This window comes from Aphis gossypii, chromosome X (assembly GCF_020184175.1).
Source record: "Aphis gossypii isolate Hap1 chromosome X, ASM2018417v2, whole genome shotgun sequence".
Lineage (NCBI taxonomy): Eukaryota > Metazoa > Arthropoda > Insecta > Hemiptera > Aphididae > Aphis > Aphis gossypii.
The window spans coordinates 46,356,980-46,479,516 of NC_065533.1; the positions used below are offsets into that span (position 1 = coordinate 46,356,980).

Sequence of the window (122,537 nt, forward strand, 5' to 3'; positions counted from 1 at the left end):
ACATCACACGCATAGTCGCATAGATTGACGTCGGTTATTTTTTATGGGTTATTATACTTATATACACATTATATTTAATAATCAGTGCTATAGTCTAAAACTGAGTTTTATTTTTAGTATCGACTCCGACAGATTCAAATTTTAAACACGGATAGAAAAAAGATAAAAGTAAATTACAAAAATATTACATGAATAATTTAACATAGGTATTTTTGTTGGTTTAATACATTTTTTTTATATCATATCATATCAACTGTTCGATGATTGTATATAAATTGTATTATAGTACCTTATACGAGTAGATAAGTATAAAGGTGCTCACGGAGTACAACTATTTTCCAGTCGTGTATGTTGAGTAGTATTACTTATAAATTATCTGGAGTTTTTACGAATAAGTCATTTGCCACGATATTGGAAAAGTATTCGAAACACACGGAAATGTACTGCGAACAATATTAAAGTTTAATTTTTAATTTTACAACATTATTTACAACAAGTATTGTGCGATTACAGTTAACAAATATGTTATTTATTTTTATATTATATATTTATCATTTATTTTTATTTCATACATTGTTTTATTAAATATCTATATACATTATACGCTGATAATAAATGTGGTGTAGTTTACATGCAACATATTCAATAGCTGTAAATCGAGTCTCATTTTCAATTTTTTATGGTAATATGATCACAACCCAGTATCTTTTGTTTAAATGTAAATTGTGGCCTAAATATTTTTTATTTATGGGTAAATTACTTATATGGATATTTTTCTTTTCATTTTTTACACTTAGGACTGACAATATTATTATATTAATATTGCGATATAGTTAAAACTATTCGTTTTATTGCTGATGTGGTTCATGATTAAAAATTAGTAGGTAATTAGATATCTGGAAAACATTTTATGATAACAACTACCTACTGTAAAAAGTATAAGCAATTTTTTTTTTGCAAATATTTCATTTTCTATTGCATTTTTTTTTACTTAATATTGACTTACTGGACTGTATGTATCTCTGTTCACTTTTTTATTCTGGAATGCAATTTACGTATGTTTAAAAATGTAGTATGACTGTGACCTTTTTTAGTTTTACCAGTTTCGTCTATAGGGTTAAAACCTAGGTGTAGTTTATATATGTAATTATTATTTGTAAATAGGCGCAGTTTTTAATATTAAAAAAAAAAAAAATTAAAATTTTATCCTAATCGACCTAATCACAATAAGAGACTCAGAGATTATACATATTACAAGAAGTCAAGAAATATTGTGATGACAAGCTAATAACAGGCCACTTTGATATAATTAAAGTTAATAAATTTGAGATAAGATTTTAGTAAGTGTCAAAGAATAGGCGGTCATTAGTAACTTTATCGGTTTCGGTTATCATAAAAATGTTAGTATTCTCACACGAGACTTAGCAGATAAAAATCATCCATATCACGTTCCTGCACTAATTAATAATGAAATGTAGGTACTCTTGTTAGATGACTCCATACATTGTTGAAGAAGTACAAGATCACATAGGAAATTAAGTAATACAAAATTTCATATATTATGATCCCGAAGAAAATCATGATTTAAAAAGTTATATGCTTAATATATTTATGGCTAAATCCTCAAAAAATATTGAATGTTGATGTGTATAAGTTAATATGAACTATAATTATTATAAATAACAATATATTATATGCCTTCATTACATCAATCAATATGGAACGTCTGTCAACACAAAAACATGTTGGCACGTTGCGACCAAATCGTCGTTATTTAACATTTTTAAATCTCAGAGAATATATAATTTCACATTGTTTCAAGAATTAGATAAGCGATAAATATATAATTTTTTTACTAAGCCATATTTTTGTATACCTTTTTTTTGGCATTTTTCTTTGTTTTTTATTAAGCAATAATTACATATTTTGATTTTTTTTACATAGTTTAATAAAAATAAATATGTAACTATGTGCCTACTAGTTAATTATTTTGGTTTTCTATTATTACATTAAAATTCGTTCCTTACAGTTATAACTTTATAAGTAATGACTAATAACTAATAATACACATTATGTACATGGTCATGAACTTATAAATCATGGTAATTATACTTTACAATAGATTTAAAAAAAAGTATAATTATTTAAAATCTATTTAAAGCAATAAGCTATTATGATACTATCTATAGTCTATACATATCTCAGAATAGATTAGACATTTAAATATTCAGAATTGATTTTATCTAGCTGTTTTTAATTCAAATTGAATTCATGATTATTTTTAATATGTTATGACTAGTATAGGTACATCCATCATCAATGTATTTAATTTATAGTGATCATGTCCTTATTGATTTATAATTTATATCATTGACAATAATGAATAATGTTAATTACTGTTATCAACATTAACAAGTTTACTAATACTATACATATTAATTATTCTTATTTATTTACTGGTAATCCAATTAAAAGTAATTTTAAAACTGTGTACACAATAAAATGACTTTTAAAACAAATAACATTAGTATAATAACTACATTTAAAATAATAATAAAATGACAACAAAAATTAAGCTTGAAAAAGTTGTCTTATACAAATATTGAATGGTTCAATAAAAAAATTTAAAAGTTTTGTTATTGTAACACATACATTTTAAGTACCTACCTATATATTTTTAATATAACATAATATATATTAAAATTAGTTGATGATTAGGACTTATATCGATTATCGAAACAAACGAGGTCTTTGAGAAGCGATTGCTTTTGATTTTATTTTCTAGATTTAGGAGTTGTTAACTATCCAGTATGAAAATAAAACATAATAACCGAATAGAAGTAATTGTCATAATAAAACACTTTTATTTAAACTATTTATGTATTGAATGTTAGTTAGTGGGTGAGTGGGTAGATTATACGTCACCTATTAATTATTTAATATTTTGTAGGTTTGTTTTAACACCGGGTCGGGTTATACTGTTATACGCGTATATTATGTACAATTAACTAATAACTGATCAATCAACATTTATAAAAGTAACATTTTCTAAAGTTTATAAGTAGGGTACGCAAACGTAACGTTTATGTGATATTGTGATGGCTTAAATAAAAAAAGTCTACAAGCTATACAATTCTACAATAAGTAGTTAACATATCTATCTAGACACCCAATCATGAAAGTATAAAACAATACTTAAGAATAGGTATATTTAATTCATTATATTTATTATAATAATATAATATAATTGTGAAGTATAATAATATATAAAGTGTTATTTCGTTAAAATAAAAAATCGCAGCTGTTAATTGTTATTAATTTATTATTGAATGTATTTTTAATGTCTGTATCAAGTTTAGGAACAATTATTAAAGTCTTACGTAAATACGTTATCATATAAATAAACACAGTTATTAATTTCATGTTTCAAGGACCGCATAGATCATTAATTATAGTAATTTATGATTAATATTTAATATGACGGTACACATATTTTGCTATTTTTGTTTATTTATCTAGTTAAAATAATTGTATACATACAACTATACGAGTATTGAGTAAGCTAATATTATTAATATTTAATCGACTGTAGTTGTATACAGTAGGTGTTAACTATCAAGTATTGTTATGGATGTGTTAAATTTCTAAATCAATGTAATATTATAAACCATATCGTATGCAGTGAAAAATTACTCTGAGTGGAGACGAGACTACTTAATGCTCATATTTCTAATGATTTTTATTTTAAATTTATTATCGATATAAGAAATGTATTTTTACTGTTAATAAAACGCTAAATTTAATTAATTTAAAAACAAATCACATAAGTATATTAAATTATAAAAATAATTATAATAAAATTATTTCACATAAAAATTTACTATTATTAGTATACAATTATTAATAAATTAATACCGACTTAGCTATGCTAAGGTATCATATGTGCTGTATGAAATAGGTTCGTGGTGTAAATAACTTTTTATTAATCTAAATATTTCAAAAATTTCATAGTGTATAGTAAACAATAATATATGTAGCGGTGAAAAATTTTAAATACCTACGAATAATAGTGTATCAAGTTTAAAAATGACCTAATAATATATTCCTAGGTAGGAATTAAAATCAATTTAAACGTTTTGAAGATAATATTATTATTTATTATTAAACATGTACAAATATAGAATGTATAGAAAACAACGGTAATTTATTTAAGAACGTCGTTATAATATGTTTAAAACATTGATTGATGTAAAATTATATTAATTTTAATGTAAAATTAAAAATTAATACATACAATTAAAATAATTATTATTTAGATACGTATTGAAGACAGCAGAAAATTAAACGAGTACCTACATAGGTACTTATGTTATATAATGTATAGAAGTAAAATAACAACTTCTACGACTTGTTGTTATTATATAAAAGTATTAATGCAAAAATACATGGAGGTATCTTTTAAATAGAATAGAAATGATGATTACAGAATAAGAATTTATGGAAAAAGTTCGTTTTAACATCGATAATGTACCTACCTACGTAATATGCATATTGTATGTATTAATTAATTCTAAAGTGTACCTTTAGATAAATACGTTTAAAAGTGCACAGACTTCGAGGTTGTAATAGAGTACCTACATACTTATGTTTTTACAACAATATAGTTATAAGAAAATCATATAAATATTAATAATAATTGTTTTTACATTTCAAAAGATAGTGATGCACAAATAATATATTTTAATATTGAAATGTAATAAAAAAGATATGAAAAACAGTATAAATTTACTGTTCGTAGTAATAAATTTTTTTCAATGCTGTATAGTAATATAAAATAATATAAACTCTTTGTTATACGAGTTTACGACATGTATGTCTCAAAAGTGACTATAATAATAATAATAATAATAATTATAATATAATATACTTATAGTCGAGTCAAACGGTACTTAGAAATGAAACATTTAAACCTTCGGTTTACCGATGATATGAAACCGAGCTTTCGTGGTAATCCGACTGCGGTTTTATTCGTCTTTTTCACTTCGATCATAATGATATATTAATATGTTAAAATTTAACGTATGTATAAAGTGGTCAATGAACTATATACATAATACATCTCCTCCGTCTGTAATAACTAATAAGTATAACTATATAGGATGACGTGTCGACGGAGAATCGTAATAATACAATGATATTATATTATCATCACGTGGGACGTCGACTCAGCACTTTATTTATTTGATGATTTAACTGTGTATAATATTAAATATTTACATTTACAAGTATAATAGTGGACTTTTGTACTAAATATTATCGGTAAAGAACTCGTATCGTAAAATGAATCTCGGATCGCCATTATCTCGGTTGACAAGTATTAAAATATGGATGTTACATTATGTAAATAACGCGAGTGTCTATTACGCACGGAATGTTGAGCCTACTATGACGATGACCTTGTATACGGTTTGTGTTATATGCATAGACCTTATACTCAGTATACTGAGTATAAGGTCTATGGTTATATGTCAATACTTGTGCGAACATAAAGTTATCTGGCGATTACCCAGCTGCCATTTCGAGAAAATTAACTTTTGAAAAACAAACCTATATAATATTTTAGGCAATTAAGTATATACCTAGGTATGTTGACCTAAAACAATAAGCTCGATAAAATCGGGTTTACTTATCGTCAAAAAGTTTCTGACACAACTATCCCATACTCTCTACATTACCAACTCAAAAATTAATCGTAAAAAAAACAGCCGAGCATCGCGGAAATCGCGGACATCGCGTCCGTACGAATTATAACAGGCGGTAGGCACGTGCAAACCTAACTATACGCGCGTTGTGCCATCTCACGACGATAATCGTCCATCGCGCTCATGACGTGAGCTGGTGCCTATACCTAAATCGTACTGGGCCACTGTTTTTCACGTCTGCGGACGTTTTTCCGACCCGAAAACCCGCACACCACTTTGGTCGGTTCTGTTCGGAGTTCCTGGTCTGTTAAAACAATTATATTATAAACGATACGACCGCGACGTAGCGTTTTGCGTTACGCCGTCATGATAACGTATACCTATATTATAACGTAGTATACTAGGTAGGTACGATGGCGATATCGTGTGGTCGACAAAACGACGGTATCCACCGCCGGTCGGGTAGATGGTTTTACAATAATTTATAATATAATAATAAAACGTCGTTGGGATCGAGCGCGGACGACGAGTGCCGCGGCGGCGACGGCGCCCCGCGCGTTTATTGCGCAGCGATGCCGCAGTGCCGGCCGGGCCCCCCGACGACGTAAAGAGGTCATCGCCGCCGAGGAAAACATAATAATAATAATAATATAATAAACACAAACAACGTGCCGGGCGGGGCGGGGGGTTTCGAGTAAGTGGAAGGCGACGCGAGGCCGACATGTGATCCCGCGGACGCCGAAGCGTGTCGCAATAACGTCGTGCCCGTGATGTGTTAATGCGCAACAATCGCGCGTGCACAGTACGCTTATCTCTATTTTATTATTATTATTATTATTATTATTAAAATCGTCGGGCCGCAGCAGCTGATAGTTTGTAATATATAATATATTATATACGACACTGTTGCAGTACCTGTCGACCGCGTACGGACGTCGTTCGCGTAATATTACGTCTGTATTGTCTCGCCGACCGTTTACAGCTGACACGTTTTTCGCCCGCACAACCCGAAGACATTGCGCGTGTATTTCGCGATAAAACCGATACGGAAAAGCCACACGGCGGGTGACCAGGAGATTTCCGCGGGTTTTCCGACACACGGTCGTCGCCCGACCGGAGCACTGTCGGCGTAGTATACGAAATCACCGCCGCAACAATATTATTATAATATCATCATCACTGCAGGACGACTCTAAGGTTGTAAACTCAGCGGTGTTACGGACCGATGGCGGCCACGGTCGGTTATGGGCGCGCCGAGCCCGACGCTCCGTACGTCGGAAGCTGCAGCGTCGATCCGCCCGACATCGAGGTAAGCGTCGTTTCCGGGACTATAGAGAATTCGGTACACCCCAAACACGTTTAATAACTCGCTGTACTCACTACTGCTCTGTTGCCGGATCGCTTGCGACGTACGTACGTACGTATTTCCGAAATACGTAGATTTCGTGATACCCGCACTGCGCCGCGGAGACTGCTGCAGGGCACGAATCGAAAAAAGCTCGAGTAAAACAGAAAAAAAAATTGTTGAAAATTCTAAATCGACTAAAAAATATAACGCTGTACACTTATAGTAAGGGCGTACAAATCCACATTCAAATCGTCCGAAACCTGACCGTGTTAACAAAAATATTAAAACAGAAAAATCCGATAGTTGTTTATATTATTAATTATTATGATACAAATTCATCGCGTGATCAGCTGTTTGGCGATCGAAGTCAACCGGTTTGTAGCCTCCAGTTTGGCGTCCGCGTGTGTATATATATTTAAATTTTAAATCGCATAACACAATATTATTGCGTCGAATACAACAATACCGTTCGACGTTGCCGATAATCGATTATTGACCCATGCGAGAAGCACCATATTTAGGTTTTAGACTTGATTTCCAAAGTTTAATCGGAATCACCTATTACATTATTCTGCAAAGCACTTTTTCTACCCGAAATATATAATGTATATAATAAATTAGTGAAAACGTTGTAGTAAAATTTATCGTAACAAATAATCCTATCGTCGTTGAATTCTGCATTAAAAATCTACCACTGGTACCACATATTAATAAGGTATACCTGCAAGTTCTTAACATACTATATAAAAGGTATTTATAATAATATTATACTCGTGAGATATACTGTGAAAAAGTTGATCACGTCGATTTCAGCTTTTAAATTAACGTTTTTAGCGGTACTTATATTTATGTTCATTATGCTGCTAAGTAAATATTATTATGGAAAAATGTTAATTTTTTGAAAAATAATCCGTTTTGGTTTAATTTTCGCAGGAATTACTCCGTTTGAACCCAAGACCACTAGCTAATTGCCAATGGACAACGACTGTGGCCAACGATGGAGGTACGACGGCAGGAGGAAAAGGAGTTGGATTGATGGCGGCTGCGGGATCTGGGCTGGCCCGGGCCCGGGCGGTAGTCAAGCCATCTGCGGCAACGGTCGTAGACCGTCATCATTACAAGCGCAATTCTACGTATTCCGAGGTGTGTAAACGTCTCACGGTACTATTGTCCGTTTAAGGGTTTTTTTCAATAACGAATACCTATTAAAACGAAAGTTCGTCTTGAACGGGACTGAAAGTTGTAGGTATTTACTTTTAAGTACTCTGTGGTAGATAACGAAAGCGTCAAAAGGTATTTTCAATTTAAATCTGGTTGGTAAGTACACGTGTGTGGTGTGTCATATACATTATATATGTAAATACTAAAGTCGAAATCTGGAAACCTCAGAAATTCTAAGAAAAATACGCGAACTGCCTACAATAATATATTTAAGAAACACGTCATATTTCAAATTTTGATTAAACTTAGTTTTTACAACATTATTTATTTTAGACAAAGGGTCTCGATTAACAATAATGAAAATAATACCTAACATTTCATTACGATTTACGGCTATTATTGATACCAAAACCCAGATATTTGAGTGTAAGGAAAAACTAATTAGTGGCAAGTTGTGCTTTAGTGCTTTATGATGAAATTAATCGAGAACAGCTAATATTCAAAATACGTTAAAATACTTTTTGTAGTTCGAAATTCCATAGATCTAATATAAATTAATAAATTAATAAAATATCTGTATAATATATAAATATCTAAAAAATATATTTTTTTTACTAGATTTACAACTATGTACTATTTTATATCTTAAATGATCAAATTATTCAATAAAAATAAATTATTTTAGATTCTCAACGGAGCGATGAATGTACGTATACTTAATTCTACAATGAAGTTATTTTTTGTGTATATACACCTAACTTGTCGAAATAATGTTTCAATTTCAAACTTCAGGGGTGGTTTCTGATGGCAAATTTAATATCATTGGTGCATTATAGAGGTCAAAAGTAAGAAGTTTCCAGCAGTTTTAAAAAAAAATAGGGAAAAACAAAAAAAAAGTGATGGAAAAACGGGAATTTTCACGATAAACCATTTTCGATAAAATCGATTTATTTATATAGTTGTAACATAAAAATGAACCACTGTAAATACTTGAAATTTTCACCAAGTATCTATAATATAAATAAATATTGCTAAATTTTCAAAATACTTTGGCTTTTTTTGAACCAAACTTAAATTTTTGATTTTTTTAAGAATTTTTTTGAAGTGTTGATAAAAAAAAAAATTGGAAAATTTAATACATTTCTAATAAATTGTTCTTATTGTAGTTTAAAAAAAACAAAAATTGTTAGTGTTTATTTTTTTAAGCGTTTTAAGTTCAAATTTTGACGAAATACCTACGTCAAAATTGCAATTTGCTAGTAATTTTGTTGTTGAAAATTCATCAATTTTTGTGTATTTATATCTAAGGTTAAAAAATTCAACACTAAATTTTCAATAAGTTTTCTTTCAAATAGCTATAGGGAAAACTCGAAGCGTCATTATAGGAAAAATGTTATAAGCGTTTGAATTTTAAATTTTTATGAAATTGTGTAACGATAAAAATTTATTCTCAAACTATTTTAAATATTTGTTTTTATTCAAAAATTTTTTTAGATTGCCATTTTCTTTACATGATTTAATTTTTTTTTAATTATTTCGCTTATTTTAATGCTATTTATAGGCATTTAAAATATTCGCTTTTGTTTACAAAATACTTAAAATTTAATACATAGTTCCTCGTGAGTTAATTCAAAAATTATAATAATATAGGAACATAGGCACAATTTTTTTAATAGCATTTTACGTTCAAATAATGACAAAAATTCGTCAAAATCATGAATATTCGCAAATTATTTTGTAGTTAAAAATTGTATTAAAATTATTGTATAAGTAGCTAAGAGTTGACACTTAATACAAGATTTTCCATAAGTTTAGCTTACAATAATTATAAAAAAATTTGAGCGTTGGCAAATTAAAAAAAAATGTATCTTATGTTTAAACCAATTTTACGAAATCCAAAATTCACGCCTAAAATAACGATTTTCTATCAAATATAATTAAAATTTTTTGTTATAGTTAAAAATTGATAGTCGTAGAAACTTGAAATATATATACCAATCGTTTAAATTGGCATTTTCTGTATAAGATTTAATTTTGGTGTATTCAGGTCTTTAAAACATAAACCACTTTTTTCACCACTCAATAGAAAATATATATCCTAGATCCTAGGCTGACAAATCATCAAAATCGTTTTTTTCCTATTATATAATGATAGGTATTAATGATATCTATCATTAAATTCAAATTTAACACACCCATTATAAGCCTACTATACGTCCGGGGTTCACTCGATACCTACTGGACAGCAGAGCGTTACCCACTTGACTACTCTTTTTTAAATTGAGTGTTTTTCTTAAATCACTATTTAGAGTATTTAGTAAATAAATTTATAACAAATTGAAAATTGGCAGAAATTCGACCTACTGGAGAAAAAAACGTATACAATTTTTAACATTGTATGGGGTTAATCGACAATTTGCTCTGGCGAAACGGATTCTGTGATACCAGGGCTGTACGTTCTAGTCGCTACTTGATTTTTAGTTTTGTCTTGCGGCGTGCATCGTCGGCGACGACAGCAGTTGTAACTGTTCGCTGCTCGTTAAAAAATATCACGATCACAACATACGTCTCTGTTACATACCTAGGTATATTCTAATACTTCGCGTTATAATGCGTTTCTACAACGTCAAACGGCTAATAAAATTTATATTATTATATTATTTGTTGTTGTGTTTGTACCATTACAACACGGTCATGCGAATTTCTGGTTTACAAACTTTTAATTATTCAGATATTAAGAAATTTGTTTTGAAAATCTTTTTGTGTGATTTCACGAAGTTATTCAATATCCGTTTTTACCAAATGAGATCCAACTAATTTAACTACGTTTCTACCAAAACAATTTGTTAACTACGCTTATATTAAAATCTTTAATACAGTAATAGGTTATCAGTTATCACAATCGTTTTTCGTATACAACGATAACATTGCATTTCAATTTAACACATTCATTATGATTACAGTGACCTACTGTACAGCAGAGCGTTACCCACTTGACCATAATTTTATTGTTTTATTTTATTTTTTAAAACAATGTAATACTACTATAACTGTATATGGTATACTATTATTTTTGTAACATTAATTATTGTATCGTTATTTATATGTTATATTATAGATACGGCAGGAACTTATTTACTATGAAATTTTTAAATGCAGATATAGTTGCTTTACTTTTCTGTTCAAATTATGTTGGTCATATTATGAAGAATTGCCGGTCAAAAAACGAAATGTAACGTTTTTTTCATAGTATGTCGTCGGCAGTTCGCGTTTGCCCAAGCATTATTGAAGTTTGTTTGACATAAATTTTTATCAGTAACATTATAATATAGGTCTGTGCTTAGATAATTTTACTGGAAAATAAATTATGCAGGAAAGGAAATAATATATTAATTTACATTACGTGTGTATGGTCAAAGTTTTAATTTAAAACATTTAATTACAATAACATTTTTGTTATCTTCGTGTGGACGGATGATAATATTATAAATGTATAACATTACTCCTTTGTTTGTATGACGAATACGTGAGCAAATGAACGAATGATAATACATAATATTTTGTTATCATTTAGGTTTAATTTTCAAGCTTGGTATTTTAAGAATGTAATTATTGTAATTTTATTCCTAGAAATTGATAGCAGTAAACAGACTAGCTATGTGGTAGGGTAGGGCTGACGGTGTGCTATATAATAATCCATATATTAATGATATAGCGAATAGCGACGTAGTTAGGTATATGTATATTATAATATAAATGGATATTTTTTTTTCGATAATGCTAGTTAATATAATAATACATATTTTTTTTCACTTATAAAGTAAACATAAAGTTACCTTTATATCTTACTATCTTAGTCCTTAGCATTATAATATTGCAAGAAACGACCAACTATGATACTGGAAAAACGTAGTTCTTATGACTTATGTGTTATGAGGAATAAAATAAATAATAAAGAATAAAAACACTGTCTTAAAAGGTTTAAGGTACAGAAAAGTATATTTGAAATTAGAAGTTTTAATCTTGTATATTGCAGAAAGTCAGTGAATTGATCTATAATGAAGTTTATAGATAAAAATGTTATTTATATTTTACTTTAATTTTTTTCGTATGCTATAATTGTAAAGCAAGGTATGCACATTTTTGAGTTTTGATTTTACATACCTATTACCTATATACGTGTATACTAGCTGATAAATCGCCTTAAGATAAAAATATGGTAAAAATAGACACCGTTTATACCTTTAAGATTGATATTAAGTCAATTTATTCTAACATTAAACTGACAGCTCAAAATTATTAAAATTGTTGAATTCCTACCTACGTTTATTATAAGGCGTAGATAGAAAATTTTAACAATAACTGCATGTCAGTGTAAGTTTTTAAATGTAGATTATTCTATAGAATGATTTTAATTAAATACAAAATATATATTTAAAAATTTGATTAATTTGAAAAAAAATGTGGGGCACTCCCTGAGAAGACTCATTATGGTAATTTACCCCCTTATCGATCATTTCAAAATACAACACACTTATTTAAGCCGGTTTCAGATAGTTCGATATCTTATTTCCAGAAAAAATGTCGTAATAAAAAAAAGATTTATCATTAGTTTTAATGATTTTCATACAACTCAGTAAAACTGCGTAAAAAGTTGTCTTTTTGGCGTACTTATATTTGCTTGTTTGAGTTTTATTTTTTTTATAATATTGTGTTGAACGTATAGATATTGTATTATTATTGTGACCGTCTGAATTATTGATTCGTAAGTAGTTATCGTGCGTTCATTATTATTATTCATTATTATTATTCATGGACGTACGCAGAAAAAAAATTTGGGGGGTGTTCTTGAAAATCTGCAGTTCTTGAAAAGTAGAGCTTTATTCAAATTCTTTTGCACCCATCGCGTCAATATACAATAGATATTACTTTATTGTATTTATAAATATTGTTTGAGTATTTTTATTTTTATTCAAATTTTATTATATTAATTATTTTAATTTGTTAGTATTACATTCTTATTACAAAAACTAAATTTTTCGTGTGGTGTTTGAATACCCAAAACACCCCTCTGTGTACCTCCCTGAATTCGTGCTAATTGTTTTGTGTATTTTTGCAGGACACCGCAGGTGTCATAGATGGGTGTGCTGGTGGTCTATGGAACCGATGGTGGACAGACGTCAAACCCAGCACACTGCGAGGTGGCGAGAGAGCGGCTGTTCGCGAGGCGCGCCGTTGTCTCAAATGTGCACATGCGCCATGTCAGCTATCGTGTCCAACGTCTATCGATGTTAAATCATTTATTACGAGTATCGCTAACCAGGTAATATTAATAAAAAAATTGTTCTCGGTCAAAAAGCTCGAAAATGTTACACAAGCTTCCTCATAATATCAATATAAAATGTAGTCAATAATACATATTATGAAAACATTTTTTTTTTTTTTTTTTGAGAAATTTGGAGTTGGGATTTTAAAGTTCTTAAAATTGCATAAATATGCGCTAAAAACATTAAAAAAAAAGGAAATCTTACAGTAGAAATCGACAAAAAAAGTCTTAACAACATAGGCAAATAACAAAAATTAGAACCAAATACTTAATTTGAAATCATCGTAATAGTTAATTATTATACCTATAATCTATATAATATTATCGATATAATTGTACATTATACATGTAGGCTATGTAGCACACATAAATGTACCTACTACGGACCTATTTTTTTTTTTGTCATAATAATTGTGTAAAGTGTAATTCTAATAAAACCGATCTTATACTAATGAATTGAAGGTGTTGTGTATTACTAATACGAATAATAATACAAAAGCGTATTTTATAATACTTTATTATTAACTCTCTAAATCGTAATGACTGTGTATTCAAATTGTCTACTCACTAAAGATCGGTGAACAATCATGTAATATGATATATGTATAATGTATATATCATATTACATATCATATATGTATACCTATAATTATAATTATAATATTGCAGTATTGAGTTTTATGCCTGTAGCCTGTGCACTCTTTCTGCTACCCACAGAAATTAAAGATCGCATTATTTATTTAATATTTTGTTATATTTTTATGATCTTTAAAAAAAAATGTATTTAAGTGTAATAAATCCTAGTTTCTGGTACTAACTCCATCCAGACTATATAGTATTAATAGTGTATAGCATAGAATGACAATTATTATTATATCATCTGGAATCAGTAACAAAGACGTTACAATTAATATTATTATTATTAATTTGTAAGTCAATTGTCAATAACTACTAGTGACTAGGTACAGAGTACAGACATAGAATGGTGATGTAAATAAATTCATAGAATAAATAGCTTAAAATTGGCCCAATTATTTTGAAAATGCATAAAAAGAGGCTGAATTTAAATGATAGTTTTGTATTTTAAATTTCAAGGAAATAAAGAAATTTTGAATAGAAAAATCGTTGTATAACGATGTATATTATATATATATAATCAGGGTTGGGATTTTATAGCATTTGCATATTTCTTATGAGATACTTAAAAAATAGCAACTTAACCTAAGCTAAAAATGTGTTTCATGATACAGAGAACTCAAATTAAAATTTTTTTTGCATATTTTGTGATTTTTCAATTTTTATTGCTTTTTGGACTTTTTGAGACTTTTGCTTTTTTACCTGTTTTTTGAATCAAAATCGATCTTATTTTATGAAATTATATTTTACCAAAACGTGGTTTTAGATTTTTGTCAATCGAATTATTAAGTAAATTGTAAATGTATAGATTAAGTAAAGAGGCCGATTACACTAATACAACGCCGTACAATTATGTCGATAATATTTAGGGATGGGTTTTGGGTTATTTGGTTCTAATTTGTATTATCTGCTTATGTTGTTGGGATTTTTTTGTCGATTTCTACTGTAAGATTTCCTTTTTTTTGCATATTTTTAGTGCATATTTATGCAATTTTAAGTGCTATAAAATTCCAACCATGTATAATGTATATAATATATTAATATATATTGTACGTTAAAAAAAATCTTGATAATTTCTATTTTTATTTAAAAAAAAAAATGCAAATAACAGTTACGTAATACTATTTACAAGTTTAATATAATAGTATATTGTACACACTAGACGTGAATAGAGGCGAGGTGGATACTTTATAATACTTATCGATGCATACTGACACATGTTGAAGCACTTGGGTATCTGTTTGAATTATTGTTATTACTATTTATTATAAAATACAACAATTGTTGGTCAACAGTCCGTTGTTGATAAGTGATAACATAAAATAAATTACAACTTATTAAGTATTTAAATAACTTGTTATATTATAAATTATAAATGGTTTATCACAAGTGTATTAAGTACCTAGATATTTCATAAAATAATACTATATTATATTTTAATACTATAGCAAATATATTATTTGTTATTGTATATCGAGTAATTTATTCTATTTACATATTTAATACTTAATTATGTTAAGTACTAATGTTGTTTAATACCCACTTATTCAAGTTAAGTACATTCCACCAGCGGGTACACACTCTTTAGCCAATCATGTAAAAAAATTGGAAAGTTTTATGAAACATTTCATATTATTGATAGGTATTACCTATAGTTTATTTTTAACGATCTATTGCATTTTATGTGATATAGAAATAGAAAATGTTAAATTCTTAATTTGGTTATCCAAATTTCATACAAATAAATTATTGAACATATAAATACATTCTTAGATACTTTAAAGAATAATAATTGAAATAACTAGATAGACATGTAGACGTAGACCATACATAAATACAAACATAGTTAACCGTCAGGAAAGAGAATTTAATGGTATAATGGTGTAATGCTTGATAATGTTTTACATTTGTACATACCATGAAAGTTTCCACGTCTAAGACGGTAAGCAGTATGTAATGATGTATTTAATAGAATTCTTTAATAGGTACGGTTTTTTGTCCCTACACAGGAACGCCACTGATAATAAATATTGAGTTATATTTAAACACCAATACAAACGTATACCCAACTATAATTAAATAAACACCTAATCCAAGTCCAAATATAACCTATGTAACAGTATCAATATTTTTTTTATGGTTTTAAAATAAAATTTACAACATTTAACATTACTTGAACAGTTTGTATGAACTTTGTCACAGTATAACTGTAACAAAAGAAGTGATGATCAAAGTAAAATGTCTCTATATAAATATTTTACTTTTAACAGCTAAGATATATTTAATTATTTTACGTAAATATACAATTTTTAAATGTTGATTTATATTTAATAGCCAATCATTTCGATTTGAAAGATTTTTTTTTGTTTATTTATATTAATAATTAGTAATGGTTTAGAAAAAAAAAAACTACTCATCACAAAAAGTCACCATCGATCATATAGCGATTCTATTAAATACGACAACAAGTATAATATATTTATAGATATAACTTTTATATAACTATTAAGGATAAATCTATGAATAACGGACACTCTAAATCATCGAAATTTTGTTCGTTATTCAGAGGAAGTAACTTTGAAATACATAGTTAAGTCTAAAAGGTAAAATTAACAATAAGTTAAATTAAATTATAGTGTTATTATTTAATGGTTTAATAATATAATAATATTAATATTTAAAAATATATATACAGTAGACACTGTTTATAATGACATTCAATGGACCAAGGAAAATAGGCCATAATAACCGTTTATCATTATAACCAATAATAGGAGTCTATATAACTCCATATAGGAGCTTTGCAGGGACTTTCAATCTAAGGTTATTATACCCAATATGTCATTACAATCGGTGTTATTATTAACAGTTTCTACTGTATTAAATAAATAATATAAAAAGTGGAGTGCATACATACATAAATATAATTTAATATCTTGTAAAAAAATTGGCTTTTGAACGAGTTTTTTATCGTTGTTTTTTCATTATTTTTAAACTATGACTAAAATAGGTGTCTGTTATTTGGAATTTTTTCAATTGAAAAGAAGTGAAAATGTCACTGTTCCCTTCCAAAAAAACGTCTACTATTGGGAGGCGTCCATGGTCCGTATAATGTATAAATGTATAATATATATATGTATACATTATAATGTATATGTATTTATTGAAATCATAACATGTAACATGTAACTTTTACAGAACTATTATGGAGCCGCCAAGACGATCCTGTCGGACAACCCGGTGGGCTTGTCTTGCGGTATGGTGTGCCCGACGAGTGAGCTATGCGCCGGTTCTTGTAATTTGGCCGGCACAGACGGCGGACCTATCAATATCGGTGGACTGCAGCAATTTTGTCTGGAAGTAAGTGTTGTATTTAAATCTTATTAATCTAGTGTCCGAATTGATGTTTTGGTTACTAGAAACGTAATTCAATGTCGGGTTTCTTAGTGGTAAAATGACTATTGCTGATAATTTTCTTAGCGCTCGTCTTGGTCCATTGTCTATTTTTATGTTTCATATACGATATACTACCAAAAACTATTTAGTCAATGGCCGCGCGGCCTCTAAAATAGCCTATATCAAACACTGACGCAGTAATGCTATAATTTTAATTTAAAATTTTTTTTCATGGGATTTTAGTAACTACTAAATAGTAAATCATTGTACACTTATATGTTATTTACCGATTATATGTATTATATGACTTATGTATCAATTATCGTAATCACCATGTTGTATTAAAAGGCTTAGCCCGTGTATAATAATACATAAGTACATGAGCAATAAAATTTTAGTAACATTTTACCTACCTACAAGTTGAGTATTATATTCAACTTAATATATATCGTGGTGTAATGAACAACTGGCTTTACAGTGAATATACGTTATACGTCGTTGTACGTGTTATAGATGTTTATGGACATGGCAGTTCCTCCTTCGGCCGTATCTTCGGATAGCGACGATGACGACGAGGAAAGTGAAGATGGTCCGCCGCTAAAAGCTCGAGGCCAGAGTAGGTTGGCGCCCATAGCTGTGGTTGGTGCCGGACCGGCTGGACTGACGTGCGCCACGTACTTAAACCGACTCGGATATCGGCGCGTAACGGTCTACGAATCGGGTGCGTACGCCGGCGGCCTTAGGTAAGTTTATAAAATAAATAGTCTATATACGCTATTAACAGAAAGCCACATAAGTTTTAACAAAGCATTTTGATCCTATATCGTTAACTACTCGTATAACTTTCGTTTTAATAAATATTTTTACGAACAATTATAAAATTCTAAGTACCTACGTAAATAATGTATCAATGTATAATAATAATGAAAACAGGATCAATACGGCGCTGCCAAACATCACAATTAGTTTTTAGGTTCTAGCGCGTTCCATATGTTAACACTTCACCGCATTTGTGTCATTATTATTATGTCTTCTAATGTTATATGTGTATAGCGCCTCCGAGATACCCGAGTACCGGTTACCGTGGCGGGCAGTCCGTTGGGAAATTGAGCAGATGGTCGAGCACGGTCGAGGTGGCGTTCGCCTGGAGTACGGTCGTCGGCTATATTCTCCCTCCGCCGGCGGTGGTAGACCCGGTGATATGACGTTAAAGGTGTGTGCCTTTATATATCATCTTGGTTACGGTTATAACAACCAGATGTTGTGATGAGTGATGTTTTTATTTATTTATTTTTATGTATTTATTTTTACATTTTTAAGGACCTAATAGAAGGACCTGATGGAGCAAGGGCCGTGTTCGTGGCCGTCGGCTTACCGGAACCTCAACTTCCGGCCGATCTCTTCCGCGACGTCGACGTCAGCGGCACTACGGCCGCCGCCCAAAGTCTGGGCGTGTACACTTCCAAATGGCTATTGCGACAGGCTTCGGGATACTCCAAGCGGTTGCCCGACGGTCGCGGAGGATGTGGTGGTGGTGGTTGTAACGGCAACAGCGGCTGCGGAACGTCGAAATCGGTCACCGCGCCTCTGCCTCCGGATTTCCGGGGCAAAACCGTACTGGTGCTGGGCGCCGGTGATACGGCCATGGACTGCGCTACGGTTGCGCTCAGGTGCGGCGCCCGCCGCGTACGTGTCGTCTTCCGACGTGGTACACCCGACGTGCGCGCCGTCCCGGAAGAACTGGAAGGAGCGATGCGAGAGCGTTGCGAGCTGGTGCCCCACTCGCAGCCAGTGCGGTTCTTGTTTCGTAAAGTTCCGGGCGGTGGTACCGATCGAATCCGAGCCGTGCAATTCCGCCGAACCGACATGGACGACCTGGAGCCACAGCAAGATTTCGCCGACGATGACGAAGACTACTCGGCTGAGGACTTGTTCGTGTTGCGCGCCGACTGCGTCGTTTCGGCGTTTGGCTCACGATTACCGAAAGAATGTGAGTTATTTGAAATTGATTTCTCGAGAAAGCAGTGACTTGTTTATGATTGAAGTAGGGAGGTTGTATATGTATTATGTATATTGTATACCCCGTGCATTTTTTTCATATATAATGTGTTTTTGGCTAGACACAACCAGATGGCAATTAACCAATAACAAAAATTGAAAATAATGTTATAATCAGTGTAATAATATTAAATTAAAATACAATTAATGTTTAATTTTGTCTAAACAAAATATTTAATCTCTCAGATAAAATGTACCTAAACTTAGTTGAAACCTGGATTAATCATATCCTCTAAGTTCCAAATCTTAAGTACGTCACTGCGAAGGGCGAAGTTGGCTTATCATCTTATTAATTGATTTTATTATGCGGTTGTCATGTTGTTGCGTACGTTCAGTGGCGGAAGCTCTTGCACCATACGCAAGAGTAGACAAGCGCACTGGACGAGTGTGCGTTGACGCTCAAACCGGTCGCTGTGAGTGGTGGACGGATGATGAAGATAAAGACAAACAGGAACGGCGGACGCCACCACCAGTGTGGTGCGGCGGCGACGCTTCTTGTCCAACAGTATACACAGCCGAACCGTCGCAGACCACGGTAGAGTCGGCCAACGATGGAAAAACGGCTGCGTATCACATACATCTGTATCTACAGGTACATTTATAGATTCTATGAGGAATATATGAATTTATTAATATTTCTGTAGTTAAATTAGTTTCTTAAATAAAAGCCACGGAACCTAGTTGTGAACCGGTATCGTTCATAAAAGTGATTTTATGCCTAATACTACTAAGATTATAAGATGGTTCTGATGGGTTAGTTACAATTTATTTGTAAATTTTTAATCATCCATCCTATTATTTTCAAATTTTAATAGGTTGAAAATTTTCTAAACAAAACTGGTATTACTTCATAGTAAGTAACTGTTAGGAATAAAAAAAATGATAAAATTGAAAAATTGAAAACAATTTTATTTCATAAGTTATAAATAATGATTAATACTTATTAATATTTTATACATAATTAATATCATGATACAAAAATATTTTTAAATGATTATTATTTTATCTACATATATATTATTATATACTATATTCATAGGAGCTTATACAAGTTAATGAGAACAATTAAAAAACAATATATTATTTGACTTTAAAAATTAAAAGTTAATATGGAGAAAGTTTCCTAATATTTTACCTGACTTTGTATAAATTGGTGTTTTCAGTATCAGTTTACCAAATGTAGTTACAACTTACAGGTCCTATAGCTAGGTATTGATTTAGAATCAATATTGGTACGTTTATCATCGAGTTTACCTCTAAGATGTGATTGTATAAAACATTCTACAAATACTGTATTGTCTTTACTCTTTAAATTATATTTTAATTATATAGTCCCAACTATTGGTATAGTCCAACTATTTGCGCAAAAATGTTTCATAGCATATTTTTCCAAGCAGGAGTTGTACGGTTACCATATCCAAAATCACCAATCATCTATCTCGCGACCACTACTGCCTGGTTTTCGAACAGCAATTGATGACGTGGACTTATCAGTCAGGATGTGCGGACTGCGTTTTTTGAACCCATTCGGTCTGGCCTCAGCACCGCCTACAACAAGCGCTGCGATGATACGCCGAGCATTCCGCGCTGGTTGGGCATTCGCTGTCACAAAAACGTTCGGACTGGACAAGGACTTGGTAACGAACGTATCACCACGTATCGTAGGATTGGGTGGTCATGGTGTAGGAGGTGGTTCGGCTGCCAATGGTATAGGACCTGGTACTATCGGTGCCGGAGATCCAGATGTGGCCAGAAGTGCTTTTTTGAACATTGAATTGATTTCGGAAAAGACCGCCGCATATTGGTTACGTTCCATTCGAGAATTGAAGTGTGACTTTCCGCAGCACGTGAGTAAAGTATATAGATATACGATGATTTACTAAGCCTGATCATCGAATTTTTTTTATTTTTACTAATGATTAATGATCTTACAATTTTTAAGTATATTCAAGAACTAAATAGCTACTTAGATGTTTGTATAATATATTTTAATATATTTTATTTCTTGTAGAAATTATTTTTGACGTTATCAACTTATTTATTTCAAATGAGTGTCACGCTGTTTTCTATAAATTGCTATTTGAGTTGTGAAATAAATTATAAAATTTGGAGCTGTTATAATTTCAAAATTATAGTTATTACTTATTGATATTGAATTATCAATATATATTATAATTTTAAAAATTATTAGCGTACAATAAAAATTATAAATTATACATTAAATATATTTTTGTTTTTGTTAAATCATCTTTTAAAACTCAATTCTAGTAATTAAATTATGATAATTCAAAAACTACTTTTGGTTTTTCATTGAGATATATGTTGATGTAAATCAACATTAAAAAAATAATCATCTGCTTAACATTGGTAGTAAAAAAAAAGTTAGTTCTCATTTGAAAAAGATAAATTTGTATTAACCCTTTAATTAAGTAAACTTACTGAACAATTTCAAAAATTGAATAAATTCATTTTTAAGGGGAAAATGGGACTAAAAATGCTTAGTAAATCATCTTGTATAATTTAACTATCTACTAGACAAGTTAATTTTTAGATGTATTTTTTGTTTTTTTTTTCAATCGTTATGATGACAATGACTTACAAAATGATATTGTTGCAGATCCTAATTGCCAGTATAATGTGCGCGTACATAGAGAGCGATTGGACACTACTTGCAAAATTGGCATGCGATGCAGGTGCCGATGCACTGGAGCTAAACTTAAGTTGTCCCCACGGTATGGGTGAATCTGGAATGGGTTTAGCGTGTGGCCAGGTAAAGAAGTAGTATTACATGTAACGAGATATTATGTTTATTTATTGCAACAATTAATAGGTAATCAATATATTCATTCGTTCAAAATAATTCACAATATTGTAATACCTCCTAAAGACCTAAAAGCTAAGCTTGTATTGGGAGAGTAGTTATTATCAACTATCTTCATACATAAAATAAATTATTTTAAGTTAAATTTTTATAACTCTATTAAGAAAAAGAAGTTTACATTTAAATGACTATAGAATACATTTTAATGTAAAAAAAGGAATAATATAAGTACATAATTACGTATATATTATATAATATATATATATATATATTATATTGTACTAGATAGGTTTTTGACATATTTCTCTAATAACTTTAAACTTTTAAAATTATTTATAAACTAATATTAAATGTAACTACGGCATAAATTTATAATCAGTCATGCATGTTTATACAATCTAAAATAGATTAATTATAAATAAATTTAAATTTCTTCACATGAAATTCCTTATAAATTAAAGTGGTGATAGTTTAAATATAGTATAATATAAATATATTACAATATGTTACAGTTGATACTTTATAATAGCAATCACTGCACTAGACAAATGTTTATTAAAAGTTTATCCCCTACTATAGATGTACAATAACAACATACTAAAATTACCTACTAATGCTAAATAATTAATCATTTTTAAGCGAGTTGTTAAATATATAAGTTTACCTAATTTATTTAAATAGTAATGTTAAACAATTTTCGTAAAACATTATTTTGTTGTAATTAACATGTTTTTCACATTTTGGCCTGTAGTCTTAAATATTAAACCAATGTATTTTATTTCTTTAACATTTTATAGTTTAATACACTTAAGACTAAGCGAGGTATTTGAATTTTAAATTTTATTGAAATGGTTATTCCTCGTGTTCCACACAGGATCCGGTGTTGGTGGAGAACATTTCGCGATGGGTCAAACGAGCAGCGGTGCGATATCCTAGTGACGGCGGGGCGCCAATTTCCGTGCCCGTGTTCACGAAAATCACGCCCAACGTTACGGACGTGGTGGCTGTAGCCCGAGCGGCAGTGCGACTCGGCGGAGCCGACGGAGTGACCGCTGTCAATACGGTCTCGGCCCTTGGCCCGTTGGACGTGACCTATAACGGCGGTCGACCGTGGCCAGGAGTTGGAAAAACCACTGCGGACACGCCACGAACCACATACGGTGGCATGTCAGGCACGGCTGTCCGGCCTATGGGTTTGCGGGCCGTGTCGGCGTTGTCCCGAGCCCTGGGACCGGACGTGGCCGCTGGTGGTGACGGAGGACCACCTGTCCAGATAATGGCCACGGGCGGTGTGGATAGTGCCGCTTCCACGCTTCAATACCTGTATTGTGGTGCTAAAGTCGTTCAGGTATACTATAGTTGTGGTCGGAACAATATCCGTCCAAAAAAGCGAAAGCAGCTATGGTGAAATAATAATATTGTAAAGTAAAAATAGCGATAATTATACTATTTCGCTCTTTTTTCTTCGCTGTCATTACTTTCACTGTTTTGCCAAGGCCTTCTGGGACGATCGTTTCATTATCCGGTACATAATTTTATTCCGTTTCACGCAGGTGTGCAGCGCTGTTCAGAATCAGGACTTTACCGTCGTCCAGGACTATATAACCGGACTCAAGGCGTTGTTGTACATGAACGGTATGGGCGGTGACAAAGGACGGGAGAAACAGAGTCGTCCCACCCCCGCGTTGGTCAAGGATTCGATCGACTTATCCGACGACTACGATATCGTATCGACGACGGCCTCGATCGCCGACCAAAAGGGTAGTAAACCGATGTTTGGACCGTACTTGCGAAACAAGCGCCGTGAGCAGGCATCCGGCGCGGCAGCAGATATGGCTAACACGATCCAGGGGACCAAAACCAACGGAGTTGGTCAGACACCGGAACTGGTGATTACGGTTCCGGAACCGGAACCAGAGGAAACCAATGACGACTTAGTTCCTGCTCCGGTGGAGACGCCTGTGGAAATGGTTGTGGGCCGATCGCTGAAAGCCGTCGGCACGTACAAATCACTCGACAATCGCGCGCAGGTGGTGGCTCTAGTCAATGAGGTCAGTTGCGTGTGTTTTGTGTGAGCTTCATAATATATAAATCATCGTGTAAATGTTTTTTTATAGGACTCGTGCATCAATTGCGGCAAATGCTATATGGCTTGTAATGATTCCGGTTACCAGGCGATTTCGATGGACCCGAAATCACATATTGTTCACGTCCAACCTGACTCGTGCACGGGTTGTACGTTGTGTTTGACGGTGTGCCCGATTGCTGGTTGCATCAGGTACGTACCGTAGAAACTGGTTCAATTATTGTAACTTATAATCAAATACCAATCCATGTATCTTAGCACCTCGAATATTGTAAAACTCACAATGTCATAAAGGTGTAAATACCCACATGGCCACATACAGCGAGTATTTTTATTTTTTTTATCGAAATCACTTATTATTTAAAAATTATCAATATTTTTCTGTATAATTTAAAAAAATTAATATAATAATTTTATAATTTTAATTACAAAAAAAAAAAAAACATATTTGAGAAAAATGTATAATTTTTATTAGTTGTTATTGTTATTTTTTTTTTTTAAAAAAATTTTTTACTTTTATTAATGACAACATACCTACATTTTAAATTATTTTTTCCAAAGAAAAATTTTCTGAGTACTTCACCTAACCAAATTTCTTATAGCTCGTTAAATTTACAGCCTTGCTTTAAGAATTGTATCTAAACAGGGGTGCTTTTGATATTTCATTTTTAATTAATAATATATTTATTATTATAAATATATTTTAAAATATATTATTGTGTTTGTAATAATATTAAGTTATATAACTATATAAGTAATAAGTATATATATATATGGTAACGTACAAGTGCTGCAGGGCGTTTTGAAGTAACAAGTTAGTTTGCCGATTTAGTCTCTGATACACGTGCCATATTCTGAACACAATTTCTATCACACAGCTCATAGATGGACTATGAGTGCGTGTCATACACTCTGCCGATACCTCCGCAGTTCCTTTGATCCAGCATAAATTGGTGCTTCGTCCGGATAACGTCTACACTCCTTGTCCTATACATAATAACATAACGAAATAGGTAATATTATCATACTAATATTTTCTTTATTTCATTGGCAGCATGGTCGAAAAGACGGTACCACATGTGGTGAATCGCGGTCTGGGCCGTCGACAGCAAGTTTCCACGTACGCGTGTCCCAACGACGGCGGATACATTGACCAGCAGCGTTTCTCGGATGAACAGAAAGACCATGGTAGTCCGGCAGTGGCGACTCAATGATGGTCACGATAATATTATTTCCACCGAAAATATTTACCTACTCACGCGCCACCGAGATCTATACGTCCGCGAGTCTTAAAACTTATAACTGTGCCAGTCGTGTATTAAATAATGATAAATTGTTGTTCGAATCGAAGCGTCTATTATATAAATAATAATATATATTAAGTAACTTTAAACACCAAAAATGGTATTATGTAATGATATCGCCTATATCGGTATTATGTTATGCTTATGTTGTTTGTAAAAGGTTTTAACTCGATGTAGTTAAAGACCTACATATTATATTATTATATGTAGTATTGTAACGTGTAGTTTATTACATTATATACTGCACAGATACTCATCACATCATTCACAGTCGTGCATATCTAATATGTAATCTAATCGATCGTTTTATATTTTTAAATTACCGTATTTATACAATAATAATTTTTTTAGTATTTATGATGCACACGTTTGTACAATATTTTATATTGCTATACTTATTTGAATCGAAAATGTTTACTTTTACTTTATATACTATTATATATATATTATATTATTATGTACGTGAAGATAATGTGATGTATAAAATAAAAAATGGCTCATGCTTAGTGTTGCTGCGATGTCTAGTTTTTAATTTTATTTTCAAAAAAAAAAAATTTATATCGGGGAAATTTAGAAATAATAGAAATATAGATAAATATAATTTCAACTTAATTTTAATTTAGTTAGGTTAATTTTAATTCAATTTTAACACACTTGTAAAAATTGAATACATTTAAATTTGCAAAAAAGACGCTATAATAAAGTTATTTAAATATCTAAATATAGAATCAAATTATTTAATTATTACAAACAATTATTTAATTTTTATCCAGTTCCTCTTCCAGTTTTGAACAATTATCATAATTGAAATTTAAAACATATTATATGAAATAATAACAAAATAAATATATATTTGAGTACCTACCGCATGTATTGTCATTAAAAATATTTTTTTAATACATAAACAATATTTTTATTTTATTTTCTAGCTAACAATATATAATACAATAATTAAGTTGTGGTATAATCAATAAAACACAGCATGCTGAGAATAATTAATGCAATAAATGCAAAAGTAAACTCACATTCTATAGTTTATATTTATTCAAATAGGAGAAAAAACTTTACCTATATTAAAACAAATTAAGCATAAATTTAATAATGAAACTAATCTAAATAATTAAATTAGTTGATAAAGTTAAGTAATTTCATAGTTTTGAATTTTCTGATTATCATTAAATATTTTTAAATTAATTATAAGCAAAAAAATAAAACAGAAATTTTCAGAACACAATTATTAATCATTCTCGTGCATATTTTTCCCAGAAATAGTTAATAATTTTGTACTTTTTTAATAGCTCATATTACATATAGGGTAGAACAAAAGGAGTCTCTTATATACAGTATTTGTATTTATAGCTTTATAGCTCGTTGTTTATTCCTTTTTAAATAATACTATTGTTTATGTTTTTAATTTGCTTATAATTACTAATTATTATAAATGACTTTAAAATTGGGTTCAAAATAAATTTATAATTTATTTATTGTGTTATATAATTTTACTACCATTGTCCATTATGGTGTTTAATGATATTCGATTGTATCAAATTTGGTAAAAACAATATTAAAAACCATAAAAGTATTAAAAAAAAAAAAATCCAATATTCTTAAAATTTTGGTTTAGATTATTACCAAGTGATTTTCAAAGCTCTACCCTAAAATAATACAATATTATATATTACAATTTGTTCTCAAATTTATAAACACCGAGCATCATAATTATTTTGCTAAAATTATGTTACAAATCAATTGTTATTACAATTTTGTGATACTAGCGTAATAGTGTAATACCGTAAAAAAATAAACATTTTAAAAGTAATATATTGAAATTGAAAATAATCGTGGTCTTTTACAATATTACTTTATCTTCGATTTTAATGAAGAATTTTTGGGACCGTAGATCCAAGAAGTAATTAGAACAATCGATATTAAAGAACAGATTTATGTAATTAATTAATTAAATTAATTTATAGAATAATATATGTCACATGTGTAATTACTAATTTACATCAATCACCGAATTGGATATCAATTCTAGTTCGGTTATTTAAAATCGAATGATATAAATGAATACCATTTTCGCATATAGTTCGAACTTAACTTCACACGTCTGTGCGAGAGCGTTATAGTCTTAATGCACTCCACTGTTAATTTGACATCCACCATCTCGTTAAAAGCTCAAGCACAAAATGTATCATTATTTTTATATTGTGTAATGGATAAAGAAAATAAAAAATTAAAATTAAATGAAAAGACTTAATAATGTAATTAACATAATATTTGACGATGCTAATAAAACATTATTGGAAGACATTTAAGTATAATTGTGTTCTCACCTATAAGTTATATAATTGTTATAACTATTCAAGTAACGCTATCTACGCTGATCGGTATCTACTCGCACATTATCGAGAAAACACCTCAAGTACTAAAAACAGTACGAAAATAGTACACGGATTTTAGTTTTGATTTTTTGCTCTATTTCACAGCAAAAAAATACTACTAACCGAACATTTTCAAAATAACTGAACAAAATTAATTATAATGTTTTTTGTGGAAGTTAGAATTTATTGTAGAGGATATTAATGGTGTTGTATTAAACGCGCGAAGAACGATAATTAGGACTATACCTACCTATAGTAGACTTTTTTAGGGAAATAATAGTTTAATAAAAGTTCAGCTAAAGTTTAAACAAACCACTTGTCAGGTAAAGTTTATACAATCACGTTCAAAATCTACCCTTTTCTAACCTTTGTATAAAATTGTTCAAAGTATGAAAAAATAATGGTATCAATAACAATAATTATATAGTACGAGCAACGCTTGTCCACCCTTATACCTATCCACGGTTAATTTACATATTTCATACAATTTTCTTTTTTTAGAAAATATTTAACCTGTTATTAATATGCATTGGGTATGATGACGTTTCGATTTATCCAAAAGGAAGGACTGGATACGTAGGCATGTGTGTTATTAGCCACATAACACCATTTTTGAAATTGCGAGCGGAAACGTGGCATGTCAATTCCAATAATACAATAATGGTTTGAAAGTAGTCACTAAACGTCGGTATACGAGTATACGTATATAGCTGCGTATTTCTTAAATCGTGCTTAAGTTAATTAATTAAATTAATGTCTATTTATGATATTGGTGCTATATTATGCTAAATACTAATTCCTTAACGGGCTAAATAACAGATTGACAATTATTGTATTATAATATTATAGACTATAGTACACACGCACACAGACATTGTTAATGTAGCAGACGAATAGTAGGTACACTCTAAAATCTCTCTTTCTCTATAATACGAAGGAATACAAAAATAAAAACACGGTTCGATATTTTTAAAGACAATAAATGTGGGTGAGCTTTAATAATTATTATATATGGTATAATATTCGATGGCAGGAAAGTGTCGGTTTGATGATAATATATAATACTGTTATTATTATGGTATTATGTATTCTTCTCGGCTATTATACTTGGCGGCAGGCGTGACCGACATTTGACAAATAACATAATGCTATTATACAAGTAAGTACGTCACACACGCACAATATCATATCGATCCACCACCAGGATAGGACTCGATGATAAACCGGCGGAGGCGGCAGCAGCAGAATCAGTTGCTACGGGAAACAGGCGGCTATCGTATTATAGCGCAGATGCGAAACTGCGCCCCCGTAGGACTGCCGAAATAATACTATTATTCCTTGATAACCCGCAGCGGTTTTGTACACTCACACTAAACGGACGAACGCAATATTCTATACTCCAGACGGCGTCGACGACGGAGATTGACCGCAGTGCGTATTTTTAATTTTTTTTTTTTTTTTTTTATCAGAATAATATTACACCGCATCACTATACATCGGTGTGTATAGTATTGTTATACGATTTTAAGGTATTTGTTATCGTTATTATAGGCCAGTCGAGTTCTTCGTCCACAACACTATATCGTCACCGGCTAGCTGTAACGATTAAACGTCTCAGCCGCCATCGACGAGCTATAGCCTAACTGACAGACGGCAATATATACACACGCTTTCTTTGCAGGTAATTTGTCGTAACGTGCCTGACACCGTTACCTATCGTACTGTATGCCTTGATAATCTAGTAAAATAAAATTTTAGGTATACCTATACGCTATTTTGGGTGCCGCGGTGTATAATATGTCTACCATAGGCGCACAGGGGGAAGGAGAGGAAGTTTTAGAGTCGCGTAAATATAATATTATGTACCGTTAGAGGCTCGTCGGAAGGGAGTAAGTATAGGCATTTCGTGAAAGATTTTTTGGGATGATAAATTTTTGAAGGCGATTGAATATCGATCAATATGACATGTTGTGTTTTGAAGAATATTCCAACTAAAACAAATTGTTTTTCATTTTTTACCTAATTTAATGTTCACGACCGAAGCGAATGAATTACGAAAGTTTTTAACCTCGAGAGCTTTATTTATTGTAAAATTGTTTCATAAAAAGCTAATATTTTTTAAAACATCTAAAAAGTATAATAGATATTTTGTATTATTACATTGTGAGTTTTTGACATAGCGAGAACAAAGAAAATATTTTAAACTTTACTATACTTATACGGTGACCTCTAACTCTATGGGGGTGGTAAATAGTTTTGCTTCTGTTCACACGCTGATCCTTAATGCGCAGCTGTGTTTCGTATGCCCACGTACACAAGATTGGAAATAATCGAAGAAGTACCTCCACCCTCCACCCACCTACCATCGACCTACATTCATGTGTGCGCCTATGGTTTATTTTATTATATATATATTATTAACGTTTTGCTTCGATTGGATTGGTATCATTCAGTACGACAATATTAGATTTTCATAGATGGTTCATTAGTATAGAAATAGTGTGCTTCACACGATTTGTTACGTCTACACTAAATACTCTATACAGCCTACAGACGTAGCTGGTAAAATATAACTTAATTACTATTTAAGTATTAACTAAGATATTTTTATATTTATAAATAAATAGCATACAGTGGGATGTCGATAAACCATTACTTTATTAAAATGAAGATGTATTGGACTTATAATTAAGTTCATATTTATTTTATTCATTTATTTAATTAAAATTTGATTTTAGTGTCCTTATTAGTATTTAAAAAAGTTTATTTTTTCAAACAACATGTATTTTTGTTTGTGTGTTTGAGTGAAAAATAAATTTTGAGTCAAAAGCAATTACCATTCAACGACTTAATTTTTAATACACACACAAATTCATAACACAAGTATAAATAAATATTCATATAATTTATACTTATGACCATTGACTTATTGGTTTTTTTTATTGTAGTCATCAAAATTAATTACTTTTCGTTTTATTAAAATTTTCTACAATATTTTGAAAAAAATTTGCTTATATGAATTAACTTGTTAGCCCACTACACTTTTAAATGCACCACGGTGTATATGTATTAAGACTGTGATCTTAAACATAACTTTATAATATTTTCGATTTTGGTAAGTTTGAATAATTATCGACGTCTTACTATACTTGATATTTATTGTAAATCAGTTTTATACTAAATGCTCAAATACTGTACAATAAAATGCACGTACTTACATATAATTTTTATTCGTTATCTAGTAGTTTGGTAGAAACAAATTATTTTTTTATTTTATATAATTATTATAAAAACAAATCAAAAAAAAATTTAAAAAATGTATTTTTATTATAACATAATGTTCTTTATTAAGTTTAGGTAAGTATCTTATTAGAACAAGTTAAAATATTATAAAATCATAATACATACTAAAGAAATAAGTGAATTAAACAGGCATAAAGTTGAATTCTTATTATTTAAATTGTTTAAATTATAATTTTAATTATGAATACAACTAATAATGCAGTATATTGTGAAAAAATGTTTAAACAAATTATTAGGCACAATATATTGGTTTTTAGTTAAGGTATTCATAAAAATATTAACAAATTACAAATTAAATAATATACGATGAAGTATTAGTAGATACCTACCTACAATGGAATAATATAATTTTACCAATTAAAATTTACATACTATAATATTATAAAATAAAACCTAGTTCTATTTTATACCTACTTAAAACAAAATTTAAACTAACTTGTCTATACAAATCTTTATACTGCATCACTAATATCTATACCTATTAAACAACCTTTATAGTTGAGTTATTACTGTACGACTAAATGGCTATATAAATGTTGCTAAAATTGAGATTCTATTAAATTAGTTGCGAAACAGTTGAAGTCATATTAGTATATACCTATTTGACTATGTAAAAACTGAATATTTCTTACCTATAAAATAAATTTAAAAAAAAAATCGTAACATTAAAGGTTAAATAAAGAGAACACAAATACACAAACATAATAATATAGTAGTTATATGTGGTTTCGTAGAATAATTCTATATTTTTATGTGTTACCTATGGGTAAACTTATATCCTCTAACATTTTCTATTTAACTAAGATATTTCATGGTGTAAAATATACTTTAAATTAAAATAACATTATCTCATATACTTAACTAAACTTAACGTTAAAAAGTTAATTAATTTTATATTTTAATAAGACAAGTACTTATCCACAATTACGGGATATGCGTCACTTAGTAAGCTCACATCATTGATAGAAAATATTATGTAGAATTATTATATCAGGGAATAACCCAAGTGGACTAAATACAATACAATTTTAATAATAGATATTATATTACCTATTGCTTATAGACTTATTGACTATAATGGCTTTTAATTTTATATTATCTATAAAATTTTATAGTACTTTTTAAAGTATCCTCGTGGGTAGATATTAGATGTATCATCAAATATAGGAGTCTTCAAACTACAGCCCACGAACAAGTTTTAACCGGTCCCCAAAGGACGGTAAATAAACTAAAATTATATGTAATAAAAATATATATACTTTTTAATAATTTCTTAACTTAAAATTCAATTTTAACAACGTTTTTTTTACCTTGACTCAAAATAAATAAATAAATATTTATCAAAATATATTTGATTATATGATATTGAGAAGTTTCCTCCTACCCTACAAATGGAAAAGAATGATCTGCAATGTAACGATGAATTAATAATAAAATATCGTAAAGCGACTTCAGTTGATTTTTATAAATTTCTTCCATTTACATATTATGAAAATTAAAAAAATTGTAATTGAATATATATCACACATATGCTACAACTTATTTATGCGAATAAACATTTTAAAAATTATATGTATCAAATCAAAATACCACAGGCCATGTCTGACAAATATTTGAAATCAATTTTAAAAATTTGAACCAGCAACATAGAACCTCAATTCAATAAAATATTAGATGGTCTTCTACATCTACATTTCTCATTAATAAAAAATTATTATTAAAATTAATTCTAAGTATATTAATAAGTATGTATATATTTCTATAAAATTAAAAATTATAAGTGATCACACATTTAGGCCCGCTTAAGAGCTTTTGATATATTATGTAGTCATCAAATGAAAAAGTTTAAAGACTCCTGATCTAATTCATTTTAGCGATTTTCCACTATAATATGCAAAATTTAAAGAAATATATATTAAGATAAAATGTATATTCGAGGTTGTATAGACTGCTTAAAACATATTACGATAAAAGAAATGTGAAATATTACTATTTATTAGAGAAAAATGTATTATGTAGCAGTAAGAGCTGGCTAAAGAGGTTTTAAAATATATTCAATTTAGTATAATTATTAATGTAGTTTGGGCAAATTTTACAGTGAATTTTTTATTTGTTGTCATTTCTATAGTAGGCAGTAGCTAAATATTATGTATTATGTTTTACTTTTTTTACTTCCATTAAAATCAAATAAGTATATACGGTTCATCAATTTTGAATTTATTTCAAATTTAACAGTGGTTAAAAGTGAACAATATATTATCATGCATTACATTTCAGGATTAAAAAGATTTGAAAAATTTTGCTATAGGTATATGAAAAAAATTAGGTAATATTAATGTAAAAAGATATTTGTATAAAAATAGATATCAATAATTATTTATCTATTTAAATTTTAATTATTTTTTTAATAGTTCAATTTTAGTATAGTATTTGAGTTTTGTTAATTTTTTTATTACATTTTATCACAATTAGCTTTAATTCAATTTTAAAATATCAAATATAGGTAGGTAGGTATAAAACAAAACATTGTTAATAAATGGGCATTTTTAAGTAGTTATTTGTAAATATTTAAAATGTCATGTATATTATATCTTGATGTCTAGTAGGTACCTATAAATTATAGTGATAATAATATCTAAACATGCAATACATGAATATACATATTACATATATTATAATACCATCACATTTCTTTAGACACATTTAAATAAAACGTTTGATTAAATACTGTGGTAATTAATGTAATGATTACTTCTTCAATAGTGATATATTATTTTATATTATTATATGTACGATAGTACTGTCACTGGATCGTTAACCATGCCTGGTATTGTATCAAAGACCGATAAACCAGCAGAGGACAAAAGTGCCGTCACTCATGTTTTCCGCAGAGTAAGGATTTCTTTGGCTCGAGAACCGTCTATCCTTTCAAACGAAGAGATCATGCATCATCCTGAAATGTATAGATTGATGAATTTCCTTGAAAGTATGCCGGTAGAAGAGCGAATTCTTGAGTTTTCTGCACTGACTCCTGAAGAAGAACAAGAATATCAGATAGAAAAAAGAAACCGCGAGACAGAAGAAGCTCGTAGAGCTCTTGAAATGGAAGAAGACCGCAAGAATTACTTGAACCGATTCTTTCGTTAAGATAATAAACCATAAAAGTAAGTTTTCCCGATGATGCATAAAAATCGCATTTATAATAAATATATATTAGGTACCTAAGTTTAGCAATGTATATAGGTACTATGTTTTTTAATAGTTATTTTTTAAAATAATATTCACGCAAAATATTAAATTGATAAAACATAATATAAAATGAATTTTAAAAAAAGGTTGTTAGTGGGAGTACAAAATTATTTAAATAAACCTATTTTCGTTTTTAAATAATTATAATAATTTAGGTACTTATGTTGTATAACTATTTTAATTTTCAAATTCTTAATAAATCTATGTTCATTAAAATACTTTCCAAAATATGACATTATTAAATGTACCCTAACCTATCATTGTCACGTACTTTTAAAGTTTTTAAAAAAAAAAATATTTATGAGTTGGTCAGTAAAATAATTGAAAATAAAATATTAACTTAATTTTTAATTAAAAATATTGCTCGTTAATTAGATTATTAAAATAATATTATTAAAAATATGAAAATTTTATAGTTTTTTTTAAAAATTATAAAAAATTTATGTTCAATTTAATGTGATTTTTAGATTCCAGAAACGTACCTTCATACCTACTTACCCAGGAGTAATCTTCTACATGAATCATAACTGTATTTTTTTTTTTTTTTAATTCTATTTTTATTAATTTAATTAAGCATTTATATAGTAGATAGTAAATACACCATTATCAGATAATAAAAATTAGCAATATTATATTGTATTCAAAATTTTTTTTCATCAACTATAAGTAGTTAAAATTCATTTAAAATGTAAATTGTTCAACACAAACAGTAGGTATGGTGGGCACTGTGCGGGTATTCTGGGAAGTAGGAACAATACTCAAATATATAATATCATTTTACACTACCATTCCACGTTATATTTATAATTAATAAATTGAAAAATTTATTAAATTGATCCCAAATTTAAACCCTACTTTATTGACCTTGTCAATTCTACTTAATTAAAATATTATTAAAATATACTCAAAAATTATTTATATAATAATTATAAAGTTAAGTATTTTGTATCGACTAAAAATACCTAATAAAACAAACCAAACAGTCTTTCTGGATTCTAATCCACAGTTTATAGGAAAATTACTGGAGTATTCCAATACTGACTTTCTATATTTTATGTCATTCATATAATTCATGTTTAATTCCAATCTTTAAACACCCAGCACAATACATACAACAAAAGGGTATTACTCCATTCTGTAAGAATAATGAAAATATTTTACAATAGAATATAATATATAGAGTATTGTGTAATTCGCTAAGAAATATGTTTTTCCAAAGGCTCCTCGTGACCGCTCATCGAACGATATTTTATTAGCTCCTTCTCCGTATACTCGTCTTTGTTCACATACAATTTTTGTAGAATTATATTCAGTGTTAACTATAATATTATAACCACATAAATCATAAACTCGAGAAGTTTGTAATATCGCAATTCAATACATATACATATTATATCATATACATTATGTTCAAAATTAAATTGTTTTAATTAAATGTTCTATTTAAAACTAAATAATAAATATTATTATTCATGATAATATATTGTTCTATAATATAGTACAAGAAAAAATTTAAAAGTTTATAATATGATGTAAATATCTTTAAAGAAACATTTTTATGCACAACTACATGTATCATTTAATTTCAATTTACTGTAATAACAATATTATAATATACAATTAATGATTTATAATTTATAAAAAATGTTTGTAAGTTTTTTTTTTGTTTTTAATTTTTTATGATTGGATTTAATACATTTTAAACACATTATTGTTGATGAAAATTGTTATGTTTTTATTATTTAATTCTGTGGAATATTTTCTTATCCAATGCCGAATAATGATTACAGACGAAGCACTTTAGTATTCATATTTCACGTGAAAAAGATTAACTCTGTAGCTCTTTTGGAAAGTTATACTTTTATAAGTAAAATGATACAGTATAATGTAACGAGATATACAGACCGTCATACCTGCAATGCAATATAATCTAATAGTAGGTATACAATACCATGAATAATTTTTTTCTTGACGAAATTAAATATGTCATTATAATATCAGCTAATTGATATTATTGTACATAAAGAGTCGTTACTCATTAAATACCTATTTCTAAAGGTATACGAGTAAATTAGTTAAACATAATCTTAATTTTTTTTTTTTTTTTTTAAAGCTTCATTGTTGTGTATTTGTTTGCATCTATTTTCGCTATATATTGCTTAGAAATATGCCTTAGAAAATGCTTAGAAAATAATTTATTTGTATCTGGTTTATTGAGTTTAATGTTTTGACCATGATGTATAGAAAATTTAGAAATTTTGATTCTAAAAAGTAATAAATGTAATTACAGCTCAATTGCTTAAATGTTGTGTACGTTTGCTCTATAAATATACCTGCACACTTTTATTTAGCACGTAACAAATAAGTAAATCTATTATTGTTTTATTGATACATACAAACGTTTAAATTTACGCATTCCTGTCTATATGAGTATAGGTTTGCAATTATATTATCAATCTTTTGAAATTCAAAAGATCTATCACGACAGTTAACAATAGGTACACTATATAATATATAGTACATATGTTAAGATACCGATTTTTTTATTAAGTTTTTGACATTTTTATCTTGTCAACTTTGTTCGCGTAGTAGCAGACTTATATAACTTAAAACACTTTAACATTTTAACGGCCGAATCATAAATAAAATAAAATATGCATTTATAATTAGATAAGGTATTATAGATTTGTTAAAAGAAACTTAATATTGTAAAAAATGTAACTGTTTATAGTGGAAAACACATTTTAATGGAATTTTAATGACTCGAGTTGATACCGTGACCATAATAATAACCATAGTTATAATGTTATAACTTATAAGTTTAATTAGTATTTTATAAATTTTTACTATACTTTATTGGTTTTACCTGTATGAAAATTAATCTTTATTGTTTTTACTAAAACCCATTAAATAAAAAATGTATTTACATCCCGCAATTATAAAAAATAAATAAAATTCAAAATCATTTACCCATTATATTATTCAAATTACAATTTTTTCCTCTGTTCGATTAATACTTACAGTTTTGATCGCTAATACTGGTAGTAGTCGTTGACTAATAATTTCTAAAATAATACAGAATTATATACATCATAAATATATTATTATTAAAATAACTATAGAAAATATTAAAAATTAAACAATGCTAACAATTTAAAATAGATTATTGATCACTGTATTACAATATTAGGTAGTAGGTGCTGATAATTTATATGTTATTAAGTATTAACAGGACTAGAATTCTATAGCATATTTTGCTAATAACTATTATGGAATAATGAAAACAGATAAAAAAATAGCATAATGACCATAATAATTATAACTAAAATAGCAATAATTTTGTTTTCACGTCAAAGTTTTCAAATATAACAATATAGGTATATAATGCATGATTTTAATACCTACTTTAATTTGCGCTGTCTTTATTAATATAAATTCAAACTCAGATTTATTGCATAGTTTTCATACATTATAATTTATTAATGAAATTTAAGTAGGAAAGAAATTGAATGCATAGCAAATTCATGCGGATGTATCCGTTTTAATAATAATAGCAAATTTTTAAACAGTCTGACGCATGACTTAATAGCTATCAGTTTAATTATTACAGAATACATGACAAAATTTATTTCTCGTCGCTGTTTTTACATGTAATATTTAGAAAATATTATTAATGAATTGAAGCAAATATTTCAAGATTTATTACTTTATATTAATAGGTTATAGGTTATATTATAGTAGGCACTTTTTAATGTTATAAAATAAGTCTGTGGACTAATTATTAAATAAACAAATAGTTTCCCGAGTGATATCATTTAGCTTTATTTAAATTGTTATTTACAAACCGACACTTATTTAATTATTACCTAATTAATATTTAATTTTTAATCTCTTTATGTAGGTCTGAAGTGTCATTAGTGAATTTGCTTCCTCCACAAGTTATTCATATGAATATTCGATTTTCTTACCTTGTACAAAATTTTACTTATTGTTTTAGTTAAAATATTGTAAATAACTTATTTAAATTAAAAAAATAAATATTTAGGCACTTATTTTCAAGAAACCCGATATGTTTGCGCTTGCACTGTAATATATTATAATATAATATATGAGATTGATACTATCCAATGCATGCTATATTAATTATGTGTACCTATGTATAATATATAAAAGTATATAATTAATAATAACGCTTTTAAGTTTAAACTACGATGATTTCGATTAAAAATCATTATTAATTTCAAAAATAAGTTTTTTTAACCATTTTATCCTACTAATGTCGGTTAAAATATCACTAGATCAATATCTTAATTGGCATAGTCAAGCATATATTGTAATATAGAAATGTATTTCTTAAAAATAATTAGTTATTTTAATTATAATTGTATAAATAAAATGTAGAATATATAAAAAAAATAAATAATAAGTTAAATAGTTACCAAATTATGCATTTGCACAACTTATCATTTATATATCGTAAATTTCCCAGAAAACCTAATTTTTCCCCGTTACTCTAACCCTATTACTATAGACAAATACATAATTATATATTTTTATATATTTAAGTATTTGTATAAAAAAGTGAGACATTTTATTGTAGATATAAGATACTTGTTAGCTGTTTCGAAAAATTATAATTTATATTATAATATGGTTATTATTTTGTTTTACATAATAATGAGGAAAATAGGTAGTGGGATTTTTTTTGTATTTATTTTTTCGATATTTTATTGGTTTCAACATGAATTACATTTTTAAATATAAATAAATATATTTTTTTAATAATATTAAGTGTGGTTGTAACTACTAAGGTCGACCAAGTAGGTTTCAAACGGTAATTGAGTAGTATATGATATGGATGTGTTGACTTTGAATTAAATGATTAAGTAACTGTCAATTGTATACGAAATTTCAAGTGAAGAAGGTGTGCTAGGCACTCTTTCTAATAATATTAATTTATAAAACATATTTATTCATACATATTTTTATTTATACATATTTATATTAGTATTAGTCATGATTAATTAATTTTTATTAGTTATAAACTAATCGTAAACTTAAACTCATTTTTTACAAAAATATGGGGTGAATAGATCCATTAGTTGTAATATAAACTATTTTTCGAAATGTTAACTTCAAAAGCTTAATAAAAAAAAAAGACATATTTAATTTTGATTTAACTATAAAATATTATTATTAATAATAATTTAAAAAATCATCATGCGGGCGAAGACTTTTTTTACAAAAATATGGGGTGAATAAGTTCATTAATTGTGATATAAACTATTTTTCGAAATGTCAACTTCAAAAGCTTAATAAAAAAGGCATATTTAATTTTTATTAAACTATAAAATGTATTTATTTAATTTTGATTAAACTATAAAATATTATTATTAATAATATTTTGAAAAACTATCATGCGGGCGGAGACGATTAAGTATCTTTTACTTAACATTGCCCAATTATAATCACACTCGTTTTTTGTAAGATTAGATAAAAATGGTGCAGATAAATAATAAAATGAACAGAGATTATTTACTCTCCTTTAAATACGTATTCAATGAATTGCTTGAATTAACAGAACACAAGAATATCAAATACGAAGGTGTATAAAAATAATTTATGAAATCAGTAGTCGGGTTTTTAGATTTCGAAGAAGATACTAATAGGAGTCAACTTAACTCTTGTTAACATTTAATTTTAAATCGATTAACTTAATAAATATGTAATAACCATCATCACATACAAATTAAAAAATATGTACTCGTATACATTATTATTTATATAATATTTCACAATTATATACCAATACATTTAATTGTTCAACTCGTACTCCTCTACTACTGTGAACTTCATGAATGCCATCTTCAAGAAAACGGTTACTCAGGTAATAGTGTACTATATTATTCTATAACTATTTCGAACATGAAATAAACCTATTTGTACATTGCTATGTCGTATTTGAATTTGATTGTATTAGTTTATCTCAGGACATACGTTTTTAGGAATATAACTTAGAAATTTTTATGTGTGTGTCAGCCCAACAACCCGATTCGTGTAATAAGAATGGTGAACTACTATACTCCTTAACTAGATCTGATAAAAAAAAAAATTTATATATATATATATATATGTATATAAGAATTAAAATGCATTATTTTTATTAAGTTCTATAAGCATAACTTTAATAAACAATTTAAATTTCAATCTAATATAAAAAATATTTGTGTGATTTCGATATATTTTAATTGCTATTATAAGCACTTAATATTTATGACAAATCTTGTTTTAAATTTACAGAATTTTTGACTGAGCATCAAAATTATTTATACAATTTATATACATATATTACACTTATACACAAAGCTAGTATTTAATTAAAACATTCAATTTTATTTTTATGTAGATTTTCATCTAAATATTTTGATATTTTTGAGCTATATATAGAAATTGCATTTATTTTTCATTTGATTTATTTTTTAAAATTATAATCAATAAAAAACTTTTGGTTTGTTCAAAAACTTCGAAAATGTAAGAAGATTCCTCACAACTTTTTATATTTTTTAGTTAAAAATATTAAAGATTTATGAGCAATATATTTTTTTTTTTATAAGCATTTAAAATTCAAATTGGTCAAAATCACGAAAATTTGAAAATGTCATACAATATTGTTTCTAAGTAGGTACTTTATAAAGAATACCTACAAAAATTCCAGTAAGATAAATAAGCACATTTTTAGACATTTGATCTTCAAATTTTCTAGTATGGACGAAATATCACGGTTTATTTTAACTTAAAGAACATTTATATATAATATTATACATTTTACTACAGACAATAGCATTTTAAACATGTCTAGTTACATTTTAAGCCATTTATATTATAAGCATATTTACGTTGTTTTACAATACAGTAAGTTAATTATTAGTTTATAACGATTTAAAGAAATACTAATAATACATTTTATTACTTTTATAGTAATATAAAAAAAACACATAATACTTAGTAGTTAGGAGTTAGGTTAATACATCTTTCCACTCGATATTGTTTTTCGTATACAATGATTAATCATTGAACTCTAATTCAACACATCCATAACAGTGACCAACTCGGCATTTATACAGTGCAGCAGATCGAGCCGTGCCCACTTGATAAACTTTTCTTTTTATTTTCCCCAAATATTTTTTTAATAACTTGGAGTTTTTTAATTTTAATTCTGTAAAACATCAAATGGATCCAGTTTTTAAAAGTTTTTACTGTTTCAAAAGATGACAACAGTCATATAAAAACAAACACGTATCTTCATTACATTAAATAATTAGACTAATATTATGTTCATTTTTAAGATCCAAAATAATAGTGTAATACAGTATTGAGCATACTTCACTCACCTGGCCAGTTATACTAGTCAGTTGAAGATCGTGATTGACAACTTATAATTCATAAACTTTAGAATCAGAAAATGTTTGAAAATATTTTTGAATGATTAGTTATAGTTAATAACTTTATAATTCGAAATAGTTTAAAGTATAATATATAACTTAATTATACTATAATGTTGATTCACTGATCCGTTAATTTAAACTTTAAATATTATAATTAACTACACATTAAAAATTTTGAATTTTATAAATCAAAATATTGTAAAATGTAATTAATTAGAAAATAAAATTATATAACATTATATCATTATGTAACGTTGAAATTCAAATTAAGTAAAAAAAGTATTTTTGAAATGACGAATATCCTATGGTAAAAAACTCATCCAACTTATTACATATTATGTATATTTTTTTTTACAATCAAATTATTATCAAACATTTTTCAAAGTATTTAATCTTTATGAGCGCCACTTTCTTATGCACAGTAAAATTGTGATTAAAATAAAAATTATTATTATTAATACTATAATTATTTTTATTGGAAATAGGTTCATGTGTGTGTATGACCGTAATTCCCTCTTTATCGGTTATTACATTACACATAATATACAGTATATATATTATGTGCACCTAAGTAAAAATCATTGAGAGTGACGCACAATAAATCTGTCGCATTTAAATTTATTGTGTTACATTCGATTCAATTATTCAGATGTTAAAATAGTGTTTGTTCATAAAATAAGTTCACCTAAATTTTTCTTAGTAGCTAAAATCCACATTAATTATAAATATTTTATTTTAATAAAAATTATTTATTTTGAGTAAATCATACTTTTGAAATTTCTTTTTAGATCAATGATAAATACGATTACGAACATTTTAAACCCAAAGACATTCATGCTATGGATTCTATTATTCGTAGTAATAATCTGGACTTACACATATAATTCGTTGACTACATATGAGGTGATTGTCAGTGAAGCCCGTACATCCAGCTTAAACTACGGTAAGTCTTAAATTACTATCCAATTTATATTATTTAATATGTTGTGAGACATTAATAAAAAAAATTAAATAAACCAAAGGTTACGACTTAAATTATTTTACAGATTTTATTTTAAAAATACATTTTTCAAAGTTCAATAAGGCATATATTCAAACAAATAAAAAAATAAATATATTACTTAAATCAGTTACACGAATATCGAAAAATCGAAAGAAACAAACAATTTTTTACAGTAAATTTGTTTACGGACATGAAATAGTATTATATAGAATCTGATATATATTGTAATTTTATGTGAAAGGTTATTATAATAGTAATAATTTTAATTTACACAGGTTATTATATTGTGTAATAGTTCTCAATTTATTCAGAACACAAGATATGACCCTTATAAATTATAATTGTTTCTAAATTGAATCAATACAGCAATATTTTCTATAACAGATTTTCTCAATAATTAACATAATATGATAATTGTCATCATTTTATACAGAATATATTTATATTAAGTAGTATTAGTTATTATAACATTTTATTCTATTCATTAATTTAAATTGTTGAAACATTAAAATTTATATTTTTTAACGTTTTATAAATTAGGCATTTAGAACTGACAACAGTGAAAACTTGGTAAGAAAAAAAATAGTATAAAAATTTAAGAAGTTAAAAATAAACAAAAAATTATAATTTATAAAATCTCTTTTAAACCCGTTAAGAAGAGTTTTAAGCACCGTTTAATTTTTATTGTGGTGAATGATTAATAGTAAAAAAAAAAATAATAAAAATATTATTAATAATTTAAGACTTTTACATAAATTTGAATTATTAAATTTTCGTTAAGTAACATAGGTAGGTAGCTAAATATTGCTACTTCTCTCCCGTTAAAGCACTACACTTAGACTTAACTAAATAATTATTCATTTAAAATTGTATATTTAATATTTTAATATATAAAAGGAAAACCAACGTTAATTAGTTTTTGTTATTTGTTTCAGATAAGTCTGGATATTTAATTAATACAACAGGATGTCGAATCCCAGAGATGTATTTGAATGGACCTGAAATAGAAAAATCTTTTAATCCAAACGTAAAACTTAATTGTAGAACGACATGGAATTATACTTTGCCATTAGTTACTTCAGATTTAACATCTCTAAGATTGAATAAGAGTGCATGGGCTACTTTAAATATCAATGAGGGATGTACAAATTTCAAATGTTATTATACTCCAGTAGAAAGAGACAACCATCAAGATCCTAAAGAATATAATGATAATAATGTGAAGTAAGAGTTATTTTCTACTTTAAGAATTATAATATAAAGGCCAAAGGGTATAAATTGTGCTTACCTCCATCTTTTTTTTTAATAAATAATGAATTTATTTAAATTTAAATTTTTATGATTTTCAAATATACCTACTTCATGTTCATATTTTTTAAACTCAAACGATAGTTTTTCAGTCATAAATATTAATACTGAGACTATTTTTAAAACTACTTTATAAATAATGAATAATGATAGATTAATATAAATCATAGTCCTCATATTTTCCAAATCCATTATCATGGATCTATTATACTTAATAGTTAATACACAAACTACACATTTTAACCTTAATTTTAATACCTCAACATTTCCAAAAAAAACGTCTGTTAAATAAATTTTATAGAGTGTGTTCTCATTTAATAAAAATTTTTTATTTTATTCGGTAACACAAAAAAACTCAAGAATTTAAAAATTTAAGTCTTAAAATATAATCGTTATATGTATAATTAAAAATTCTAAAAATCGTATTTTGATTAACTGCATAGTTGAAAAAAAGAGGTGAGCATACTCAATGAAACACCTAGTGTATACATATTTAATAGTTCTAAGGTTTGTCTCATATCGTATCAAAGTTTTTTTTAATCCTAGTGGAACAAAAAAAAATTTTATAAAACTAAAAAATAAATATGAAAATTCACGAAAACTGCAAACTTACATAATGTACCAGGTGACGATTATGCAAATAAATGGTTTTTGCCTTAAATATAAATTAATTTACATAAAATAAGGTTTTTCAGTAACTGAAATTTCTTAAAAAATAAAATTATAAAACATTTTGTAAATGTTTATTTACTTAAAATGTATTATACAATACTTTACTAAGTATAAAATAATTTCGTGTGTATTATAAAAATAAAATTTTACCGAAAAGTTATATTAATTTTTATAATGACATAAAATATTACTTTTTACAACATTCAATTCACCTATAAAATAACTATTACTATTTCTCTTCAATCAGTTTTTGATCTTTTTGTTCTAATCCAAAAGCAAATAAGCATAAAATATACTCTAAATTTCAATCAAATATTTATATTAGAATTTTCTAAATATGATAAAATTTTCAAAATATTTTGACTCTTAATGAACTTTTTAAAAGCATGACATATTATGTTCGATCTTTTTTAAATTATAGTCTATAAAAAACTTTTTGTTTGATCAAAAACTTTGATAATTTAAAACGATGTTCTTCATAAATTTCTGTAGGTATTTATTAGTTAAAAATATTAAAGAATAGCAAACAATTTTTACAAGCATTTAAAAGTCAATTTTTCGACAAAATTCGTCAAAATTACGAGCAATTATAAATATTTGAACCTAAAATTTACGTATATTTTAAATTTTATTATACACAATGATATTTTCAAAATATGTGTATTGATTTTAAGTTACAGTCTACTTATTGATTCTATGAACATATTTAAATTGTTATATGATACATAAAATTAATAAAAACCTATTTTTATTAATAAACATTTAAAGTCAAAAAAATTTCAAAATGTTCAGTTATTATAGCTATAAGGATAGAAAATGTTCTAGTATTTATATTGTAATTAAAAAACTTTAAAAAACGTCATAAAAATAATATATTAACACATTTACCTATTTTTTTTTTTTTTTTATTGACTTAATTTTAAAGTTGTATGATCTATAATTTATATTCTATTCGGTATTTCAACAAATAATAAAAATGCTCGTTATTGTGTTGTAACTTAAAAGTAATATTATTCATGGGTTTCGAAATTCAAAACGCATACATGACAGAGACTTTCTCGAAGTAGGTACACTTGAGTTGAGTGATTACTCATCTCACTTCAACTGGGAAGGTTAAACACATTAAACTACTCATCTATCTATGTTGAATGACTCCCCTCGTCAAGATGATGATAGTATTGAGACAGGTTTTTCATAGGAGTACAAAGTATACGCATATACGTAGCCCACAACGATAGTATGGATTAACGTATACCATATGAAGTCAAAAAATTTTTATCCTTTGTGGTTAAAAAAACATAATTTCCAAATATTTATTTTTGAATGTATGTACCTACATTCAAAATGTAGTAAATTAAAAAATAATTCATAAAGGATGTACTTGTTCGGTGTTCCTAATATTATCATTTATCCGTTAAAAAAAAAATATGTATATTAATTATAATTCTTACACATTTTTTAACTATTTAAATTTAACACATTGAATACATTTTATATAGTCAAAATTATCAAGAAAACATAAATAGTTTATATAGCTATTAAAATACATTATACAATAAAATAATTCTTACTCAAAAATTTGAATACAATGTAATTTTGTGCATTGTGGCATATTCGTTTGTTATAATATGACGTCGTATCGTTTCTCGTCTGGTATTCTGCAGATGCATAACCGTCAAGTTTACCCATTTATGTACAATATGATTTTTTCATCACTTAGCAGTCAATATTTTAGTATATGTACCTATGTGTTTTTGAAAATATATTTTTGCGTAATATTTTAAAGACATCATAACAGTCATAACACAACATTATCAAAATATCAAAGAAAAATAATTTGTAAAATTTTAATTTTGAATCGGTAATTTGTATTAGGTATTAGTAATTAAGTAATAACATCATTGTTTTCATTATTGGTAACCACTAACTATACAGTAATTAGTAACTAAATATGTACCGAGTGCCTTACAGTATTGCAGAGTGATAACCGACTTTCCTTCTTTTTATAAATTTTAAGTCTTGATCAGTTATATATGTGTATATATCAAATTAATATTTACTTTAAAATTTCTGTAGAACTAACACAATTATATATCAAGGACCATAATCAAGTTCCATGGTAAAAATGATTGTAGGTTTATGTTAGAGCACACAAAATTATTTTTTTAGTCCACAATTTTTGGAAAATTTGATCAGAAATTTTTGTTTTTAATATGACTGCGCATTTGTATCACTCAGACGATTAGCTCAATAATAGTTCATAGATCTTATAAATAAAACTTAATACTTGATTAATATAGGCTTTAAAAAAATATCCTGGGTGACTTATTTTTATCAGTCAATAATATGTAATTAGCACTATTTCCGCTTATAAGTTTATTGTAAAAAAAAATAAATAAATAATAGTAATAAATAATAGTAATAACTAATACATCGCATAAACATACAAAATATAAAAAATAATAAGACAAAAATCTAGCTGACTCACTAGCGAATTGTTTATTCAATAAATTATTGAAGTTAATACATCAAAAATTCAAATCCTAATATTTTAGGTTGAAGCTTTGCCATGCATAATAATTATTTAAATTTAGTGGCAGGAAACACCATTGCACCTTCAGTGATATGACATAATATTATTATACTAAGTTATTATAGAAGATATAATAATAAAATAAAACTATTATTTTTATAATCTTAATATTCTTACTTAGCATATAATATTATGTGTGTAATTGTATTTTTTTCTTTTTAGATTTGGCCAGAAAATATATTTTGTAAACAATATAACAGTTCCAGATGAAATGGTTGAAGTAGTATGTACATTAAATTCGAATATAATTTACAAACACTACCATATTTTCATACGCCCAACTTCGTCAGTAAAAAATCGAAAAGACGGAGATGTAAGTGTATTAGTTTTGGGTTTGGATTCAGTATCTCGTATGAACTTTCATCGTCAAATGCCAAAAACTAGTGCGTTCTTGTCGGAAATTGGCACTGTGGAAATGTTAGGTTATAATAAAGTTGAGGATAACACGTTTCCAAATATGATTCCCGTACTAAGTGGAATGTCAATAGAAGAGTTAAAAAAAAATTGTTGGCCTAAATACGAAGACTATTTTGACAAGTGTCATTTTGTGTGGGACGATTTTAAACAAGCTAATTTTAGCACAACTTTTGTAGAAGATAGTCCTATAATTGGAATGTTTAATTATTTAAAATCTGGATTTTCAAAAAAACCTACTAACCATTATTTAAGACCAATCATGTTAGAAGCTGAAAAAAACTTGGGGCACGAATATTTTGGAAACACAATATGTTGTATTGGCCCTCAGTTGGGTATGACCTTGTTGTTTGATTATGCTTTTAAAATTGCATTATCTATGACTAATCACTTATACATGAATGTATTTTGGACGACGAGCCTAACGCACGATTACATAGAGTATCCAAAATTTGGCGACAATGACTTAAGGGACTTTTTTGATAAGTTTAACAAGTCTGGCGAACTAAACAAAACGGTTGTCATTCTAATGAGTGATCACGGAATAAGGTGGGGACCCTTTAGAGACACATACCAGGGTAGTTTGGAAGATAAACTACCAATGTTGAAATTCATTATACCAGAATGGTTTCAAAACATGTATCCCAACGCAATGAAAAATTTGAATAAAAACACAATTCGACTTACAACACCGTATGATTTACACGAGACGCTATTAGAGTTCATTAACACGAAACAGCTTAACGACGATTCAATTGCGAGACGAACGAAAATGACTGGAAATAAAAGAGGTATTAGTTTGTTTCTCGAGATTCCAGAAAATAAAACTTGTGATACAGCGGGAATACCAAAAAACTATTGTGCGTGCCATGAAAAGAGGGTGGAATTATCTGTGGGCAACTCAAATGTCGTTGAAGCGGCAAAAGTATTAATGCAATATATAAATTCAAAGTTATCGATGTATACACTTTGCGCATATCTAACGCTGTATGAGATCCATAAAGCGTCAGTAGAAATGGGAAAAGATAATTCTTCGGTGAAAGATTACGAGATACAAGTAACTACTGTTCCTGGATTTGCAAAATTCGAAGCCACATTAAGACAATTTAACGGTAATTTTAAAATGATAGGTTCAGTAAGTAGATTAAATGTATATGGCAATCAAAGTATTTGTGTAAATGACTCTAAAATGAAATTATTGTGTTATTGTATACATTAAGACTAAGATTAAACTCAATCAAATACTTGCAAATAGTAATGTTCCAAATTCATATCATTATGACAATATAATATGATCTAAATATAGATAGGTACCATTTGATAAATAGACACACAAAAGACAAAAAAAATTGATTTTTCTAATGAAATTTAATTTGTTTTGTAATGTGATATTTTTAATTTTATATGAAATATTTTATTAGTATTTTATAGTTTTTATTATGGGAAGATTTTTGCTTTCGATTTGTAATTATTTTTTATATTGTTGAATAATACCAAATAATATTATATATAGGTATATATATTATATTTTACACTATTTAACACATCACGAATATCAATTTGATATTTAAAAAAATAATGTTTTTCAATATTTGTAAATGTGTATTTTAATAAGAGTCGACATGTTATAATCTATTGAAAAATAATAAATATGATTATGTAATAGCTTATGGTTTGATTGATTTGTTTATTAATTAATGTATACTTTATACCAGAGCAAAGAGGTGCAAGTGTGTAATAGTGAAGAACTAAAATGTTAACGTATCGAAAATTCAAAAACCTATGAAATTAAGTGGTCGGGTTATAAGTTATGAATTTTCGATTTTTAGACTCATAATAACGTAGAATGAATGATTGATGTATACTCACAGCAAATATAGACGGTCAACGTAACACAAAATGGCCCAACATTTTTTAACATAACTCATGAGACATTCGTAGATTTGTAGTACAGCTTCTAATTATTTAATAACTATAATTGTCAACAAGATATAATAATTAGCTATAGGTACTAAAAAATATATTATTATTATTTATTATTTCAATAATAATTTCTGTACAATTTACTTGAAAAATGATTAAATTGATGATTCAGTAGGAAATATTAGGTAGGTACTCGTGTATTGATTTTACAACAATAGGCGTATTTTGTATATACGTACCATTCATACGGATATGTAGGAAGCTGAAAAACGCAATTATCAAGACTTATATTTTTATTATTATTTATTCATTATTGAAATAAATTAAGCACGTGGAACAAAAGGCTGAAAATTGTGTTAACAGTTTTATTCAAAAACGATTTTGAAAAATGATTTCTAAATCTGAAACATTTTATTTACTCCGGTAGGTATTAAATAATTATGATTTAAAAAAGAACGTTTGTAAGCTATAATTTTACAACATTGTTATAATTACAAGTTATAACAGCAAAATATGAAATAATTAGAATTTCATAAAAATATTTAAATATATTTTTTATTTTTTTTTTATTAAATATATTTAATTATAGAATATAATATTATTATTATTATTTATTATCGAATTTATTTTATATATTATGTTAGAAGTTTAGAACACTATTGTAACTATAGAGCATAGATTTATAAGTTTTTGAATATCTTTTTTAGTTCGCTTAAAGACATTAAACAACAAATACTATTCTAATTGCTAAGTAAGGAAATGGTATTTTGCGCCAATTGTATTATTTGTAATTTGCGTAAAAATCTACAAATTTAACACGTATTTTGCGTCATATCTAAAAGTTATTTTTGGTAATATACGCCACAAAAACAAAATAAAATATATATTATAATCTGCTCCACACTTTAAACTTCAATTGTTGGAATTTTCCAGCTGTTAAATTTACTTAGATTACATAATACTTTTTTATTTAGTTGTTTGTGGCACAAACTACGACCTTAAAAAGTGGTGCAAATTACCAAAATTAATTTTGAAATGTGGAGCAAATTAAATGTATAATTTTTTTTTTTTTTTTGGTTGTTTTTGGCGCAAATTACATACGTGATGCGTCCGTTAAGTCAGTAGTTTTGAAATTTTTAATTACAAATGTATAATACGTATATATAAATTCCTAGATAATAATGGAAATCGCATATAATTTTTTATGAAATTATTTATGTGTATTTGGGTTTGATGAAAAAAAGCAAATGAAAATTAATAATGCATAATAATTATATAAAAACGCGAAACCATGGAATCTACTTTACGTTTGAATATACAAACAAATATAACAATAATATAAATCATATATTAATCAATGTACTTATTTATTTTGTATAATAAATAGAATTCTTTCGATTATTTAAAATAAAATCATTGAAATACCTAATCGATTTTATAGTTTTAATATTTGTTCCAATCGCCTACACCCGTACAATGATAATTAAGAACATTAGTTTCGGATATTTCTGGTAAAATTTGCAATGGAATACACCTAGGAACCAATTCAGTTTCCTTGTCACTGATTTCGTCGCTCTCGATATCAGTGCCGCATCGAGTGCCTTGTCTTTGACGTTGTCCATTTGATAACATTTCAACTTCAGTTACGGCAAATTTGTATAGACCGCAAATACAAATAAATATTATTATAATAATGTACGCGTATAAAAAATTTCCCAGAAGAAATGAAACCGGTGATTTTATTGCCGGAGACGAATCAGTGTTATTTTCTGTATTATTTCCGTTCGAAATCTGGTTGTAAAATAATAGGTACCTACATTAATTTGTTTTATTATTATAAAAGTCGTAATCACAATACTTACTGTAATATTATTAGTATCATCACGGGATAAATATTGATATAATAAAACGTATTTCATGAAATATATACAAACAAACAAAGATATTACAGCAACAGTTATAAACGATTGAAGTATTTTCATTTTCTTATTCGTTTCAACGCATATACGAAGACGATATACATATATAAAAAGTTTGTTTTGAGTTACACTCAGTCTTATTTACATTTTATCGTAGCCAATAAGTAAAAAAAAAAACTCCATGTATAATAATAGTAGTAAGACGTAATACGATACGAATATTGAAAGTTAAAACATTTCAACGGAAATGATAATTGCCATAAGAAAAAAACGATATAATAATAATTATTACAATAATTTATTATTAATAACCGCACTACAGTGCCATTGACATTAATACGCGTGCTTAATCATTTAAATTTCCCTTCGGCCTTATATTAACGCACTTTATAGTAACCGTTATTATGTCACATCAAAAATCTCGCCTCTTTCAGTCACCATCAATATAACCTAAGTTCAGGCTGGGCAGTACTCTTACAGAAATCTTTTTTATACTGCGAAGAAGAATGTAAACATCGATTATGACGTTTGATTAATTTATAATTAATGTTTTCTCTAGTTGTATAATCGAAATCCATTATAAATATAATAAGCTATATATGTACATTAATAAACAGTCATCATTAAAGTCACTAAAAAATATATGATTGTCACTATCACTGCGGTATTTAATATAATTATAATACGCTGCGACTACGCTCGCACACTGATGCTCTGATACTGGCGAGTGTGAAACTTATTTTAGTTCACCTTAATCAGTGGCCATATGCAAGACTTACTAACACCTTTTCGATAATAATCGAAATAATGTAACTAAGATTTGTAGCTCATAACTGCTGATCAGCACGCATGTATGTGTATGTGTTGTCTCTGTCGTATACACACTTAACATAGTTAAAAATTGTTTAGCGCGGAATGACTTTACTCCTTCAATATTTATATCAACATTACAAAAATTATAAATTGCATTAAGAAGAACTTTACCTGTGTCATAGCGTTTTAATTTTTTTGATAACATGAAAACAATTAAAGTTATCGGTTTGAGAACTTAGGTTTTTTTAATTAGTTATTAAAACTATTGGTTACTACTGTTACTACTATTAAAAAAAATAGAACACTACAACACAGATAAAATTCTCCCCAGTGTGATTTATAATATTGGTAATTTTGATATAAATATCGTGGGAGTAAAGTAATCCCGCGCAAAACAGTTTTTTATTATGATTATGCGCTTACCAACGAATAGCATTTCATTTATATAAATATAAATAACTTAACAATACATTTCAATATTCAGCCTTTTGACGTCGCGGATAGGCAACTAATCGTACCACTATTTCAGTAGTTCATACTTTCGTAGTTCCATTATTTCGGTAGCCATATGTTTGTAGAGGAGAAGAAAATATCGCTATGAAAACATTTCACAACCAGGAACTTTTTTTTAGTATTGTTTTTTTTAAGTTAGAACCACATGTATTAAATAATATTAAAACACAAATGTCATGGATGATCAATGTCATGGATTTATTTAAAATACTACAAAATATAAGATATTTATTAAAGATGAAATAATAAAATTGATGAACATGAACCAAAAATTGAAAGGATAAAACTTAAAATTAAAAAAAAAAAATTTGCTTAATTACAATAGTATAACGTTTCAATGGAGATCTTTAGGTACAATGCAATAACCCAAGCTTTCCATTTCTGAAACAAAAAAAAAATATATTGTTTTATTATTATGTATTATAGGCTATAGCTCATGATGAGGGAACTAAATTAACATTTAAAATATTACAGCTAAGCGAAGAATAAAAATGACGCAAGATATTTTGTCTTTAAAATGTATTATATAAGTACTATAGACTATAGTTTTCAACGATGCGCGATGGTACTATAATATGACTGACATTGTCATATTGGTAATAAATAATAATATTGGTTTTTACTACCATTAAACAAATAAACCTAGTCACATTAAAATACTGAATAATACCTATTTATACGTAAGTTTGACAGCGTGCCAGCATCAACTGATGATGATTATTACAAAAATGTCAGACTGCATGTCACGCGTGTACATCTGTCATATTTAGTGAAAATTACGTTCCTACTCCTTCCCCTTTGAAATATTACAGGTATATGGTGCAATGGTATACTATGATGTTTGACGATAGATCAAGAGTTACACGGTTTTATTACTTTATCGATTTCTTACACAGAACGCAAAACTAAAATTTAAAAAAAAATGTATAGGATATCGTATACCTAAACAAAGCAGAAGAAGTATATAAATCAGTTTTATTTTAGAAGTAAGTGATTTTTCTTTTAATTATAAAATTTACATCCTCAATACGCTATTACCTTCGGAGAAAATGTAATTTTAACAACGACTCGGATAAATTCTACACCATCCAGAATGTACCTATGTGTACTTTTAATTACATTGTTATATGATAATCAATACATTTATTTTTGTGTACACTGTAAATTGTATATATTTTAGCACGCATGTCAAGCCAATACAACTTCAAATTATCAAATGATAACTAGCTATACTTGATACCTTAACAACATACCATAAGTATTTTAAAACTACTAAAAGACATACAAAATAAAAGTAATTTCATTATCTACTTTTAAATTTGTCTCTTTTTAGAAAATAACGTGTTATTGACTCAAATTATAAGTTCATTATCTGAAGATGTTTTTACAATATGAGTTAATATTTAAGTATATGCCATAAATAGTACATAATACACGTAGTTTTAAATTTTTAATAAACATATGTATTACACATTTTACTTAAATTTATTATTTAATTAATTTACTGTATATATTTAATTTAAGTTCAGCATACAACTATTTGCAAACAGCAGGATCATTTAATTTTTTTTTTAATCTTTACATTTTTATGCATACCACAAATCCTATTTAATATTTATCTATTTTTAGGCCAACTAATTTAAGAAGTGGGCCAAATCACAATATAATTGGATTTTAAATACGCAAATGTTTACCTTGCGTGGTTCAAATGACTCCACTGTTCATAAATAATATGGATGTCATTCAAACTGTTATAATAATTACTATCATAAAACGTAGACAATCAAGTTTCCAAGTTTTTAAGGTCAATCAACAATCTGTTATTACAGTGTTGTACGTACCTTTTACTACTGTGGCATTGTTCTGCAAATTAATAAGCCAATGTTGATAAGGATAATTTGGACGCACTCCACCGTATACTTTTGGCAAATACTTTGGATCGATGTGTTTATGTAAAGAGTCCATATTTTTACCGTGGAAAAATAACTGTAAACATAAATCAAATGCAATCATGTAATAATAAATATCAATAAAATATACAAAACATTAAATATTTATGTACAACGCGCAATATATAAATAAAAACTATAGTATTAATGAATAAATATTTATATAATGTTCAAGTAAACAAATAAAAACTTTTTGTGATAAATGAAGGAAATGTATTGAATAATCAATATATCAAGATTATATTTATGAATAAGAATAACTATAGTTTGTGTTATTCAACACATAGGTAATTTATAATTATTAATAACCTAATAAGAACAGAAATATGTATTGACAATATATTGAATCATTGTCGTAAGATGATTAAGTAGATAACCATTTGATTTATAATACTCGTCAAGCGTAGTTTATTTTGATTAAAAATGAGAAAATATTATGACGATGTTAATTGTTCGCAATTACATACACAATAGAAATCAAATCATCAGTTTAATAATGGTAATAATACTATGTTATAACGCACGCTTTATTGTACTTTAACTGAAGACACAATTTTTAGATTAAGTTATTTTTTTAGCGCATAAAAATATAATATACATACCATTTCGTTATAACGCTTGCCCAAAAGTGGCTTAAAGAGATTGAACACCGTTTCGAACACCCACGACTCATTGATTATATGGATCGCGTACGTTTTCATCGGTATAGAATACTGTGGGACGAATAAAAATAATATAACATATTGCACATGGTTATAATAATGTGATGGGATGGCGATATTTTTTTTTCAATGACAGAGGAAAAAGTAATCAAAAATTAACATACGACGATGAGGTCGAAAATCGTGGAAACGACTTTTGGCGTGATTTGGTAAGCGTGCTGAAGTGTGAATCCGTTCATATCGAATATGACCACTCCACCGAGTATTTGAGCCATCGGTTCTAAAATGCCAAGCTCTAACGTGGCCAGCGACGCTTTAAGTATTTCGTTCATGTCGAAATCATTGGTGTTCCAATTACCTGAAAACACAATTATAAGTTGACGAAACATTTTACAAAACGGAAATTAATTGAGTGAAGTTGTTATTATTTATTATGTTCTAATAAAATAGGCAGGTACCAATCTACTATTATTGTTCTGTAAAATATTGTACTTAGTGAACCGTGAGTAGCACAAAATAATATATTAGTTAAGTGTAACTCAAAGAAATAAAGCAACCGTAATAATTTTTTATTAACATTATTAATTTTCAAAATTATTGATAATAGTAGATGTCAAATACAATAGCTACATGACTTATTCGGAAATCATATTATTCATCAGATATTTTTGACAATGGACCTTTATAAAGTTTAAAAAATTCAATAATTAGTTAAGATCTTTTAGTAAATACTCTAGATATGCATATATTGAAAAGAAGCTAAGAAATATAATTAAAATAAAACCCATCAGCTATTTCAAGTTGATAAAACCTATCTAGGTACATTTATAAATAAGATATAATGATTTTATTTATTGTTTGGATAAGATAAGCAGTTAGATTAGCAGTTCACATTTTTAAATTTATTTAAAAAAATTATGATAACAGATAGACATGTTGTATTTAAAAAAAAACTGTAAAGTTATAAGAGTAAAAAAAAACATCGGCAATATATAGGTACAGTAGTATTCAATTATTAAAATAGATTACTATGTTAGCTGTATGATTGCAATTTTATGATAATTATTAGCTAATAAGTGATAAACAAGTGATAACTTTAACAATGAAAACTATTTTTCTTTACCTATTTAAACATAAAATATTTATCTTTTAAAATAATTGTATGTATGATTTGTGTTCAGTGACGATTATTTGATTTTAAGTGATAGTGGTTAACATACTTATTTATTACAAAATAGTCTAACGAAGATAATTATGATAATTTTAAAAAAATTTTATCATAAAAAAATAATAACATACTAATAAAATCAATTAAAAATATACAGTTATACAACCAATACATTATTCATAAAATTATGTAATTTGGAGGTACCTGTATAATTTAAAAAATATATTTACATAAAGTAAAATTTAATTTAATCTTATAATTATTATAAGATTAAAATCTTGAAAAATCAAATCTTAGAAAAATTATCTTATAATTATTATAAGATTAAATTAAATTTTACCATAATAATAATTATTATTAATTATTAATTAAACATATTTAAGGCTAATTGGGTACGATGAACAAGTTTATATATAAACAATAATAAGTTTAATTTTTTAATCAGTAAAATGTTTTCTTAAACATAATTTAAATTCATAAAAAAAATATATTTGACAAAAATGAAATTTCATTCGTTTCAATATTGCAAATTATCGTTAATATTTATGGAAATAAATCATTTTAAACTGTTTAATAATGAATGTCAAATGTGATGAAATGTTCAATAAAATTAATCTGAAATCGTTAAGATTAAAGTTCATAAAAGATTTATTATTATTGACATAATAAAAAAGAAATAAAAATATTGACATTTTTCATATAGGTACTTACTAGGTAGTAATATGTTAGGAAATTGTTTAGTGAAAATATTAGAACATGAAAAATGTTAATTAATCTGATTAACGTCAAATACCTATTCATTAAAATGTATATATAGCTCTCATACCATTATTGTATATTATCCTCACGTATTTGAAATTCAGTTTTAGTATTCAATAATTATTTGAATATTTATATTTTTAATTTATAAAATGAATAATTAAAAAAACAGAAAAATTAAATTGCTTTCCTAGTTTCCAATCTTGTTATTATTTATTTATTTTTATTTGTTTGTATTTTAGAAAGTCAAGTAAAACTGTTATAAAATATAAATTCATTGAATTATTTTTAATTAATTATAGTTTAATAATTTTGTATACATTTTAATTATTCAAAAGAAACCATATATTATTATAATATGATCCTACTATTTGCACATTTGATAGTTACTCCTCTAAATTCTTTGCAAAGAACGAAAATAATTAAAAATTAAACAACAAAATAACAACTCATAAAAGTCAGTTTGATGAACTTTAAATTACATAAGTAGTAAGTATCTAGTTAATAATTCCAACTATAGTTGCATCAACTACAAATTCATAAGAGGACAAAACTTATATTTTAATCCCTTCTCATATTTTTCCGACAGAAAAGTAGTGTATTAATGACTAATGAGTATAGATTATTATGAGCAAGAGAATTATTAAATTCAGAATAGGCTTTAAATGCCGTTCGAAAACGCTGCTAGATTTACTATTCCTTCGCACGCTAATATTAAATGTGTTAAATTTTACTGACCCGACAGCATATAGGAATTTATACTTTGCTAATATAGAAATAAGTAGAATTTCAAGTTTCAACCATATATATTTTGATATAACGATATTATAATTTATTAATTTGAACTTTAAAGGTGAAATAATATACTTTTTTTATTTGAAAATTTATAGCTACAAATATTGTTATTTTAATATTTTTTCGATTTTGCTATATTACTGAGTGGGCACTACATGTATATAAAATTATGTACTATTAGTTTTAATAAACTGCGAGGATAAACCAATACGTAATAAGTTCAATTTATTTATAATATAAATTGTACGTGACTAATTGATATAGATACATTTTATAACTAAAAAAATGTTTGATTTTATATCAAAACATGTTAACTGTTCACACTTGAAAAGTACGCCTATATGTACGAAGATACCCTAACATGTGATTACCTACGAAGACTATTTTATTTATTTTTACATTTTATAAATTATGTATAATTTTATATTATACCTTAGGTTTCAAACAGACTAAAAGTCCTTCATAAATTGATATAATTATTATTATATTACCTATATATTATTATCATTTGATGAAAGACGTACATAATAGTGCACAAAGATTAATATTAATAATGACTATTCACGTCACTGCAGGTTGCATTTTGTTTTACAATAATTATTATTTGCATGTACGCCGAGGTAAAATACCCTCGAAGGTTATCACTGTTGCAGTGTTGCCTGTAGATTTCCGACGTATTCCTTTGTTTTATTTATTTAGAGATGAATAGGTAATGTGGTACTCCCTTCCAAATTTAAACAATTTAAATCTTTACATTATACGATTAATTATTGTCTTGATTATTAAAGCTACGTGATATGAATCTGATATTTTTAACAAGCACAATACTTTATTAATTCTTCAGAGAGAATATACTTCTGTTTATTAAGCACTCTAAACCATAAAGTAAATATAAATACAATATATTTATATAAACCATGTGTATTGTGTACGTATATCAATAAATTAATAACTTGAATTCACGAGATAAAATTTGAAAAATAATTAAATTTAAACTTACAATCTTGTTTAAAATATGTTTAGCTTTATTTTAATACTTTAAAATAATTATTTAAAAACATAAAATATTATTATAATATGATAGAAATACCAATAAATAAAGTAATATTGTAACCTTTTATAAAATATTGGACTATTTGCATATCTATATAGATAATAATTAATATTATATTCATTACCAAAAAAATTAATATTATGCATTATGTATTTCATAATTAGACATAAAGACACATACTATTTTGTAAAATATGTAAAAATTAGTAATCTTAGAACTTTGTGTCATCTTCAGATTTATATTTGCATCTACAACTATTTATGTATTTTTAAAAGTGATTCTAAAAACTTTATAAAAGAGATAAGAAATATACATAGAAAAATATACAATATATTTATACTAACCGATGTTGAATTATATAATTACTATATTTACAACAAATACGATTTTTCAAGGATTTAAAAATGCGTATTCAACAAGTAGATAACTATACACGGCGTATTGTCAGGTTTGAATGAAGTCTACAATATTTTTTTTAATAAAACTTTTATTTTATGGCAATAAAGTATAATTTTATTCTGTATAAAAAAGTCCCTTGTACTCTTTTTATACGTATCAGCCTTATAGAAAAATATTTATTTTATTTATACTCTTAGTTAATATTTTACACTGATTGTATGTAAAAACATTTGTTTTATCTCATATTAATGATACAATACTACCTATCTCATATTAAAATACATTTAGAAAAACTTATTAACATTTATTTTTAACATGTCAATATAAAGCTTACAGAGTATATAAAATCAAAATAACATGAAGATTTAATACTATATAGGTTTAAAAAATCATAGTTGAAACATTTGGAACTGTTTTATATGTAAAATTGTAAAAAATAGTACCTACTAATGAGCCATATAAAATATAACTAGTATTTACTATCGACTATTTACCATTTAGTATGAGTAAGTTTATAACAAATACAATAATACAAATTAAAAATATATTATAAAACAAAAAATACCTTTAATTTCTCCTAATGACCTAACCTAAACAAGAAAGCAATAAAGTATAGTAAATTTAAGTTAAATTAATAATCACACACACACTTTATAATCATATTTGGAAAAAATACCTACACGTAAATAGTGATAGCATTATTACTATAATAGTTTTAAAATTTGTATTTTCAACCGCCGACCGTATTTATTTTAATGTTAGTATAATTCCAGCTTAGTATAGTCAGCTGATTTTATTAGTTGATACCACAACCACATGCATAAATACATTGATACATCTCATAATATATTGATTTAATTACTAACGTACTATATATTGACTATTCACATTCAAGTTTTGTTACAGTCAATGCAAATTAAGTACTGTAATAATTTATATTTTATAAATTATATTATATTATAACATTGAGTGGAAGTATATTATATTTTTCTCTTATAAATGTATTGTTAATTATTAATCATTTGTATAAACATGTAAAAAAATTCATCGCATACGGTGAATATGAAAGATATTTCGTTGCCATTTATAGTGTCCAATGTTTTTAAAGTAAAAAAAAAATAATTCATGTAAAATTTTAAGTAAAAAAAGTGTGTTATAGAATTTTACGTACCTAATTTATAAATTAAAATTCGTCTGCCGGTTTGTTCTCTGTAAGGCAGAACACTTAGTACTTCTAAGTCTGCTATGAAAGATAAATCCAATGGATTTATTGAGTAGTAGTCTGGATGATTTTCTCTAAATCTGTAATAATTCACGAACTGTAACAAAAAAGAAAAAAAAACTATTATAATGATTTATGTGTAACCGGATTAAAATTAAGTATAAAATAACAACCATCTCTAAAAAGTAGTCTAACTCTAGTGGAATAAATATTATAAATCGACTATCTATAATAAATTATTATTTAGATTTAAAACTAAATTATTATAATCACAAATATAACAAAGTTTTTATTCATTTTGAATTATGCATTCACGTAGGTAATAGTAAAGTACAATTATTTTGTAAGAAATTCATGGCTAAATATTTATTTTAAAAAAATAACTAAAAAATCAGACTTTTATACTCGAGAAAGTTCAAAAATCTTATATATTGATTCAAATCAATAATTTGTTTGAAGTCGACACGGCAGTGTGAAAATAAAATTAATACATATTTATTATTGCAGAGAAAATATAAATCCTAGTGTAAAAGTACCTACATAATATTATGGCCATATGACCTTATCAACACGTCAATCGTCATCATTAAATCAAATTAAAACGAATCTTTCAAATTATGCACAAAATGCATGACATTATTGTACCATGAAATTTTAATTAATCTGAAGTATGTGGGTTGTGGTTTATATTAAATGATATTTTTTACCACAATTAAAAATAAAAAGTTAGCTACAATATATTATATGAAATACAAATGTATACAATATAAATAATATTTTGTATTAATTAAAAAAAAAATATATATATATATATATTTTTTACCAAACCAATCAGTATATTATCATACAAGGACAGTGAATACAAAATATGTTTTTTTTCAAAAATAATTATGAGTACATTTCATTGATTATTTTAGTTTACTATATTTTGATTAAAATAGATTACATTAATAATTTACACTAATTTTATTATGACATCGAAAAATCCACTATTAACAAAATTTACTTTTCGCAGCTTCTGACTCTGTTATTATTTTACACGCATTTCGAAATTTTATTAACACAGTAACACGTTTAAATCAGCAAAACATTATCAATATGTATCGTTGTTATATTTTCATAAATATTTTATTGATATTATATTAGAAATGTAAATTAGTATTTACCAAGATTTTAAAAGACAGACATAAAAGATGCTTATGTAGCAATATGTTCAATGAAAACATGATATGAAAATGTGTAAATATATGAATAATAATAAACAATAACCTATATGACGTATGTATTATATAATTATAAGTAAATATATCTGTATAAATACTAATACTAATTATTATTTATCATTAACACAACTTTAATCTAAATAGCAGTGTTTAAACTTAAAATAGCCTGAATAATGTTTTCAGGCAACTACTTCTTCCTAAATAGTAAAAATATATGTCTTGTATTCATTAAAAATATCCTATGAAATATCTTCAAAATATAAAAATAAATTAAAGCTAAAGATGGCTTACACCACTGTGATAACGACAACGTAGTACAGTATACATACACGAATAATTACATTAGTCCGAAAAAAACACGAGTCTGTAAAATAATAGTAATTAGTATATTAGTATATTATACAATCAAAACCAGTTGTATTTACTCTACATTTTAATAATATTATATATTTGTATTATTTTAATAAATACACAAATTTTATTTAAAGTTAAATATAATGTAAACTTTTTTATTAGAAACGCCAATAACTGAAATAGTTGAGGCGTATAAATAAATAATAATAAAAAAACCTTTTAAGATCAAAAACTTAATCAAAAAATAAAAAAAAATAATAAATGTCAACATTATACTTAGAATTTTAAATTTATTTTTTTTTGTAATTGACATATTTTGTAGCAGAAAATATTTTTTTCAATTTTCAACATGTATGGTAGATTTTAGTAGATAGAAAGCATATAAAAATACTTACGCAATATCTATAACTTTCGATAAAATTAATTTAAAATTTTTGTTTTAATTCCTTTTGAATTAAATCAACAGGAACTAAATACAAACTAAACACTTTAGATTTTCACCAAACATTTTTTATTGTTTAAAATGTTTGGAATTTTTAGAGTTATTTATAGACTTTTGGAACTGTTACTAAATTTATATAACTTTTTGTTATAATAGTTAAATTCAATGATATGATTGATTTGTAAACAAATTCATACGGAATTGCTTTTAAAAAACAATAGTGTGTCAGGTTCTATTTCTAGGAATATTATTTAATTAATATTATATTATATAATATAGTAAGCAAAATTAGTCATTTATTTTTCTATTAGAAGGCCGGTACATTGAACTTTATCAAAATCATCGCATAGCCCGCATAAGTAATTAATTATTATAACTTATAAGATTTCTACATAAAGTGTGCTTTGACATTGATTTATAAATTAAAATCATGCGTGTTGGTGACAGTGGTTATTTTTGTGTGTATTTCGACACACGTCTTTAAGTTTGTCACAATTTTTTATTACCTATAATGAAAACAAATAATTCATTTTGCTTTAATTATAATAAATATTATAAAATAAAAAATTGTATTATGTTAGATGAATTAGATACAGTGTTATCGTTATGATCTTATATATAACTTTAATAGCTCGACAGCTCGTTAAACAATTTATGGTTAATTTACATAAAATATATAAATTAATATTTCATAGGTAAATTTAACATTATTAATATAGCTACAAGCAAAATAAAGCATGGTACACTTTATTTATTTGAATATTGTCTGTTTAAAACACCTAATTCAAAATAGTCATTTTTAGCTTTTTTTACTCATCAGCTTTATTTTAGTGCAACGTATACCTACCTACTACACAGTGTACTACATTCGATTTTGAAACAACTTTTACTTTTACCTACTCATAATGCACATTGACAAATCTTAACATTATGTTCCGGTAATGCGTGTGCATACTAATCTACAAAAAAAAAACGAATCTTACAAATGATTTTAATACTTCACACTTCATTATCATTTTCAAAAATTATTTTTTTAAAGTATAATAAGAAATTTTAGTTGGCATAAAATGATAATGTAAATAATGTAAATATATTTCTATTTTAATATCTACATACATTTGCATTATAAAATTACACTTTTTGCATTTCATCATAATCAACCTCGAGTTTTTATATGAAATTCAAGGTTATTTAAATTTTTAAACATACCACACTTAATTATTAATGCTATAAAATAATAGCTGAAATATAGTAATACTGTCAATCATAGTATCATAATACTAAGAATGTAATAATAATATACATTTATGAATTTAAACACAAATATGTTACGAAAAAAAAATAATAAATATATGTTTACATTGCTATTGTAAACATTTTTTTTTTTTTTTTTTGTTAGTATAGCACTATTATGGCAGATATAAAATTAGGCACCTAAATACCTAAATATTTTTGAGCTATAAAATGTAAATAGCATATTTTAGATAAAAAATCGTTCAATCGCTACATAAAAGTAAGCATACATATTAGAATTACATGAACTATTAAAACTAATATTTTTAAAGATAATTCATTGATAAAACTATGAATTTTTATTATTGCATTAGTTTTACAGTAACATCGATTATGTTGAATGAAACAGTAATTTTTGTAATAAAAATATAATATGATCTATAAATTTATAAATTAGTCATGGTGAATGTATATAATATATATTTAAAAAAATATTTTAAAATTATTTTTTAAATTCTATAAATCCATAATTATTTATTTATTTTATTAATAAGCGTAACAAACAAATTATTATAATACATATAAGGCATAACTTTGTACTAGTATAGTGCTATTTCTATCAAAAGCACCTAATAATAAAGACAAAAACAATGTTTGAAAAGACAGTAAATAAAACTAAGTAATATTTTCACTAGTTGAATAAAAATAAAAAAACTAAATAGACACTTTTAGATTTGAATTTCAAAACATCTAGTTAAAATATTCTAATATTTATTTCACGTTTCAAATCCATACATATCTATCATAACTTACATAGTAAAAAATATTTTAATTTAATTTGGTGATAAATTAAAAATTATGAATTACGAGTAGAGGAATATGACATACGTATTCGCACATCAGTTTATTTAGCAAACACATATAAGACAATTATTATATTGTAGACATTTCAATAATTTATTTATAATTTTAGTAATTATTTTGAAATCAATTCATTAGAATCAATTTTTTTTTAATGTAGAGACCAGAGTAACTATCTTAATTATATCGAGGTACTAACTGATAATTGAGAAAGGTGCTACTTCTAAACAAAAATAGTGTTGTAAGAAAATTAAAGGGTACTGATAAGCTTATAGAACATCAATTTTTTTAAGCCTACTTGATCAAATTAATAAAAGTAATCCTAAACTAAAAATAACTTTTCTCTGTCGTAATATGCCAAGTTGGAAATTTTAAATTATTGAAAAAATGTATTTGTCTGATTTACCCGTAGCAGCATGTAAAGCCACGTACCTAATGGAATACAAATAAACAAGTAGATAGTAAATGCCTATAATATATTATGTATATCTTCGATATGACTCCTATGGCGTATGATATATTTTACTCTTGCTACATCCTATACAGAAATAAAATGTACCGTTCCCATTAATAGACGATGGTATGCATCGTAAAAAAAACGTAAATCTACGCAGACTGCTGAGGCATACAACCTCTGCAATTGCGTTTCCTTTCACCGCTAGAAAGAAGAAAAAACACACACATATAGGTATATTACATTATACACATAATAATATATATTATTATATGCATATACACCACGTTCTGCCATAACGCGTGCGCCAACAGCATTCGTATTACGACATTCATCGACGCCGTCGTGTATAACAGGTGTCGTTCTCTATATAGTACGTATATATTATATTGTATTATGTGCATTATACACACACAATCAATGCTCGCGCGCACGCTTTAAAGATTGTCCGCCAAGGATGTCGAGACTTATTTTTTTCACATTCACATAAAATAAATTGAGACGATAAATCCATACATTTTTTATGAATTAATCGAGTTCGTGTATACACTACTTATATAGGACATTTAGGTAGTTATGTATCTATTATAATATTATAATCGACTCTAATCAGTGTCTTATACACTGCTCCGGCTGCACGAATTGTGAAATTTTAATTTTCACCGATACTATATATTTAAAATGCCCTTAATGGCCCAACAGCTGCAGTTGCAGTGATTGTGCGCCAAATTAGTCTATGAAATTAATTATATTGAATTGGCAAGAAAACCATTCATATACATTATATTATATGCGCTAACGCCAATACCAAGTGCTGTAAAAACATCGTTACCTATTGCACGCTGTATAATGCAGTAAATCTATATACACAAGTCTAATGATATTTTTATCTAATCGAGGTCCCATCTGAATCAAAAACTAATCATCGACATGAAACAAATATACTGTAAAAGTATATAATAACATCATCTATAGGTCGTTAGTTATTATAGGTACGTAAAAAATTTAAAAAAAAATTATACCTGTACAGTAGATACCGGATGAAATATGATGCATAATGGGACAAGAACTATCTATACTTTACCACATGTGTTTAATTTATTTATAATAATACATCAATAAGTAAATTAAACATTATTTTATTACATACGTCATATTGGTGATTTACCTTAAAAGTTAAAATATTTGGGATTATTAGTTAACTGCACTAAAAATGTTTTGAGAAATTCTTAAGTTAAAACAATGACTATCACATTTAGTATTTTTAATAAATTAAAACAATACCATTTTGATCTTAGCATAACATCACCTAAAGATATACGTATACTTATTGGAATATTTATATTTAATTTTCTCATCTTATTATTTAAAAAATATAATTTGCATAAATAATTAAATTTTTTCTTTAAATTTATAAAAAACAGATTTTGGCTAAATTTTAAACTTTTATTTTGCTTTTACAAGACGGCATGATCATTGTTAGTCGTTACGCTTAGTTTAATGAACAATATAGATTCTAAATCATTCCACTCTAATAATACTTAAGTTAACTATACTTTAATTATATTTAAGATAAACTAATTAGTAATAATTAGTATACATTAACATATGCTATTTCTATGGCCGTAGCCATTTTCCTCCAAAAACGAGATACCTTTTTCCATTTTCCTCCAATAAATAAAATAATAAAATTGTTATTTGTTATCAGAATGTTAAATTGAAAATAAAAGAACAAATCAAATATTTAAAGTATAATTATAATATAATAATACACCGTACGCACTGAATTTGGCAGGTAGCTAAAAAGAGAATTAATATTATAATAAAAAAGTACTCACGTCGATAAAAAAGCATCAATCAATAAATACAATTTTTTTGGAGGAAAATGGTCCCGCTCATTTCTATACGTAGGTAAAATATTTTTAATAATAATTATTTAATTTAAAATGTAGATATTTTAATATAGTCGCGTTAAATAAATATTATAATAATTATAATATAGTACTTAAAATACTGTAGTCTGCAGTCACCACGAGTTACATAGATTACAGTACATTCGAGTATAAAATTGTATGTATAACATTATAAAGGTATTAAAAAATTTTCAAATTCACTGAACACAACAATTTATTATGATTGCTGTATAGCTGGTTACAGGCATTAAGCCTAAGATAAAGATAGGATAACCCTGGACGTTAATCCAGTTGCGAATCTATAATATAATTTTTTAAAAAAAAACCGGAAATATGACATATTGTAAATCGGAAGCGGTGACGTCGAGGTAAACATGTATGACTATTTGTGTAACGTCGTGACGATCACTGCATTCACTGCAACAACCAAAATTCTTACAAACGAGATAAACATAAACTATAACCCCGGACGTTATGTACAAGCTGATATTTCCGAGTTTCCTTGTTTCCGACTATATTCTACATAATAAAATAGGTACCTATATGAAGTATTTTTATTCAGTTGCCTTTTTAATAGTTACCTCAGCGTACTGAATTCATAATGACTAATTATTATATTATTATATAATATTATTACAATATCTAGTACACCCAGATTAAATCTATCGTCAATTATAATATTATTTTTCTTAATTGGTTGTTCTTTAAATAATCAATCTGCATAATATTTATTAACTAGTGTACAAAAGTCACCTCTTTAATCCATACGCATTTTAAATATGGTAATGTATAATATATATTATAAAAGTCTCATATAAATAAAGTTAATATTAGTTTGTTCTACAAACAATTATAGGTTCTATAATTTTGTTTCACAATAGAAAATATTTTATTACGTAGTTGCAATTTAAACTTGAAAAATAGATACATCATTTAAATTATTGATTGCCATATTTTTGATACCTACTCCGTACTCGTATCTAAAATATGACGTAAAACGTAATCGAAACAATAAGCGTGTCTAATAACTAACGTTTTAAAAATACAAATCACTGCTTAGTATTTTTTCTACTGAACCTACTTTCGTTTTGTTTGCTTAATAAACAAATAAAAAATAAACGAAAATCATATCAATTAGTTTGGGTTGACTGCACACTATTTATTGGACATGGTCGTTTTCCTTGAAATGAAGCTTTGATAAATAAATATAATAGAATACACAAGTATTAGGTATAGAATTAATTTCTCCAATTCTATTTTAAAACTTGGATAAAAATCTACTTGAAAGGGTTCCTGAGTCATCATTATTGATAGTATATATTATATTTATTATACCTAAGCTCTGAGTTTGTTCATGACCCATAAATCATAATATACAATATACATATACAAAAGCAAACTAAAACAGTCGATAATTGTTTAATGCTTTTTACATCACAATATTTTTTTATCATACAATGAGTTATAAAAACATTTATGTCACACAGATTTCATCATTATTAAAAAACATTACTTCAAGTGTAAATAATCTAATATATACCATAGAAAATAATTAGAATGAATTCGACTCGTGGTAAAATAAAAAAATCAATCAATTGATCTTATCTGTTGCACAATCCCTTTGATACCTACAGCTTCAACAATGTTTAAAAATATAGTATAGATGTTAAAAATGCATAATAAGGACATGTATTTATATCCTATTTATATTTTTTTTTTTTAGCTAAGCAATTAACATCCGAATATTTTTAAAACAAATACAGAAAAAAAACTTTAATATTGCATTACTGTTACAAATATCAATTTCGAATACTTCGTATGACATATACTCGAAACATATATATTATATACACTCTTATATACTGTGTATTGTATATTAAAGTCATGACCATTTTCGGCAATGAATGATGTGTCGAAAAGTATTCATAACAAAACAAAAACGAAAACGAATACATGGCGTTCATCACACCGGTCACCGACGTGGCAAGATCACAACTTATTTTGGTGGTGGTTGAAATTAAGTGTACAAAAACAAAACACAAAGAACTTTCTATAAGCATACATCAATTGAACAGAAAATGCAATAGGTTAAGTTACAATGTATAACTAATATTTTCGACTTTCCAGGCAAAGAAACGTGATAAATCAACAACGTACCTACTACGTACAAGCTATAAAATACTCATAGATAATTTTTATATTATTGTGTGTACCTATCTAATGTTCCTTTAACTTAAAAAAACTGAAAACAAATATTGATGACATTTAATTAAATATTTTAACGACATTATTCTTGGTACCACGCAGATACAAGTCAACTATAATTTTTTTATGTGTCCTTCAAACACAAACTGTCTTTTATAAAACACATCATAATACATTATTCTACATATAGCATAGGCCATAGGTTCTTACCTAAAGCTATAATATAGAACTAATGTATTATTATTGTTTTTCTCTCTCTTGTTTAAGGTCTACCTCGATTAGTATAACTCTTGTGAAACTATATATTAACAATATACACAAGATAAGCAGAATTGATAAAACGACCTCAGATGCTCTAAACCTCCAATCGCTATTAATCATGTAGAGATCCACTAAACAATAGAATCATTAAATCAATGTGAAATTGTTATATTAAATAGAGGTGAATAAAGTATAATCTTGCAGTAACACATTAAGTACAGTTATTGTGATTCAATTTATAAGGACCTATCACTTATCAGGGCGATCAGCGATGATATTTATTTATTTTATCTCGTATATTATATTATGTAGAAATATTAAGGCATTAATAAAATTATATTAAATATATAAACTACATGATTATATTTTATGTTCTTGTATGTTAGATTGATAATCTAACAAAATTATTGTTAATTTCTAAAGCTCAATTTTACAGAATATCGTATACAATTTTTTTACAACACGATGGCTTTAAGTTAGCCATGTGCTATACCTATACATTTAAAATGTTAAAACAAGATGTAAGCTTAGTATGATTTTTAAAGTACAAAAATAATGCCACTCAATATTAATAATTTACAATTCACAATTAATTCGAGTAAAATCAATAATAACTTGTAATATTTGATTTTTATAATTATTATATTCAGTTATATTGACTTTCACATTTGTAAACTTTTGATCTTTATTACTTACTTCGTATTAGTTAGTTAATGAATATTCACTACCTACTACAATGGTGCAAATATTTTATTATTTAATCAAAAAAAAAAAAAAATTAAATTGTTCAGGAATTTTGTAGGCTAATCAATAACATAAATATATTTATTAATATAAATAATTAGGAATGTAACGTATTAGTTATTTCAATTTTTTTGCCAAGTATATTATTGTATATAACTATGTGTATTGGTTAGCAACACTGTAGGAACAAAATTATAAATTCTCACTGACATAAATGTATAAAATTGTATTTTATGTTCATATAAAAAGTAAGTATTTTATTTAATGTCTATCATGGCACAAAATTATTTATAAAAAAAATATGCAATTATTAATGCATTCAATGAGAGGTTAGAGTCTAACCATGCATTATAATTTCAATTTTAATGTTAAACCATTAAATTCAAAAGTTTCAAAGATCGTTCAATGATTTTATAAGTTTATTTCTATTATCTTTCCTCGGAAAAATGGAAACACAAATACAAAATTAAACTTGATAGGCATGACTAAGAATCGTATGTCAAAATCTGGATTTTTTGTTCAAATTTTAAACTTAAATATACTTATTCTAATATTGCTTTGAAATGATATATTACATTTTAAACTTATAACTTATTTTGCATGAATAATTTGATTTAAATTATATCTTAAGTAGGTAGTCTTATTCATACCTTATTTTTAACTATTAATTTAATTTTTTTAAATTACTTACTAATTTGTATGTGGCATTAAGTTTGAAATGTCGAGCTCTTAAAAACCGTAGTAGAAACTTTTCATCCATTCTGTGTGGTGTAACATCCCCTTTCTCTGAATAAAGGAAAAAATAACGTTAAGATCTTTTTTGTTAAGGTAAACATAAAATAATTGAATGTTATTTAATTTATTATGATTATATAAACATTACAGTAAGTTTGTTTTACTAAGAAGAACTATTAAGAATTGTTAAATAATTTGAAACCGAATAAAAAGCATTTTCCCCTAATATATTAAATATATTAGAGGAAAATGATTTAAATAAAATATAAATAATAATAATAATAATAATAATAATAACATATTTTAATATGTATACATTTTATACATTGAAATTTTCCTCTGGCCCTAAATAAATCATTATAAATTGGTCATACCTTCAAAGAATTTCGGATTAATTATTAGTTTTTAAATTATTATGATTAACAAAATTATATTTAATTTAGTTATTAGGTACATATTAAACGCGTAAGAACACTTTAGACATACTCATATTAATAAATGGTCTTCTTCCTAAATATTAAATATTATTTATAGTTTATTGTACCTAAATAATTTACTCGCAATTTCGCCATACATATATATGTTACGGCAAAGTAGAAAGTCGGGCATTGTGCACAATGACCGGGCACTGTGTATAATGCCCGATTTCCAAGGGCAAAGTTGGAATAAGTTACGTTACCGGGCATTTTATACAGTGCCCAAATGTAATGGGTACTGTAGATTAAATATTGAATACATAAAAAATTAAATAAAACATCTTACAGAAAATATCATTAACTTGCACAGCTTTTTTAATATTATTATCTAAAAGTAGTTTGAAATGAATAAAATACAATTTATTATTAAACTACAATTGTTTTGATAATTTTATTTTAATTGATTATTAATACAAAATAATGAAGGGCTATAGCATTATTTTACATTATTCGTTACCACATACACCACTATTATGGCACTTTGAGTTGCAAAGTCGATCAGATTTTTACATTTATACATTTACAAAATGTATTGCAAGTACACCTATCGTACGCTTGGCCATCTAAATTAGAAGATTTTTAGAGATAATTAAATGTTAAAATATCTAAGTATAATTTTGTAGTGATGTTTTTAAAATATAAATGTAACTCGATATAAATGTGTGCATCGCGCTGTATTTAATTCAATTTGCCCACTTGAATCTGGGCAGGGTATTAAAATTATCATTCTAACATTGTCCAAAATGTTCGGGCATTGTGCACGGTGCCCAAACATTGTTATACAATGCCCGAATTTCAACTTTGCCCATAACATATGTACTATTCCGTGTGGATTAATATCTATACATTTTTATATATTATATTATTATGTATGCAGTGGCGTGACGAAGTGAAAATATTCCAGAGGCAAGTAACATATAGCCCGAGGATCCACTCACCCCTTTACTATAGACTCAAATAGAGTTTTTTTACTCAAACCTCCAAAACTTAAAAAATCTCAGAGGCAATTGTATGTAAGCCACTGTATGTATGTAAATACAACTATTTATTTTTAAACTTAATTTCTTTATAAAATACTATCATTCTTGTAAATACAAATAGCCAATATGTCCCTAGTATGAAATCTGATAACAAATATTCAGAAATATTCTTTTTCGATTTCCAATATTTTTTAAGGTTTAAGTCAAGATTTAACTATATATAGCCAGCTACCTGCTATAGATACAAATTATTATTTATAATAATTTTTTTTTATTATTATTTTATTATTTCATATTTAACTTTAAAAAAAAAATTGCTGGAATTTCAAATTATTTACTGGTATATTAATTTAAATAAAAACGGGATTTAATATAAGTGTAAAATATAGGTAATAATCAAATATGTTTTCAATGTAATAAGTACTAAGTTATAGCTATAAGAATATTGATAGTGAAATTGCAATTAGAGAATTCAAAACGGAAGTAATAACGTTAGCTTAGAGGACACTTATATTTACATTATACAAAACATGATGATGAATATATATTATATATATTAACGATATGTTATTATGATATCTGTAAATCCCAGTTGGTAAATCAAATGTAATACACATATACGTATATACACTATAAATTTATTAAACAGGAAATAGGCTTACAGCTAATTCCGGTAAACCTTGTGGAAGCTCTGAATGTTAATAAGGACCATGTCAAATTTGCAGGATAAGATTTTAGCATTAAAGATCAAGGACATTTAAAGTAGGTAAAATATAAAAACCAGTTAATATCATAATATTATAATTTGCTTAAAAAGTAACTAGTGAAATTATAATTTTATTGAAACTAGTAGTCATTGAAATGTAATTTTCACTTACGTATAAAAAAAACCTAGACTCGAAAATATTATAAGTATAAATTAATAGTTAACATGAACTTTAAATAGATATGTCTTACATTATTTGTTGTGTAAATGTTTTTGTCATTGATCATTATTTATTTTAATATTATAATATTATATAAATAATATATTAAATTAATTTATAAATAATATACACAAAAACAGCTCCTATTTTATTGTACAGAACGAGTTTAAAATATAGGTAGATTATAAAAAAAGTACTTTAATTTTAGTAAAATTACTAAAAATTTCACTCTTCTACCCTCTTACCTACTCTATAAAATTAAATAATGTACAGAAATAGAGCGCAGTACCTACGATTTTTTTTTTAAGTAGACTTATGTGAGGTAATTAGTTGCAAAAATAAAACGTATTGATAAGTTCTTCTAGTCATATATAAATAAAGTATTTTTTAGTTATTTAGCGGAAAACAATAAAAAAAAAAAAAAAGATTAAATTCAATGAATATATCATTTTGCGCACAACTTCTATCTGCAGACTGCAGTTATTTGATAAATTGTTAAAAAATGTACTACACTTTTCAGTGAACACGTGTTACCTATAATTATGTATAATTATTTATTATTATTATTTATTAGAATTAACGCCAGTCGGCTTTTACAAAATTATACATGTAGTGTGGTACAACGTATATAACATTTTTTTTTTTTTTATCTTACATTAATAACTAAAATAAAGGTCTAGAATAAGATAGCATAATGATAAATAGAAACAATGGGCTAACAAAAACGTGGGCATAGTTATAAAATATATATATTATATTTACTGGGTATCAATTCAGTTCGCGAATTCAAAATAACACAAATATTATACCTAATACACGCTCAACACCGTCGACCATACACAGGTACATAGATAATAACAACATTAATATCGTCCATTACCGCATTCATATTTTTTCATATTTTTTACTTTGCCAATTTCCAATATCGTTCTACGCTAATATATTATTATTGTTATTATTATTATCGACTCGTTCCAAAACGCTTACCGTATATCATGTCTTCGAGTTCAGCCACCAGTCTGGTCCTGGACTCCTCGGTCTCGCCCACTCGGACTCGACCGTACTCGATAACGTCGTCCGGCATCGCGTTCACGTCCAAGTCGGCCAGCACGTCGGGAAAATCGACGTCCGTGCCGACGGGTTTGCGGTCGTCGGCGATGACGGCCGCCGGAGCGATCCGTTCGCTGTTGGACAATATGAGCTGTGGCATGTTTTCGGGCGCGTCTTCCGTCCGTCCGTCCGTCTTGGCGTCCGCGTCACGATTGACTGATACCTAACTGTTACCGTCGGCAGGTACACACGAAATATCGCGTAGCCGGTTGCGCGCTGTTGCCGCCGCCGCCGCCGCCGCCGTTTGCCGTTCGCCGAAACAACAGTTTTGCGCGCGAGCGGAATTTTTATGCTATCGGGGCCGCAGTTCCTCTTTGTTATAATATAATAATATTATATTATAGGCAAGTACGCGAGTAATAAAAATTACAATAATATTATTATTAATATTGCGCGCACATCGCGCACATATAGGTTATTTATATATCACGATAACACACTGTCAATGTCGTCCGTTCAAGGCCGCCCTCGTGAAAACACAAACTCCAAAAGTCGTATACGATAATAATATTATATTAATACGGAGTAGTACCAGCTATACCTACGCGAGATCGGACGTTAAGAAAAATAAAATAAATAACAAGTAAACGACGAAAGAAAAACCGACGTTTGACGTAAGTAATATACACCGTAACCACCTACCTGCTCGATAATAATAAATTATAGTACGCGCCCGATAATATTATTATGATAATAATAATAATATGCGATTTTGATTATTTTTTTTCGCGGAGTGTAACCACCTTCTCTAACTGTACACTGCGCGCGCTCGAACTTCCAGATAATAATATACCTATTATATTACAATATATTATTATTAGTATTATATCAAAACGCCGCAGATCATTGCCCCGTTACTGTTGTAATTAATTACTATTATTTTTGCGAGAATGTAAAAAGGGACGACAGTGTGTTTGCGAACGCCAACGGGTCGGCGGCGGTGCGGTGGCCAGTGACGGGCAATGACGACGACTGCCACTGCATCTGACAACATGTTTCGTTTTCGGCGGAGGCTGTTGTTGTTGCTTTCCCGCCACAGCGTTGCATCACTTCGGCGGCGTTGGCGTTACATAATATTATACGTGTGACGGACAGCGCAATAAGGTTTATACACAATAATAAATTATATTATTACATATAAATATAATCATAATAATAATAATAATAATAAAGATAATGATATAAATGATTTCACTCTCTCGCCGACGAAATCGTAACACGCGCTGTAGCCGTGACGGCGCCGCAGCGGCGGTAATACAGTATGCAGTTTTCCGGTTAACCCGTCCGCGTTAAACACAGTGCCAGATTTACCGGGGCTATACGGCAAGTGCATCGCGCCTGGACCCGCGACACTTACAGTTTTTAACTCATTTAAGCAAATATAGGTACTAATGCATTTTTTATAAATTTAAAAAATAAAGAATACTTCTAATAAACGTTTTGCAAAATATATATATATATACCATATATAAGTAGGTATATTTAATATTGTGATTGTATAGAACACAAAAACGTTTTTATTTGCCATGTCATTACGTGGAAATCTGAAGAAAAAGGAATAATCATTAAATCATCATTTGATTTCGAAAACAAACATTATCGAAAATTAACAAGTTTACCTGCGATTTAATAGGGTAACGTTGAAAACCAATTTAAAAAAAGTTCTCAAAACATAATAATATACTTAAAATACTATCTAAATATTTTGGTACAAAAGGGAAATAACTATTAATTTAAACAAAATTAAAAGTATATAAAATTAGTTTATTTACTTTTGTAAATAATAACTATGGTACCTATATTAACTTCATATGTGGATCTTACCTTGATACTATACGTTATCTTCGGTATAACTAAAGACACGCAATGGTTGAGAATCCAAATTAGGCGATCGAAATTGATTAGTCATGTAAAAATGAATATTCTTTTCCTATTATATATATTATGTACACAAAAACATGGTTATTAGTCACGTATAACTATTTATCAAAACCTAACAGGTATGAAAGTTAATATTCTTAAACATTTTTTAAAGTACCTACCAATAACCTACATAAAGTCTGAAAGTCAATAAAATTATATATATTCACATACCTAGATATATTTTTTAACAGAGCTACACTCCGTCTCTGCATGAGGTCGAATAAAATAGACACTAACATCTACCGAATTTTGGTTTAGTACTTATAGTTTGAGTACCTTAATATATAGTAATATAAATTATAAAAGAAAAAGGAGAAAACTGAAAATAAAGAACCACTTTGCTGTACGCCTGTACAGTATAATATCATTATCTTATATCATTGAGTAAGTTGCTGTTAATGTATTAAATTTGAATTCAATGATAAATCATTGGATACGAAAAACACCTCTAATAGTGAAGACAATTTGTTAGTTTATACTAAGTATATTTAAATTACTTACTACTAAAGTAATTTATTTTATTATTTATAATATGGTAATTTAAATTAATTTTTTTTAAAACATTTATTACATTATTAATATTTAATAATATTATAGTAGTACCTGTGTATTAATGTTATAGAATACTTTTATACTTATTGTTAATTGTTATTAACTTTTGAACAAATACCGACTTATCGTAGAACAATGTGAATGTACTCAAGTATAATTTAATTTCACGGTATAAATAGACAATAGCATAAAATGAATCTAAACGTGTTGAAAGTAGTCATTGTGTTTATATCTTTTAGAATTTTTGGGTTCAGTATAAACTACTTATAATATGAGTAATTGAGCAGCCATGTATTAAGTTTTCAAATTTTAAGTATTAATATTAAAGTTTAATGAACTTTTAACTAATAAATAATTTGCAAATGATTTATTAATTATTATCGTGTAGGTATACAGACAAAAAATACACATCATTACTTAATCAATACATACATTTTATTTCTCCGTGTAAAATCTAAAAAATAAAATTCAAACTTTAAAAACTTTATATCAATCAACTTAGTTTATTTATTGAAATTAACTACTTAATGAAAAATGAAAATCTCTGTAATCAAAATAAATGTTGTAGGTATATCTATTTTAAATTTTAGACCAATAATGAGTGATGCAAGATTAATATATCGTAAGGGCATTACAAATTGTTTCAAATAACTTTATTAAGTTATCTAGGGGTTTCAGAAGTAAATATTTTGATGTGGACCACCAGTTCTTACCGATAGAAAACCCCTTATTTTTTTTTCATGAATGATTTAAACATTGATTAATTCTAAATTTATTGTAACTTTATAATTACTTCTATGGTCTTTGAGTTTAGAATAAAATACCTATTAAAATTTTACACAAAATCAAGATAACAAAAAATAAAATTAATTAATTATTATTCATTATAACTTTAATGCATTGTAGTATTGTATTATGCGTAAGAGATTTATTAAAATATATAGGTACACTCAACAAAAATAATGATCAATTTTAATAAATTATATTTATCAACCTTTAATAAAATGCCTTCATTAATAAGAAAAAATAAATTGTCAAGGTAATAAAAAAAAATATTATGTCAATAGAAATTGTATTGAATTAATAAATAGAGAATATACGTTTTGTTTATTTTATAAATCTGATTTACTAAAATGATAATTTTGTTTTTATAGTAATTTGATTAATTTGTTTATTGAACGAATAAATAGTTTGTTAAACTGACATAATATTTTATACTAAAAAATAAAAATCTTAGAATATTGTCCAAATGTTAGCATATTTCAACGGCCAGTTCCCGCGACACTAATTACATTTAGTAATTAGTATTATACAGAGTGGTCAGTGGACCACGACCGTGTTTTCCAGTTTTTGAATTATAGTAACCGTACAGAAAAATAAGAGAATATAGATACGATGGTCCACCTATATGCAACATACTAACACGTTTGTATACCTACCTATAGTCTTATATTTGAATTTCAAAGAATCTACTACGATTTTCCCATTTTTAAATTTTCTTATAAAGGTAGTACATCAGCTTTCTTCGAAAAAAAAGTTTTTCTAAATTAACAATTAAATTATTTTAACTATTCCATCAATTATTATGCACTAAACATAATTTTGTTGCCAACTGTGAACCGTAAGATAAGTGATAACTGATAAAATAATATGATTTTCTATAATATAATTGCTGTTTATTGTTTAATGTTTAGACCAAAACTGAAACGTGCATTCATACAATATATATTTTTTATTCGTAAATTCGTAAACTGCGTATTGTCAATTTGAAATGAAAAAAAAAATTCCAACCCAATAAATCACAACAATTGTCAAAAGATTGGTGAACTACTATATAGTTTACTAATGATACTGTAGAAACGTATACATATTATGTATGATATAATAATGTGATATATAAAAATACGATAAATAATTAAAAATCAAATAATGAATATTCATAAATTTCCGGTTACAATCTCTTTACTTAATATATTATTAATTTTAATATGAGTATATATAATTTATTAAATAATTGGTAAGTCAACAGCTCTAATTCAAAATGTAAAGTGAGAATATTTTTAATGCAAACGTTACTTTACGAAAAAAACGATCACGCCTCGTAGAATTTTCAGATCTTAATCATTTTTGTTATTTATTTCAAAAAAGAAAACTTTATTCAGGTTGCATGGAAGTCTGATTTTTTAATTAATTTTAATTAACGCCATAAAAATGTATGCAAAAAATTGTGATACACAGAACTACAGAAGTTTATTGTAACATCTAAAAATAAAGATTTTCAAATCAGATACCAGTACCACCTGTATCTTTCAAATAAAAATAAGTTATGGAAATCTGACTATTTCATGAGTTTTGACTGCTTGAAAATGTTTCCTGCGATGAAAACTGATATAAGTACCTACTAAAAACGTGTCGGATGTCTGTCAAAATTGTCTATTTTTTGAGAAACATATCCTCATCTACACAAACTTTTAATGGAACACTTCGTTGGTCTCTTTTTTAGAAAATAAGACCTGTTATCTCCAAATTATTATATATAAGCGTAAAATAGAAAGTGTGAATACAAAAAAAAAAAAGAAAATTTTCACAGTTTTATACATTTTAATTATTGAACCCCTCAAAGTTAAGTATAACTCAAAATTTATAGACAATGGTTATTATTATTAATATTCGTATACAACGACCGTTAAATCCAAATTGTCGGATTGTCAGCTATAAAAATGTCACATTTGGCATGTACCATAATTATAAATCCACGCCAATGAAATATACAACTTAATAAGTAAATATTATCTCAAAAGTCAATATTATCTTATAAATTATAATATAAAATTATTCAATAATACAATTTTTGGAGATATTTTCATTAGAGTATGTCCAAAACTATAGTTCTTGTTTTTAATATAAATATGGTCACTCAAAATTAAGGTAAGTAAATTTAAATTTAAAACCAGGTACCTATATGATAATAAAAATTGCATCTTATAATCAAACATAAATAATACGTGGTATATTAGTACGTAAATACATTAAAAAAAATTTGATTGGTGATAAAATATGATTCGAAAGTTTGGTTATAAAAGATTAAAATTTTTTAACATACCTTATCAAACAAACTTATCTCTCTAGTGAAGTAGGTATAATAGGTACTTAACTTAATAAACATTTAACGATTTTATTCATTATTTATTTTTATAAACAATTTAGAATTTAAGAAAATCATAATTAATTATTATTACATTAATTATTATAGCTTTGAAAAAAAAGTACTTAATTTAAAGTGAAATTTTCTAATTTTCATAATAAAAAATTCCAGATACATAATTATATGTTTATTAGATAGTTTTTCTTTATACACAAAAAAATTATTGGGAAATTTAAAATGATACATTAAAGTATTAACTAGCTATAAAAAAACCTACTTTTCTAAAAGTACTATTAAAAAATGTACATTATTATTTGGACTAAAATTAATTTAATGTTTTAGTATATTAATATTATCATACTCCAATAACCCCATATTATAAACAATGCAATTAATATACAATAATATACGGTATTTCTTAAAAAAAAAAAAAAATAATCAAATAAATAAAAAATAAAACATTTTGATAAACATTTAATTACAAATGTATTTTAGTATTTAAGATTCTTGTTAATTATTATTGATGAACAACACTTAAAAATAAATTTTATAACGTTGAACATATTAAATTTAAAAATGACACGTTTTAATAGACATGGGTTATAAAGCTTATTCCATTTTATTTGAAAGTTCTAAATTAATGCAGTTCGTTTCATATGCTTCACAATAATATAAAAAAAAAATTGATCGGTATTATTTTTATAAGGTGTAACGCAAAAACAAATACCTAAAGACTATTATAGAAATAAGAAATATTCAATTTATTAAATTTTTTTGAAATTATTATGATCGATAATCACTTTTTTGCTATAATTCAAAACTCTTGGTTATTTAGTATACAAATATGTCTCATGAGTTGTGTGATACTATCATCATTAAAAAAATTCAAAAATACTTTTTTTTTTATAAGAGTTTAGACTTAAAATATTGATGAAATTCATCAAAATTACAAAAATTGAAAATTATTTTTTTTAGTTAACGGTATAAAAAATGTTTAATTTGTATAACTACGATTTGAAAACTTAATACAATGTTTCTCACCAGTAGATTAAAATGAAACCAAAAAATCTAAAATATATACAATCAAAATTTCTTTTATAGATATTAGTTGAAATTCAAAATTATATTATTTTTTTATTATATATTTTAAAATAACGAGGTGGTTAGTCCTTTTCATCTTTAGGTTAATTCACACACACTAATTATGTGAACTTCGACAGGCATGCTTGCAAAACATTCAGAGATCTTTCAAAGCCATAGGTATAAATTATAAAACGCACAATTAACATTCAAATAGGCAAAACAATGATGTTCTATGTCCATATAAATTGAAAAATGTTATTAAAGAATCCACATGCACTGATGGCACTTTCGTCTTTTAAATAAATTACAAGCGTGTTTTTAACGTATGATAACTTATATTTTATACATACATACTGTGAAATAGTACTAAACGCATAAAAAAAAATATTTAAGAGGACGCTATAGTGCTATATGTGCTGTCTGATGTCTCTGTCTTATACACGCGTGACATAGTTAAAAACTGTTTTGCTCGGGATAGCTTTACTTCCAAGATATTTATATAGAAATTACCAAAATTATAAATCGCATTGGGAAGAACTTTACCTGTGTCGTAGCATTTAAATTTTTTTTATAACATAAATACAATTAAAGTTATCGGTTAGAGAACTTTAGGTTTTTTTTCATTTAACTATTAAAAATTATTGATCGCCGCTATCAAAAATAAATAAAACGCTACCGACCCGGGTAATGTTCTGCCCAATACGATTTATAATTTTGGTAATTTTGAAATAAATATCTAGGGAATAAAGTTATTATTTAGATCATTAATGTTGTGGCGCGCTCTGGGTGTTTGCCTCAATCGAATCGGATACTAACGACTAAACGACGCTACAACGGCAACCGTCAACACATGGCTAAATATATAGTATATATATATTATTTAGCAATGTGCAACGCATAAGTACAAATACGCGAACGTCGCGAACACCCGACCGAATCGAAGTCCTCACGCACGCCGGCCGGTCAAGTCTCATAATACGTAATAAATACGTATGTTTGGTTGACAATTTAATGTAGTGAGGAACTGATAAGTAATATTGATAATAGCAAATAATTATTATGAATTATGATATTATTCTTTTAAATAAAAACCAGTCGTTAAAATTTACACGAAATAAAAAACAATTGATATATTCTTAGACTCTTGAGACAGAAACTGACCGCTTACAATATATATTCAAAACGTTATCTCATCACCATTCCCAGTCAAAATTATGAACAACGTAGGAGCAACTTACAGGTAATACGGTTGTAGTGAAGTAGAGGTGAAATAAATAAATGGTAAGAATATTTCGAAGTACCTATATTTTTATAAATTTGTTGATTTCTAATAAATGGTATTATTCTATCGCCGTCGACGATTACGTTACTGTACAGTACAGTACCTAACCTAATCTGACCTGCTCTAATAATATTAACATACGCAAACACAAATGCCAGAAATCCTATTTCAACTCACTATGTTTAATGTATTTCTCTTTATAATTCTGTATTTTGAGACGAGCCATTTTTAAAACCTACCTACATGTATTGTATTTATTATAGAATATCAGAGCACGAAGCAACATCATGGTATACACAGAGAATCCCCATAAATATCAACACACTTACAAAAAGACTCACAAACTATCGCAGTAACAACTACAGCCAGAACCGCTCATACATTGTCAAACAGGGAAACTAAACACAAAGAGGAAAACAGAATCTAGGAAGTAAGCAGGACTAATTTTATTTTTTTGATGCATAACCCATAAAAAAAGGCATAACCATTTTATAATAAAACTTAATATATAATAAGTTAAGAATTTTTTTCAAAATTTGAAAACCTTATTATAATTCGTAAATTTGTATGAATCCACAATTGTAAAATACAGAATGTCAGTTTAATATCATACTTTACTTTACTAAATATAATATAACTTATTAAATATTATGTATGTAAGCGAATTTAAGATATTGAAAAACATTTTTTTTTATATAAAACTATGTGTAAATGTACTGCTACAATCCTTATTTTGCCAATAAAATACTGACTATTCATCTTACTCATTTAAAACATTCACCATTGTAAAAAGATGTAAATGGTCACTAAATATAATATAACTTATTAAATATTATGAATATATGCGATTTAAATTATTTCATTTTATTTTTTTTTATATAAAACTATGTGTAAATGTACTGCTACAATTCTTATTTTGCCAATAAAATACTGACTATTCATCTTACTCATTTAAAACATTCACCATTGTAAAAAGATGTAAATGGTCACTAAATATAATATAACTTATTAAATATTATGTATATATGCGAATTTAAGATATTGAAAAACATTTTTTTTTATATAAAACTATGTGTAAATATACTGATACAATTCTTATTTTGCTTATAAAATACTTACTATTCGTCTTACACATTTAAAACATTCACCATTGTAAAAAGATGTTAAAGGTCACTAAATATAATATAACTTATTAAATATTATGTATATATGCGAATTTAAGATATTGAAAAACATTTTTTTTATATAAAACTATGTGTAAATGTACTGATACAATTCTTATTTTGCTTATAAAATACTTACTATTCGTCTTACACATTTAAAACATTGACCATTGTAAAAAGATGTTAAAGGTCACTAAATATAATATAACTTATTAAATATTATGTATATATGCAATTAAAAAATTCTATATTATTTTTTTTTATATAAAACTATATGTAAATATACTGATACAATTCTTATTTTGCTAATAAAATACTTACTATTCGTCTTACTCATTTAAAACATTCACCATTGTAAAAAGATGTAAATGGTCACTAAATATAATATAACTTATTAAATATTATGAATATATGCGATTTAAATTATTTCATTTTATTTTTTTTTATATAAAACTATGTGTAAATATACTGATACAATTCTTATTTTGCTAATAAAATACTTACTATTCATCTTACTCATTTAAAACATTCACCATTGTAAAAAGATGTAAATGGTCACTAAATATAATATAACTTATTAAATATTATGTATATATGCGAATTTAAGATATTGAAAAACATTTTTTTTTATATAAAACTATGTGTAAATATACTGATACAATTCTTATTTTGCTTATAAAATACTTACTATTCGTCTTACACATTTAAAACATTCACCATTGTAAAAAGATGTAAATGGTCACTAAATATAATATAACTTATTAAATATTATGAATATATGCGATTTAAATTATTTTATTTTATTTTTTTTTATATAAAACTATTTGTAAATATACTGATACAATTCTTATTTTGCTTATAAAATACTTACTATTCGTCTTACACATTTAAAACATTCACCATTGTAAAAAGATGTAAATGGTCACTAAATATAATATAACTTATTAAATATTATGAATATATGCGATTTAAATTATTTTATTTTATTTTTTTTTATATAAAACTATGTGTAAATATACTGCTACAATCATTATTTTGCCAATAAAATACTGACTATTCATCTTACTCATTTAAAACATTCACCATTGTAAAAAGATGTAAATGATCACTAAATATAATATAACTTATTAAATATTATGTATATATGCGATTTAAAAAATTCTATATTATTTTTTTTTATATAAAACTATGTGTAAATATACTGATACAATCATTATTTTGCCAATAAAATACTGACTATTCATCTTACTCATTTAAAACATTCACCATTGTAAAAAGATGTAAATGGTCACTAAATATAATATAACTTATTAAATATTATGTATATATGCGAATTTAAGATATTGAATAACATTTTTTTTTATATAAAACGATGTGTAAATATACTTATAAAATTCTTATTTAGCTTATAAAATACTTACTATTCGTCTTACACATTTAAAACATTGACCATTGTAAAAAGATGTTAAAGGTCACTAAATATAATATAACTTATTAAATATTATGTATATATGCGAATTTAAGATATTGAAAAACATTTTTTTTTATATAAAACTATGTGTAAATGTACTGATACAATTCTTATTTTGCTTATAAAATACTTACTATTCGTCTTACACATTTAAAACATTGACCATTGTAAAAAGATGTTAAAGGTCACTAAATATAATATAACTTATTAAATATTATGTATATATGCAATTTAAAAAATTCTATATTATTTTTTTTTATATAAAACTATATGTAAATATACTGATACAATTCTTATTTTGCTAATAAAATACTTACTATTCGTCTTACTCATTTAAAACATTCACCATTGTAAAAAGATGTAAATGGTCACTAAATATAATATAACTTATTAAATATTATGAATATATGCGATTTAAATTATTTCATTTTATTTTTTTTTATATAAAACTATGTGTAAATATACTGCTACAATTCTTATTTTGCTAATAAAATACTTACTATTCATCTTACTCATTTAAAACATTCACCATTGTAAAAAGATGTAAATGGTCACTAAATATAATATAACTTATTAAATATTATGTATATATGCGAATTTAAGATATTGAAAAACATTTTTTTTTATATAAAACTATGTGTAAATATACTGATACAATTCTTATTTTGCTTATAAAATACTTACTATTCGTCTTACACATTTAAAACATTCACCATTGTAAAAAGATGTTAAAGGTCACTAAATATAATATAACTTATTAAATATTATGTATATATGCAATTTAAAAAATTCTATATTATTTTTTTTTATATAAAACTATATGTAAATATACTGATACAATTCTTATTTTGCTAATAAAATACTTACTATTCATCTTACTCATTTAAAACATTCACCATTGTAAAAAAATGTAAATGGTCACTAAATATAATATAACTTATTAAATATTATGTATATATGCGATTTAAAAAATTCTATATTATTTTTTTTTATACAAAACTATGTGTAAATGTACTGCTACAATCCTTATTTCGCCAATAAAATACTGACTATTCATCTTACTCATTTAAAACATTCACCATTGTAAAAAGATGTAAATGGTCACTAAATATAATATAACTTATTAAATATTATGTATATATGCGAATTTAAGATATTGAAAAACATTTTTTTTATATAAAACTATGTGTAAATATACTGATACAATTCTTATTTTGCTTATAAAATACTTACTATTCATCTTACACATTTAAAACATTCTCCATTGTAAAAAGATGTTAAATGTCACTAAATATAATACTACTTAATTAAAATATATTGATGTTTGATTTTTTAAAAATAGGTTAATCATATTGTGAATTATAACCATGTATTCATCCTTTTTAATTTCTGTTTAGGCATTACAATACAACATAATATTTATCTCAAACAATTTGAGCAACACCTATGGGATTAAGAGTATTATGCTAATGAGGGATGATATAACAATGCACCTTATATATTGAGATGGAATTTTTAAATTTTATAATTAATTAAAATTATTAAAAGTTATGTGTAAGTATACTGCTATAATTCATATTGTTAAAATAAAAAACTAAGTATTAAACTCAAACATTAGAATTATTTATCATTATAAAATGATGTTAAAGGGGACTTATTATAGGGTAACAATAAAGAGTATGTTTATATATGATTTTAAAAAATTGAAAAACATTTTATTTTTATAAAACTATGTGTAAATAGACTGCTACAATTCATATTGGCAAAATAAAAAACTAAATATTAAACTCAAACATTACAATGTGATTAAATTAAGTGCTCTATAATCAAAATAAAAGATGAACTAAGGACTACTTAATTTTTATTTTCTGTCAACTTACTTTTTGATGTTTTCATAACCAATCTTCGCCATAATGACAATATTAATGAATAGTATGTTTTTATAATTTTAGTTTGACCTAATGTTTATCCTAATTATTAACATTAATATAGAAAAATCATAGTCAATAGCACCAGCCGTTTACCGTTGTTGCTCTCATTTGTCACAATCACAAACCACGAGTGTCACAGCGAGTCACTGAACATTTTAAGCCACGAACTCACTAATAAATACTAACTTAGTATATCTCAGTTCGTGCTTAAAGCTTTCTTAACTTCGACTTGATTATAAACGTCATAAACACGATGATGGCAATAAACCAACAACCCGTTGATCATACATGATAATATAAACAACTACTAGGTATTGATCGTAACTTTTTGACGGGTTGATGGCAAGGGCTTTTTAAATAGTCTGTTTTTTATATCATGTGTTAATTCTTAAAAAAATTACCTTTCTATCTTTGTAATTGCTAATTTACAAACTTTATAGGTACAATATACTTGTAACAATTTAACAAATAATAGTATATCAGCTTAATGCAAATGGTTTTTCTCAATTTTCATTTTTTTGCATTTCACTTTGAATAACTGTTCTAGGTATCACATGATCGATAAATCAAAAACAATTATAAGGCAGTGGACATATATTTTTATGTATAAAAATAAATTAGGTATTAATTATTTTACATATATTTAAACAATGCAGATACAAGTGAAGACAGACATGAGTTCGCCAGCCATATATAGTAAGCCTACCTACAAATATATGAAAAATGCCAGCGTGTCTATACGCGTATCGTATGCACGTGTTTTTAGTTTACGTTGATTAAGTTGAAGAAGTATAATATGTTCCACAGTTCCACTTGGTATCGAATATTTTATTATCGAGGTTTTAGAAAGATACATTTTCGAATGCACATTTTGAAAGCACACGCCCTATTTTTGATCAGACTTCCACAAAACCATGACTAAATGTGACAAAAATAAATCCCTACACCGTTGGGGTCGAGTCCATAGACATTATTATTATGTCTATGGTTCAAACTTTGCTTTTATTGACTTTTACGTATTCAAAACGAGATTACCGCCAAACTATCAAGCCACCAAATCAATGGGGCCAACCTTGCAAACATCGTCATCGCCCACTTGTTTATATAACTAAACTTGTACTTCTTACGATATTAATCTCATTCATGGCGCGTCTCCGGCCTCCACCCTAGGGTACTCACTTACAGTGAGTTACCTTGGCTGCCAGTTGTAATTGTTCCGACTCCAACAAAATTTTGATCAAATTTCTATCAAAAATATTTCAACATCTCATAATATCTTTAGACATATTTATGATTAGTGGTTTGTGATAACTTATCAAATTCGTCCCCGTTGCTTCGATATTTCAATTTTCAATAGTTCTATCATAGTGTCAAAGTGAATGAGTGTAAGCCACAAGGCAATTAAAGTTATTACTACTAAGTGATAAAAAACGCCGACTTGTTTATTTGTACATTTTATAGTTAGTGTTCTTTTGTATACGTTTTAATTTAATTTGAAAGTTACAAAATGGTATAAAATGTTTGTTTCTTGCTTTTATTAAATGTGAAATATTGATATCATTTCCATATTGTATTTTATTACAGTCGCACACTATACTGTTGGTCCAATTTGGAACCAATCGGAATACAAGGACATATTCCGACTACAATTCTGTTAAAGAATGCATGAATGGTAAAAAAAATTCCCTTACTTTGCCAATAATCATCTAATGTTTTACAATTTTAGGGATTTGTGGGATTTATGAATCACGTCTGAAGAAATTAAATCCACGCTTTTTGTCTCTTACATATGAAATAACTGAGCTGTTTGAATTTCTCGACCAAATAACAGATCTTTCATGTCTTGTGTACTTCAATTATATTATATTACATTACAAGGCAAGGCAAAATTATGGAATTTTTATAAATTATATTTTATGTTTAGGTATCAACCAGATACGATGATTTATATTCCATTCAACAAAGAATGGATAAAAGAAAAGTTATATATCCAACTCAGATGTCAAGCTAGTCCACCTGAAAAAACTGTAAGGATTTAATGGAATGTTTTATCAAAAATTTTTATGAGGCCGTTTTTTTCCTAGTACATATACTATTTTGTAAGTATCATTGAATAAATACACAAATTATGTTTTAATAATGTAGGTTGACCTTAAGCAGTGTACAAGTTATGCATAGTAATTTGACAAGTATTCAAGATCCTCAGAACTTCCCTTAGTTAATAAAATTAATGTTTAAATGTGTAAATTTATTTTTATTTTTTGTGACTATTTGTGTTAAGTAACTTTGTTTTACTTCATCTCATTATAATGACCATTTTGGTACATAAGAAATTATTGTATGTAGTATGTATCTAAATTCCTCCAATTTTTTTTTTATTAAACAAGAGAATATTACAAAATGATTATTTTTTTATTTTAAAACCTTATATTTTATATCTTAAAAGCAGTGGTTTCTACTTAAAATTTGATGGCATATAATTGACAGTAACCAAGTTTGAGTTATGAATTTATAGTAGCATATTATCTCATGGCTATTTCAAATACTATTAAATTATGTACTATGTAGAAGTATGGTTAGTTTAAGAGGACGCTTCACCAACATGGGTTGTCTCTGTCTTACAAACGCACAACATAGTAAAAACCGTTTCATACAGGTAAGGACCACTCGGGCTGAAGTCCAAGTTCATCAACCAAATTTTTTACACTAGAAAGAGATTTTAAATTGCAACATTGTGTTTATTTGTGTTATCAGAACTAGATAAAAACTTTCAAAAATAACAGCAATTTTGTAGAAACGATCAGAACTTTTTTTTGTAGTTTTGATATCAAAAATTTATTAACAGTATTGCGCAATCCGAAATCTTTTTCTAGTTATATCAATATCTTAAATTTTAATTTAAATCTATTATAGAGTATTTAATACTATAAAAAAGTTTAGATAATCAAATAGACTAGAAAAAAGACAATTCTATAGAAGTTACTTCATTAAATCTTCATTGAGTTTATTCGACTTGAAAATTACAATGTAAGAAATACCTATAGTTATCTATATCTATAAAAAGTTAAAAATTAATTGCCTTTATATATATTTAAATTTTATGGTTTCTTTATGGGCTACATACGAGAAATCTTTTAATATTTTAAGTTAAATATATTTATATCAACTAATTGTACGTTAATTTTATAACTTTTAATTTTTTTTATCATAATAGGTAAACCTAACCTATTCGATAATATAATATAATGTTTAAGTATTCTATAATAATATTTTGTTTCAATGCATCTCCTACATATTAGGTGATTTAACGATAACTCTCACTAAAACAAATATTATTTAATATTTATATAGGTACCTTATTTAAACATAGAGGATACATTAAGCTTTTTGATTGATTAATTTAATACTATAACTTCAATATACAATAAGTTTTCTTAATAACTTTTTTACTTTGCTATAATGCTATATTATGATATAATTACTTTTTATCATTCCAATTAAATTACAAATTAAATAGATTTCAATCTTCAGGTATATTATAATAATATAAATATAATATAGCCTATAATACAAAGGCATTCAGATACTTTATTGGGATGATTTAGAATTACATGGCTAAAATTTGAATGTAAGTTAAACATATGTTTAAGGCTATATTGTTGTTTAATTAGTTTTAATTTTTTTGTTTTTATAAATTAGAGACTTGTATTAGTGTGTGCTATAAAATTTTAACAATTGCAACTATAGAGTAAAATGTATTAAAATTTATATTTTTATAATAATCTTGTGCTAAAAAATATTTTTGATTAATGAATGATTAACACTACATGGTACATGGTTAACAGAAAGTTACACTAATTGTAATCATATTATGCTTTAAAAATGTAAACACAAACACTTAGGAATCCAATAAAATATTGTCAGATATTAATATCATATCATTCTAATAAACTGTTTCTGTTTGGTTCTGAACTAGTACTCGTACTTCAGTGTACAAACTTCTATTTAAAGGTATAGTACATTCTGTTAGTTTCCATTTTGAACAAGTGTGTGGTAAAAAATAGTTTTCTTAAATTATATTATAATAATGAATTGTAAATTACTAGTTACTTTAGTTTTTCTTTACTTTTTACTGCTATTGACGTGACAGGTGGAGGGGCTTAGGAAAAACTGTGAAAGACCTTAATGGCCCAAAAAGCAAAAAAAAAAAAAAATAATAAAAATTCTCTAATATTTTTTTTAATTAAAACTTAAATCATACCTTATTTACTACAAAATTCATACAAAAAATAGTGTTTATAAATTGTATTTAATCAAAATTATTTAATATTACTAAATTGACCATAGTGTATAAATTATATTAAAAGACACTATTTTAAAATTAAAAAATTAAGACTACACTAATTCTATTTGTACATTTTGAAATTTAAACAACATGCATAATGATTATTTTTATAATTTAAAAATACCACAAAAATCATCCATACAATACTTAGAGAATAGAATTATATATAATACAACAAAACTTTTATTTTAACATATTAGACTACTAAAACATTAATTATTATTAGTGAAAATATTGTACATTTTTTAAAAACTTTTGTTACATAATTATACTATGATAATTTACTTGTAAAAACAATACAATTATATATTAATAATGATAGGATTATTTTTTCAGACTTATAAAACTAGGTTTAAGAATTATTTGAGTAAAAAAAAAAAAAGGAAATGTTTGTTGTAATAAAAAAAAATTGTTTGACATGAAATCTGATGTACATTATTTTTTTTTCAGATTAAATTAAATAAATCATTAATATTTATTTAGTTTACAACACTTTGTCTTTATTTGAATAGTTATACCTTATAGACAAAAAAACCTTTATTTTATAGTTGTATATTGTCTCATCTCCACAGTTTTAAAATGTTATAAGTTCTATAGAATTTTGGAGTAGGTGAATGTATTTTAATTAATCTAATAATACAGTCATCACAATCATCATTAGTTTTTAAAACGGCAATTTGTAATAAATTGATTTTCAACGGATCCGGAATCCTTATTTTTATCCAATAACGTCGTCTTACTAATTCAATTAATTTATATTCTTCCAAGTCATCAAAATTGCTACCTGTGCGAATTGATATGATACTTGGTGTATAGCATTTATCAAGTGCATAGTCAACATATATATATACATGACTAATAACAGTTTCATTTCTAAACTGAATATTAACTAAATGTGGAAATGTGCCACACGATTTCCAGTATGTATTTTTATTGTTACCTGATAACAGGCGCACGCCATGACCTAAAAAAAAAATAATGATTTTAGTTTTTAATGTATCTAGTTAATTTATTTAAATCTGAGGTTCTCAAACTTTTTTTTTGCGTACCACTAATGACTAATTACAGAAGGATCCAAATTGTACAATAAAATACTTTACTTTTTAATTAAATACATTTATTTTAAATAATAAGGCAGTACAATATTTCTAACAAATTTTCAGTGAGGTCAGAATCAAATATTTATTTTTAATTTTTTGTTCTACCACCATACAGCCTTTTGAGTACCACTAGTGGAACGTGTACCACAGTTTGAGAACCGCTGATTTAAATATAAATATACATAAACCAATTATTGGTGTTGTGCAACACTCACTATTATTATTTTGAAAAACCATAGATTTAAAATATTTAAATATTATTCAATTTCTCTAGTGCTATTAATATTTTTATTTTACATGTTCCTAAATATAATATTGTAAGCAAAAAATTTTACGAATTGGATTTTTTATTAACTTATTAACCTGCAGTCATTAGTGCATCATTTCATACATATACATATTCTATAGCAATAAGAAAAATACATAAAACTCAAACCAAAATTAGTGATATTATTATTTTTAATACGAGTATCATAATAGAAGTTGTAAAGTAAAATAAAAATAAAAATTAAGATTTATCTGTCAATAACGCATGTAATATCAGTCTTATAAACATGGCTAATTTTTATTCAGTAAAATTAATTTTGTGTATTTAGCTTAAATATTGAAGTGAAATGATCAATTATCAATCTTAAGGGTAAAAATCTTATTTTTTTTCTCTCGTAGTTTTTAATTATATTTTAGTTTTTAAGTAAATTAGGTATGAGTAAATTACATATTATTATTTACAAATTCTCATAATTCAATTTAAAATTTAAACATTCTAAAAAACTGACTAAAGAACATAGATCATGTTCTTATCTTTGATAATAGATATATAATCATTACTTTTACTTATGCTTGCACATTGCAGATTGAAAACATAGTATGTAGTATAGACTAAGAAAATAGTTTTGTAGATTAGCTCTATTTGTTACAATGCCGTAACTACCAGGGATGCTAGAGATGCAAAAAAACCCCCGAGCCCCAAATTTATTCATAATAATAGAACTGTGAGCTGTGTTTTAAACTATTCGGAATTTTTTTTATAAAATATTATTCTGGTTTATTCTGGTTACAAGTTATTATTTACCTACATCTTATCAGAACAAATAATTTTTTAACTCTAGGAGCATTATTATTCAATAATGCTAATAATAACAATTCTGTATAAAGTGTATTTAGAAATTAAATAATTTATGTAATTTATATTGATTATTAGATTAAAAGGAAAAGAATTACTTGAAAAAGCAGGAACTAATCCATAGCTAAAAAAAAAATTATTTTATTTTATTATCTAATATTTTCCAATATCTTTTACTTTTATTTTTATTTTATATTAAAAGAACCTTAATAATAAAATCTAATTAAATACTGCCTTCTTTTCCTACACAATTCCACATATTATTAGACACTATATAAAATTGTTTTATATGGCAAGAAGTGCAAGATTAGAATTAATATTAGTTTATAAAATGTTATTGTAATTATTGAATACAATTTATTTGAATAAATTATTTATTAGATACCTATGTTTTATATATTAATATTAAATATTAATTATCATTAGGACTGTTTAATAAATGTAATCGACCAGGTGTTTCACAAAATAGTATCATATTATTTTATAAAAAATATAAGTTAATGAACACGTTGAAACGCTTAAAACCATAATTGTTAATATAGGTAATACAAAAATTCTAAATATAATTTCAAATTGCAGGGAGCTGAATTAATAAATATTATATTTTCACCAATATTATATTCTTAACCATTATATTTTTAATTTTGTTATGTAGTGGCAGCTGATAGTTTATTTCCTTTTTAGTAGTATGAGATAGAAAAATCAATTACTATTTTAGGAACTGCAGGTCACTTTGCTCCATCTATGTACAATAATATATATAACTACAAACAGCAAGTGCTATTTTTTTAAAAATCTATTAGGTATTTATGTTCTTGACTACATGGGCCCTATAATATTTGCTTGGACACCCACTAATATATGCCAAATTATGGCACTGATTGGATATTAATAAAAAATGGCTATACTAGTAAATTATATTATTAAAATATTTGCAAAAATGAATAATTCAAAATTAGATTTTATTTAATAACTACAACTTAATAAATAAATAAATAATTAGCATTGTATTATTTCTAAGCTATAATAAAACAATTGTATACGTATATTTGAATAATTGTCAGTATAATGTATTCTTTTAAATGTGGTACTTATATATTTGAAATGTATTTACTTAAATAAACATTTTAGTTATCGATAAATAGATTAAGCAGCTATTCTATTATGGTGGGGATATTTCAAGAATGATTCAAGGATAAATAAATTTTTAAATTTATAAAAACTAAGTAGAGCACTGAATGCAATGTTGTTCGGATGACTGATACACACAACCCTACCTAGCAATTACTAAGGGTCTTTGGATACTTTTAAATTTTGAAACCTATAGCCAAATGAAAAAAGAAAAATATTAGATTTAAATAACTAATGAATCGTAACTTAGACATTTCAAACTTTTTTTGAATAATTATAAAATCTGGTTTAAATTCATTATTTATAGCATTCAAATATGTCCTTATACATCAGTGTGCATAAGTGTAAACGAGTATTTTTAATACTTGAAATTATAAAAACCAAATATAGATCTATGATAAGCCAACAAAAACTATATCATTTGATTTATCTGTTTGTTTAAGAAGATATTTAATTTATAAACACAGATAAAATTATTGATATTTTATTATATTCCATCGATAAATGTAAAAAACGACACGTCTATTTACACCATAATTTTTAACGATATGTATTATTGGTGTTGATTACTTTTTATTTTACAATGAGGCATCATGGTATTTTTTATTTAGGTATACCTACATTTGTAATTTTTTATTATAATTTTAAAGTAATACGTCATGGGTTTTTAGTTTACACTGAGTATGGGCTCATTACAAAATTATAGCGCAAAGGTCCTAACAATCAAAACTTTACCTGCAGGGGTTCAACCCTCCCCCCCGTATTTTTGAAATTAATTTTATACTATATTAAATTACCAATAAAGTATTATAATAAAATTAGAACACAATTTTTTTTAGCTTAACCCCCCGCTCCCTGAAATTAATTTACGGCCTTGAAAACAATTATGAGCTAGAATTACAGTGACTGCAAAAGTAAAGCACAACAATAATAATATAATGTAGTATTACTTACCGGGTATCCATGAAGATACAGACCATGTCGCTTTCGAACCCACTTCGCGTTCCTTCCCAGCACGTATATCCTTCATCTGGTCGATCGGACAGTAGATCCGGGGGGGAGACGAATCTTTCTCGCTTTCGTCCAGACTCAACATTTTTGGTCAAACACGTATAGCGTTATTTTAATCACAAACGAAATTGAAGCACACCAAAGTACTTAAAAAAATAACAATACACAGTATACAACAGATTTTTAGACAATAAGCCAATAACTACGACAAGTTGTAGTTAAATACTTACCTAGGTCCTAGTTATAATCACTAGTTACTTATAATATATATTAAGTATTGATTGTTACTTTTTTATCGCCAATAACACCCGTTGATCGCACAGATTAATTTTTTAAGCTTTAATAAATTACTAAAATACCGTATGGTTTCAGGTTTGACCATAACCTTACAAAATAATATTATTGTTTTGTACGCGTTCGTTTGGCTAAATCACTGCAACTGTGACTGTCGTTGAACACTGCGGATGAACGAATGTGTCAAACGTACGTATTCAAGGAGGTTCGGATTTCGGAGTTTAGAATGTCCACATCAGTCTTCGATTTGGGAGGGGGGACGCAGGGGGACGGAGTACCCCAAATAATTTTTCAGAAATTTAAGCGTACCTCTAAGTAGTATACATTTGTATGTTCTGCGCACTTTTGACTGCGGAGATTGCAAATTTTTAAGGGGGATTTTTCCCCTCAAACTTTTTTTTTCTCCGCTCTACCAGACTGCGGTGATTTTAAAATTTTTAGGTGGATTTTCCCCCTCAAACTTTTTTTTCTCCGCTGTACCAGTAAAAAAACACTGATTTTCAAAAACCATAATGTATGTTCTGCGCACTTTTGACTGCGGAGATTGTAAAATTTTAAGGGGGATTTTCCCCCTCAAACTTTTTTTTCTCCGCTGTACTAGTAAAAAACACTGATTCTCAAAAACCATAATGTATGTTCTGCGCACTTTTGACTGCGGATATTTTTAAAATTTAAGATATAGTTTTAACCAATTATTTTTTCCCCTGTTACACATAAAGTTTAAACAGTGTATACACACTTCAACACTATTTATTTCCCTTGTAAGTTAAACATTCAGGTTACACAATAATTTCATTTTTTTTTTTTTTAAAATTATAGATAAAAGTCGTTTTATTGAATTCATTTCAGTTCAGACAGTTCAGTTAATATTCAACCATCGTTCAATCAGGTTCTGTTAGTTTTAATCAAGTTTAATTCATTTAAGTTTTTTATTTTTTTTTTTTATAAAAAATGAATTTTCAACAAATTAACAACAGTTTTTGTTCACTTGTTTCGTTAGTACGAAACAATGCATATCCTACATATCCAGAATTCACTACATTTATATCAAGATTGAAAACATTCAATTTATTTCCGTTGACTTCATCTCAAGATAAATACTCATTAGCTGAAAGCGGTTTTATATATTCAGGGAAAAAAGATATTGTTGAATGTTTTTGCTGCGGTATTATATTGCATCGTTGGGAAAAAGAAGATAATCCATGGATTGAACATTCAAGATGGAATCCGAAATGTGTTTTTGTATTATTATCAAAAGGAAATCAGTTTGTTGAAAATGTAGTAAAAAAATATGGTAAGATTATCGATATTTGTGATTGTGATTGTGGATCAAGGTCATATGATACTGTTGTTTAGTTCATTTAACTTTCTATATTTCAATAAAAAAAATCTGAATTTAATAAACTTAAATGTGTTAATAACTTATTTAATACCTCGTGAACGTATAGCCTAGTGGGATAACGCGTCTAATTTAAATTTAATATGTTAATGATTTTTAAAAAATGTTTCAGGTTCTATCGAATTAGGTAGGTAAGTATAATAACTCTTTACTGTTTATCCAACTAGACACTATACGTTCACATTTTTTTTTCTTTTTTTTTTTCTTTTGTAACCTTACATTTGTTTAGTATATAACATGTATGGATAAACAAAACTTGTTAGTTTGAGCTAAGCTGTCTAGTGATCATATTCATATTTCTAGAAAAAAAATACTGTTTACTGTTTTTTTTTTTTTTATTTATCAATATGAATCCATCAATCGTTGTATCAAAATCTGTGTTCGATATTCGTCCTTTTAGTAAGAAAAGTGTAACCGTTGGACTTCTAGTTAATAAGCAAATTTCAATTATTATATTATTAGAATGTAAATTAACTAAAAAAGTTGTAACGTTAGATCTTGATCAGTGGTGTAAGTTAATGTGCGAAAACAATTTTAATACAATTATCGAAAATTTGCATACTCGTTGTAAACGTGTTAAGATAGCTGATAATTTTTTCTACTCTGTTAATGTAAACCAATCAACTATAGTTTTATATTCTAATGATAATTATATAACATTATCTCATATTGATCTTCATCGTTTGAAACAATTACAACATTGTATTGACTTGTATATTGTTGAAAAACAGAAAAAATTGGAATCATACCAAAAAACGTTTGATACAGCTTATACGTTAATTAAGTCTGACGTAAATGGGTTACCATCATCTTGTCAACGAAACGAATTTACAAATCAATATATTCAAAATTATGATTTCAGCTACAGCAATATACAAAGTGAAGATTGTTCATTTATGTACGAGTTATTACAATTTCATTTTAATTCATTGTCGAACATGATATTACAAGATTTAGTGATGTAATATAAAAAAAGTTTCTTAATTTATTTTAATTTATCGTTCTTGTAAAAAAAAAAAAAAAAAAAAAATGTGAAATTAATACCACTTGTATACTAACTTTCAATATTTATTTTTATTTTTTTTTTGTTTTTATTTTTATTTTTATTTTAACCTATAAATGAATTATTATTATTTTTTTTTTATCTAAATAATAAAAATAAATATAAATATAAAAAATTTTTTTTATTAAATAAAATTAATCCAACACCATATCCTATTACATACATTTTATAAGTTTATTTTTTTGGTTTGTGTCTGATTAGCTTCTTGGCGGGATGTCGCATCATTTTGTCGAAAACAGATTGAATGAGCGTCACCATTTCTTTGGCTGTAGTTAAATCATCCGGATGCTGTCCTGTTAAAGATATTTTGAGTGAGCATTCAGCATGCTTCCATCTAAAAAAGTTAGGTTAGGTTAAATTACATTTTTATTATAAATATTTCACTTTAGTTAAATATATATATATTATTATTATTATTATTATTATTATTACCTATCTTGCAGAGCAACTTTATCAATTTTAGCACATTTATAATGTGCTATAGTCCAGTAATCTACAGCCGTATTGTCTACAGGTGTCTTAACCGTTAATGAACAATCATCCTTTTTATATTCAAGGTGTTCTCTGCATCGGTTGGTATAGTTGGATCTGTTATTAAATCTAATATTTTGTCTGTATAACAAATAGCAGTGCTCTATAAAATAATAATTAAATTATATTTTTTTACTTTTTCGTAATATGTTATAAATTTATATAACTCACCTTTTTCGTCTTTTTCGATACTGGTTTCTTCTCCGGTTTTACAGCTAACCTTTTCGATGTACCTTTTTTTTGAGATGTTGTTGCAATATTATCCTATAATTAAAATAGACGATAAGCTGATGACGGTTTACAAAATAAATTTTTCATAAAATATTTAATGTCTTTTAATTAAAATAATTATATATTATATTATAATAATAAAAAAAAAAAAAATGAAAAATAAAAAAAAATTAATGTTTTTTTTTTTTTTTACTTCGGAAAATACAACCGACTCCTCGTCATCGCTTTTAAATGAGTAGCAGGACATTTTTTCAAAATTAAATTAATTTTATTAAAAAAAAAAAGTCTAGATTGTAAATCTGTTGAAGTAAACTGAATATACTGTATCGATGAGTCTCTTATATATATATTTATATAACCACTTCTACTCCTCCTCTTAAGTTTAAAATAATCAGTTCAGCTAAAACACTAACTAGAATAAAATTTGAAAGGTACGTCTTTTCAATTCGAAAAAATAGAATGTAATAACAAGTACAATTTGTATCTAAAAGAATGTAATTGACTTCTACATTTCAATGTCAGATTTGAAAGGTTATATACAATTTAGCAAGGTACGTAAATTTAGCAAGGTAAGATTAAAATTAAATAATTGGTGATAGTAAACATGAAATAGAAACGTACGTATATTTTGGAGACTACGCCGCCCAAAAAGTTTAATATAAAAGCGGTTGTGGTAGTATTAAGAATTAGACATACAGCTAGTTCATATGTAGAAATCCTGCATATTATAATATATTAAATAATTGGATTACGAACATAGTTTAAATAATCGTTTATATATACACACATATATTTTAAAGATTAAAAAATATGTATTTAAATAATTGGTTATAGTAAAATATGAAATAGAAACGTATAGTCGAATTTCCTGTTTATCATGACACGTACGTATATTTTGAGGGCTACACCCAAATAGTTTAATATAAAATGGGTTGTGGTAGTATAAGAATTAGACATACAGCTAGTTCAGTAAAAACACTATGTAGAAATCCGACATATACATTACTTCATTCCTGTTGCCCTGAGCTGATATTAGTTGGTTAGATTTAGAATAATAAATATTAATATATTAAATAATTGGATTACGAACATAGTTTAATAATAGTTATATATATATATATATATATATATATATATATATATTAAAAAAAAATATGTATTTAAATAATTGGTTATAGTAAAATATGAAATAGAAACGTATAGTCGAATTTCCTGTTTACCATGACACGCACGTATATTTTGGGGGACTACTCCCAAATAGTTTAATATAAAATGGGTTGTGGTAGTATTAAGAATTAGACAAAGTTAAGCTTCACTTACGCATAGACCGATGACATTGTTCTATACTTAACAATACATCGAGCTTGCTTTTATTATATTCAGTGAATAAATAACTTTAATTTTAAATTTCTTACACATACGACAAAGTGGACTTCGTCGTTGAATCGTGCTGAACCATCTTCACCAAGACCGTTCACTACAACTAGAAGCCAGTATATTTTTTTTTTCAAGCATCTCCACGCTAACAGAAATGTAAGTACTATTACTTTACTACTATTAACTAGCTTTAAATTAAATATTTACTATTATAATTTTCTACTATAAAAAATGATTCCATTTAATAATGGTATTTTACATAATTTACACCACAAATAGGTTCATTTGTATCAAAAATATAACATGTATTTGCGTTACATAAATAAATAAATTTTTTTTTTTTTTTTTTTTACACCACGTAAAAAAAAAACGAAATGAAATACCTATGTAATTTGTACCAGCCCTAAAATTGAGTATAGTACGAAACATTTTGAATAGTTCAAAAAGATTAGTGTGTAGTACAACATTTAAAAGTATGTCATTTATTATAATAATAATAATATGTTTAATTTTATATCTTCACATTTTTTTTTTTTCCAAACCACATATACACAGATACATCGTAAACAATATTTTGTGTTGTTACGTCTTATACACTTAATTTTAGTTATTATTATTTTTTGTTATAATTAGCTTAGTTATAGTAAATGTACGGTATGTACACGGAATATATTCTGTGGTATATATATATATATATATATAAACAAAAAATAGTTACTAGCTTTTTTTTCAGAGTTTAGTTGATATAAATAATTATAAATTATGTTTTATTTTTTTTAAAAAAAAAAAAAATAGTATAATATACTTAACAAGAATTTACTTATTTAATATATATATATATAGAGTTTGTTTTACTTATTTATAATTAAAGTATGATTGATTTTATATTTTATGAATTATTGCTAAACAAAAATTTACTTATTTAATATATATATATATGTATAGAGTTTGTTTTACATTTATTTATAATTAAAGTATGATTGATTTTATACATTTTATGAATTATTGCTAAACAAAAAATTTACTTATATATATACATTTTATTATAATTATAATTTTAATAATGTGAACAATGTTACAAATTATAATTTTAGTAAGTACAGATTAGATATACCCCTTTTTTAAATTTTATTTGGTGTGAATTATAAACTTGAAAAGTGGTACAAATTATTTTTTTTAGATGTGGTGTAAATGAGATATAGTTTTTACATTACCTTTTTTATTTAAAATAAAAAAATAAACGAATAAATATTTACCTATAATTTCAGAATTATAAAATGGAATCTCCTCAAATCGTTTACCTCCGATCTTTGATTGAAGAATTACATTTGAATGTTTTAGAAAACCAAAAAAGTGTTGATCAAGATGAGAAGAAAAAAAAAAATAGATATAAGAGCTTTAAATAAAAAAATTAATAATTTATATAAAAAAAAAATAATAGATCTAGTTGAAATAGATAGGTTAAGAAAGGAAAAAAGGGACGTTTTAGATGAGTTTCATTTTTCTTATTATATTGGTGAAAAATGTAATAGACGTATACGTTATCGCTCCACAATTTTAAATAATCAACTAGAAGATTTAATAAATAAATAAATTTGTTTAAATAAATCTATTTTTTTTTTACCTGATTTATATTATTTCTTTTTTTTATACACCTACTTATATAGAAGTATTACTTTGTTCATAATAGCTTTTCCAAAACATAAAAAAAAAAAAGTTTTTTTTTTAGAAAATGGATTTACTTAACCATATCTTAATTGAAATTCATCGATTGGATGAAGAAATCGATGATAATGATGAGAAGGAAGTACAAAGTAAACATGAACAAAGAAAAACTATAATTTTAATCAAAAGAAAAATTAAAATATTAAGATATGAAAAATACTTAGCTAAAACACTTTTACAAGATATAAAAAAAATAAAAATCTTAAAAGAGAATATAATAAATTTGAGAAATGAAATATTACTTGTTAATAAATATTATGATTTGTATGGTTATGTTAGATTTCGAAAACAGACGTTAGCTTATCATCTGCATAGCGATTATTGTACATTATTGGATGATCTAAATTTATTAACAGAATCTTTTTGTTTGAATCTAAAATGATTTTTTTTTTTTTAAAAAAAAAACTAAGTACTCATTGTTTATTTAAGAATTTTATTATTATTATTTTTTTTTTTTAAAAAATGTAAAAAAAAAAAAAACATACATTATATATATATATATAAATTTAATGTGTTTTTTTTTTTATTATTTCAGTCTCATTATGAACAGAAATATAATAACAAAAAAACAGCGTATGAACACGATTGGAAGTGGACTTATTGAAATAGAAAGATTTAGAAAAGGTTCAAAAACTTTCGTAATTAAGAACTGTGAAAATTATATAGATTACAAATTATTTTTTAACTATATTTTACATGAGTTAATTTTAAAGTTAAGACAATCGTGTATTAAAACGTCGATCAAATTTAATTTACACGTTGACGCTACTTACACACGTCCTATAACACATGATAAACAAGATGTAGCTTTTAAAACTTCGAATGTTTTAGCATGTAATTCATCCGATTTCGCTAGTTTGTTAAACATAAAGTTTGATAAAATATTAGCTGAAGAATCTGAATTTATTGCTAAAGGTTCAGGATGGACACTTGTTTCAATAGATGGGTTACAGTTGAGAATCAATTTAGTAAATCCATTAAAAGGAGGTACATATTTAGATTTACCTAAATTTATACGAGAAAAAAAGGCTATTATAAACGTTAAAAATAAAGATAAATACTGTTTTAAATATTCTATACTAACCAAATATGATAAGCGTTCTAATAAATCACGATTTAACCAAAAATATTTTGATTTTCTTGAAAAAAAGAGTGGGTTAGATTTTAAATGTATTGATTTCCCAACACCAATAAATCAAATTAAAAAATTTGAACGTTTAAATAATGTTTCAGTTAATGTTTATAGTTTAAATAATAAAGGTACTATTTTCCCTCTATTTATAAATAATAAAGAAGAAAAAAATCATTTTGATTTATTTTGTCAATAATCATAAAACATCACATTATTGTTATATTAAAGATTTTTCAAGATTTATTAGAAGTCAGAAAACTAAAAATTGTTCTAAATTAATTATTTGTAAGAGGTGTTTTACAACTTTTGGAAATAAACCATGTAAAAGTAAACTTTGGGGTGAAACAGGATTAACTGAACATAAAAAAATGTGTAGTAAGAATAAATTAGGAAGACCGATAATGTTTGAAGAAGGAAAAGAAAATAAATTCATATTTTTTAAAAGTTATAAAAAAACTTCTAGAATACCATTTGTTATTTATGCTGACTTTGAATGTATTTTAAAACCTAAACAGACAAATGAATTCACTAATACTAGTAAAACTTATATCACACATTTACATGAAATTATGAGTTATGCATTTTATGTAAAAGTTGACTATAATATTATCACAGAAAAGTTAATGCAACAGTTTAAAATTCCAACAAACATAATAATTTATAGAGGTATTGATGCGGCAAAAAATTTTATGGAAAATATGATTGATATTTCAAAAAAAATAAATGATATTTATCAAATTAATGTACCAATGATTACGTTGACTGAAAAGGAGGAAAAAGAATTTCAAATAGCAAAGGTTTGTAAAATATGTTTATTATCTTTTGAAGAAAATGAATTATTTAAAGTTAGAGATCACTGTCATATTACTGGTAAATATAGACAATGTATTTGTTTTAAATGTAATTTTGAAATAACCAACCCATCATTTGTTCCAATTTTTTTTCATAACTTATCTTACGATAGTCACTTTATAATTCGAGAACTTGGTTTTGATGATAAGAATATACATGTTATTCCAAATTCTGTAGAAAAATATATATTTTAGTAAAGAGGTTGCTCCGAGATTTAGTATAAAATTCGTTGATACATTCCGTTTTATGGCCTCCTCATTAAGCGAGCTTGCAAAAAATTTACTTGAAGATAAATCAAGGTTTAAAGAAACTTTAAAATTATTTTCTAATAAAACATTTGATTTAGTCACACGAAAAGGGGTTTTCCCTTATGAGTATATTGATAGTTGGAGTAAATTAAACGAAACTCGATTACCTTCAAAATCTGCATTTTATAACTCTTTAAAAAATGAAGAAATTAATAATAATGATTATTCTCATGCTAAAAAAATTTGGAAAGTATTTAATATTAAAACTTTGGGTGAGTATAGTGATCTTTATTTGAAAACTGATGTCACCATACTAACGGATGTGTTCGAAAATTTTAGAGATTTATGTTTATCTACTCTTAGTCTAGATCCTGCTCATTATATGACTGCTCCAGGCTTTGCTTTCGATTGTATGCTTAAATATACTAAGGTTAAATTAGAAAAATTGGCTGATTATAACATGCTTTTATATTTTGAATCCTCAATCAGAGGGGGTATCTGTCAATCAGTTAAAAGATATGCTAAAGCAAACATACCAAACATTAAAGGTTTGAACTATAATCCTAATAAATCAATTTCATGGATTACATATCTTGATTGTGTAAATTTATATGGAAAATCGATGTTAACTGAGCTACCTTTCAAAGATTTCGAATGGGTTGATGACTTGAACATAGATGTTACTAAAATTCCTGATGATTCAAAAGTCGGATATATATTAGAAGTTGATATTGATTATCCTGAATATTTACATGAAAAACATAATGATTTCCCGTTTTTACCTTTAAACGAATGTCCTCCAAATTCAAAAGTTAAAAAATTATTAACTACTTTATCATCAAAAAAAAAATATATATTACACTATAAAAATTTAAAACAAGCAATTGCTAATGGTCTTAAATTAGTAAAAATTCATCGAGCAATCAAATTTTCACAGAGTAAATGGATGGCCTCATATATCGAACTATGTACGAGAATGAGGAGAGAAGCTAAAAATAGATTTGAAAAAGATTTTTGGAAATTATTAATTAATAGCGTTTTTGGTAAATGTATGGAGAATGTTCGAACTAGAGTTTCTTTAAAACTGGTTACATCAGATAAACAAGCAAATAAATTGATGATGAAAAATACTTTTAAAGATAGAACTATATACTCTGAAAATCTTATGGCTATTCACCAACATAAGGAAACTATCAAATTCGATAAAGCAATTTATGTAGGGTCTGCAATTTTAGATGTCTCGAAAACATTTATGTATGATTTTCATTATAATGTAATGAAAAATAAATATAATAATAAAATACGATTATTGTACTCGGATACAGATTCTTTGGTATATAATATTCGAACATTTAATTTTTTTGATGATATTAGATATGATTTATTTCCGTATTTTGATACATCAAACTATCCAAAAGATCATTATTGTTTTAGCGAAAATCATAAAAATCAACCTGGTTATTTTAAAGATGAAATGGGGGGAAAAATTTTAAAAGAATTTGTTTCATTAAGACCGAAATTATATGCTTACAAGACTGAAAACAACGATGAGGTTAAAAAAGCTAAAGGTGTAAAAAAATATGTAATTAATCAACATATGTATTTTAAAAATTATATAGAAGTATTAAATGCGTACATAAACCATATCTCTCTTGATAATAAACAAACTTGTAGAAACATGAATTTTATTCAATCGAATAAACATGTTGTTCATTCTAAAACAATGAATAAGCTTGTACTAAGTGGTAACGATGATAAACGTTTTATAACAAACGATGGGATTAACTCACTAGCATACGAACATTATAAGTTAAAAAAATAATTATTCTAATATTCACTATGTTTAAGAAAATCGATATTAAGTATTTCTAAAAAAATTAAATTATTATCATCAGTAGGTGTTTTTTCCACGCTATCTAGTGATAATAATTATTTCTAAATTAAATTATTATCATCAGTAGGTGTTTTTTTTTACGCTATCTAGTGATAATAATTATTTCTAAATTAAATTATTATCATCAGTAGGTGTTTTTTCCACGCTATCTAGTGATAATAATTATTTCTAAAATTTAAATTATTATCATCAGTAGGTATCGTTCAAAGTGAAAGGAAAACATTATATGAATAACTAAAATAATTTAATTTAATACTGTTTTTTTTTTATTTTTAAAAAGGAAATATATATAAAAAAAAAATTATTTAATAATATCTTTCGATAATATCCATGAATTATGACTGGAATCAAAACCCATCCATTTAACAAGCATTTTATCTTTAACTTTTTTTATAATACGTTCAATTAGAAATGTGTTCGGAAAATCAGTCAATTTAATTTCTTGCTCATAAAAACCACCTAGAATTATATTGTTTGATCCATCCTTTAGCTGATAAGTTATTGGTTCTGTATGTAAAACTTTTGAAACTGTGAAAATTTCTGTTGTCCAATTTGGTGTATATCCTTTACTAAATATATGCTTATATTTTGATATTCTTACTTTATCATTAATTTTAAATTTTGGTTTATATAATGTTTTATTTGTTTGTATATTTGATTTGATTTTACTTGTATTTATTCTAGCTTCATATGGTGTACATTTAATTGATCTATGTTTTGTATGATTATAATTATAAATAATTTTTGATATTTTGTTATACCAATTCCATGTACCTGTTGCAGTAAAATGTTTGTATATATTATTTTTTAGAGTTTGTATAACACGTTCTCCAATTGAACACTTGATAACGCTATACGTACTATAATGTCTAATTTTATTTTTTTTCATTAACTGTTGAAATTGATTATTATAAAATTCTGTACCATTATCTGTTTGTAATAATTTTGGATTAGCTTGTTTTAATATATTAAACATACCTTTTGTACATTCTTTCCTGTTTTATTTTTCAATGATTCTACCCATACATATTTCGTGTATGTATCTATAACAACTAAAATATACTTAAAACCAAGATTTTGTTTAGAATGAGATTGCATATCCATTAAATCAGCTTGCCAAAGGTCATCTTTAAATCGTGTTATTATACTACGTCTTGGAAATACTTTTCTTGCAGGTCGATGTAGCTCATTAGCTAAACCCTCTAATGTAGACATTAAACTATAATATTCCTCTCACGTAATTCTTCTATAATAGATATGATTTCATTATTTACACCAGTATTACCAGCATTTTGGGACGATGTTAAAAGATTTAATCTAACAACTAATTCATTTGGATCATCATAATACACTAATTGTGTACGAGGTATTACATCTTTATATAAACCAGATCCTTTCTTAACTGACGGTGATAAACTAAAGTTAAATAGCTGATCAGTTGGAGGTTCTTCAAATTTAGAATTAATCACTGAAGAAGAAAAATCAAATGGTTCATTTGATATGGCTGTATCATTAATAATGTTTCTTCGTTTTGCGCCTGAGCTAGATAAAAAGTTATCAAATTCTTTTAATTTTAATTGAGAAGGAGTTTTAACTTTTGTGTTATTTATTTTCAATACTTCCTCATTTAATTGTTTTTCATCAATTTTCATTCGATCATATAGAGGTTTTACAACGTTCATCCATTTGAAATATCTTGAGGTTTTAGGTTTCCCGTCTGCCTTTAAATAAACTTTACTTGTTTTTAGAATATTATAATATGATTCCATATCTTCTATCGTCATATTTTTGGTACTTTCTCACATAATAAAGACCAAAGTCCTTTAGTCCAAGGGTAGTAATTATCAAGCAAGCGTAAGTTACCATGATCAAAAGTGACAGGAATATCTGATATTTTAAGTTGATCATTAACCGAATCATAATGCATGCCATACGATTTATCATATCGCTGTAATTTAGGATTAGAAATTAAAAAATTATCGAACGATGAATTTGATTCGTTTTCGCTATCTCCATCACTAGTGATCAAGGTATTTTTTTTTTTTAGTAGTGTCAGAAATAAATGAAGTGTTTTTTTCTGGAATTGAAGTCAATGGTTTGAGTAAAGGTATAAATGTTTCGCGAAAATAGTTATCAGAATCTATAACACCACGCTTCATGTTCATTATTTTACGTTTGATATTTTTTTTTGATAATATCAAATTTTTTAACAAAACTTTATCTTTATTCATTGAAAATAATGAACTTAATATATCTGTTTCCTTCAACTAAAGATAATGCTATGTAGATTTTGTCTATATTACAACTATATTTATATACTTATTTTTTTTAATAAAAGTATGAAAACCACATCTATATCTACCTTCATTCATTTCACGTGTTTTATCAATAACCATAAATCCGTAATCACTATGATTCCAGCAGAAATGAGAAATTTTCCGAAATTCTGAGAAATCCATATCTGCTGATGAATGATCATTGAATATATGTTTTAAATTTGTATCATCCTGTTTTAGAATTATTAATAAATTTGAATTATCTCTTACCAGTTGCTTCGGAATTTTAGAATATGTTTGTGCTAAATAGAATACAGAGCTAGCACCTGAATGTCTACACATTCCGAAATATTCTCTTATTATCGACTGCGGACCACATAAAACATCATCGAAAATTATTACAGAATTCTTTTTAGTTAAATTCGGTTTTATAACTTTATCAGCGTCTGAAAATATAAAAATGTTAGCACCTTTTATATCATCTATTATTTTTTTTAATAAAACATATTTTTCTTGATTAGAAGTTTTTGAGTATAAATAAATATTTTCAAATCTTATTCCGTTTTCATGAGTGATTAGATTATACATTATATTTGTTTTACCTGAACCACTAGGACCGACTATAATAGCACGTATAGTATCAGGTAATAACGGTCCATGTCTTGACGTTTTTTTTATTATTTGAGTATCAACGTTCGAAATATCTAATTTATCTTTCTGTTCAATCAAATCCATTTTTTTTTCTTATAAATACTCTGGATCTTTTAAATTTATAACCAGTGAAAGATAGTGTGCTCAACCTGTAAGTAGAAATCAGATAAGACTGGTGAAGGTTTTATAAACTTCTTTATAAATACTGAAATAAAGTATGATGAAGGTTAAACAGAAAATAGGTATGAGTTATAAAGGTAAACATAAAAGTAATAAAAAAATAAAAAAGAGAACACTAGCTGCAAAAAAAGGAAAGGTTAAGAAAAATCCTAATGGTAAAAGATTGATTTTAACACCAGGTCAGACAGGAGGTGCGATTCCTCTAATTCCTATTTTCGCAGGGTTATCAGCTCTCGGTAGTTTAATGTCTGGGAGTGCTAGTGTTTATAATGCAATTCAAAATTCGAAAAAAAAGAAAGAAGGTAGCGGATTGAATTTAATCAATAATGGATCAAGGAAAAAAAACTGATAAAAACGTTACCTGACAGACCACTCACATCTAGAGACATTATAAAATACATTGCAAAGTTTAATATCAATCATTTCCGAGGAGTCTTTTCACGAGATGACTTACCTAAAAAACCACGAACAATTGAATGTGGTATATTAAACTTAGACGTATCTTCAGGTGATGGAAGTCATTGGGTGGTAGCGTTTTACAAAATTAAAGATAAGGTTGTATATTTTGATAGCTTCGGTGATTTACCTCCACCAATTGAATTACAAAACTATTTCAAAGGAAACACGATTATATATAACTATTCAAATTATCAAGATTTTAATTCATTTAATTGTGGACATTTATGTCTTGAATTTTTACAATGTATGAATCAATTACATTAAGTTTAACTGGTAATACAACTACATTATCTGTACATTATTTTCCAGCAATTGATGTGTACGATGACTCGGAAATTGCTTTGTTAAATTTACAAACATATAATACATTTCCAAACATAAATGAAACTAATAACCAGTTTGAAATACATTTAGAAAACCCCGATCGTTTACTAAATAATAATAAATTTCCAACCTGTTTTATCACACTGAAAAAAGGGTGTTACGGTATTAAGGATATTAAAAATCAAATTTTAAAGCAAATAGATGACTTTCATAATGTTAACGAATACATTGGAATACAACTAACAGAGAAAATAACTTTTGATATCGGGATTGATCAAGTAGATTTTAAGACAACCATATTCAGTAATGCAACAATACGTTTTAACGTAGCAAACAGTATAGGACCTTTATTAGGATTTGAAAAAACAAATTATGAACCACACTTGCAAAACATTGATGGTCATCGTTCAAAGAAAGTGGTAAATTTAAACAATGTTAATTCAATAAAAGTAATGTGCAGTATAGCTCAAGGTTCATTCAACAACCACATGCCAAGTCATTCAATTTATGAGTTTTCTCCTACTGAGAACATAGGGGCGAAGCTGATTCAATCTCCAACTAACCTAATATATTATAAATTAAATAAAACAAATATCGATTTAATAACTATACAATTAGTTGATCAAGATCATAATCCGATAAACAATTTAGGTGAAAAATTAGTAATCAATCTACATATTAAACGTTACGGATCTTAAGATGGGATTAAAATTTAATATAAGCCCATTACAAAAGATAAATCTTGCTAGTCATATAACTAAAGCGTTACCGGTAACATCGAATAAAGTAAAAAAAATAACAACGAAAAATAAAACAATTTTAAAGGCTTTAGGTTATAAATTAAAGCAGAATGCCAGAAAGTGATATTTTAGATATAAGTTCACCGTTTGAAACCGATTCTAAAATTACGAAAATCGAATATCATTCATATACACCGTATACAACTTCATTTAATAATAATGATGAAATACGTATATCAATCCAACAAACAGATGTTTATCCGTATCTGAATGAAAGCTTTATATATTTAGAAGGTGAAGTATCAGATGCTGGAAAAGTAAAACTTACTAATAACGGTTTTTCCTATCTCTTTGAACAAATACGACTTGAAATCAATGGAATAGAAGTAGATAGTACACGTGTACTTGGTATTACCAGTTCGTTAAAAGGTTATCTATCAGGTACACCTGATAATTATAATTGTTATGAAAATGCTGGTTGGATATTTAAAAATAGTTCAAACCCAGCAAATAGTAATGGAGAATTTAGTGCATGCATTCCGTTAAAATATTGGTTAGGTCTATTTGAAGACTTTAAAAAGATATTAGTTAATTCTAGATTAGAACTAATATTAACTCGAAGTCATAGCGATTTAAACGCTCTAAAAGTAATTACTAGTGGAAGTACAAATTCTGGAAAAGTTGTTTTGAAAAAAATAGTTTGGAAGGTTCCACATATTACTGTTGATGATGAAGAAAGGTTAAAATTATTAAAACTTATTGAAAAAGAAAAAAGTTTGTTTATCCCGTTCAGATCTTTTGAAACTTTTGAATATCCTGAACTCGGAACCACAAAAAAAGTTGTATGGAACCTAAAAACTGCTTCAAAATTAGAAAAACCTCGATTCATTATAATCGGATTACAAAAGGGACGTAAAAATTCGTTAGAAAAAGATTGTGGTGTATTCGATCATTGTAATATAACTAATGTAAAAGTATTTTTAAACTCAATAGCATATCCTTATGATAATTTAAATTTGGATTTTGCTAAAAATAATTTTACCTTATTATATGATATGTATACATCGTTTCAAGAATCGTACTATGAAAAAAGTATTCGGAACCCGATATTAAGCCCATCTACATTTCTAACGCAAGCTCCAATTATTGTTATCGATACGTCAAAACAGAATGATTCAGCTACAGCTTCATCAGTAGATGTTCAATTAGAAATTGAAGCATCAGAATCTCTTTCAGGTGTAACTGCTTATTGTTTATTAATTCATGATCGCATTGTAGAATATGTACCTTTTACTAGAGAAGTAAGAAAACTAGTTTAATCAATTTAAAATTAATTTAGAATAATGAGACAATACATATAAATATATATTTTTATTTTGAACCAAAACGTATTATTTTTTATTTTTTAAAAAAAAACATGACTAAAAAAATAATTATGAAGTGTGTATATACACTGCTTAAACTTTATGTGTAACATAGAAAAAAATTTATTGGTTGTAGCGGAATACTCCGTCTGTGATACACGGGAAATAAATAGTGTATACACTGTTTAAACTTTATGTGTAACAGGGGAAAAAATAATTGGTTTTAAATCAGTGTTTTTTACTAGTACAGCGGAGAAAAAAAAGTTTGAGGGGGAAAATCCCCCTTAAAATTTTACAATCTCCGCAGTCAAAAGTGCGCAGAACATACATTATGGTTTTTGAAAATCAGTGTTTTTTTACTGGTACAGCGGAGAAAAAAAAGTTTGAGGGGGAAAATCCACCTAAAAATTTTAAAATCACCGCAGTCTGGTAGAGCGGAGAAAAAAAAAGTTTGAGGGGAAAAATCCCCCTTAAAAATTTGCAATCTCCGCAGTCAAAAGTGCGCAGAACATACAAATGTATACTACTCCTCTACTTATATTTATAAGGAGAATGCACGGAATGCTGGCACGCTGCATTATTCTGCAATTTTATCAAAATGCACGAGATAACATCATAATTTTGACAATTTATTTATTGATAATAATTTATGGAACTATTTAAATAAGTAGTTAATGGATTGTTTTTTATTTAGTTACTTTTAAGTTTGTTGTTACATATAATAAAGATATAACTATAAAACACAATATAATATTTACAGACTTACAGTAATTTTTTTTTGTAATTGATAATTCATAAATATTTTTTATATGTTTAAAGAGGGAGAATAAGGGGTGTGGGGGCGTAGCCCCCACGGCTCAGTTATGTTTAAAAAGTTTACAGAGTCCCCCTACTTTAATTTTGCCAAGTCGAGCACTGGTCCACATCACACTGACTACAGGTAGGTAAACAAAATCCCTATCCGATTATCAGCAGCTGCTGTCAAGAACTATAAGATATAACTAACTTCTAAGATCTTAATTCGTGGCTGATGCAAGCGACCTTAATAAAATAAAATAATACCGCTTGAATAGGCCACCAATTTTTACGATGTTTTAGTTTTACCGCCAGGTAATGCTATAATTATTTATCTTAAGGTCAGTTTTTGTTTGTTGGGAATCCATCGTTATAGGTAAAGTTAATTAACCTAAAATAATAGGTATTAATTATTACTTCACATTTTTAATGTTTTTGGTTTTTACATATAAATAGTAAGTGTGTTCATCGAAAAACAAACTTAGAATAGACAAAGACAATGGCTGACTGGTAGATATTAAAAATAATAATAGGTATCAGGGATTCAACTTACCGCTTTCAAAATGAACACAAATTATAGCAGACCCAATTTACCTAGCACCATGGAAAAAAACCAAACGTTTATATTTTTTAATATTTCTAAAATACTTAAAATTCGATAAAATGTCCGCCTATGATTTCAATTTATGTATCTACTTATTGTACTTTTAATCGCTTTTAGTTGTTTTAAATAGTTCCACAACAAAAAAATATCAATTAACATAAAAAAATATTATATTAGATATGAATAATATGATAAATAATTGATATAATTATCGCAATTATATTGCATCTAATCAAATTATATAATATATAACTATACACAGTAAACACTTCCTTTAACAAATATTCTAGTCCAATAAGCTTAAAAACAAAAGACCATCTTATACCACAATTATTTTTTAAAAATAACGAGGGTTATTGTCAGGGGGCAGTGAAACGACAAAAATACGTGTGCCCTTGGAATTACACTTAAACATGACACCGCAGTATTCCCCGTCAGCTATCCTATGGTGGATATGTTGCTTGAGCAACACACATAAAATTTGGTAGGTGGGTGGTGGGTACCCGGATGGGTGGTTGGATGGATGACTTATAATTAAAACAAAACAATACTAAATACAAGTTCTGGAATAAATCGTTTTCAGACAAATATGTTATGATTAATAAATAATTATGTTATGTAATTTTTTATGCTTAGTTATAAATAAATAAAGATTTTATAAAAGTAGCATAGAAATGTACATAGTAATAATATAGTAAGTATATTAAATTATTTACTGCTCTAATATATTGCTTATAGGTAATTCTTCCTTGAAGTAATTTATTATATCTCAATTTAAAACTAAACTATGACTAACCTAAACTTTTGAAATTATGAGACTATAATATTATTATATTATCATAATCATTATTTTTTATACCTATAATATATACAATATTGTATAGTATTATACAGTATATAGCTTTTGATTTGGTTGTTTTTGTTTTAAATTTTAAAGTAATAGGTTATAAGTATAATTCATTTTGTACCTAACTAATTTATAATATAGTGTTGTATATATATTTTTAAATTATCACACAGTTTAAATAACACCTAACAATTGGAAAAATATGTGAGATGACTAAAATATAGTGATAACCCACTGATGATTGAATATTAGTAATTTTTATTTCCTAATAAATATTGGAAGGTGGGTGGGTCCTCAGAAAATATATTTTTAGCAACACATATTTTTTTAAGGATAGCCGCCATTGTTCCCCGTTAAACATAACTTTGATAACTCGCTATACAATATTATATTCATCTGTATTCTGTACATGGTTTCGGAGTCACACGTATTTGGTACCCTTTATTATCAAGGAGCTCTTAAAACAACATATATTTTATGTAGAATATACTAGGTATATTGTGAAAGTTACAGGACCAATCCTATAAATTTTTCACCTTGGAACAAAAGGTCCTTTTATAAATTCAGCGACAGTTTATCTGTAATTTGTTCACTATATGATGAAGTTTTGTTATGAAACTGTGAATTATTTCATGCCTTTATATGATGATGGCTGAGGACAACGCCTCGACAATCGAGCAATGCGCAGCACCCTGCAAAATAGACCTTAAAAGATACGAGCGTGTTTACTACAATTACACTCGTGATTCATCTTACTATTCACCGACAGTCAGTTGTACGAAAAACTTATCAGCGTTCGCCAATGACGAAAATTCCGTATTCAATGTATTATTTCGTCCTATATGTGGGCGGCACTGTTCATTTTGATAAAGGGTGTACATGATAGACGCTTATTTGCTGATTGACGATCACTGATATATACACATTACAACACGTACAGAATAAATGTGGTGATTGAGTCAACACTGTTACTACACTGGCACTGGATAACGACACCACAAAGGACATTTTAAGTTAGTATTGTACTTTATACTGGCGACTCAGCCACCGTAGTCTGACGTTTTCGACAACACCCCCATCATCGTCATGGCCGTGGCTACTAAATCCAACTGGAAATTCGGCTCTGGGTCCGATTCTAATGACGGAGATGATGAATACGATACGCAGCTGCAGACAGAGGTACGATAATTTCATTATGCGAGTAGGGCTATAAAAATCCACACTAGTTTAGATTTAACAAGAGGGACTCGCGCGTTTACAATCAATTACTGGGTATAATGGGGTGGGTATTATTAGCAAATATATTTCACCTAACAAGCTATGAATGGGGTGGATTGGAACAATGCTGGCCTATTAATTGTTTTTTAATATTAATCGGTACCAACAAGCCAAGGATGAGGGGGGTCTGGACTCTGGAGTCCTTTGACACCTCTCAAGATTGTACTAGGTAGGCAATTATAAATAGTCTATATACACATTGCGCATAAGCTGTTCTCCACTAATTCCTGACTTTGAAAAACTGGCTAAGGAAAAGAAATACAATTTTTAGCATTGAATTATACTTGGTAAATAATTGTTATTATTATACAAAATTATATTTGCCAATAGAATTTACTTGCCGACCCTTGATATAGGTACTAGCTACATTTGTTTATTAATATTTATAGATAACTTTAATGTAACTCAATAAAAATACTTTATGATTTATAGGATTTCCCTCTCTCTGAAACACCCTACACCAAACCACAAAAATTTTTTTATCGGGTATAAAAGTTATATAATTAGATAATTATATTAAATTGTTCTCTCCATTACTTACACATACTGGGTGTATGTGTTACATATTATTTTTTAATGTACACGTTAAATATATTTAATACTTAATATTATTCATTTAACAGTTTTTTTTATTCAAAATTTAAAAAATTTAATAAAAGTTTATGCTCAAAACATTTTAAAAATAATAAAGTAATTTGTACTACAAATTATTATTTGTTAATAATGCATTAATTAATTATTTTTAACCAATTAATTAATAATTCATTTTTTTTATTGCATATTAACATCCAATGATTTACTAGTTATGTATTTTTAATCATGTTTAGGCTGAACATTTTAATGAAATAATCATAAAACAAGAATACTCAGAAGAAATTGAAATAACTACAGGTTGGTACAATACATACATATTTTTCTTATATTAATCAATTACTATATATTTTAGAGTTAACTGAAACCTATAGTGATGATGATTTACCTGGAGGATGGGAAAAAATAGATCATGATAGTGGTATGCCATTATACATAAATACTGAAACAAGAGTATGTTCATTTTCAAAGCCATATTTTCTTGGAATTGACAGTCTCAAAGTAAGAAATTATTAAATTTAATGTTCAACTATTTTTTCCATAAAACTACCTATTTAAAATTTTTTTTAATATTTTAGAATCATGAAATTCCAGTAGAAAATGTACCTTGTTTGAATCAGAAATTAAATAATGAAACAAATACCGCATCAACCTCTACTGACTCTACTTCAAATAGTAATATTTTCACAATATTTTTATTGTATAAGTATTAACAGTAATTTTCTATAAATTTTATATTGTTTTTTTTTTCAGAATGTCCTGTAACATTAAGCCATGAAGAGTATCGGAATTACTGTAGTAAAGTATTCAAATTTAGGAATATTAAATGTTATAAATTCAAGTAAATATTTATAACTACCTAATACATTAATTTTTTTAGAAGTGTCATTTATAATCATAATATTATTATTTTTCTTGTTTAGTTCATGGGTAAAACGCCGAGAATACATTAAAAAACTTAAGGCCAATTTAAAGACTAAAGATCTTCAACAAACTACATCAAGTACATCCGATTGTGTTGGTAAAAAAAAAAAAATAACTTTATTACTATATTATTACTATGTCACTATTTGACTATAATAGTTTTTACCTGTTTATAATTTGCTATGTTAATTTAATATATTTAAAATTGTAGTGAAGAGCGAGGATAAGATATTTAGTATGGACGATCTGCAACATTTCATTAATTTAAGAAGTAAAAATTTTATTGGTCTATTGGTTGAATACCTTCAACGTGAATTGAAAACCTCAAATTATTCATTTGAGATTAAGGAACTTGGTTAGTATGAAAATCAAATGATTAACATGTGTAAAATTAACAATGTATAATTTTTTTTTAAGAACACTCCAAGTATCCTTATTTATCCACTGTAGTCATAGATGGAATACAATATGGTGTTGGTACAGGCTCGACCAAAAAACAAGCTAAAACTGATTCTGCAAGAGCTACTCTTCATATATTATTACCATATTTTAAACATTTTCAAACTAATAAGAATCATCAAGCCAACAATAAAATTAAAGAGGATCTTGAAAAATACAAAGTAAGTATTTTTAACTGATATAATAATAGATACTAGAATAAATATTTAATGTAGTCTAATATGTTTTATGTTTTAGATCTTTGACATACTAAAGATTACAGATTCTAGAATACTGGATATTTGTGTTCAGTCTACTGAATCTACTCCATATGAAATGTTAAAGCTTTGTATAAAAAGGTATGATGATTTATTTTATTTAATACTACAAAATAATATAATATATGACTTTTCTTACATAACTTAATATTTTATGGAAATTCATTAGTTATTTCTTGTTAATTTTTTTTTTAATTTAAGATTTAGAGTAGAGTGATTAATGTATTGATTGGTAAAATTACAAATTTATTCAATTTAATGATTGTAAAATATAATAATTATTTTAATTATTTATTTATTTATATTTATAACTATCGTAGCTATTGAATGCAGTAAAAATGGTTTAATCTTCAACTTTAATTTTAATGATAAAATGAATCTTATTAAGATTTGGGGGGTCAAAAAGTAACAATAATAATAAAAATAAGAATTATTAAGCAATTCGTTTATTTTGTATTAATTTATATTTGTAGAAATTTTACGTGTATTGTTACATATTATTATACTCAATAATACTCTCAAAATTAATTAAACAAAAATGATTAGCTTGTTTTTTTTTTCTAGAAATTTTGGTGAAAATTCAAATCTATTATATGAAATGGAACAGATACATTGTGGATCTGGTACAGACAGTTATTATCGCTGCACAATGACTGTAAGCAAATATTCTGCAACAGTTATTTGTAAAGATAAACTTGGTGGACGCCAAAAAGGAGCTCAAGCTCTGTTAAAGGTTAAGTAATAATAATTAATATATTTTACTGTTTTCTATTATTATTAACTTTTATATAATATGTATTTATAGGTATTGCACCCTCATGTTCAATTCTTTGGTTCTTTATTAAGATTGTATAGTCATCAACATTTTGAATACAACGAGAACAAACCAATCAAACCTAAAACATTTGAAACCGACAAATACAGAAGTCGTCCTGATGTTAATCTTCTCAAAACATTAAGAAAAAACATGTTAAAATTAGAATTAGAAACAAACGAGTAAAAGATTATATGTTTAGTTTTAAGTTGTGAATATTATTTTAAAATAAAATTTGGATTCTAACAGTAGAGACTCCATAACAGACTCCTCTGAGAAATTAATTTAAATTTATAAAATAATTGGTATTTTTATGTTCTATGTAGGTGTATATTTTTTACTATTTTCAGTAAGTCTATAAAGTTTTAAGATTGTAATGACAAATCCATTTAAATTCTCAACTTCACTTCATAACATAATATGTAGTGTAAACAAATAATTATATATATATATATAGTGAATTGTTTTGGCTTAATCAATTTGACTTCTTTTAAAGTAAAAGAACTTATTATAATACTTATTATACTTATTTTATGTTGAGAAAATAGGTAGTAATTTATTGTCTAATACTATAACTTCAATATATTATAAGTATTAAATATGCTTATTTTTAATAGTATATAACTCTTAAATTCAATTTTGTATTTACCTATATCTAATAGTCATTTCCCAATTAGGTTTAGAATAATTTTGTGAAATCGATTTAATATCAAGAAGACATTACACTTACATGTATTAGTTTGTCTTTGTCTTAAAAATGAACAACATTGCAAATTTACATTCAGTAGAATCTTTTTATATTGTTAACATTAATATTAGAGAAAATTTATCTATGATCAAATTTAAAGGGAAGAGATCTGTTAATTTTTATCAATTTTTTATGAAATTTTTTAACTATTTTTAAGCAAGTGGAGAGGATTTTCATATTTTTGTATTTTTTTTTTTTTACACTCATCAATCACTTTAAATTAAAATACTATAAAAAAATGATGAGAAATAATAATATTCTTATCCTTAAGTTTGATTAACGGTCAATTTATTCTAATTTCTAATACTAAAAATAATTACATATTATCGGTTCAAAACAAATTAATTATGTTGTATATTTGTAAAATGAAGATAATACATATTCTCTTCTTAATCTAGAATATTCTAATAAATATTATTTTAGGTATAATATAGACAATAAAACATGTTTTAATTAAATCATACATATTATCTAGAAATAATATTTATGTTTAAATTCTTTCTAATACAAATGTATTTTGATTAAATAAAATATTAATATGTAATTAATAACCTTTTTATAAACAATTATAGGTAATTACATATTATAAATTTTTTTTTATTATTATTATTTTTTTTTTTTGTTATGATTGAATATAATAGTTGTAGACCTGTTGTTATATTATGTCAAAACCATAACATCAAAAATAAGAATTAGTGAAATCTCAAGTCGGTCCACCGACATAACAAAAATGTCCAACATTAATATCAAAATTACAGGAATAGACTAATATAAACGTAACAAGTTGTACCAAGTTATGTTGTTTTACCAACTAGGTATATAAAAACTACGAGATGGCACATAATTATATCTTATCCACCGTAGTAAAAAAAAATTGATATAACTTTGAAACTTAAGGGTTAGAAATTATAAACTTATGTACACATCTTGCGGTATGTAGGCAATAGGTATATTTTATGTATAATATAGAAATTTTAAACTAATTTACACAAAATACAATGTGGTAATAGATAAATTATAACAATGTAATACAAATAAACAACTTAAGATAAATAATTTGTGAAGATAATTGACTTTTATCAATTTTAAAATGCTTATAATTTCTAAAATGATTATAGGTAACATAAATATTAGTTTCTTTAATTATTGTCGTGACTCGTGATAGCAGTATTCGAAACACTTTTTTATAACATCTTTCAATAGTTATATTAACTTTTTTTTTATATCTACCTTGTATTAAAATTATGATTACATTTTAGAATATTATTTTTATATGTTAGTACATATATAAGACGTAATAACATGCTGTTTTAATAATAATCTATCAAAATTAAAAACTTTAGCTCATTGTAGCTAAAATCAGTATTAGTAGAGCCTGATAATTTTAATATAAATTTAATTATTTTATTGATAGTAACTTTTAATTTAAAGTCAATTTAAAGGGATAACTAGATCAAAATGCATTATGGTATAGTTGAGAAAATCGCTATATAGACCTAACCTCGTATAATTAGGAAAATGTAAAAATGTATGAGTAACTAACCTTTCGTACTTATATAGTATTCGCATTTTTTTTTTTCAAATTCGTCCATCACAGTCATACAAAAATCATCGCCATCATCAGGTCTTAAATCAATTGACTGTTCAATTGAAGGCAAGCATTTGATCTATCATATGATCTTCTCCGACGTATCCTACAAGGAAAAATAGATAGAAAAAGATCGCCTGAGAAAAGAAGACCATTGTGAATACCGAACTTTAGAACATGATTTTACAAAAGTTCGATAGAATTTTTCTGAAGAGCCACTAACAAAACTCGTATATTAATAATGATCACCAACATTCGCAACAGATCGGCACATTAAGAAGAATAACCTACAATAACCATTCCCAGAGTTGGAGGAAAGATGGGAACATC

The 122,537-nt window shown here is 26.3% G+C and overlaps 9 protein-coding genes and 6 long non-coding RNA genes across 23 annotated transcripts; 10 read left to right on the top strand and 5 right to left on the bottom strand.

Annotated features, from left to right (window-relative positions):
* Positions 1 to 6,493: 6,493 nt before the first annotated feature.
* On the top strand, positions 6,494 to 26,365 carry LOC114132804 (dihydropyrimidine dehydrogenase [NADP(+)]). Its single transcript, XM_050205569.1, has 14 exons — positions 6,494 to 7,011; positions 7,984 to 8,193; positions 13,331 to 13,534; positions 17,372 to 17,533; positions 18,083 to 18,312; positions 18,623 to 18,782; positions 18,890 to 19,559; positions 19,963 to 20,219; positions 21,025 to 21,474; positions 22,245 to 22,397; positions 23,323 to 23,796; positions 24,002 to 24,499; positions 24,566 to 24,726; positions 25,589 to 26,365. Exons 1-14 carry the CDS (start codon positions 6,928 to 6,930, stop codon positions 25,746 to 25,748), a joined length of 3,873 nt encoding a protein of 1,290 aa, XP_050061526.1. The 5' UTR covers positions 6,494 to 6,927; the 3' UTR covers positions 25,749 to 26,365.
* Positions 26,366 to 29,469: 3,104 nt separating this feature from the next.
* Positions 29,470 to 49,874, top strand: LOC114132776 (uncharacterized). Of its 3 annotated transcripts, XM_050205323.1 has the most exons (5): positions 29,470 to 29,653; positions 29,774 to 29,903; positions 43,008 to 43,162; positions 44,158 to 44,446; positions 47,958 to 49,874. In XM_050205323.1, the coding sequence occupies exons 3-5, from the start codon at positions 43,012 to 43,014 to the stop codon at positions 49,426 to 49,428; spliced, it is 1,911 nt and encodes a 636-aa protein (XP_050061280.1). In that variant the 5' UTR covers positions 29,470 to 29,653; positions 29,774 to 29,903; positions 43,008 to 43,011; the 3' UTR covers positions 49,429 to 49,874. The 3 variants fall into 3 exon arrangements, with proteins under 3 accessions (XP_050061280.1, XP_027854148.2, XP_027854147.2); XM_027998347.2 differs by lacking the exons at positions 29,470 to 29,653; positions 29,774 to 29,903 and adding an exon at positions 36,439 to 36,710; XM_027998346.2 differs by lacking the exons at positions 29,470 to 29,653; positions 29,774 to 29,903 and adding an exon at positions 40,618 to 40,661.
* LOC126551570 (uncharacterized) lies at positions 46,851 to 50,554 on the bottom strand. The gene is made up of 3 exons (XR_007605504.1): positions 50,277 to 50,554; positions 50,079 to 50,181; positions 46,851 to 46,946 (listed from the first exon to the last, which is right to left on the bottom strand). It is a non-coding gene; the product is annotated as an uncharacterized LOC126551570 (long non-coding RNA).
* Positions 50,555 to 53,551: 2,997 nt separating this feature from the next.
* On the bottom strand, positions 53,552 to 75,784 carry LOC114132796 (alpha-tocopherol transfer protein-like). Its single transcript, XM_027998376.2, has 7 exons — positions 75,180 to 75,784; positions 71,767 to 71,861; positions 61,335 to 61,482; positions 56,153 to 56,346; positions 55,929 to 56,039; positions 55,219 to 55,363; positions 53,552 to 53,758 (listed from the first exon to the last, which is right to left on the bottom strand). Exons 1-7 carry the CDS (start codon positions 75,400 to 75,402, stop codon positions 53,712 to 53,714), a joined length of 963 nt encoding a protein of 320 aa, XP_027854177.1. The 5' UTR covers positions 75,403 to 75,784; the 3' UTR covers positions 53,552 to 53,711.
* LOC126551571 (uncharacterized) lies at positions 54,271 to 55,296 on the top strand. Its single transcript, XR_007605505.1, has 2 exons — positions 54,271 to 54,363; positions 54,558 to 55,296. It is a non-coding gene; the product is annotated as an uncharacterized LOC126551571 (long non-coding RNA).
* A 3,095-nt stretch (positions 75,785 to 78,879) lies between the features above and the next one.
* LOC126551569 (uncharacterized) lies at positions 78,880 to 79,721 on the top strand. The gene is made up of 3 exons (XR_007605503.1): positions 78,880 to 79,202; positions 79,285 to 79,398; positions 79,472 to 79,721. It is a non-coding gene; the product is annotated as an uncharacterized LOC126551569 (long non-coding RNA).
* Positions 79,722 to 83,059: 3,338 nt separating this feature from the next.
* Positions 83,060 to 87,060, top strand: LOC126551568 (uncharacterized). Of its 2 annotated transcripts, none has more exons than XR_007605502.1 (3): positions 83,060 to 83,245; positions 83,551 to 84,089; positions 86,656 to 87,060. It is a non-coding gene; the product is annotated as an uncharacterized LOC126551568 (long non-coding RNA). The 2 variants fall into 2 exon arrangements; XR_007605501.1 differs by lacking the exon at positions 86,656 to 87,060 and adding an exon at positions 86,106 to 86,253.
* Positions 87,061 to 88,581: 1,521 nt separating this feature from the next.
* LOC114132790 (enhancer of rudimentary homolog) lies at positions 88,582 to 90,697 on the top strand. Its single transcript, XM_027998366.2, has 5 exons — positions 88,582 to 89,362; positions 89,437 to 89,524; positions 89,579 to 89,699; positions 89,777 to 89,879; positions 89,998 to 90,697. The coding sequence occupies exons 1-5, from the start codon at positions 89,360 to 89,362 to the stop codon at positions 90,028 to 90,030; spliced, it is 348 nt and encodes a 115-aa protein (XP_027854167.1). The 5' UTR covers positions 88,582 to 89,359; the 3' UTR covers positions 90,031 to 90,697.
* Positions 90,698 to 92,701: 2,004 nt separating this feature from the next.
* On the bottom strand, positions 92,702 to 97,168 carry LOC114132774 (anaphase-promoting complex subunit 10-like). The gene is made up of 3 exons (XM_050207875.1): positions 96,793 to 97,168; positions 96,506 to 96,708; positions 92,702 to 93,161 (listed from the first exon to the last, which is right to left on the bottom strand). Exons 2-3 carry the CDS (start codon positions 96,645 to 96,647, stop codon positions 92,758 to 92,760), a joined length of 546 nt encoding a protein of 181 aa, XP_050063832.1. The 5' UTR covers positions 96,648 to 96,708; positions 96,793 to 97,168; the 3' UTR covers positions 92,702 to 92,757.
* Positions 97,169 to 97,771: 603 nt separating this feature from the next.
* Positions 97,772 to 99,270, top strand: LOC126552838 (death-associated inhibitor of apoptosis 1-like). Of its 5 annotated transcripts, none has more exons than XM_050207876.1 (3): positions 97,772 to 98,150; positions 98,368 to 98,386; positions 99,118 to 99,270. In XM_050207876.1, exons 1-3 carry the CDS (start codon positions 97,808 to 97,810, stop codon positions 99,218 to 99,220), a joined length of 465 nt encoding a protein of 154 aa, XP_050063833.1. In that variant the 5' UTR covers positions 97,772 to 97,807; the 3' UTR covers positions 99,221 to 99,270. The 5 variants fall into 5 exon arrangements, with proteins under 5 accessions (XP_050063833.1, XP_050063834.1, XP_050063836.1 ...); XM_050207877.1 differs by having other exon boundaries at positions 98,368 to 98,382; XM_050207879.1 differs by having other exon boundaries at positions 98,987 to 99,259.
* A 217-nt stretch (positions 99,271 to 99,487) lies between these two features.
* On the bottom strand, positions 99,488 to 100,416 carry LOC126551977 (uncharacterized). The gene is made up of 4 exons (XR_007605841.1): positions 100,274 to 100,416; positions 100,021 to 100,113; positions 99,751 to 99,952; positions 99,488 to 99,652 (listed from the first exon to the last, which is right to left on the bottom strand). It is a non-coding gene; the product is annotated as an uncharacterized LOC126551977 (long non-coding RNA).
* A 908-nt stretch (positions 100,417 to 101,324) lies between these two features.
* LOC126552193 (uncharacterized) lies at positions 101,325 to 103,079 on the top strand. The gene is made up of 2 exons (XR_007606024.1): positions 101,325 to 101,613; positions 102,726 to 103,079. It is a non-coding gene; the product is annotated as an uncharacterized LOC126552193 (long non-coding RNA).
* A 630-nt stretch (positions 103,080 to 103,709) lies between these two features.
* LOC126552843 (uncharacterized) lies at positions 103,710 to 104,517 on the top strand. The gene has a single exon (XM_050207882.1). The coding sequence runs from the start codon at positions 103,725 to 103,727 to the stop codon at positions 104,508 to 104,510; it is 786 nt and encodes a 261-aa protein (XP_050063839.1). The 5' UTR covers positions 103,710 to 103,724; the 3' UTR covers positions 104,511 to 104,517.
* A 5,144-nt stretch (positions 104,518 to 109,661) lies between these two features.
* On the bottom strand, positions 109,662 to 110,515 carry LOC126552900 (uncharacterized). Of its 2 annotated transcripts, none has more exons than XM_050208022.1 (3): positions 110,187 to 110,515; positions 109,855 to 110,030; positions 109,662 to 109,769 (listed from the first exon to the last, which is right to left on the bottom strand). In XM_050208022.1, the coding sequence occupies exons 1-3, from the start codon at positions 110,317 to 110,319 to the stop codon at positions 109,677 to 109,679; spliced, it is 402 nt and encodes a 133-aa protein (XP_050063979.1). In that variant the 5' UTR covers positions 110,320 to 110,515; the 3' UTR covers positions 109,662 to 109,676. The 2 variants fall into 2 exon arrangements, with proteins under 2 accessions (XP_050063979.1, XP_050063978.1); XM_050208021.1 differs by having other exon boundaries at positions 109,662 to 109,772.
* Positions 110,516 to 116,425: 5,910 nt separating this feature from the next.
* LOC114132799 (microprocessor complex subunit DGCR8-like) lies at positions 116,426 to 120,308 on the top strand. Its single transcript, XM_050206188.1, has 11 exons — positions 116,426 to 116,727; positions 117,654 to 117,717; positions 117,773 to 117,918; positions 117,996 to 118,092; positions 118,171 to 118,258; positions 118,341 to 118,438; positions 118,553 to 118,696; positions 118,759 to 118,961; positions 119,038 to 119,138; positions 119,622 to 119,790; positions 119,863 to 120,308. Exons 1-11 carry the CDS (start codon positions 116,635 to 116,637, stop codon positions 120,055 to 120,057), a joined length of 1,398 nt encoding a protein of 465 aa, XP_050062145.1. The 5' UTR covers positions 116,426 to 116,634; the 3' UTR covers positions 120,058 to 120,308.
* Positions 120,309 to 122,537: the final 2,229 nt, after the last annotated feature.

Coding starts and splice junctions, on each gene's coding strand:
- LOC114132799 (XM_050206188.1), top strand. CDS start 116,635: ATGGCCGTGGCTACTAAATCCAACTGGAAATTCGGCTCTGGGTCCGAT. Junction 118,439..118,552: donor AAGTACATCCGATTGTGTTG/GTAAAAAAAAAA, acceptor TTAAAATTGTAG/TGAAGAGCGAGGATAAGATA. Junction 118,697..118,758: donor ATTTGAGATTAAGGAACTTG/GTTAGTATGAAA, acceptor TTTTTTTTTAAG/AACACTCCAAGTATCCTTAT.
- LOC114132796 (XM_027998376.2), bottom strand. CDS start 75,402: ATGCCACAGCTCATATTGTCCAACAGCGAACGGATCGCTCCGGCGGCC. Junction 71,862..75,179: donor ACTCGAAGACATGATATACG/GTAAGCGTTTTG, acceptor TCCTTTATTCAG/AGAAAGGGGATGTTACACCA. Junction 55,364..55,928: donor GCAAGCGTTATAACGAAATG/GTATGTATATTA, acceptor TTATGTTTACAG/TTATTTTTCCACGGTAAAAA.
- LOC126552843 (XM_050207882.1), top strand. CDS start 103,725: ATGAACAGAAATATAATAACAAAAAAACAGCGTATGAACACGATTGGA.
- LOC114132804 (XM_050205569.1), top strand. CDS start 6,928: ATGGCGGCCACGGTCGGTTATGGGCGCGCCGAGCCCGACGCTCCGTAC. Junction 13,535..17,371: donor TTACGAGTATCGCTAACCAG/GTAATATTAATA, acceptor TAACTTTTACAG/AACTATTATGGAGCCGCCAA. Junction 21,475..22,244: donor AGTGTGACTTTCCGCAGCAC/GTGAGTAAAGTA, acceptor ATATTGTTGCAG/ATCCTAATTGCCAGTATAAT.
- LOC114132774 (XM_050207875.1), bottom strand. CDS start 96,647: ATGTTGAGTCTGGACGAAAGCGAGAAAGATTCGTCTCCCCCCCGGATC. Junction 93,162..96,505: donor TGTATCTTCATGGATACCCG/GTAAGTAATACT, acceptor TTTTTTTTTTAG/GTCATGGCGTGCGCCTGTTA.
- LOC126552838 (XM_050207876.1), top strand. CDS start 97,808: ATGAATTTTCAACAAATTAACAACAGTTTTTGTTCACTTGTTTCGTTA.
- LOC126552900 (XM_050208021.1), bottom strand. CDS start 110,319: ATGGATTTGATTGAACAGAAAGATAAATTAGATATTTCGAACGTTGAT. Junction 110,031..110,186: donor AGTCGGTCCTAGTGGTTCAG/GTAAAACAAATA, acceptor TTATATTTTCAG/ACGCTGATAAAGTTATAAAA. Junction 109,773..109,854: donor CTAAAATTCCGAAGCAACTG/GTAAGAGATAAT, acceptor ATCATTCATCAG/CAGATATGGATTTCTCAGAA.
- LOC114132776 (XM_027998346.2), top strand. CDS start 40,633: ATGCCATCTTCAAGAAAACGGTTACTCAG. Junction 43,163..44,157: donor TACATCCAGCTTAAACTACG/GTAAGTCTTAAA, acceptor TATTTGTTTCAG/ATAAGTCTGGATATTTAATT. Junction 44,447..47,957: donor TATAATGATAATAATGTGAA/GTAAGAGTTATT, acceptor TTTTCTTTTTAG/ATTTGGCCAGAAAATATATT.
- LOC114132790 (XM_027998366.2), top strand. Junction 89,700..89,776: donor ACAGATCTTTCATGTCTTGT/GTACTTCAATTA, acceptor TTTTATGTTTAG/GTATCAACCAGATACGATGA. Junction 89,880..89,997: donor CTAGTCCACCTGAAAAAACT/GTAAGGATTTAA, acceptor TTAATAATGTAG/GTTGACCTTAAGCAGTGTAC.